Consider the following 144,179-nt stretch of genomic DNA (forward strand, 5'->3'; position numbering starts at 1 on the left):
CCTTTTTACAGTCCTTTCTGGATTGACAAGCCATATATTGTAGTTAGATGGTCTGCAATCATTTCAACAATCACAAACTTCTCAGCGGGATGTTTGTGGGAGACTCAAGTATATGCAGGTACCTTTGCTTGCTCAGTGATGAACATAACTAGTACTAGTTTTACCTCAGGTGATCAGGCAGGGTAGGTTTGTGGAGGAGTGTTGCCAGTCATATTTGCATTGAGTAACCATCATTTCAGAAACAGTTAATCACTAAAACTGCTGGAAGGTGAAACAAGGGACGTGGCTGAGCATTGCAGGGTAAAGGTGCTGTGTTAGATACATTGCAACCTCAAGGTGGGCGATATCATATTGTTGTGTGATCAAGGCTGTACAGTAAAGCTGTGAAAACCTGTCTGATTCATAGGCATTCCTGACTGACTTCTTAATACTTGATGGAAAGAAAAGGGAATTCCATCTATATATGGCCCCTCATAACCTCAGAACAGTTCTGTGATGCTCTGTGTTCTACAGTATGTTCTATTGTGGTGTTCTGTGTTCTATTGTAGCGATCCATGTTCTATTGTAGTGTTTTGGTATGTTCTATCTTTGTAGGAGGAAAAGAGTTGGAATTACCTTCGAGCATGTTAAAAGGTCGGCACAACATTAGTGGCTGAACGGCATGTACTGTGCTGTGCTGTTCCATGTTCTACATTAGCATTCCTAAGTGCTTGATATCCTCTTGAATATCTTAGTAGAGGGACCACTGATGGAACATATGAAATACAGCAGCCAGAATAACTGTGCGAAAATACTTGCGCTGATGGGAAACTCACAGCTCTGCCATTTTAACTGTGGCTGTCCATTGATGGGAGTGCAGACACTAAGATCTAGCAGCAGATTGAGGCTTAGAGAGGTGCACTGTACGGTGCGTGGGAGCATACCTGAGGTGGGGATACCAAAGCCATTGGTGCCTTCTGTAAACCCTGATCCTCAGATTGGACTGGGTAAGATAGAGCATTCCTACTCCCCCTGCTTTCCTGCTGTTGATCAAAGTAGCATTAGTGACATTCATCACCACTGAGGTAATACAAAGTGCTGAATCAGTCAGAGAAAAGCAAGACAAACTCAAATATCAGTTGGAAGTCCAAAAAACTTGCCTTAATTGTCTACTAGGATTCTATATTATATCATATGGTATTTATTCACTTATATTTATGACACCTGTTCCTTCTGACAGATACTTCAGCAATCCAGAAAGAAACAAGTGGCTAAAATGGTAGTAAATCAAATCAAATAGGCTCTGATAGCAGCTACTTTTCAAGTATAAATACCAGCTGTGTGTTAAAATCAAAGTTGAGTTTATCGTCATATGCGTAAGTACATGTATGCATGGGTGCAATGGAAAAAATATTTTCAGCAGCATCACAGGCTCATAGCATCATATAAGCAGCATTTACGATAAAAAATATAAATTAAAAGTAGGTTATAGGAGAAAAGAATTCAATCTGTAACAGGAAAAAAGCAAAATCCATTTTAGTGCAAAGTGATCAAAGTTGTTAAGCTGTAGTGATTAGGGTTTTGCTGACAGGTTCAGGAACTGAGTGGTTGAAGGGAAGTAGCTGTTCTGGAACCTGGTGGGGTAGGACTTCAGGCTTCTGTACTTTCTGCCTGATTGTAGCTGCAAGAATATGACACGGCCTGGATGGTGGGGATATTCGATGACTTTTGTTGTGTTCTTGAAGCAGTGGCTCTTGTACATGCTACCACTGGCAGGGAGGGACGTGCCTTTGATGTGCTGGGCCCAGTCCACTACTCACTGAAGCTTCTTGCATTTCTACGCATTCACGTTGCCATCTCAGACTATGTTGAACTGGTCCAGTCAGGAAGCTTTGAACAGTACATCAGTTGAAGTTTGCTACGGTGTTTGGTGAGAAGCCAAATCTCCCTAACCTCCTGGGAATGCAGACGTGCTGTGCGCCTTTCTTATGATTGTCATCTGTATCAGCGAAATGGATGATAATGTGGTAAACTGGTTCGGCAAATTTGTAGATGGTCGTGTAGTGGACAGCGAGGAAGACTATCAAAGCTTGTATCTGGACCAGTTGGAAAAATAGGCCGAAAAGTGCCTATGGAATTTAATGCAGACAAGTGTGAGGTGTTGCACTTTAGGAGGACAACCCAGCGTAGGACTTACACGGTACTGATGAACAGAGGATCTGGCAATACAGATCCATAATTCCCTGAAAGTGGTGTCTCAGGAACACTGGGGTTCATAAATCAATATATTAAATACAGGAGCTGAGATGTTATGTTGAAATTGTATAAGACATTGGTGAGACCTAACTTGGAGTATTATGTGCAGTTTTGGTCACCTCCCGACAGGGAAGATATCAATAAGATTTCAAGAGTGCAGAGAACATTTACAAAGATATTGCCAGGATTGAGGGACCTGAGATATAGGGAAAGGTTGAATAGGTTAGGATGTTACTCCCTACACCACATGGATAGAGGTATACAAAATGATGAGTGGTATAGATAGGGTAAATACATGCAGCCTTTTTCCTCTGATGTTGAGTGAGATTGGATCTAGAAGTCATGGTTAAGGGTGAAAGGTGAAATGTTTAAGGGGAACATGAGGGCGAACCTCTTCACTCAGTGGGTGGTGAGAGTGTGGATCAAGCTGTCAGTGGAAGTCGTGGATGTGGGTTCAATTTCAACATTTAAGGGAAGTTTGGATAGGTACATAGACAGTAGGGGTATGGTCTAGGTGCAGGTCAATTGGACTAAGCACATTAATAGTTCAGCTCAGGACCTATTTTTATGCTTTAGTGTTATTTGGCTCTATGATTGCATCTATGTACTATGCCCGGACAGGTGATCTGAGATACAGTATATGTATCTGTATGTGTATGTGTGCACATTGATTGCGGAGGAATGGCAGATGTGGTAAGGGGTGGGGAAGGGGGAGGGTGATTGAAAGGCAACCCAACCTATTGATTTTCATTTATAGTCACAGTTCCATTTCTACCACCTTGTACACTCTTCACTAATGATACAAAATCAGCTTAATTACTGCAATGAGTCAGCATTAATAAGCAGCTTTGGGCCCACATCTAAGAAAAGATGTGCTGGCATTGGAGAGGGTACAGAGGAGGTTCATGAGAATTATCCCAGGAATGAAAGGGTTAACATATGAAGAGTTCAGGAGAATGAATCCTATTAAATATTGAAAGGTCTGGATAGAATGGATGTACAGAGTATGTCTCCTAAAGTGGGGGAGTCTAGAAACAGAGGGCACAGCCTCAGAATTGAGGGACGTCCATTTAGGACACAGACGAGGAAAGAATTCTTTAGCCAGAGGGTGCTAGATACGTGGAATTCTCCATATAGTTAAGGCAGAAGTTGATAGATTCTTAATTAATTAGGGTGTCAAAGGTTACGGGGAGAAGGCATGAGAATGGGGTTGGGAGGGATAATAAGTCAGCCATGATGGAATAGCAGAGCAGACTCAATGGTCTAATTCTGCTCCTAAGTGTTATGATTCACACTTTAAGTTGCAATCTCGAATGTTTTCAGAGCTTCATCAGGAATGCTGCTGAAATAAACTGTCACCACAAATACAGGATGCAATGATAGTTTGTTGCCCAGCAACGAAAGGCGTCATAGTTCATTTGCGCCTGCATCCCTCACGTGTTTGTGTTTCCACATGAACTGTCACCATCAACCATGGCATGGGCCTGCATGCATTTATAAACACAGCTATAAAAGTCAACTATTTATATGGGTTGTCTGTTTCAGAGAATACCCTCTCTCTTAAAGATTTGCTAAATATGCCCAGTCATTCATTTGTTGAAACAATTCCTTATTTTATTCTTTTAATCTACAAGTACTGCTCCCTCACCAAGTGAGCATCCACAAGTGTGAAACTATTCAAAAAGTGTCAATGTTTTACAGTGAAAGTGTGCACAATTAGATCCCTGAGCAGCTTTGTGAAGACTAACAAGATTGCAGATGTTGGAATCTGGAGTAAAGGAGGGAACACTGATAGAACTCAGTGGGTCAAGCAGCATCTGTGGACCAGAGGTGCAAGTCTACGTCTCAGATTGAGATGTCGAACCCAAAATGCTGCTACCACCTGGACGATCAAGGGTAGCAAGTGCGTGGTAGCACCACCACCTCCACACCCGCCTCTCGGTTACACATTTCCTGAATTAGAAATGGTTCACCATTTCTTTATTGCTCTGTCCCAGATAGATTCAAATTCAAATTTATTTATCACAAGCAGTGAAATTCGTCGTTTGCTGTAACAACCAACACACCCGGGGATGCGCCGGGTGCAGCCTGCCAGTGTTGCCACCCATTCTGGTGTCAATGTAGCTTGCTCACAGTGCTCAGCAGAACAACACGGAACAACACAGAACACAACAGGTAACAAAACAACACACACAAAATGCTGGTGGAATGCAGCAGGCCAGACAGCATCCACAGGAAGAAGCACAGTGGACGTTTTGGGCCGAGACCCTTCGTCAGAAAAGCAAAACAAACTCCTTTCCTCCTTCTGACCTTCCATCCTACCCAACTGCGAAGGTCTTCATCATTAATCAAAAAAGAACACCACTGATTCATCTGGAAAGGCAGTTTGGAGTGCTCGGCAGAGGGGAGGGAGAGAAAGATGGCACTGAGCTATAAGCAAATGAGGGGTTGCTACTGGTGACTAAAGGGTGGACTAGAACCTTATGGAGGCTAAAGTCCCTTCAAAATTCCACAAGGGGAGAAGGTAGAGCTGATGGTAGGAAGAAATTGTGCTTGATGGAGGGAATAACCTTGGTGCTGGAAAAGAAGGGAAAGGATGAAACTGGAAATGGGATAGAAAAGTTAAGGGTCCTGTCATTCAAGTGTGAAAAGACCCTTTACTTGAGGAGATAAAGGAAGGCAGGTTTGTGAAGTATCTTCGAACGTGATGTGCTGAAGGCAGAAAGTGATGAGGTGCAATATTTTACAGAAGATGTCTAGTCACGGTAGGTGGGAGTTAAGGAGTCATGGTCACAAGAGACACAAAAGATTCTACAGGTGCTAAATATCTTCAGTAACACGTAAAAATGCAGGAGGAACTCAGAAGGTGAAGCAGCATCTGTGAGGAGAATAAACAGTTGATGTTTCTAGCCAAGAAACAATCCCCTCAGTTTCCTCCAGTGCTTTAGTTTTCCCCCCATTCTGGTGGCCCTCTCAACCCTTCACCTCTCCTTCCCGCCCTCATGACCTACCCATCTCCTCCTTCCAGTTCCCCACATTCCATTGTCCTCTCCTATCAGATTCCTTCTCCTTCAGCCCTTTACCTCTTCCACCTATTATGTCCCAGCTTCTTACTTTATCTCCCCTCACCCACCCACCTTACCCCTCACCTGGTCTTGCCCATCACCTGCCAGCTTGTACTCCTTCACTTCCTCCCACCTTCCTATTCTGGCTTCTGCCCCCTTCCTTTCCAGTTCTGAGGAAGTGTCCTGGTCAGAGGCGTCAACTGTTTAAATCCCTCTGTCGATGCTGTCTAACTTGCTGATTTCCTTTAACGTTTTGTGTGTGTTGCTAAGGGTTTATAGTATTCCGCTGCTTTAGTGCTGCTGGTCAAGAGTGAAAACTGTATTTAGAATTCCCCATCATGAAATACTGTAGAGCTATTACATCTAACTTAGAGGGTAGGTGGAGTTCCAACTGCTCAGAAATATCACATTTTCAGGTTTCTGGAGTAAGGCTTGAACCAACAACTTTCTGAATAAGAGGTGAGAGTGCCACCAACTGATCATAATCAAGAGCTGGTATTTTCAAGGCAAACACCTAGTTGATAATCTCATTAAAGAAATTACTGTGGAACACAGCAGCCAAAACATTAATAGGTTTTCAGGTAGGACACTGTATGCCAAATGGGCTCTGCATTAGTAGAAGAATTTTAAATCAGTAATTGGGTAGCTGCCTGCTGAATAGCCATTGAGTGTACCTTCATGGTCGTCTGCTACTGTAGACCATCCACATCAAGATTTGACATTTTGTGCAGTCAGGGATGCTCTTCTGCACACCACTTATTGTTGTAATGTGTGGTTATTTCAGTTACTGTTGCCTTCCTGTCAGCTTGAACTAGGCTGGTCATTCACCTCTGACCTCTCTCAATAACCAGGTGTTTATGCTCACAGAACTGCCATTCACTGGATTTTTTTTTTCACACCATTCACTGTAAACTCTAGAGACTGCTTTGCATGAAAAACCCAGCAAATCAGCAGTTTCTGAGATACTGAATCCACACCAACAATCATCCCACAGTCAAAGTCACTTACATCACATTTCTTTCTCATTCTGTATTTGGTCTGAACATCCAGTGAACCTCTTGACCATGTCTGCATGCTTTTGTGCATTGAGTTGCTGCCACATGATTGGCTGATTAGATATTTGCATTAACAAGCAGGTGTACCTAATAAAATGGCCAGTGAGTACACTCAGAGCTCTTTGTAAAATAAAAACAACATCAATTATGGAGGGACCAGTGAAAAAGCAGAATGGGATCTCATGTGTTTGTTGAATGCAAGAGATTCACCAGTGCCCAAATGTTTGGAACTATAACGGGAGGCTCGGACTTTACCTACAGAATTAGTGATTGAAGCAGAAGTTATGCAAACTTTCAAGATTAGATTTGATTTGATAGAGAAATAACAGGAAAGGCAGTAAAGTGACATGGCAACAAGGCAAATAAAAATTTGATTAGAATTATTCGTTTATGTGACAGGCAAAAACATCAGACACAGAGTGGTAGGACTCTATAGTCTTTTTCCATTTATTTTTCTATTGATTTGAAAATGAGAGCTCTTAGTAGTCAGTCTATTATCAGCATTATGTAAGATTACATTGTGCCTACATTGTAGTACATTGACAGCAGAAGCACTGACTTACAAAACAACTAGATCCAATAATATCAGCAACACCCACTGGAATCTCTAATTCAATTTCTGTTATTTTCTCATTAGAGGAACTAATGAAATATATGAGAAGATAGTTAAGATTCTTGGTACTGGAACCAAGAAAATCTTAAAATTAAGACAAGTAAAGAAATGCTTTTGTGAAGTTAATGACAGTGGTTTTTACTTAAAACCCTATCTAATAAAGCAGGAGACGGGAGATAACTTTAGACAAGATTCTTTATTCAGAGAGCTGTTAGAAATTTTAAGAGGAAATTTGAAAAACACTGGAAATCAATAAAGATAAAGCATTATCCTGATAAATCAGTGTGGTATTGCTCAAACAAAAACATGCACAGATATGATGATCCCTTAATTGTCCCTGCATGCTCTATATGCCCATTGTAATACGGTTTCAAGAGAGTCTATACTTGGATTCATCTATAGCATATGGCCAGCCAAATGTTCATCTATTTCTTTCCTGAATGAATTAATTCTTTCAATCTTAATTCCTTTTTCAGGAGCCTCTGAGTCTGCCATGATCTGAATAGCAAAATTGTAGGTATACTTTGGGAGACGACAAGAACTGACAGGTAATATATTCAGAATCAGACTGAAAAGGAGCCAAATAAAATCAACTAACACTAAAGACTATTATTTCTTTCCCATCAAATACTGACTATGATGAGGTCAAATATGAAAACTGCTGCCATATAATTTAGAAGGAATGCTGGAAGAACGAGCATACCACTTAACTATGTCAATGAGAAAAACAAGAAACTCAAGTGTACTCAAATACAAACGTTTGTACATAGTGCTTCTTGGAGCTAGAAAATGTGAATAAGTTAAACCCAAGAAATCAATTAGGCGGCTCAGATCAATTTAATCAATTCCAAATCCCAGCCAAGAATAACAATAATGCTGTGAACTGTCGTGTTGCCTATTATGGCAAATGTCACTGATGTCACTTAATGGTTGATTTATATAAAGTCCAAGAACTCGCCATCCAGAATAAATCTGGCTCCATGCTGGCTCACCTAAAGTGATTTATAGTGCATAATCAGGTTGACTTTATCCTGATGTGAAAAGCATGCATACGTTGGGGTTGATAGGTTCTATTAATTTTTTAAAAATGTAAATACAAACTGATGACACTAACATAAATTTGAATTGTAAAATCAAAGGGCTAACTCCTCATTCCATTGAAAAAAACAGACAGCAAACCCAGCCCTTTCAGGAACAACATGACTATTTAGGTGAACACACCGCCCCTTCACAATTAACTGGAATAACTTTTAATAATCTCTTTCAAAGAAATTATTTAGACTTCCTACAGATAACACAGGTTCATATGCATGAAAATATAAGTGTCTTGCGATGGATAGAGTAGGCAAAATTTCAACAGACTTTGATCATCTGTGTAATTATTAGCCAACAACTCTGGTATGTAATAAATACAAAAAAAAAAGCTCTGTATGCTTTCAACATTACATATAATCTGAATTTTGGTAATGTATTTACCTTGAATATTTTCCAGTTCAATTCAGTGTCTAAAGTATTGACAATCTCAGACTGATTAATATTCCCTGAGTTAATGTTTTCTGATTTACAACATATTTGGCTCAACATCGACTAGATACACCCACTTGAAGCATGCCTAATCAATCAACATTGATCCTCCAAATAACCACATTTAAATGGACTGGCTCACTAGCGAATGTCTCCTGCAAATCACAGTACAGTGGATTGGAGATAATTATGTTTGAATAGTTGCTTTTTAAAGTCTCTGTATCACTAAGAATTACAACAGTATGTATTGTAGGAGATGTGAACTTACCATGGCAACTGATGCAAGATTAAGGATTTCTGATGCCACTGTTCCTCAGTTTCTAGCAAACATCGTCTTTTAAAATGGATATAATTCTGCAAGAGCGCGCACACACACACACACACACACACACACACACACACACACACACACAGAATGCTGGAGAAACTCAGCAGGCCAGACAGCATCTATGGAAAAGAGTAAACCGTCAATGTTTTGGGCCAAGACCCTTCATCAGGATGGATGATTCTACTAGATACTTGAGAAAATCTCCACAGAAAGGTGCCCTGATGAAGGATCTCAATCATATAGTGTCAACTATCCTTTTGCTTCCACAAATGCTCCCTGGCCTGCTTAGTTCCTCTAAAAAGTTTGATTTTGCTCCAAAATTCCATAACCTACACTGGCTCCATTTTAGTAAAACTGTATACATCAACCAGAATTATTTTCCCTGTTTGAGTTTTCAGAAGAGACATTTCTATATACGCATATCTAAGTTATATTATTACTTCTCCTTAGGGACTCCCTTGAAGTCAGGAATGACTTCTTCCAGTCATATTTTATAGGTTGTGAGATTGCTGATTGTGCCTTTGAGATTCTACATACTCTACCATAATGGAGCCCATCCAGGATGGACAGTGTACTCTCCTTCCACATTTCTCACATGGCTTCCACATCCTTCCTCACTATAGGAAGGATGTGGAAGCATTGGAAAGGGTACAGAGGAGATTTACCAGGATGCTGCCTGGTTTAGAAAGTATGCATTGTGATCAGAGATTAAGGAGCTAGGGCTTTACTCTTTGGAGAGAAGGAGGATGAGAGGAGACATGATAGAGGTGTACAAGATAATAAGAGGAATAGATAGAGTGGATAGCCAGCGCCTCTTCCCCAGGGCACCATTGCTCAATACAAGAGGACATAGCTTTAAGGCAAGGGGTGGGAAGTTCAAGGGGGATATTAGAGGAAAGTTTTTTACTCAGAGAATGGTTGGTGCGTGGAATGCACTGCCTGAGTCAGTGGTGGAGGCAGGTACACTAGCGAAGTTTAAGAGACTGCTAGACAGGTATATGGAGGAATTTAAGGTGGGGGCTTATATGGGAGGCAGGGTTTGAGGGTCGGCACAACATTGTGGGCCGAAGGGCCTGTACTGTGCTGTACTATTCTATGTTCTATGTTCTATCATCCTGCTGTAGTGACTAACAGTGCTTAATGGCTTCATGAATGTCTCTTCCCCATCTTGAGTTGCAATGGTTAATGGGAATGTCACATTTTTTGCACGGAGACTTCAGGGCATGTTGTTAGTAACAGAGCTCAGAATAGGATGCTTGCTTAAGAGCACTGGTGTTAAGCACGTGAGATATGGAGGCCTGTCACCGGTGCTATGCCACAGGTATTGGTGCTGGATCCTGGGTCTGTTGTTATTCATCATCCATATGATGAAAGCATGAACATGGTTTATAAGTTTCAAAAGTACATTTAATGTCAGAGAAATGTATACAATATATATGCTGAAATGCTCTTTCTTCTGAGCCATCCACAAAAACAGAGGAGTGCCCCCAAGGAATGAATGACAGTTAAATGTTAGAACCCCAAAGTCCCCCCCCAGCTCCCCTCCCTCCTGCGCATAAACGGCAGCAAGCAATGATCCCCCCCCCCACTGGCAAAAAATGCGCATCAGCACCCGCCACTGAGCACTCAAGTGTGAGCAAAGCAACAGCAAAGACGCAGACATGCAGTTACCCAAAGACTTCGCGTTTCACCTGGTATTCGACATACCACGGGCTTTCTCTCTCTCCCTAATAAGGGAGAAAGAGATGTCTCCATTTTACAGTGGGAGGGGAGACGTAACAAGCAACTCACTGGTTTATGATGTTAAAAGTATGTTGCATTGCTTTTTCCGAACTCTGTGCCCAACGATTTCGGGTCTCTGGGCACATAGAAATAGATCTTCTGACTCCCCTGATGACACACCGATCCCCTGCCGTGACACCGACCGTCAACCCGCCCGTCTCCAGAGCCACGAAATCTCAGTCCTCTGAAGGCAAGCTGAGCACTTAGCCAAGCCCTTGGCGTGCCGAATAACGGCCAGTCGTGAAACCCCGAGAGCAGGTCCCATTCCTGCAAAGAACCGTAGTCAGCATGTAACTCCAGGTCAGGGTCTTCAAAGGAATCCAGAAAGGGAAAAATAGAGATATTAAGGATGGAAATAGAGCTGTTTCCGAAGATGCAGGCGAAGGAGTCGCCGTTAGGCGCCATTAATCCTCCTAAGCTCAAGGATGACACCAAAATTGTTAGTATGGTAGTCAATGAAGGAGGTTATCTAAGATTACAACAGGATTTGGATAAACTGGGGAAGGGGGCCAGGGAATGGCAGATGTAATTTAATTCAGGTAAGAGTGAGGTGCTGCAATTTGTTCAGTTAAACTAGGGAAGGATGTACACAGTAAATAGTTGTAAAACATGCCTAGGGGTACAGCTCAATGCAAATGATGGCATAGGTGAACAGGGAGGTGAAGAAGATATTTGGCATGCTACCCTTTGTCAGTCAGTGCACTGAATACAGGAATTGGAATGCCATGTTACAACTGTACATGAATGTAATGTTACATCATGCTTGGAGTATTGTGTGAGGCTCTGGTTACCCAGCTATAGGAAAGAATTCATTAATCTGGAAAGAGTGCAGAAAAGATTCATGAGGATGCTACCGGGACTGGACAGTTTGAGTTATAAGGGGAGGTTGCATAGACTGAGATATTTTCTCTTGTGCATATGAAATCATAAGACCATAAGACATGGGAGCAGAATTAGGCCTTTCTACCCATCAAGTCTGCTCCACCATTTGATCACGGATGATTTATTTTTTCCTCTCAACTCCATTCTCCTGCCTTCTCCCTGTAACCTTTCATGTCCTTACTAATCAAGAGTCCATCGATCTCCACATTATATATACCCAATAATTTGGCATCAACAACCATCTGTGGCAATGAACTCCATAGATTCTCCACCCTATGGCTACAGAAAGTCTTCCTCACATTTGTTCCACAGACACAGCCTTTTATTCTTAAGCTGGCCTCTCTGGTCCTAGACTCCACCACTACTGCAAACATTCTCTCCACATCCACTCTATCCAAGGTTTTCACTATATAGTGGGTTTCAGTGTGATCTATCCTCATCCTTCCAAAGTTCTGCAAGTACAGGCCCAGACTCATTAAATGCTCCTTATCCATAAATCCTTGCATCCCAAGATCATTCCAGTAAACTACCTCCAGATCCTCTCCAATGCCAGCACACCCCTCGTTAGGTATGGAACCCAAAGCTGCTCACAATACTGCAAATGTGATCCCAACAATGCCTGAAAAAGTCTTAGTATTACATCCTAGTTTTCATATTCTTGACCTCTTGAAATGAATTCTAACATTGTATTTACCTTCCTTACTACAGTGAACATAGAACAACGCAGCACACTGCAGGCCTTTCTGTCTGTGATGTTTTAAACTACTTGACAATCCATGCAATCCCTCATGTCTACATAGCCCATAACCCTCAATTTTTCTTTCATCCATGTGCTTATCTAAGGTTAAAGATAAAAGACTGGCTTTATTTGTCACATGTACATTGAAATACCATTGTTTGCGTCAAATCAAATCATTGAGGATTGTGCAGGGCAGACTGAAAGTGTCACCATGTTTCCGATGCCAACAACTTACTAACCCTAATCGTACGTTTTTGAAATGTGGGAGGAAACCGGAGCACCTGGAGAAAATCCACACAGTTACAGGGAGAACGTACAAACTCTTTACAGTCAGTGGTGGGAATTGAACCCCAATCTTACAGCTGGTTCTGTAATAGCGTTATGCTAACCACTATGCTACCGTGCCACCCACTTAAGCATCTTAAATGTCTCTAAATTTTTCCTCAAAGTCTCTAAAAAAGTCTTTTAAGTGTCTCTAATGTAAGAGCCTCAAACACCATCCCTGGCTGTACATTCCAGACACTTAACACTCTCTGAAATCCCTGCAGAACACCACTAGCCACTGGTAGCCAAATGGAGAAGGCCTCCTTTATTCCCATTCTTTGTCTTCTGCCAGTCAGCCAGTCTTTTAACCATACTAGTACCTTTTCTGCCAAACTATGTAAAGGCTCTTTTGAGACAGACTGGTGAACATATAAAGGCGTATAAAGTCATGAGGGGGCAAAGAGAAGGTGCCTTTTCCACAGGGTACAGGAGTCTAGGGTGGCAGGGTGGAGATACATCTCTACCAAAGGATGTGTTCGGGGCTCCTTCCCTCCGCTAGCCTGAAGTCACCCTTGCACAAAGTGCAGCATCTGCTTAGCTCCCTCCCCCCACACCCCCGATCAGGATCATGCGAAGCCATGGGAGGAGGTAGATATCACGAGTCCAGTTTATGCGACCACTGACACCAGGCAGGCAATCTCCAAGGAATATTGATAATGGCTGGGGTCACCTGTCTCCTAAAGACACTGCCCAGAAGAAGGCAATGGTAGACCACTTCTGCAGAAAAATTTGCCAACAACGTCTAGGTCATACAGCACAGCACATAATGATGATGATGGGAGTCTAAAACTAGAGGACTTATACTGAAGGTGGAAGGGGAGAGATTTAAAATAGACCCAAGAAAAAACATCTTCACAAAGAGGGTGATAAGGTTATGAAGCACGTACTCAGAGGAAATGGTCAAGGCAGGTATAATTACAATGTTAAAAGACATGGATAGGAAATGTTTATTGGGAAATAGGCAAAACGCAGACAAATGGAAGTAGTTTGGATTGAAATCTTGGTCAGCGTGGAAGAGTTGCAGTGAAGGACTGTCTAATTCTATGAACATGTGACCTGCCTAAACAGAGCTCGCTGAGCCTAAACACGAGGAAATCTGCAGATGCTGGAATTTCAAGCAACACACATAAAAGTTGCTGGTGAATGCAGCAGGCCAGGCAGCATCTCTAGGAAGAGGTCTAACCCAATCTCAGTGCTGGGAATTTGGCCCTGGAGAGGACACAGATGGTGGAATAGGCCAGTTTCATGGGGGACAATGCTATTGGCATATTACCAGTCCTTTGAAGGGGCAGCTACTCATTGCCCATGGTGCAGAGGGTCAGTGCTGCTCAGTAGATTAGGAGCTTGGTGATGGCTAGGCATTGAACATTCTTTCACAGTCTACTGAAATCAAGGACTGCAGCAAAGACAATGCTGTAATGTAACGCAGTGTGGGGTGGAGAGCAATCAAGCCTTGAGGGTTTTGAACATAGATGGTCTTGAGAGCACAGGGGAAAATAGGAGGCCTCTTGGCAATGGCCTCACAGGTTCTTCATGATCCAAGCAAGCAACCACTAGGATATCCACATCACTCACACTGACGGGGGGCTGATGACTGCCAGACTGCACAGCACCTAGTCCAGCCTGTCCTCTTCGTCAACCTGATCTCTAGGTGTTGAAATACTGCTTTAGGAAAATCATTGTCAAAGGTCTTAAGCACTTGACGAAGAAAGTTCTACTTAATCAGTGCCTCAGTGGGAACTTAATAGTTCCCAGCCTTCAGGAGTGCCAGATTTTCCACAGTCCCTAAGTCCACCACAATTAGCACTTGAATGGAAAATGAGAACAGTGGTGTTATGAAATCGGCCAAGAGTTCCTGTCGCTAATTAATGAGAAATGCAAGACATTGAGATGACATGTCTCAGGAGGTAACACAGACCCACAGGCATACAGCTGAGGTCCAATAAAGAAAACCTGAAGTCTAAGAACAGAGCACAAGACTTGCAGAAAAAAGTCTGGCACAGATTTTTCAGTACTGTGAAGGACGCACAAGCACATATCCCACTGAGATAGATTACATCCTTCACTGCTGACAGTAGTCCCAGCTGAAGAGACGGAGTTTCCTCAAATGACAGGCAGTGTAGAGTCCTGCTGAAGGTGAACACAAACACAAGGCCTTGTCAATGTTAATTCTTCAGACAGGTCATTTTTCTCAATATCCTCAGACTGCTTTCTGAGCATAACTGTTTTGTCCTCAACAGACCATACTCTACGTAATTCCGTGCAAAATTTTCTGTCTGAAGTTGATGAAGCTCCAACAATTTAAAAGAAAATCTTATACTGTATGTAGAACCTTCCTAAGTGTGACCAACGAGGAAAGGCGTGCTACACTCCTCCAACGGCTGCCCACCAGCTTCTCGTCAGATGGGCAGGGATGAACTGCAACTACTTTGCTAATACCACTGGGCCTGTAAACAATATTAATTCTTCAATACAGGAAGGCACAAAAGGGTGTGAACTAGGTATAACTACTGGGATTGTGTGCTTCTGATTTTTGGGAATAAAACTCAGCATACTGAAAGCACTATTCATAGATCAGTGAAAATATGGCATTTTATCTTTAACAACCACTTGAATATAGCCAATGCGAAATAAGGACCAAGCATGCTTAGCATGGAACTTTTAATAGAAACTCAATAAACAAAAAGGAGGCAATACTTTAAAATGGAATTATAACATTAAAATAAAAGACCTCATTAATAACATGGAGACACAAGAGTTGCTGGAATATGGAGCAACAATTTAGAGGAACGCAAGGGCAATGTTAAGTTAGTCCTGACGAAGGTTCTCAGCCTGAAACGTCGACTGTACCTCTTCCTAGAGATGCTGCCTGGCCTGCTGCGTTCACCAGCAACTTTGATGTGTGTTGCTTGAATTTCCAGCATCTGCAGAATACCTGTTGTTGGCAATGTTAAGAGTTAGGGCAATGGCACATTATAGTGATCATAACATAATCGTATTTTAAAAGCAGAAAAAGGCAAAGGAGAATAAAAGTATAAGTCCCTGTATGAAGTTGGCAAATTTGAGAAAGATTTTAAGGGGATTATTTCCAGATTAATTCAACAAAAGGTTGGCACATTAAGCAGAGGATGTGGAAAATATTAATGCCCAAAATAAGTGGCACCCAAGAACTTGAAATTAACTCTGGCTCATGCCTATGAATCAAATACCAGGAGGTGAGCACACCAATGGCCAATACTCTTGGATGTCTTTACTACAAGTGACGAACGGGAATTTTCTCATCTGCAATTCTTAATTCTGTGCACATGTGGAAAAAGGAAAATGGCACCAATTTCAGGATGATTTAAGTATGTGTATTTTGGAGATAAATATATTTGAAGAACAGTGTGAGGGATCACATTTTGGTGAGAAAACTAAGATTGCATATTAAAAAATAAAAGTCTAAATAAAGTGATTAAAGGAACAAAAAATGAAAATAACGAAAAATCACAATTTCGGTTAAGGTGACCACTCGAAAAGCAGATCAGTCACTGCGGTTTCGTTTGGAAGGAATAGAATTGAAGAGTAGAAAAGTTACATTAAATTTGGGTTCACCCTTGCCTAGATCACACCCAGAGCAATCTGTAAGGTTCTGTCCACTGTATTATAAATGAATATTGAGACACTGAAGAGGGAGCAAAGAAGATTTGCAAGAGTACATCAGTCACTGAAAGCCAGCATGCAGGTACAGCAGGCAGTGAAGAAAGCTAATGGCATGCTGGCCTTCATAACAAGGGAAATTGTGTATAGGAGCAAAGAGGTCCTTCTGCAGTTGTACAGGGCCCTGGTGAGACCACACCTGGAGTACTGTATAAACACGATGAATTCTGCAGATGCTGGAAATTCAAGCAACACACATCAAAGTTGCTGGTGAACGCAGCAGGCCAGGCAGCATCTCTAGGAAGAGGTACAGTCGACGTTTCAGGCCGAGACCCTTCGTCAGGTTAATTCCTGGGATGGCGGGACTGTCATATGTTGAAAGATTGGAGCGACTGGGCTTGTATACACCGGAATTTAGAAGGATGAGAGGGGATCTGATTGAAACATATAAGATTATTAAGGGATTGGACACGCTGGAGGCAGGAAGCATATCCCCGCTGATGGGTGAGTCCAGAACCAGAGGCCACAGTTTAAGAATAAGGGGTAGGCCATTTAGAACGGAGTTGAGCAAAAACTTTTTTCACCCAGAGATTGGTGGATATGTGGAATGCTCTGCCCCAGAAGGCATTGGAGGCCAAGTCTCTGGATGCTCTCAAGAAAGAGATGGATAAAGCTGTTAAAGATAGTGGAATCAAAGGTTATGGGGATAAGGCAGGAACTGGATACTGATTGTGGATGATCAGCCATGATCACAGTGAATGGCAGTGCTGGCTCGAAGGGCCGAATGACCTACTCCTGCACCTATTGTCTATTGTCTATTGAGTCGAAAAGATTGGGCTGACTGGGTATGACCTGGTAATCTAAGATAGATTAAAAAGACAATTCATGAGAAATTTTTAATTTAGAGTGGTGAGATTGTTCAACCTATGACTAGAGGAAATAGAGTGGGCATATTTATGGGAAAGTTGATAAACATATGAGGTGAACAAAAGGAAAAGAAAGAAATGAAATGTAACAGTAGAATCTGATGCCAACACCTATAACTGTGCAAATGTTATTAAAGTTGATGATTGGAAATAAATACATCGACAGAAATAGATGAAATGTGCAGTATTTACAGCAAACACAAGTAGATTTACCATTTCAGCATTAAATTAACTGACTTTCAATATGCTTTCATCTAATGAATGCAAAGTATAAATAGAGAAAAAGTAACTGAACTGGAAAAAGACATTTGACAAATGTAAATTAATTTTTTTATGACCAAATGGTTATCACGTTAAACACTATGGAATCAAGTAAAGCTAAGGTTTTATAAATGGACACACTGTTTCAACAGCAACTTCGATAAGGTTAAACCATAAGGTTCAGAACTTTTCCAACTAGAAACAATTGCTTTGGCTGTCAGATGAACTGACAGATATTGTGGTTTGAGATTAACTTCATGGAATCAACTCCTCGTTAAGATCAAAAATGTAAACTCCATTTTCAGTTCAAGGTTATCTAATACTGACTATCTGCCTCTTTCCAGTCTTCCACCAGTAACATCTTCATTGCTCCAATTGCCTCACTGTTTATTGTTTTGCCAGTTTATTGCAGATATCAAAATCAAGCACTGATCTGGAAAATTGCTTTTAGGAATCAGATTAAAAAGGTTCCTTCCCATACCCTTGATAAAAAGTGAACATCTGTGTCCTTAGATGAAAAATTATCTGGCTAGTTTTGAAGTAGCCGGAAAGAAAACAGTTTAATGCTGCAAATGTGCAATGCAGTCCATTCTGCATCATACACCATTAGGAAAGGCTTTTTCCTCTTAGGTGCAAAGGATATACATCTGATTACCACTCTGCAGGGTCTCTGATACCTCTTTGAGGCTCACTTTCTAATTACATAGCCATGCTACCTGCAGTTGGTTTCTCCAGGCAATTGCCAGTGAAATCAGTGCTCCTTCATAGCAGAAGCTCAATGGGATGCCAAGCAACTAGATAGATCTGTGTTTTTCAAGCTGGAGAAGAAGCACTTGAAAGAAAATTTTAAACATATATCAGAACATTAAAGATTTAGAGAAAATTAACCTAAATTTTACATTAATTTGGAGGAATAGTTCTAATTGTTAAAAGGTAGTTTTAGGACTGAGAACAAGAACTTCCTCACCATGTAATCAATATATGGGATAAACTTGGTGGTTGAGGGGAAAATGCTGGAAACAATTAGAAAACTGCTAGAACCTACAATGCAGATAAGATCAAGGGTAGTGTAGTCTAGTAGATTATTTGAAACAGGTTTAAAGAGAACTTAATTTCCCTTTCTATGTGAGAAACTAGAAATCAATGCTGTTGATGCAAAAGTGAAAATCCTTCAAAACAATTAATGCATTCCTAAGAAAAAAATTGTTGGCAATCTCATGAGATTTTGTTCCCTGATATTTTAGTGCTGGTGTTAACCCCCTTACCTTAAATTAATTGATGCCATTAGTACATTGGCAGAAAGACATATTTGTTAAATAATTGTTCAATATTCATAACCTGTTATCCTAAATTGCCTAATTGCTTTTGTGACTGAGAAGTAAAGAAAGTAAATAATACTTAGAGAAAGATAACCCCTCTAAAAAATTAGAAGCCAGAGCTTTATGATGTAATCTGACCATATTTGATACGGTAGAAATCAGTTTATAACCTGCAACATCCTAGAACAATGGCCTCCAAAGCCAATACAATGAGTAACTGATGACCTTTTAGCCAGAAATCCTGTAAACCATTAAAGCAAAATAATTATTTTCAATCACCCTGAAAAGAAATCTATCTACAAACCGTATATTACTGAGCATTCATAGTGCTTTGTCACAGATGGTAGATTAAAATACTTAACACTGTTAATATATTACTTACTCTACTTATGGAAGTATGATTATAAAGAGCAAGCAACAGAATGATCCATCATGATAATATCTACCTTATAGATACGTACGACAATAAAGTATATCAGTAAACCATGTATCCACTTTGGATACCTTACTTTAATTTGTGTAAATCACAGAACAGTTAAGGAACTGCACCTAATTAAGAACATAAAACATAGGAGCAGAATTAGGCCATTTAGCCCATCGAGTCTGCACTGCCATTCTATCATGGCTGACTTATCATCCCTCTCAACTACTCCCTCCTGCCTTCTCCCATAACCTTTGACACTCTTACTCATCAAAACCTGTCAATCCCCACTTTAAATACACCCAGTTACTTAACCTCGTTAGTCATCTGTGGCCATGAATTCCACAGATTCACCACCCTCTGGCTAACAAAATTCTTCCTCATCTCTGTTCTAAAGGGATGTCCTTGTATTCTGAGATTGTGCCCTCTGGTATTCACTAGAATTCAGAAGTATGAGGGGTGACCTCATTGAGGGGCCTTGATATGGGGATACGAGGCGAGAATGTTTCCAATGGTGGGAGAGTCTAAGACCAGAGGACACAGCCTCAGAATAGAGAGGTGCCCTTTTAGAATGGAGATGAGGAGGAATATCTTTAGCCACAGAATGGTGAATCTGTGGAATTTTTTGCCACAGGCAGCCGTGGAGATCAAGTCTTTATGTATATTTAAGGCAGAGATTGACAGGTTCTTGATTGGTCAGGATAAGCAGGGGTACGGGGAGGAGATTGGTGTTGGATCAGACATCATGAAATAGCAGAGCAGACTCGATGGGCCAAATGGACTAATTCTGCTCCTATATCTTATGGTTTTATGGTCCTAGACACTCCATTTTACCCAATACCTTAAAAAGGTTCTGATAGCACAGTAGCAAAGAGTCTATTTAATGGCATGCTGTCTTTAGACAAAGATCTGGGAATAATTATCTTCTGTTTTATGCTGGAATTTTATTGTTTACACCTTGGTAATAATTAGTATCATAGACATCCAATGAATATTCATTTAACAGACAAATCGAATGTAAAAAAATGCATACTAGTCACGCGATTCTTTCATATCCTTTAAATCCAGTGAGTTGAATGATCTGGTCTGACCTGACAAAAAAATACAATAAAAGTAGATTCAAAGTTCAAAGTACATTTATTATCAAAGTATGTATACTATAAATAACCTTGAGAGCCGTCTCTTTACAGGCAGTCACACAACAAAGAAACCCAATTGAACCCAATAAAAAAAGAAGACAGTCAAACACTCAATACGCAGAGAAAAAACAAATCATGCAAACAATACAAGTAAGCAAATAACTTCTGAACTGAAGTTCACGAAAGTGAGTCCACAGTCATGAAGCCAGTCATCACTGCAGCTGGTCCAGGAGTCCAATAGTTGTAGGCCACAGCCTCATTTCAGTGCAGAGCTGAGTAAACTTCACGAGCAGCAGGATGGACACCGGCCCATCCCTCACCTCCAGCCCAACACCGACCTTTTCAATTTGGCCTGGTGTATAAATCGGCCATACCTTGGGTCATTTCTCGGTCCTGGACTCGGGCCCTCCCTCTTCAATATGTTCTTGGGCCTGGGCCTTGCTGCTTCAACTCAATCCATACCTGACCATTCCAATCTGGCCCAGCACTTAAATCAGCCGAATAGTGGATCGTTTCTTGCTCTTGGGCCTGTACCCCACTGCCCCAACTCTGCCTTGCCTTGGTTAAGCCACCTTGAATCACCTCCAAGTCCGCTCCAGAAATGGCCAAACGTTGGCTCATTCCCTACTCTCGGGCCCTGATTCAGCCCGTACCCACCACGCTGCAACCATCCTGCACCTTCGAGACTTCAGTTCACACTGCAAAAATGCCAAGTCGTACAGACCATTCAGAAGGTCAACTCTGAAAGTGAAATTACAAACTATTGATTGGGTGATCATTTGTGAGAAAAAGTATGATCAATAAAGTAGTTAATAGTGTTGTTTGCCACCAACAAGTCATCGCTATGCTACACCAGTGCCACCTTAAACCAGAAAACATTCAATAATATCTTTCTAAGAGGAATTTGATAAATACTTTTCAGAGCTAAATTGATGAGGCTACAAAGAAACAATAGGGAACTGAGACTAGATGGAGAGCTTTCAAGGAATTAAGGTAGGTACGCAGGTCTTCTATGTTGTGTGAGTTTTAGATGAATGCCACAAAGGTCCAATATAACTTAATACCACAGATGAAAAACACTGCCCATTTTGCATAAATGCCATAAGGAAAAGATCTTTTTTCTCTTAGACACCTATGTGACAGGGTCCTGAATTACCCCTACAAACTGTGCTTGATCATCCCGATGAACTGTGCTTTTGAAAAGAGAGAGAGGGAGGTGCTCAACAAGACACCTTGTTAAAAAGAGAAAGAGAGAGTTATGTAACACTGACATCTTGTTTTTAAGAGAGAGAGAGAGAGAGATGAATACTGCTTGGAGATGGTGTTGTGATTTTTCGGCAGGTTGTTTATACTTTCTCCAAGGACATTGCCTGCTTGTACATTCTTACACAGACAAAGAAGGAAGGAGTTATTTGAATGACAGTTGGCACTCAGTATGGTGAGATAAATAGGAGGTCAGATGATAGACCTGCAACACAAGTTTTTGGACACTGAATAAGATTTGTTGTGCCCACAGAAAAAGCGGGTTTTTGGAGGATCGATCAGGCGGATCGATCAGTGGCTCTTGCAGTGAGAAAAGGGAGTGACTGGTGGAGAGTTGTCCATGTGTCCAACCTTTGGCTGGGTTGATGATTCCACCACAGAAGAACAGTCCCCTTTGTTGAAGTCACAGTCCAGTGACTTTTAAAGGATTTTGGAGGACAACGGAAAGATCGACGGCATCAGCTCATCTGAAGACTCAAATCTCTCCCTCTCTCTCCATCACTACTCAACTCAATACCACGAATTGAACTGAACTTTACTCATTAGCGTAAGACTAATTACCCCTAGACTTGAAGAAGCTTGGTTTATATATATATTCCACACTTACTTATATATAATCATTGCTAACCTGTTTGATTTATCTGCATTTATATTACTGTATTGCATAGTTACTAATAAATATTATTAGTTAATAACAATACTGGACTCCAAAGTGTTTTCCATCTCTGCTGGTTCTTTAACCCGTCACGGGGTACGTGACCCCTAGGATATACATCTTATTAGCAGGGTAGGACTTTTGCAATGAAGGTAAGGGCTCCTCAGGAGTGTGTAGGACAGAGGAACTGAGGAGTACAAGTACATGGTTCTCTGAAAGTGGCATCACAGGTAGGCAGGGTGGTGAAGGAAATGCATGGCGTGCTGGTCTTCATCAGCAGGGCATTAAAAAGGATGTTATGTTGCAGATGCTTTGGTGAGGCTGCACCTGGAGTACTGTGTTATTTTTTTTGCTTAACCCTGTTGTACGAAAGACGTTATTAAGCTGGAAAGATTGCAAAGGAGATTTACAAGAATATTGCCGGGTCGTGCGGGCCTGTGTTATAGGAAGGGTTCGGTCAGACTAGGACTTCATTTCTTGGAGACAGGAGACTGAGGAGTGACCTTACAGGGGTGTATAAGATCACAAGGGACACACGGAGGGTGAACACACCCCATCTTTTTTCCAGGGAAGGAGGATCAAAAACTTGAGGTCTTAGTTTGAAAGTGACAGGGGCAACTTCTTCACACAAAACGTAGTGCATATACATGGAATGAGCTGCCACAGGAAGTGGTGGCTTTCTGTTAATGGCATTCAGAGAACACCTTAGTTCATCATCTTCAACAGCCTTAACCTTAACATCCCCTCTAGATACCTTCTTAATTATCACTTTCTCAAAACCAGTCACAGAACGGTCATATCATCATGCCAGTGAACCAAGACTGAGTTAAAAATGCCACTTCTATAAATGGTCCAACCAGAAGATCATCATAATCGTTAGAAATTTGGATACGGCAATAACATACTTAAAATAATTCCCATAGATTGATTAACTTGTCCTGCTCCTTTGACGTTACATAAATACAAAGGCTTCTGTAGTATAAATTGTGAAATAAGTCGCACGTCAGTGACAATATATAACCAGATTAGGTAACATTTTATTGTTTTTTTTAAGACGAACATTGTGATCTCTCATTTTTCTTTTTTTTTTGCACCACACGTGCCTTAGATGATAGCATTCTCACCTCTGAGTCAGCAGGTAAAAGGACCTACCGCAGAGGCATGAGAACAAAATTCCAGACTAAACAAACAATGGCATTCTGTGTCACTGGAAGGTCAGGTAAGATCTTAAACCAAGACCCCATCTACATTCTCAGGCGTGACAGTACTGTTTGAGGAGGAGAAGGGAGTTTCCCTTGTGTTCTGTCTAATATTTAGCCCTCAATCAACAGTACAAAAGCAAAGACATTATTGGAGATTTGTTTGTAGCACCCTCCTGTACGCAATTTGGCTGCTGCATTACAGAAGTGACCATGTTTTGTAAGTAACTCACTGGCTGTGAAATATTTTTGGGATATTGGGGTGGCTGATTTATAAATACAAACCTCTCCTTTATGAATGGTACAGAATGTTTATGATATGTACAGTAGATTTATTGGCAATATTTTGTGAAATATCCACAAAACAAAACGTTTTTGGTTGGCAGTAATGTCAAATCCCATAATCAAAGAGTTAAATTGAGCAAACGATAATGAGAACATTAAAGTGCACACTCCTGAAAATTTAATTTCTCCTTTAAAAATTTCTTCACTGATAGATCTTAGTGGAAAAGAAAATACTTCCGAGCAAGCAGAAAAACGAAACAAAACAGCCTGAGTGGAAAATGTAGTTTGGCAAGGCAAACAATCAACTCAGTGAATGTCGTTGACGTGACCTTGAGGAGAGCAGCAGGGAAGTTGTTCTCAAGGTAATCTGTCAACTGAATGTTCAGAGCTGAACAGTACAGACGTCGCCTGCCCTGTAGTGTGTGTTGAGAATAACCCCGACTAGGTGCAAGCTTCTTGTGAACTACATGCCGAAAATTAAAAAAGAAACAGCTAAATTTGCGCTACTTCTGCGTTCAAACGAGTTTCTTTTGAGGAATGTCAAATTATGCGAAGTCATGCGAGTGGAAGTGCACAATGCAGGTGTCCTAATTTATAGTCTAACAGAATGGCGTGTTTTGGTGTTGGGAAATGCGACCCTTGCGGAGGTTAATCATGTCAATAATGCTGCTGAATTATGGCGGGCGGTTGTTGTGGGGCTCACTCTTTGCATGGGCGCTCGGTCGTCATTGTGCCATGGCCGAGAAACAACTGTCTTGGCTCAATTCCTCCGAGGAGTAAAGCGCTCTGAGTTAGTGGCGTCACAACTGCTCGTTTCATCCTGTCTGGATCTCTTTGTCTCGAGTGCTGCATGTAAGCGTGCACAGGTTGTTTAAAGGAATATCTGTGCGGTTCGGGCGGCCCGCTTCTGCAGTTGGCGTCGAGGGGAGTTCGGTATCCCAGCGAAACATCCTTTGGCTCTCTCACAAACAGCTCACGCTCACACGGGAACTCATTGGCTCTGCGCAAGGGCGGAGCGGTGACATTTCATTTTTAACCGCCTTGGCTGTTCCAGCAGGGGAGAGATCCTAGAATGCCCAAAGAGGCTGTTGTCGTAAGGAAGTCGACGCTGTAAAATTATCTCGTTTATCAAGGAATTTTGTTTTGAATAACAATGCCTGACATTTCGTTCCAACCAGCACACTGAATGCATCGTAAAGTACACTGTAGGAGTGGCGAACTGGACGAGACTAGAAGTATTTGGAGTCCATCCAGTAGAGTTAGGAGATGAATTCACGCTCTGTCTTGGCAGCAGCGCGTCGGACCGACAGCTCTCTTGCATTCCTTTTGCAAACGCCCCCCTCCTTTAGTCCGCTCTGTCTCTGAAGCAGCGTCGACCGCCAGAGCTGAGGCCGCTGCTCCCAGCTCGGAGGGCAGGTGCTCTGAGCTTTTCCCTCTGACCCCGGCGACGTGGGAACTAGACGGAGATTTTCTTGTCTGGATTTCTGTCGAACAGCAATAGGTTTATTTTAAATGTTGTTGCAACCACCCTTAAAGTCGGGGCGAAATGATTAACTTGCTCTCCTAATGTTTTATAATAAAACCTCCACTTTTCTAAAACTTTAAGTTTGATTTTCCTATTTTATTTTATCTGTAGCGTCGCCCTAAACCACGCACTGTTTCTTACCTGAACATGCAGGTAAGTAATAAATTCCCCGGTTACGGTATATCATTATCAAGATGGCCCTCAGTGAAAAGCGGGAGGAGAGCTAGGGAAAGGCTGCACACGGCGTCTGTTGCCTACCATCCTTCAAATGCCCTTCAGGCATAGCCGCTTCCAGTCTCTTGGCTGAGATTAGAATCATGTGGGACAAAACTGTTGCATAAACCCAGCTAAAGCCACTCCGCATTACGTCTGCAACGTGATGCTGACTTTGAAAAGTGTTGCACACTAATTTCTGGAAAAGCAGAAAATGCCTGACATAGTAAAAGTTAACCATTTTAACCTCGACACGGAAGCTTTCTGATCCCTTAACTGTTTCCCGTTTTTAAAGAAATACCCTTTATGGCCTGCATGCAAAGTTTTAAAACTACAAAAGCTTGTCCACGTCATTTGGACTCCAGCAGAAATTCCAATATTCTAGTTGGAAGCTAAATGCCCATTCACCGAGATAAAAACAAAGCTGCAAATACTGGCAAGGTCAGACAGCATCTGTGGACAGAGTAACAGGGTTAATGTCTCAGATTAAGGTTTTTCTATTGCCTTTCAGTGATTTACTCAGAGAAATTATGTTGCTATCGTTTATTATTGTGAAATAGCTATTTATATTCTGATTTTTCTGAAGACTCTGTACAAGTCACAGAAGACTATCATTGGAAAGGTCACCTTATTCCCTGAGGTTTGGCTATTTTGCTGCAGCCAGCAATATTTCATTTATTTTTGTAACCCACTTAATTCTTCTGATGTGAGAAATGAAGTGTGTTGGGTAGAGAGGCAGAGGCAGGAGCTACCACACCATTAACTACTGCAGTTCAAATTCCAGGGCATTGCTATAACAGATATGTTTGGTGATGATTAACAGAAGTCATCATGAAAATATGCATCAATTATTACAGTTTGGCTGAGCGATTTCTCCTCTACTGCTCTGTGCGAGAAGAAATAGCTGGAATGAGGCAGCCTGAGGTGAGAGGGCCTTCCTCCTTTGCAATCTTAAAGCACACTGGGAAAGGAATTGCAGATCTGAAACCATATCGTGGTGCAGCAACGCACCCTGGGAAAGTATCTTTCAGTCCTATCATAATTGCATTTTACACAAGCAGATGAAAGGCACGGCCGCTGAGCTATGGTGCTTTTATTCATGTTTTGTGCTTAATGAGGAGTCGTGCCATTTTTCTGGATTCATCATTGTAAAATTCCAGCAATTTAAAAATTGCTTAGCAGCTAAGTAGGGTGATTTGGAGAAATTGTAATACATCACTGAGCCATTTTGGGGAAGACGACAAAGATTGGATAGTCGGAACAAGTGGAGATAGATTTGGGTGTGATAAATGAGTGATGGACCTGTACTTTATTAGGCAGTGCAGTCCTGAGATGTGATGCCATCTCACTCTTGTGGCAGGCGTACAGAGGTTAGATATCTTCCAGAGGAAATGCAAAATCTCTCAGTCTCATGGAATACTACAAAGCAAAATGAGAAAAGCATGATTAGAGAAGATATAAATTGCTAAATTAAAGTAAATGGCAGGGTGTAAGATGTCCATTTATATTACCCAGCTGAAGAAAATCATCAGTTCTCACAATGCAGGTTGTTACTTTACGCCTCTGCCAGTTGGAAAGTAACGTAGCAAGCAGTGATAGCTCTGAGGCCTTCCTCTGTCTATTAATGCATTCATTGCAGCAACAACTCATAAGGGCAAAATGAGACAATCTGAGCACCCTGCCAGGGGTGGTGGTAGAACCAGGTACATTAAGGGTATTTAAGATGCTCTTGGATAGGCACTTGGGTGATGGAAAAATGGAGGACTGTGTAGGAAGGAAGGGCTAGATCGTGGAGTAGATTTAAAGGTTGGCACAATATTGTGGGCCGAAGGGCCTGTAATGTGCTATAGATTTTCTATGTTTCTATATTCAGCGAGTTGGGTAGCACCCATGAAGAGAGAATTAATATTTCAAGTTGATGACCTTTTACTGAAAACCTGAAAGATTAGCCCTGTTTTTCTCTCCACAGATACTGCCAGACCTACTGAACATACCTAGCATTATGTTTTAATTGCAGATAAGCTACTGTCATTCACCATTTCTAAATACCATATTATAGTCAGTCATCAGAGTAGCTCAGCTTTTGAATTTACTGTTTGTGTTTTGATCTTTTTCCGAATGCATGAAATTTAGAAGATGGAATTTCAGGGCATTTTATCCATCAGTGAAAGTGTGGCAGTAGAGAGCTCATGGCCCCAGCATTCTAATTTCCAGAATAGTCTATGACTTATTTACATACTTAGATTGAGTACAAGGGTGGTATACTGCTGCTCCACTCTTAGTAATAGATAAAAGATTTAGAGTATTTTGAAACCAACCGGCTCTGCACACCAAACTATTTAATCTATTCTGAGATTAATTTTGTCTGCCAACCATGCAACTGGCACACGTCCTTGGGAGAGAGCAGTGCGCAAAATTCCCTGAATTACTCAGGACATCCCTACAAGTACATGGTGCCAAAGCTACTAGCGAAACTGGGACTAGTGGTCAAGCAGCATATTGACTATCTCTGACCCAACTCCTCCCAAAACCTAAGCCTGAGATATGTTCACTTGCTACCTAGCAGATTTGGGTTATCATTCTAATTGTGTAAGAGTACATCTACCTGGACTACATTCTCCCTACTCGCACACCCACACCAAAGATTTGCGTCCTGTGCATTTATAATGTCCTCTGTTTACCAGTCCATGGAACCTCTCCCTTATAAAGGAATATTTCTTGCAAGATTTCTTTCTGTTGAAATTAAATTTGGAAAAATTACACGAAGGAGTTCAAATTTATTATAACTACGTTGTGCAAATGTTTTTCAGGAACCTTTCTACATAAAGCAAGTCATAGAGTTTTTTTTAATATAAATCTTTTATGTAAAACTTTACAAATCTTCTGTAAACTTTGAGTCAAAGAGGCATACAGTATAGAAACAGGACTTTTGTTACCACAAAACTCCCCTGCCTCCATGTCCATACCGACCATCACGTCATATCTATACCATATCATTTACCAACACTTGGACTACAGCCTACAATTCAAGTTCTCATGCAGACAGTTCTTAACTGTGGTGAGTACCTGTCTCTACCGCCGTCATAACCAATTTCCCTCGGGATCAATAAAGTATGACTATGACTATGCTGTGCATTCCAGAATACAACCACCATTTGGGTGAAAAAGCCTTCCTTCATTCCCCTCTATATTTTGTACTTTTCACTTTAAACCCATGCCCGCTGGTGCAAGACTCCTCTGCTATAAAGAAAAGTTTCCAATTATTTACTGTATTTACAGAGAACCTCAATTTTACATACGTACCTCCATCAAATCCCCCCTCAGTGAATATTGGCAGCCTGTGCAATCTGGGAAAAAAGTGATGTTTTATTTGGCTGCAAACATTAGTAACTTCAAGCAATAACCGGTCTGTTCTGTTTAATATTACTAAATATTTAGATGGAAAATTTCTTCTCGATATGTTAACTATAAAACAATTAATATAATTTATACCATTTCTTGCATTATCTGCTCCCAATTCCAAGTAATGATCACAGGCAGAAATTTACACTCACTTATGGATTGTTAATAGTTCATGTTACTCTATGCCAAACTGTTTGATTGGTTCCAGTTTCACTTGTCTTGAAGCAGCCAAGACAGGAATATTGGATGAAAATCAACAATGGTCTCTCTCCTGGCTTTGCAAATAGTTCTCTGACAACATTTGCACTCATGGTACTTAGGAATTTATTTTTCTCTTAAGGAAAGAAACAACTGGAGTACAGATGACGTTCATATTCCTATTCTGATGTGTGGTGAACAGATGAAAAATACTTAAGGAATTTGCCTTTGAACAAAAGTTTAAAGCAATTATTAAATTGCCACATAGACTTGTGAAGCTGAACATCCACTTAAAAGTCATATGGTTTGCTCACAGTGAGATAATTTTTTATACAAAATCTAGTGCTGAGCTGAGTTATTATCTTTAACATAAATTGTTTTCTTAAAGCTAATATTCTGACAACAATTTCAGCTTAAATGTTGTTCGGCGGGGTTTTTAAGACTTTTTATATATTTATTAATCTACATAATTTAATATAATTATATTTAACAATTAGAATTAATTATGTTAATAAAGACATCTATGGATCTGCAAACACATCCTCAAAATTTTCTACTATAAATTTCAGTCCAAACTATTTAAATGTAAGCAGCTTATGCAAACTTTTCATATTGAAGTTACTCCCTCTTGTAGAAAGACTGCAGTGCTGAGAAGGTATAATTATATCACGCTGAGTTTCTATAACCAGTTGTCTATATGAGCTTATAACAGAAGTAAAAAACACAATAGAAAGTATGATTTTGAAAAGGCTACTGAATTATATTTGCTTTCTTATCAAATAATCTTCATCTCTACTAGCAGCAGCCCAAGTCTGCACATGATATTAACTGAATTGAATTCAATGGTGGATTAGCTTGTACTGTAGTATATTAAAATCGTAAATCAAGTCCTTTTGCCTTTAGATATAATGGAGGTCATTATTATAAGCCATTCACAGCATCATTACACCGATTTTTAGCAAAGCCATCATAATACTGTCCCTTCTCCAAGGAAGGGTTTCAGCATTTTCTATTATAGAGAAATAAGAACAATAACAATATGTAAGTGACTTAGCATTCAGCTTTAAAATGGCTATTGTTTATATTTGTGCATCCTAGTCTAATTCCCTTTGATTTCTGAGCCCAAAGATACATTTGGGGTTAATGCCCAGATGCAATGTCATTAATGATTAATATATATTCTCACTTATATTAGGTATTGATGATAAAAAAAATCAGTACTCTATGACTGATTAAAAAACTAACAAAATCGTTCCATATTTGATACAATGTATAAACAGAAAAGTAGAAATATGATTACAAAGCACATTTTTGTATATCAAGAACAGATTCAGAGTATTTTAAAAAACATAAACTGCACTCACATGGTTGTCTTTCAAAGGATATGCCAAAGCACATCACAGTTAGTTTTTACCTTTACAGCATAGTCATGGTTGTAATGTAGGGAGATACTACAATCGTGGAGGGGATAGGATTCCCACACAATCATTATGCTTCAGAGGCAAACAGCTAAACTAATATATAATTGTTGCACAAGTGAGCTACGGGAATAAAACAATTTATCTCTTCTGTGGAAGTTAATGCTTAATTAGAAAGGGATATAGATTTCCAAAAGTACTCCATATTATTCATATATTCTGGTTTGCATGGTGCTTTACCCAATATATCCAGATGCAGCAACAATGCATTCAATACATTCCTGTTTAAGATGGCACTGCTGAAGATGGGTGACAGCTTACTGGCGATTCATAAAGCAAGATATACTAATAAATACTTTATTATTAACACTTGTTCTGTGGAAAATTGTGGTAAATAATCACCATAAATAATGAAGAGACAAGCGAAGGCGGGACTGACTTGAGGGTTGAGGATTGCAATGCAAAGTCGGAGCAAGGTCAAGACATATTCAAAGAGAAGTGGTCAGAGCGAAGGGGTCTGTTCAAGTCAGAGTTAAAGTTGGAGACAGAGTTGGAGCAAACAGAGCAGCGTGCAGGAGTTTCGGAGCCCGTCTACCTAAACCAGGAGCGAGGTCTGATCGATGCAGGAGGGCCTGGGTCCCAGTGCAGGGAATGAACCAATGTTGGGACAATTTAAACCCCAGGCTAGATGGATTGAAAAGGCAGGGTGTCAGGACCAGAGGCAAGGTTCAGGCTGGCTCTGCTTGCTGCACTGGGACAATATCCACGGCACTGAGGCTGCGGCCTGCTCTGGGCTTCATGTCTGCGAGCTCCATGACAATTTGTTTCACTGTGTGATGAACTGAGGCTGAGGTTGCTGGCTTGCTCTGTCAGTTCCGGGCTTCGTGTTCTGAATGCTGTTGCTTGCTTTTATTCTTTGCACGATTTGTGTTTTTTTTCTCTCTCCGCACATTGAGTGTTTGTCTTTTTTTTGGGGGGGGGGGTCCTTTCAGAATTCTTGTTTTGGGGCTGCCTGTAGGGCGATGAATATCAAGTTTGTGTAATTTACACATGTTTTGATAATAAATGTACTTTGAATACAAAAAGTACATGATTATGTGCTTACTCAGGCCTTCACAGGCAGGCAGCTCCCATTCTCCAGCTAACAGGAGTCACCTGTCACTCATTTCCAACTCTTCACCTGCAGCCTATTTAAACCCAAAACTCACCCATTGCCCTTGTTCACCCATTCAACCCAGCTCCTAGCCATCAGTTACCTTGTTGGGTTAAGATTCTGCTCGCTTATTCTGTGGCCCCTCAAAGCTTGTTATTTTACAATTTATTATTAAAGTTACCGCTCACCGCTCGATGGTCTCTGCTGCTTTGCTTTTGGGTTAAGCCTCCTATACATTTCCTGAGAGGATGAGTGGAAAAGGAAGTCGCCTGCCTCCGAGCCCAGATTCCAGTGCCAAAGCACTTCAATGGATCCCCAACCCAATGCTGCAATTTTCTAACATAGAAACACAGTAAACCTGCAGCACAATACAGGCACTTCGGCCCATAATGCTGTGCCAAACATATACTTTAGAAATTACTTAGGGTTACACATAGCCCTCTATTGTTCTAAGCTCCATGTATCTATCTAGGAGTCTCTTAAAAGACCCTATCGTATCTGCCTCCACCACTGTTGCTGGCAGCCCATTCCACGCACTCACCAATCTGTGCGTAAAAAACTTAACCCCAACATCTCCTCTAGACCTGCTTCCAAGCACCTTAAAACTGTGCCATCTCGGGCTAGCCATTTCAGCCCTGGGTAAAAGCCTCTGACTATCCACACAATCAATGCCTCTCATCATCTTATGCTCCTCTATCAGGTCAACTCTCATTCTCTGTCGCTCCAAGGAGAAAAGGCCGAGTTCACTCAACCTATTCTCATAAGGCATGCTCCCCAATCCAGACAAAATTCTTGTTAATCTCCTCTGCACCCTTTCTATGGTTTCCACATCCTTCCTGTAGTGAGGTGACCAGAACTGAGTGCAGTACTCCAAGTGGGGCCTGACCAGGGTCCTATATAGCTGTAACATTACCTCTCTGCTCTTAAACTCAATCCTACGGTTGAAGAAGGCCAATACACCATATGCCGCCTTAATCACAGAGTCAACCTGCGTAGCAACTTTGACTCGGACCCTAAGATCCCTCTGATCCTCCACACTGCCAAGAGTCTTACCATTAATACTATATTCTGCCATCATATTTGACCTACCAAAATGAACCACCTCAAACTTATCTGGGTTGAACTCCATCTGCCACTTCTCAGCCCAGTTTTGCATCCTATCAATGTCCCACTGTAACCTCTGACAGCCCTCCACACTATCCACAATGCCCCCAACCTTTGTGTCATCAGCAAGTTTACTAACCCATCCCGCCACTTCCTCATCCAGGTCGTTTATAAAAATCATGAAGAGAAGGGGTCCCAGAACAGATCCCTGAGGCACACCACTGGTCACCGGCCTCCATGCAGAATATGACCTTGTCTACAACCACTCTTTACCTTCTGTGAGCAAGCCAGTTCTGGATCCACAAAGCAAGGTCCCCTTGGATCCCATACCTCCTTACTTTCTCAATAAGCCTTGTATGGGGTACCTTATCAAATGCCTTGCTGAAATCCATATACACTACATCTACTGCTCTACCTTCATCAATGTGTTTAGTCGCATCCTCATAAAATTCAATCAGGCTCGTAAGGCATGACCTGCCTTTGACAAAGCCATGCTGACTATTACTAATCATATTATGCCTCTCCAAGTGCTCATAAATCTTGCCTCTCAGGATCTTTTCCATTAACTTACCAACCACTGAAGTAAGTCTTACTAGGCCATCTCTACTCCCTTTCTCGAATAAGGGAACAACATTTGCAACTCTCCAATCCTCCAGAACCTCTCCCATCTCATTGATGATGCAAAGATCATTGTCAGAGGCTGAGCAATCTCCTCCCTTGCCTCCCTCTGGTCCCAGAGACTTATTCAATTTGATGCTTTCCAAAAGCTTCAGCAAATTCTCTTTCTTAATATCTACATGCTCAAGCTTTTCAATCTGCTGTAAGTCATCCCTACAATCGCCAAGATCTTTTCCCGTAGTGAATACTGAAGCAAGGTATTCATTAAGTAACTCTGCTGTCTCCTCCAGTTCCATATACACTTTTCCACGGTCACACTTGATTGGTCCTATTCTGTCACGTCTTACCCTCTTGCTCTTCACATACTTGTAGAACGCCTTGGGGTTTCTGTCCCAGTATGTCTTGCATTTCAAGCTCCAACCTTCTCTGTATTCTATGGACCGAGCCAAGATTGCCTTCCGCATATCTTTTTTGACTGGGTGAGCTCTGACTTGGGCCGCTGCTGACTGTGACACCATGTGCAACAGGCCGCTGAGAAGCACCGGGTTATCGACAAACAGGAAGTGGAAAGGAGACAGCGGATCAGATACTTTGCTTGCTTCAAATGCTGATGCTTGGTGCTGGATTCCACGTCATTAACACTCATCAGGCCCTCATCATTAACACCTCCAGAACCCGTGTGGTTAACGCCCTTAATCTGCCCTTCCTCCAACACCAGACCGCGAGTGTTGGTGGAGAAACAACTTGCGAGCTTACTTGGAGCAGCTGGTCACCAGCACATCAAATGTCCCCGTGTCCCGCAATACGGAAGTACCAGATAGGGACAAGGGGCCGTCTACCTGGTAAGTTTGTCCCCGGCTTCTCATTCAGGACCATAACCTGATTCTCTCTGTCCTGCTCCACGTCCTAACGGCTCGACACACACAGGAGGCTCTAGTGGATTCCGGTGCAGCAGACAACTTTCTGGACTGGACTCTGTGTGTGCGGCTTGAATTCCCTCTTGAGCCTGTCTCTCACCCCTTCTGCATCACAGTCATTGACAGACATTCCTTAGGGTCAGAGAGCGTGCAGACAGCCTGTACACATGAGCATCGGAGCGCTTAGCGAGTCCACCTAATTCCTCTTGATTGACTCACCAACTCTCCTCTCGTCCTGTGCTACCCTGGCTCTCCACTCATGACCCTCACTTCGCCTATTCATCCAGGTCACTGCTGAGTTGGAGACCCACCTGTCTGCAGCCTCACTTGAATTCACCCCATAAGCTCAAGGGTAGAGAAGAAGCCCTTGACCTCACTAAACTCCCTCAGTAAGTCACGACTTTGCAATCAACTTCAGTAAACGGGAAGCCAGCACCCTGCACCTCGCAGGCCACAATCAACCTCCACCCTTTTCCAAGGTCGTTCGTTCCCCCTCTCTCCTCCTGAGACCCAAGCCGTAAATGTCTACATCACCAAAGCATACAGCATGCAACACACATCAAAGTTGCTGGTGAACGCAGCAGGCCAGGCAGCATCTCTAGGAAGAGGTACAGAGGATGTTTCGGGCCGAGACCCTTCGTCAGGACTAACTGAAGGAAGATCTAGTAAGAGATTTGAAAGTTGGAGGGGGAGGGGGAGATCCAAAATGATAGGAGAAGACAGGAGGGGGAGGGATGGAGCCAAGAGCTGGACAGGTGATTGGCAAAAGGAATATGAGAGGATCATGGGACAGGAGGCCCAGGGAGAAGGAAAAGGGGGAGGGGGGAAACCCAGCGGATGGGCAAGGGGTATAGTCAGAGGGACAGAGGGAGAAAAAGGAGAGAGAGAGAAAGAATGTGTGTATATAAATAGGTAACGGATGGGGTATGAGGGGGAGGTGGGGCATTAGCAGAAGTTTGAGGTCAATGTTCATGCCATCAGGTTGGAGGCTACCCAGACAGAATATAAAGTGTTGTTCCTCCAACCTGAGTGTGGCTTCATCCTGACAGTAGAGGAGGCCATGGATAGACATATCAGAATGGGAATGGGATGTGGAATTAAAATGTATGGCCACTGGGAGATCCTGCTTTCTCTGGCGGACAGAGCGTAGGTCTTCAGTAAAACGACCTCCCAGTCTGCGTCGGGTCTCGCCAATATATAGAAGGCCACATCGAGAGCACCGGACGCAGTATATCACCCCAGCCGACTCACAGGTGAAGTGGCGCCTCACCTGGAAGGACTGTCTGGGGCCCTGAAAATGGTGGTAAGGGAGGAAGTGTAAGGGCATGTGTAGCACTTGTTCCGCTTACAAGATAAGTGCCAGGAGCGAGATCAGTGGGGAGGGATGGGGGGGACGAATGGACAAGGGAGTCGCGTAGGGAGCAATCCCTGCGGAAAGCAGAGTGGGGGGAGGGAAAGATGTGCTTAGTGGTGGGGTCCTGTTGGAGGTGGCGGAAGTTACAGAGAATAATATGTTGGACCTGGAGGCTGGTGGGGTGGAAGGTGAACCCTCTTCCTAGTGGGGTGGTGGGAGGATGGAGTGAGAGCAGAGTTCGTGAAATGGGGGAGATTTCTTTTTTCGCCCTTTTCTTTTCTCTCCTTTTTCTCTCTCTGTCCCTCTGACTATACCCCTTGCCCAACCTCTGGGTTTTTTTCCTCCCCTCCCCCTTTCTGTCTCCCTGGGCCTCCTGTCGCATGATCCTCTCATATCCCTTTGCCAATCACCTGTCCAGCTCTTGACTCCATCCCTCCCCCTCCTGTCTTCTCCTATCTTTTTGGACCTCCCCCTCCCCCTCCCACTTTCAAATCTCTTACTAGCTCTTCCTTCAGTTAGTCCTGACGAAGGGTCTCGGCCTGAAACGTCGACTGTGCCTCTTCCTAGAGATGCTGCCTGGCCTGCTGCGTTCGCCAGCGACTTTGATGTGTGTTGCTTGAATTTACAGCAGCTGCAGAATTCCTCGTGTTTGCATACAGCATGGCTTCATTTGACCACCCCAGTCCCCAGCATCAAAAAGAAAGATAGGGATCTTCATCCCTGCATTGAGTACCGTAGACTCAACATAATCACCATTCAAAACTGCTACCCTCTCCCCTAGATGGATAATGCATTCATAATGCCCACTGGCCACTATGAATACTTGGCGATGCCTTTCAGACTTTCCAACAGTCCAGCTGTTTTCCAGGCCTTCATTAATGAGATTCTCCAAGACATGCTACACAGGTGGGTGTTTGTTTATCTCAACGACATCCTCATCTTCTCCAAGGACCCCCAATTCCATGCCTGTCAAGTCCATTCAGTCCTTCCGCATCTCCTTGAAAATCAACTTAATGGCACGTTAGAAAAATTGCAGTTCCACACCTGGTCATTTCCTTCCTGGTTTATGCCCTTTCACTCCAAGGCATAACCGTGGACCCAGAGAAAGTGCATGCAGCATTGACTGGCCCCTCAAACAGCTACAGCACTTCTTGGACTTCTCCAACCTCTTCTGCTGTTACATTAGAAACTACAGCTAAGTCGTCACTCCTGTCACCTCCCTCACCAAGTCACCTCGCTCATGGATTACCTGGTCTTCTGCCATGGACCCCGCTTTCGAGGATCTCGAGAGGCTATTCACCACTGCTGCCACTTTCCACCAGACAAACCCCTCCAGACCTTTTGTGGTAGAAGTGGACGTAACTAACATGGGTGCCAGGGTCATTCTCCCCTAGCAAGGACTGTTCAGGATGACACAGCCTTGTGCCTTCTTCTCGCACAAGTTTAACCCTACACAGTGCAATTATGGAGTAGGAGACAGGGGACTACTCACCATTTAATTGGTCTTGTAGGAATGGAGACATTGGCTGTTGGAAACACCAAGCCCTTCCTGATTTGGACTGTCCACTAGAAACTGATATCCATTCAACGGACCCACCAGCTCAACCCACATCAGGCTCACAGGGCCCTCTTCTTCCAGCAATTCAACTTCACCATTTCCGACTGACCTGGTTCCAAGAAGACAAAGGCAAATGCACTGTCATGACAGTTCAGTTCAGATGAAATGGAGATAGACCCTTAATCCATCATTCCATCCTCCCAGATCCTCACCCCAATCATCTGGGACTTTGATAACCAGATCCGCCAGGCCCTACACATCTGACAACCACATGTACATGCTGGTGACCATGCACTCTGGGGCATTCCAGTGGGCCCATCCTCACCCCCCTCTGGTAATCCAGACACACAACGAACCCTGGGTTTTCTGCTTTGCTGCTCCTGGTGACCATCTGTGACTGCAGATGTATTTCAGTTCATTGCTGCCTGCCCCTCAAATTGCCCAGTCCAGTTCCTCCAACCAACACCCCTCTGGGCTCCTGCTGCCCCTACCAGTCCCTCAACGCCCGTGGGTCCCACATCCCCATGGGTTTGCCACCTTACGATGGGGCCACTGTGATCATAGTGGTGAGCAGGTTCTCCAAGTCAGTCAACCTGATTGCCATCCCCATCTTCCGTCGGCCATTACTCTGCATTTGGGTCAAGCTTCCACTACATATCGCAACACTTACAACATAAGACCTGCTCGTTTCAGATCATTGCCTACAGACTGATGACAATAAGACAATAGAGTATTATTATTAACATTTTATTATTAAGGCATTATAAGCTTGAGTCAGTCCCTATCTCAAATGCAAAAAGTGCGGAAGAACTCAGTGGCATTGACAAGAAAGGATGAGTGGGTATTGATGATGAATGGGTGTTGGTAGTTGGTTAATAATAGACCAACTAATGTAGCGTAAATGGTGTAGCATCCTGCTCTTGGATTGCAATTTGAATTTAGACCTCACACATATACTTTCACCTAGAGGCTGTAAGAGAGCCAGACCAAGACAGAGGAGTCATTTACCTTAGTGCATAATTTAATTGTGTGGAAAGTGTCCAGTCTCTGTTGTCATAGACCGCAGTGAGGACAGCCATCTATCATTGTTGTCATCAGCAGCGTTTTGTCAGAAGTGGTCAGATGCTAACACGTACCTCTAATCAAATGACACCATTTCTTGTGTCATGGATCAATGATAATGAAAGTCAGACTGTTTCCATTAGAGATGGCCAGTCTGCTAATTATGTGCTCAGGTCATGTATTGAACATCTATCACTGCATCTCGCAATCTATGGTGCTGTTTCAAGTGAAAAGAAGCTAACAGTTTTTCAAAAGGCTCACAAAATGGATCACTCGTGAGGCATCCCCAGTGTACTGAGTAAAAGGATCCAGCATTGACTTTTGAAGGCACAGATAAGCTTTATTGAATGTGGTTGGCACTGAGTTGCAGGTGGCTGACCGCTCCATAGGTTTTCGATAATAAGATGTCAGATCTGAGTGTACTCACCTTCAGACTTCTTTTGTACTCGTCCATGTTTATAATGTCTAACTCCATTGGCACAAACTTTAAACACAGGTGGGAGAACTAATTCCAGTCTGGCATCTGAGACTCACCAAACTATGAATTTCCTGGCATTGCTGCTGCTTTGGATATGTGAATGTCTATTCAAATTAAACTTAGGCACCTGTATTTGATTTGTCTTCTTCCTTCTGCTATATCTACCTTCTCTTCCCCCAGCTTCTAACAGTCATAGGATCATGATGTAACCACTGGAGACCATTAGGTCCATCAAATCTAGGCTAGATACTATAGAATGATTCCACACAATTTCCCCCATTCCTTCCCCAAGCCCTGTGTTCTACTCCTTCACAATTGCCTGTCCCAAGCAAGATGGGAGAAAAGCTGCTTAAAATTTAAAAAAAAAATCAGGAGGTAGAGATGAATGATTGAATGTCAGACTAGCCACTGTTGTAGTTTATCACTATCCAACTCTGTTCAACTCACATATCTGAACATTTGAAAAATTTACCATCCACACCCATGTCCTAGTCATCAACGTACGTCAAGGATCCAAGCACTGGCCCATTTTCCATTTTGCAGTCCAATGGCACCTTTCCTTTGTTGGGAGAGGATTAGAATATTAGGGCAAACCCTTTCACATCTCCAAAAAACATGCCTGCCCCACAGCAATTCAGGAACCAATTTACCTTAAGCACACCAAATCTTTCTGAATCTTCCTCATCAGTTTTCACCCCATCCATCACCTCTTCTATCCCCATCTTCTCAACTGCAATTATGACCACATCTTCTTGTCCAGTAAAGACAACCAGATATATCTTCTGCCTCTATGCACAGAGCACCTTTTTTAAGAGTTAAATTGTTTTTACTTCTCTTACTTTCTACTTGCAACTGAAGTGCTCAGAAAAGACTTGCAGATTCTTCTGTGTGTTGACTACAATTCCCTTCTCGTATCTGTGCTCACCTTATTTGCCTTTTCACTTCTCCAGGTTATCAGTCTAGTTGCAAATGGAGTTATTCACCTGCTGTGTGCCTTGCAGATCCTTTTATTCCTTCATCATCCTCTCCATCTTCTCATCACTCTGGGCAATCTGGCTTTAGTTCTCTTAACATAGAAAAGTTACAGCACAATACAGGCCCTTCGGCCCACAATGCTGTGCTGAATATGTACTTACCTTAGAAATTACCTGGGGTTACCCATAGCCCTCTATTTTTCATCTGAAGGAATATATTTACCTTGTACCTGAAATAACTGCATTCTAAAGGTCATTCATTATACTTATAGACTAATATTTGATCTTATTAAGATGAATTCCTCTTGTCCTCACATACCACCTCACAAGCCTCTGAATCCAACACATCATTCTCCACAGCTTCCGCCATCTTCAAAGGGATCCTACCACCAAACACACCTTTACCTCCCTCTCACTCTCCACTTTCCACAAGGATTACTTCCTCCATGATTCCCTTGTCCATTCGTCCCTCCCCACTAATCTCCTTCCTGGCATTTACCCTTGCAAGCAGAAATGCTACCCCTGCCCATTCACTCCCTCCTTCACCTCCATTCAGGGCCCTAAACAGCCCTTCTAGGTGAGGCAAAACTTCACCTGCCAATCTCTTGGACTCCTCTACTGTATACTGTGCTCCCTATACGGCCTCCCCCACATTGGTGAAACCTGATGCAGAACGGGGAACCACTTTGTCGAACACCTTTGCTCCATCTGCATAAAGAGGAATTTCCTGGTGGCCAACAATTTTAATTCCGACCCCCATTCCTGTTCTGACATGTTGGTCCACGGCATCCTCGTCTGCCACAATGAGACCACACTCAGGCTGGAGGAGCAACACCTTAAATTAAGTGTAGGTAGCCTCCAACTCGACTGCATGAACTTCTTTGATTTTTTTACAACTTTAGGTAATTTCCCCCCTCCCCCTCCCTCTTCTTCAGTTCCCCACTCTGGCCTCTTATCTCATCTCTTCACCTGTCTATCACCTCTCCCTGGTGCCCCTCCACCCCGTTCCCATGGTCCACTCTCCTCTCCAAACTGATTCCTTCTTCTCCGGCCCTTTACCTTCTCCACTTATCACCTCCCAGCTTCTTACTTCATCCCCTCTCCCCCACCTACCTGGCTTCACCTATCACCTTTTAGTTTCTTCTCCTTCCCCTCCCTGTTGTTCATTTCCATAAATACTGCCTGACTAGCTGAAATGCTCTAACATTTTGTGTGTGTTGCTCCGGAATTCCAGCACCTGCAGAATCTCTTGTGCTTTTGGCTTTATCCTACTCAGGTCCCTTATCCCTCTCAGGTTAGCCTTCCGCCTTGAAGTATTTTCCATTTCCCGCCTGTCCTCCAGTTTGTGCCATCTTCTCTCTGCCCCCAGCCAAAAGTGTGTATTCATTAGAATAAAGTCCATTAGTCCAGATAATCTGACAGATCAGCACCACCAAAGTCCCAAGCATACCAAATTACCTGCAATTTATTGATAATTAAACTCCGGGATAAATTAAACAAAAAAGAATTGCAGCTGTGTTGCAGACAAAGCAGTAAAGTTGTGCTAAAATGTTTACTTTCCATAATTGTGGTAATTTGTGCTTACTTGTGGTGAGGGCAACAGTTTAAACATTGTAAACACCTTTTACATTTCATCAAATTTATGAAATGCTTTTAGTAATTATCTTTTTATTTTTAATACATGCCCCTCAGTACACTCTGCTCATTGCTCCAGTCCAGGGAGGTGAGCGGTTCGGATCTCAGGGTCTGCTACAGAGTGTGGCAGGTTCGCAGATGGGGTTGGCTGTGTACAGGTCAAGTTGTGGACGCAGCCGAGAGGAAGGTCAGGACCTTGGCGTGGTTGAGAATGGAGGCCAGAGATTCGGAGGTGGGAGCAGGGTCTATTTTTATAGTGGTTTAATATTGCAGATAATTTCCACAATATTTCTAGTGCCTTAATGACATTGTTTACCTTCCTTCAGTGTGATTGAGGGTACTTTTGCTGCATGGACTTATCATCTGTGCAAAATACATAATATTTTCTTTCAGGTAAAAGGATTATTCTGTTTCTGCACCATGGGTGGGATGAGTCGCTGGGCTACAGACTTTATGTCAAGGAATCGGCCACAGTGGTGATCATATTCTTAAGGACCTTAGAAGAAACAGTGTAATATGGCAAAGTGGAGAATGTTTCAAGTCAAGTTTGGCATTCAAAGGTTCAAATTGTGTAGTGCTGCTAATTAGAGAACATGATGCAAGACTGAGACATTCACATCAGAGTACAACATGTCCTGTGAGGTAGTGTACATGGATTCATTGTCCATTCAGAAATCTGGTGACAGAGGGGGAAGAGATTGTTCCTAAAACATTGAGTGTGTGTCTTTAGGCTCCTGTACCTCCTCCTTATTGGTAGCAATGAGAAGAGGGCATGTCCTGGGTGACGGGGAGCCTTAATGATCGAAGCCATCTGTTTGAAGCATTACCTTTTGAAAATGCCCTCAATGTTGGGGAGGCCAATGCCCATGATGGAGCCGTATTTTTTTTTGATCCTGTGCAGTAGCCCTTCCATACCAGATGGTGATGCAACCAGTTAAAATACCCTCCATGGTAAATCTGTAGAAATTTGCGAGTGTCTTTGGTGACATACCAAGTCTCCTCAAACTCCTGATGAAATATAGATGCTGTTGTGCCTTCTTCGTTATTGCATTAATATGTTGGGCCCAGGATAGATCTTCAGAGATGCTGACACCCAGGATCTTGAAACTGCTCACCCTTTCCACTGCTGATCCCTCAACGAGCATTGGTGTGTGTTCCCTCGACTTCCCCTTTCTGAAGTCCACAAGCAATCCCTCAGTCTCACTGACATTTTACACAAGGTTGTTGCGACACACCAGACCACATCAACCAGCTGATCAATCTCACTCCTGTCTACCTCCTCTCCTCCAACGGAAATTCTGCCAACAATAGTTTCGTGTCATCGGCAAATTTATAGATAGTGTTTGAGCTATGCCTAGCCGCGCAGTTGTAGGTATAGAGAGAGGACAGTGGGCTTATCACATATCCTTGAGATGCACCAGTGTTGATAGTCAGTGAGGAGGAGATGTTATTTCAATCTGCACTGATGAGGAAGTCAAGGATCTACTTGCAAAGGAAGGTACTGAGGCCCAGGGTTTTGGAGCTTGTGATTAGTACTGAGGGTATGATGGTGTTGAACACTGAGCTGTAATCAGTAAACAGCAGTCTGGTGTAGGTATTGCTATCCAAAGCTGAGTGGAGAGTCAGTCAGATTGCATCTGCTGTAGACCTATTGTGGCGATAGGCAAATTGCAGCGGGTCCACGTCCTTGTTTATAGAGGAGTTGATTTTGGCCTTGACCAAGTTCTGAAATCACTCCGTCACTGTAGATGTGAGTGCCACTGGGGAATAGTTGTTGAGGAGCTCACCTGGCTCCTCTTAGGCACTGGTATGATTGTCACCCCAAAAAGCACTGGGACTCAGTTTAACTCAGATAACCTGAGAGTTCTGATTGAATTGGCAGAGAACAATGTGTGTTTTCAATAATGTACAGCTCAATAGTTTTACAACTTTGATCTCCAAAATTCAAGGTTTTGATCTCTACAAGAAAAGAAAATAAATACTGCATAATAATTGAAAATCTACTGTAGGTCTCCTTAAGGCTGCACAGAATGTTCAAAATTTAACTTTGATTTTGCTAATTTTCATTTTTCAAAATTTCCTGCAAAAAGCAAGAAAAAAAACACAAATTAATACAGTCTCTGCAATATAAAAGCAATTGCCATGAATAATTATATCAGTTCTGAAAATTAACAGACAACAGTCAACATTCACTAAGTGCCCATTCTCTGTAAAAATCACCAAGTGCTGGGAACCCTGATAATTTTCCATATGTTATGGCAAACCGAAATAACCAACGCCTATTGATCAGCTGACAACTAATCCCAGGCTGATTTTTACTGATTCATTGTTGTTCCTGTCAATGTCCTGAATGTTCTTGGGTAAGTCATTTAAATAGTCATACTTTGGGATGCACCGCTGAGCTTCAAGATATTTGTACTTGCATGGTTCTACTGAATAAAAATGAAAAATCAAATCAAATCAAATTGAAGTTTAATTACCATTCAACCATACATGAGTACAGCCAAACAAAACAGCGTTCCTCTGGGGCTACTTGAGTTCCAACTTGTTCTATCTCCAAGCTTCAGGTCTCATCAGTAGTTATAGGTGAGTGAACACAATAAATTGGCAACCAGGTATTGTATTATATCTACATGGCAATTTCAGCAGAAGACTTGCGTGCAATTCTGCAACAGCAGGAAGCTCAAACTGAGGTGGCCCAGCTGAAGTTAGTTGAAAACTTGATCAGTAGGTTGTCAGTGAGTCCAATGACATCGGTGTCAAACACTAAACAGAACTCTTGTGAATCATTTGTTGTGTCCATTACCAACTATCAGTTCGATGGGAGTTATGTTTGAATCATGATTCAAACATTACGAAGATGTACACGCAGGCTGGAGTTTGGCAGTGAAGATGACTCATGGAAGACATGCACTTGAATCCGAAAATTGGGTACTGCTGAACATGAGTGTTATTGCAACTTCATTCTGCCTAACAACCCGTGCGACCTATCATTTGACGAAACTGTTTGACAGCTAACAAGCATTTTTGGAGGGCAGTCATCTCTCTTTAGTGCTTGCTGCATTGCCTAGAACACGTTAACCTTGACGGTGATAACTTCATCACATATTCCTGTGTCCTCAGTCATGAATATGAAAAGTTCAAGCTGCGTAATGTGACTGAACCACTGTTCAAGTGTCTGATTTTTATTTTTGGACTTCAGGCACTTGACGAGGCAGACATTTGCAAACGGCTGTTGGTCAGACTGGAGCAAGACCCTGATATGACTCTGCAAGCTGTCAGTCAAGAATGTCAGTGTTTGATCAACCTGAAACATGGTTTGAACCTGGTCAAACAGAACCATGTCCAAGTAGTTTCCAATGGCCCAGACATCATCACTCAGCAGGCTTGTTGGAATTGCATTATGCAAGAAACAGATTTGCAGCAAATGCCAATTCCATGGTCATAAAGAAGGATTTCGGCAGCCTTCGTTGTTTTCCAGGCCAGTGAAACACAAGGACAAGAAGTTGCAAAAGCCATCAAAATCTACAAGTAGTTTTACGGTCTCATTTAAAGTTGATATATTTATCAACAATAAATTGGTCAAGCAACAACTTGATATGGTGTCAGACCTCACCATTACCTCCAAATGCACATGGTAGGCACTTGGGTCCCTGCCAGTCATATCAACTCATCACTCTGCGTGCAGTACATTGGGTGGAACACTGTAGCAGAGTGGTGAATGGAACTGCATGAAGCTTACTGGTAACAAAATCGACGTTGTGTGGTACCAACAGACTAGCCAGCTCTGAACGTCCTTGGTATTGACGGAATGGACAAGCTTGATCTCTGGAGCATCCCTCTAAATGAGGTCTGTACGAAGACATTGGCCTTCAAATCATCTCAGTCGATGCCATACCACGATCAGTACATGAGACCATACAACAATAACTGCAATAACGCTATACAGCAGTGTTTCAAGAAGATTTATGTTGCTGCAGAATTCTATCTCCATCCAGATGCAAAGCCAGATCTCTGTCCCAAGAGGTTGATACTATATGCAGCCTTACCAATCGTGGAGCAAGAGCTCGATCACCTGCAACAAACTGTTGTGATCAAAGCTGTCAACTACTCATGTTGGGTGGCTCCAATAGCCATCATCAAGAAAGTCAAAGGAACAGTGAGATTATGAACAGACTTCTCAACTGGTCTCAATGCAACTCCAGAGAGCACTGGTACCCATTACCTATAACAGTAGATCTCTTTGCAAGGTTGAACCATGGTTGTTACTTGGCGAAGATGGACTTACCTGAAGCCTACCACCAGGTAGAAGTGGTGAAAAATTCACAGGAGCTTCTCACCATTACAACACACAGGGATGTTATCCTTCCTCCTTCTGCCTTCGGGGTAAAGGAGGCTCCCTCAATTTTCCAACAGCTTATGGACACCATGCTGAGTGGGATTAAGACCATAAGACCACAAGATGTGGGAGCAGAAGTAGGGCCATTTGAAGTCTGCTCTCCCGTTCATTATAGCTGATTTATTATCCTCCCATCCCATTTCCTGCCTTCTTCCCATAACCTTTGACACCTTGACTAATCAAGAACATACCAGCCTCTGCTTTAAATATACTAAATGACTTGGCCTCCACAGCTGTCCGTGGCAATGAATTCCACAGATTCACTACCCTCTGGCTAAAGAAATTCCAACTCATCCCAGTTCTAAAGGGATGTCCTTCTATTCCAAGGCTGTGCCCAATGGTCCTAGATTCACCCAATATAGTAAACATCCTCGCCATATCCACTCTATCTAGGCCTTTCAATATTCGATAGGTTAAGGACTGGTCAAGGACATCTGCAGCATGATACCACCCCCACTGGACCCCCTACAATTCGCCTACCAACACAACCGATCAACAAATGATGCAATAGTCACAGCTCTACACACTGTCCTTACACATCTGGAGAAGAAGGATGATTATGTGAAAATGCTGTTCTTGGACTATTGTTCAGCATTCAATACCATAATTCCATCCAGGCTCGACAAGAAGCTCAGAAATCTCAACCCTTACCCTGCCTTGTGCAGCTGGATCCTGGAATTCCTGTCAGATTGCTGGCAGGTGGTAAGAGTGGGCTCCCTCACCTCCACCCCTCTGACTCTCAACAAGGTGCCCTCAGGGCACCTTTACTCTCTGTATACCTATGACTGTGACTGCTCCAATCTGCTAATTAAATTTACTGACAATACTACATTGATTGGCCTAATCTCAAATAATAACGAGGCAGCCTACAGAAGACATCACTCTGACACAGTGGTGTCGAGAAAATAACCTCTTCCTCAATGTTGCAAAAACAAAGGAGCTGCTTGTGGACTACAGGAGGAATGGAGACAGGTTAACCCCTATTGACATCATTGGATCTAGGGTTGAAAGGGTGAACAGCTTTAAGTTCCTCAGCATAAGCATCACCGAGGATCTCATGTGGTCTGTACATACCGGCCGTGTGTTGAGAAAAGCACAACAGTGCCTCTTTCATCTCAGACAGTTGAAGAAGTTTGGTATGGGTCTGCAGATCCTAAGGACTTCCTACAGGGGCACAATTGAGAACATTCTGACTGGCTGCATCATTGCCTGGCATGGGAACTGTACTTCCCTCAATCACTGAACTCCTCAGACAGCCCAGCGCATCTGTAGATATGAATTTCCCACTATTCAGGACATTTAAAGATACAGGTGTGTAAAGAGGGCCCGAAGGATCATTGAGGACCTGAGTCGTCCCAACCACAAGCTGTCCTGCTGCTACCGTCCGGAAAATGATATCACAGCTTATAAGTTAGGACCGGCAGGCTCCGGGACAGCTTCTTCCATCAGCCCATCAGATTCATTAATTCACACAGATACAAATGTATTTCTATTTCCTGTTGTACATTATATTTATTACAAATTACTATAAATTGCACATTGCACATTTAGACGGAGATATAACAAAGATTTTTACTCCTCATGTATGTGAAGAAAGTAAGCAATAAAGTCAATTCAATTCAATGAGATCTCCCCTCATTCTTCTGAACATCAGGGGATATTCAGGGGATATTTGTGTGGAGTTCTGCATAGGTACGTTCCAATGAGACAGGGAAGTTATGGTAGGGTACAAGAACTGTGGTGTACAAAGGCTATAATAAATCTAGTCAAGAAGAAAAGGAAAGCTTACTAAAGGTTCAGAGAGCTACATAATGTTAGAGATCTAGAAGATTGTAAGGTTAATAGGAAAGAGCTTAAGAAGGAAATTAGGAGAGCCAGAAGGGGCCATGAGAAGGCCTTGGTGGGCAGGATTAAGGAAAACCCCAAGGCATTCTACAAGTATGTGAAGACCAAGAGGATAAGACGTGAAAGAATAGGACCTATCAAGTGTGACAGTGTATGGAACCAGAGGAAATAGCAGAGGTACTTAATGAATACTTTACTTCAGTATTCACTATGGAAAAGGATCCTGGTGATTGTAGTGATGACTTGCAGCAAACTGAAAAGCTTGAGCATGTAGATATTAAGAAAGAGGATGTGCTGGAGTCTTTGGAAAGCATCAGGTTGGGTAAGTCGCCGGGACTGGATGAGATGTACCCCAGACTACTGTGGGAGGTGAGGGAGGAGATTGCTGAGCCTCTGGTGATGATCTTTGCATCATCAATGGGGATGGGAGAGGTTCCGGAGGATTGGAGGGTTGTGGATGTTGTTCCTTTATTCAAGAAAGGGAGTAGAGATAGCTCAGGAAATTATAGACCAGTGAGTCTTACCTCAGTGGTTGGTAAGTTGATGGAGAAAATCCTGAGAGACAGGATTTATGAAGATCTGGAGAGGTATAACATGATTAGCAATAGTCAGCATGGCTTTCAAGGGCAGGTCATGCCTTACGAGCCTGATTGAGTTTTTTGAAAATGAGACTAAACACATTGATGAAGGAAGAGCAGTAGATGTAGTGTATATGGATTTCAGCAAGGTATTTGATAAGGTACCCCATGCAAGGCTATTGAGAAAGTAGGGAGACATGGGATCCAAGGGGATATTGCTTTGTGGATCCAGAACTGGCTTGCCCATAGAAGGCAAAGAGTGGTTGTAGACAGGTCATATTCTGCATGGAGTTCGGTGACCAGCGGTGTGCCTCAGGGATCTGTTCTGGGACCCCTACTCTTTGTGATTTTTATAAATGACCTGGATGAGGAAGTGGAGGGATGGGTTAGTAAGTTTACTGATGACACAAAGGTTGGAGGTGTTGTGGATAGTGTGGAGGGCTGTCAGAGGTTACAGTGGGACATTGATAGGATGCAAAACTGGGCTGAGAATTAGTAGATGGCGTTCAATCCAGATAAGTGTGAAGTGGTTCATTTTGGTAGGTCAAATATGATGACAGAATATAGTATTAATGGTAAGACTCTTGGCAGTGTGGAGGATCAGAGGGATCTTGGGGTCCGTGTCCATAGGACGCTCAAAGCAGCTGCACAGGTTGACTCTGTGGTTAAGAAGGCATACAGTGTATTGGGCTTCATCAATCGTGGAATTGAATTTAGGAGCCAAGAGTAATGTTGCAGCTATATAGGACCTTGGTCAGACCCCACTTGGAGTACTGTGCTCAGTTCTGGTCACCTCACTACAGGAAGGATGTGGAAGCCATAGAAAGGGTGCAGAGGAGATTTACAAGGATGTTGCCTGAATTGGGGAGCATGCCTTATAAGGATAGGTTGAGTGAACTCGGCCTTTTCTCCTTGGAGCGACGGAGGATGAGAGGTGACCTGATAGAGGTGTATAAGATGATGAGAGGCATTGATTGTGTGGATAGTCAGAGGCTTTTTCCCAGGGCTGAAATGGTCGCTACAAGAGGACTCAGGTTTAAGGTGCTGGGGAGTAAGTACAGAGGAGATGTCAGGGGTAAGTTTTTTACTCAGAGAGTGGTGAGTGTGTGGAATGGGCTACTGGCAACAGTGGTGGAGGCAGATACGATAGGGTCTTTTAAGAGACTTTTGGATAGGTACATGGAGCTTAGAGAAATAGAGGGCTATAGGTAAGCCTAGTAATTTCTAAGGTAGGTAATGTAAGGCACAATTTTGTGGGCCAAAGGGCCTGTATTGTGCTGTAGGTTTTCTATGTTTCTATGTTTCTATCAGAGAGTACAGGCCCAGAGCCATCAAACACACCTCATACATTAACCCTTTCATCCCCAAAATCATTTTCATTAACCTCCTCTGGATCCCCTCCAATGCCAGCACATCTTTTCTTAGATAAGGAGCCCAAAACTGCTTACAATACTTCAAGTGCAGTCTGACCAATACCTTATAAATCCTCAGCATTACATCCTTGCTCTTATATTCTAGTCCTCTTGAAATAAATGCTAAAATTGCATTTGCCTCCCTTCCCACCAACTCAGCCTGCACCAGGATTCCCAGGAGTCCCTTTGCAGCTACGATTGTTGAATTTTCTCCCCATTTAGAAAATAGTCTTCATCTTCATTCTTTCTATCATAGTGCATGATCATACATTTCCCTACACTATATGCCATCTGCCACTTCGTTGCCAATTTTCCCAATCAGTCTAAGTCCTTCTGCAGACTCTCTGTGTCCTCAATGCTACCTGCTCCTCCATCTACCTTTGTAACATCTGCAAACTTGGCCAAAAATCCATCAATTTCTTCAACCCAATCATTGACACATAACATAAAAGGAAGTTGTCCCAACACTAACCCTTATGGAACACCACTAGTCGCTGGCAGCCAACCAGACTAGGCCCCCTTTATTCCATTCTTTGCCTTCTGCCAGTCAGCCAATCTTCTATCCATGCTAGTATCTTTCGTGTAATACCATGTGCTCCTATCTTATTTAGCAGCCTCATGTGCAGCACCTTATCAAAGGCCATGTGAAATTCCAAGTCAACAACATCCACTGACTCTCCTTTGTCTATCCTGCCTTTTATTTCCCCATTGAATTCTATTTGACTTTGGCTGGCTCTGTCATGTGCCTCCAAGTACCCGAAACCTCATCCTTAATAATGGACTCCAATATTATTAAGTCAGGCTAACTGGCCTATAATGTCCTTCTTTTGCTTCCCTCCTTTCTTAAAGAGTGTAGTGACCTTTGCAATTTTCTAGTCTTCTGGAATCATTCCAGGATCTAGTGATTCTTGAAAGGTCATTACTAATGCCTCCACAATCTCTTCAGCTACCTGTTTCAGAACCCCGGGGTGTATACCATCTGGTCCAGGTGATTTATCTACCTTCAAACCTTTCAGCTTCCCAAGCACTTTATTCTTATTAATAGCAACTAAACTCACTTCTGCCCCTGACTCTCTCAAATTTCTGTAATACTGCTATTGTCTTACATAGTGAAGACTGATGCAAAATACTTACAAAGATTGACTGCCATCTCTTTGTCTCCCCACCCCCCCCCCACACACACACACACACATTACTAATTCTCCAGCATCATTTTCAAGTGGATCATTATCCACTCTTGCTTCCCTTTCATTCTTTATATACAGTGGCATGCAAAAGTTTGGGCATCCCTGGTCAAAATTTCTGTTACTGTGAATAGCTAAGCGAGTAAAAGATGAACTGATTTCCAAAAGGCATAAAGTCAAAGATGACATATTTCTTTAATATTTTAAGCAAGAGAACTTTTTTATTTCCATCTTTTACAGTTTCAAAATAACAGAAAAAGAAAAGGGCCTGAAGCAAAAGTTTGGGCACCCTGCATGGTCAGTACTTAGTAACACCCCTTTTGGCAAGTATCACAGCTTGTAAATGCTTTCTGTAGCCAGCTTAGAGTCTTTCAATTCCTGTTTGGGGGATTTTCACCCATTCTTCCTTCCAAACGGCTTCTAGTTCTGTGAGATTCTTGGGCCATCTGGCATGCACTGCTCTTTTGAGGTCTATCCACAGATTCTCGATGATGTTTAGGTCAGTGGACTGTGAGGGTCATGGCAAAACCTTCAGCTTGTGCCTCTTGAGGTAGTCCATTGTGGATTTTGAGGTGTGTTTAGGATCATTATCCTGTTGTAGGAGCCATCCTCTTTTCATCTTCAGCTTTTTAACAGATGGTATGATATTTGCTTCCAGAATTTGCTGATATTTAATTGAATTCATTCTTCCCTCTACCAGTGAAATGTTCCCCGTGCCACTGGCTGCAACACAAGCCCAAAGCATGGTCGATCCAACCCCGTGCTTAACAGTTGGAGAGGGGTTCTTTTCATGAAATTCTGCACCCTTTTTTCTCCAAACATACCTTTGCTCATTGTGGCCAAAAAGTTCTATTCAAAAGGTTCAATGGAACATCTAAACAAGCCTGATGCATTTTGTAAACAAGTCCTGTGGACTGATGAAGTTAAAATAGGACTTTTCCCCTTGTGGGTTCAAAGAACAGCTGCTCTAAGAAGCCATCTTGTAGGCATTTAAAAAAATTCCCTTTCCTGGGAACCAGCAGCAAGCTGATTTTGAAATCTGCCTGCATTTTGAAATCCTCCATGATTATCATTACATTGCTCTCATTACATGCTTTTCTATCTCCTGTTGTAACATATATCCCACATCCTAGCTACTGTTCAGAAGCCTGAAAATACAGTAACTACCATTAGGGTTTTTTTTAGTCTTGCAGTTTTTTAACTCTACCCACAAGGATTCTACATCTATGTCATCACTTTCTAAAGATTAGGTTTCATTTTTTTTTTACCAACAGTCCCCCACCCCAGCTACCTACCTGCCTGTCCTTTTGATACAATGTGTATCCTTGGATGTTAAGCTCCCAACTATGATCTTTTAGTCATGACTCAGTGATGCCAACAACATCGTACCTGCCAATCTTTAAATGGGCTACAGGATCATCTACCTTATTCCATATGCTGCATGCCTTTAAATATAACACCTTCAGTTCTGCATTCAGCACCTTTTTCAATATTTCCCCATATTATACTTCAACTCATCCCACTGACAGCAATTTGTCCTATCATCTGCCTGTCCTTCCTGATAATCTCACTACACACTACATCAACTTGTATACCAACTTCCCCATCCTCAGCCCTGTCACTCTGGTTCCCATCCATCTGCCAAATTAGTTTAATCCCTCTCCAACAGCTCTAGAAAACCAGCCTGCAAGGATATTGGTCCCCCTTAGGTTCAAGTATAATCAGGCAATTTTGTACAAGTCATACCTTCCCCAGAAGAGATCCCAATGATCCAGAAATCTGAAATCCTGCCTCCTGCACCAGTTCCTCAGCCACTCATTCTATCATCCTATTCCTGCGCTGACTAGCATGTGGCCCACCCCAACCGAACTTAGCACAGCTGTAAGCAACGTTGCAATGAGAAAGTGACAGCCTGCAGCCACTAAGGACTGATTGCCAGTGTAAACCAGTTGTTCCAATCTAAATCAGCCCTCAGCTCACCTTCAAGAGGGAGGTGTTGGAGCGGACTGAAGCAACCAACACCTATTGGTCAGCTGACAACCAATCCCAGGCTGACTGTTCATTGTTCCTAAGAATGTCTCAAATATTCTTGGGTAGTCGTGCTTTGGGATGCACTGTTGAGTTTTGAGATTTTTGTAGGTGTGTGGTTTTATTAAATAAAACTTTCTTTTGAGTTCTAGCTTGTTCGACCTCCTGGTTTTGGGTCTCATCAGTAGTTATATGCGAGTGAACGCAACACCATACTAAAAGCAGAAAATGGTGGAAAAACAGCATATCAGGCAGCATCTGTGGAAGGATAAAATAGCGTTAACTATTCCGGTTAAAGACTCTTCAACTGAATCCCAATCTCATTTCTGATGAAGAGTCTTTGACCTCATTAGTTACGCCTGCTTCATTTTCCACTTTGATTTCCAGCATTTTCTGTTTTTCCATCGCATATCCAGCATCTGCAGTTTTTGTCGTTTTCATTTTCTAATAATTCACCATCTGAAACAGGATTGTTTTTTAGTTTAGAATTTGACTTGAGTAATTAAAAACATGTTGAAAGGTTGTTGCTACAGAGGCTAACAAACATTCAGTCAGGAGATGACATAGCTAGTCCAGGACTAGGACTGATGGGGGCATTAAGTTTAAGGATCAAGGACTGTAGGGTGGGTTTGCAGTCAAGGGACCCCAATAATAGCCAATAGTGTAGTGACAAAGGTAGCGATGTAGTGTGGTGAGTAAGATGGGCCCAGTATAATGTGAGATTGAGTTATGAGATTGGGGTTCTGGATTTGAGGAGATTATGGAATGGAAGTGTGTAGGAGGACTGTGTAAAACAGGAGGACAAGCTAAGAAAAAATTGAAGTGTTCCAGTTGAGTCAGTTTTCACTGGTGTGTTGAGTCCAGCTCCCAGACTCCCCATATCAATGAAAGTATGTTGGTCCAGAACTAATAAATAATCCCAGTGCTTCTTGGAACAAAGTTTTCTACATCAAAATGAATCGTAAACAGGAACTGATGTCATTCCATGGGTGAGTGATATAGAAACTATCAAAACTAAAGATCAGAGATGACTGGAAGTGCCTGGTCAAATTTCCAGGAATGGGGCAATTTAACTTGAAAATATTCACCGGATGTAAGCTAAAAGACAATATTCTATATCCAAATGTCTAATCTTTTTGTCCCTACAATATTTTACCTTATAATGTGTACTTAAATTGCACATTTAAAATTTTTTGCTGTTAGATTCTTTACGAAAATTTTCTGACTAAGGCCCACTGTTATGCATTTATAGGCCACTGAAAATATCAAGAAAACATATCTGTTATTTTCCATTACTGCCATATGTGAAATCCCTTAAAGTAAATACACAAAGGTTTGTTAAATTAAATGTAAGTTATCATTCCCATATGCTTGAGAACTTTCCTGCAAAATTCAGGAACAAACCCACAACAATTGCGTGACACACATTTTTGTTCCAAGACAGAGAAGTTTAAAGTAGTTATTCTTTCTGTCAATTTGAAAGAATCCTTTATTTGTTGTATGGTCAGCCTTTGTTCAGTTTGGAACACTCTTGCCTCTTGCTCATTGGGTTACAACTTCAAGGTCCACTCAGATATACAAGTCTAAAATATTTAGATAAACACTCTAGTGCATTATCAATGAGATGTTAAAACAAACCCCCATCTACTCTTAAATGTCAAATGGCATTATGCCAACAAAACATGGCAGCCAAAGCTGGTGCCCTGATCAGGATTTATCCCCTAATCAACATCATAACAACAGATTATGTGGGCATTATCATATTTCTGCTTGTAGAAGCTCATTGGGTATAAACTTGACTCAATATTTCTTACGTTACAGCAGTGACCGCACTATAAATTGGCTTTAATGTGATTTTGGATATCCAAAGATCTTATGTATACAGTATAGAAGTTTTTCTTTTCTGTTACATAATTAGTTACACTAACCAAATAAACTCTGTCCAGTCTCTTTCACCTGGCCCTGATAAAGTTCTCCTTCTGAAGTCTCCGTTAACTAGAAGCACTTCATGTGAGGTTACCATGCAGGCAACACCATCAGATGGACATTTAGCATTGTTTTCACTAAATATCTATCAACACTTGTGCCCTCATGCAGTTTTTAAAAGCTTAAAGGCCTTTACATGGGACAGGAATTCTTGCATGCTCCATATGGGTGGACAGCGGCTGCAAAAACTTTGAAGAAGTCTCAGACTCTGGCATACTTTCACCTTGTGATGACCAACCTCACATCCCCAACATTTCCCTCTCGGTGACAGATTAGAAAATCGTTACTTCAGTCCGCAATCAACTTTGTGCTCACTGTGCAGCCCCCAGACTCAGTCTTCAGAATGGGCATTCATCATCGATTCAGAGGAGTTCTTTCATATGGGAGGAGGACATTTTGTTCATCCTGTGCATATTAATGAATAAAGAGCCACCAAGCCTGGTCATGCCATCCAGCACCAAGTTCATAGCCCTGCAAGTCATAATTCTTCAAGTACCGATCTGAGGAGTTTTCAAATATGCTAAGAATTTTTTCTACTATTATGCTTTCAAAAGTTAAAAGTTACAAGTAAATTTATTATCAAAGTAGATATGCATTCAATGGCCACTTTGTTAGGTACACCAGTACACCTGTTCATTAGTGCAGATATCTAACCAGCCAATCATGTGGCAGCAACTCAATGCATAAAAACATACAGACATGGTCAAGAGGTTCAGTGCTTGTTCAGACCAAATATCAGAAGGGGGAAGAAATGTGATCCATGTGATTTTGACCATGGAATGATTGTTGGGGTCAGATGGGATGGTTTAAGTATCTCATAAACTGCTGATCTCCCAGAGTTTACAGAGAATGGTGTGAAAAACAAAAAAACATCCAGTGAACAGCTATTTATTTGGACAAAAATGCCTTGTCAATGAGAGAGGTCAGTGGAAACCTGATTGAACCTGATAGGAAGGTGTCAATAACTCAAATAACCATATGTTACAACAGTGGTATGCAGAAGGGCATCTCTGAATGCACAGCACATTGAACCTTGAAGCGGATGGGCTAACAGCGGCACAGAAGGCCACGAACATACACTCAGTGGCCACTTTATTAGGTACACAAGGTGTCTAACGAAGTGGCCAATGAGAGTATATGAGTGATTTAGTTTTAAATGTAGGGGTATGAATTGGGAAGTCTGCAGATGATACATAAATTCATTATGTTATTGATGGTGAGGAGGAAAGCTTTGGACCAAGGCTTTAGATGGTTTGGTCACTTGAGCAGAAGAATGCCAAATGTTTCATCCAGGGAAGTTTGAGATCCATATAGCATGGGAATACATAATAGGCAGAAAGAGAGCAAGGGGCTCGTCTGCTGATAAAGATGATATACTGTTCAATACATCTTCTTCTTCCTTTTCTGTTACTGAAATAATAGAAATAGTTCACTTTCTTCTTATTCAGTTGAGATTATATCACTCTTTTGTGAAGACTGCCACAAAATATTCATTTACAACCCCTACCCATTTAGTCACTAATGCACCCTACTCTTTCCTTAATGTCCTGCTTTTTATGTAATTATAGACCCATGGATTTTCTTTGTTTTGACTTACCAGTCTTCTTCTCAATGCTGTCTTTGTTACTTTTTAAATTTCCTTATTTTCCTGTGCTTTTCATTGCTTTCTTAAGTATTGCGTGATGTCTGGTATAGCCATTATTTCCTCCTATCTATTCCACCATGCACCATATTATTCTTGATCTAGAATCCCACCCCTTATTTTTGGGAAGCCCCTGAATCTCCTTGAATGCAGCATGAGATTTTTGGTCTCAGACTGGTTTACTTTCAATTCTGTTTCCAGTTCATTTTTGCTAAATAATTTGGAAGAGGAGTTAGTTGGAGAAACACATTATTTTGAGCTGAGGACATGATGTCAGACTGAATACCTAAAGAAACATAACATACATTCCAAGGCAACCTCAGACTTTTCTTATGCCCTTGTATTATAAAGATTTTTAAAACAGTTATCTAGAAACAATAAGATATAAGTATATACGCAACAGATTTACAACAATGGCATCAATTAAAATATTGAAAAAGTTATACAACCATAAAAGAATATTGCGTAGAGGCGATCTAGAAAGGCAATTATCCATCCATAAGCCATTCCAAAGATCAAAGTACCAATGATCTACAATGCCTTGCTATGTAATTGCAGAATGATAATAGTTTGCATATAATCAACGAGTCAGTGCAAGTTGCTCCAGGTCCAAAAGCCCTTCCAGCAAATAGCAATAACAGGAAGAACATAATGGCAAATGCCATTAAAATACTTAAAATTCAAGTGAATTAAATTGAAAGAGCTAAAGACCTTATATTTCATCTAATGTCCTGCTGTACAGATGATGCACAGTTTGAGGAATATCAGATATCTAAAACTAAACTCTGATAACTGGCCAAGTTACAGTGCACTCTGCACAAATCTCTCTTTTTATCTAAAGTGAAATTGTTATCAAGGAACATTATCTGCTTCCAAATTAAATGCTGTGAAATTAGCATTAATCAGCCAGGTGGTTAAAAGCCTTTCCCTTCCATTCTTGTTGCCTGATTCCGGGTTCCAATATAAAACTGTTCCTTCTACGTTGCAAGTAGGACATCTGCAGGTAACTGCTCTTTTACATAACCGGACAAGATTGATAGTAACTCAGACATCCTCATGGTTATCAATAGCAGGCATAAGCTGTCAGGTTAGAGCACAAAATTGGAATATCTAAAGGGCAAACAGAAGCTAGAAAGTTGCTCTATGTTCCAGAAGAAAACCTTTGTCTTTCAATGTCCCAAAGCTTCCTTTCCCACGGGCTATAAGATGTCTTTTCACCGCACTGCTTCCTGTGGATGCAGTCTTGGGGGTTCTAGGCAACAGCTTCCACCTGTCTGAAATCTTACTCATGTCCTTCCCTTCCACTTTTAATGCTCCATTCAGTGTTCCCTACCAGTTTTAGGAATATGATTGACAGATAACATGTAGATAAGGAACAGGGGTTAAAATGTCACTTTCCGTTAAAATTATAGTATTGTTCAATTCACAAAAGGAAATCATAAGCAAAATTAATTAAAAGAACTAATTGAACCAAAGCTGGAAATCCAAAAGTAGAACTCGAAAATACCAACTGCTGCAATGGGAATGCAGTGGAATGGTTTTGTTTAGTACAATGAAAATTTAGTGAGCACAGTGGGAGCAGTGAGACAAATCTAATCAAAGCTGAATTCTGTCTAGATTGTGCCAGAATCAAATCTGAAAGGAGCAAAGGTCACAAGAAGCTTTCAATACTTACTATTCCAAAGAAACCAGTCCTTCCAATGACCTTGCTTTGACTATGTTTTCTTTTTAGAATATATACAATACATTCTGGAATACAATGCCTGTGGTTTGCAATAATGTTCTATGCTTTTCTTTCCTCAGTTATTCGTGACTTCCTTGAGCATGGAGTATAATAAACAATTGAAGCAGCTGATAATATCATTTCAAGGCATTTTGATTGTCCTGTGAAGCATGAGGTCAAATCTAATTAACTTGTGCCCGATGGCAGGGAACGCCTAGTATTACTGGGAATACTTTTTATTACTTGAAATGAACATTGTGATTGTCTTAATACTTCAGGTCAGAATTCTTTGAAGTAAAATCCTGGCATAATGGACTTTATGCCTGTCTTCCAGCAGTAGCTATGTTTACAGAATATTTTTATAATGCTTTCTGTTATGAGCAGTCTAAGTGGGCCACATGAGCTTTCTCCCATCACACCTCCTCAACAATCCTGTACTACTCTAACTACTCTAACCACCATTATGAGATCCACATTCTAACCATTCTCGGAGTTTGGAAGCTGGTTCCGAATTTCTTAGTGGTTACGCTGGTGACTTACATGGCCTCCTGTCCTGGATCTTTTCCACAGGCAGAACCATTGTTCTTCCATATTTACTTCATCCAACACACGGTGTGGGAGCAATCTGCTTTTTTCAGATGGGGACTCTGCAGCCACTCACATTTTAACAATGTTTGTTTGGCACCTTCCTGCTCTATTAGATCAATTGCAAAGATTAAATTCTAGGCCATAACTTCCCAGATTGCAAATTAGGGGCAATGCAGTTTATGCCTGAAATTAGAAAATCATGGAGCATTGGGATGTTTTCCATGCCGTCGTTTCAAATGGAGTTCAAAGTTGAAAGTAATTTTTTTTTAAATTGGAGTACACGTATGTCACCTGAGATTCATTTTCCTGTGGGCACACTCTAGGATGGGCAATTGAGTGTAGTTATCCTCTTTTGTTCAAGAGCCTGATGAGTGAGATGTAGTAACCGTTCCTGAACCTGTTGGTGAGTGTGCTGAGGTTCTTGTACCTTCTACCTGATGGCAGCAGCAAGTTTAGAGCATGGCCTAGTTAGTGAGGATTTCTGATGATGGCTGCTTCTTTCCTACGACAGCATCTCATGTAGATGTGCTCAGTTGTTGGGAGGGCTTTGCGTGTGAGGTACTGGGCTAAATCCATTACCTTTTGTAGGATTTTCCATTCAAGGGCATTGGTGATTCCATACCAGACTGTGGTGCAACCAGTCAATACACTCTCCACCACACAGCTATTGAGGTTTGTCAGAGTTTTTGATGACGTGCTAAATCTCCACATACTCCTAAGGAAGTAGAGCCACTGTTGTGCTTTCTTCACAATTACATTTACATGCTGGGTCCAGGACAGGTCCCCTGAAATAGTAACACCCAGGAGTTTAAAGTTACTGATCCTGTCTATCTCTGATCCTCTGATGAGGACTGGCTCATGGACCCCTGGTTTCCCTCTCCTGAAGTCTACAATCAGTTGCTTGGTCTTGCTGACATTGAGTGAGAGGTTCTCACTCAATGAACTCTATGGATCTTCACTAGAAAAACTTCCCAACCATGTTGACTTCACTGATGTTCTGTTGCAGTAAGATCATCAGTGATCGTCCTCATCCTTATGGCAGGCATTACTTTGTTTAACTGCTTAATTATCATATCACCTCATTTAAAGTATCTGGCTCATTCTGACGCAGAGGAATGTCATACAAATACATCAAGGCCAATTTTGTTGAAATAGTTGTAACAGAGTTGGAATTATTTAATAAAATCACCAATAACTGCGGGAGTTCCCACAATCATTGTCCCACTTGAAAATCCAGTGCTGCTTCATAGGTAGTTTCATTTACTGTCCTCACCACTGCAATCAAAGGAAATCATACAAACTGAGAGGAAGTTACTGAGACCACTTTTGTAAAGTATCCTGAAAACCCTTGCTAGACATAGGCTTATGTGAGATTTTAATGGTCTTCTAGCTGCACTCGATGGCCACCTTATCAGCTACATCCTGTACCTAATAAAGTGGCCAGTGAGTGTATGTTCATGGTCTTCTGCTGCTGTAGCCCATCCACTTCAAGGTTCAATATGTTGTGCATTTAGAGATGCTCTTCCGCACACCACTGCTGTAACATGTGGTTATTTTGAGTTATTATTGCCTTGCTGTCAATTTGAACCAGTCTGGCCATTCTCCTCTGACCTGTATCACTAACAATACACTTGCAGCCACAGAGCTGTCAGTCATTGGATGTTGTTTGTTTATCGCACCATTCTCTGTAAACTCTAGAGACTGCTGTGCATTAAAATCCCAGGAGATCAGCAGTTTATGAGATACTTGAGCCACCCCATCTGACACCAACAATCACCACATGATCAAAGTGACTTAGATCGCATTCCTTCCCCACTTGGATGTTCAGTCTGCACAACAGCTGAACCCCTTGGCAAAGTCTGCATGCTTTTATGCATTAAGTTGCTGCCACATGATTGGCTGATTAGCAATTTGCATTAACGAGCAGGTGTACAGGTGTACCTAATAAAGTGGCCACTGAGTGCACAATTATAGTCATAGTCATAGTCATACTTTATTGATCTCGGGGGAAATTGGTTTTCGTAAATGCTTAGTAGAACTTGTGATCTCAGGCATGCATTATACTTCCTTTCAATAAAGGATATTGAATTATGGAATCATAGAATCATACAGAGATACAGCATAGAAATAGTCCCATTAGATCTACATTGAACATCAGCTGACATATTTACACTAATTCTATATTAATTCCATTCTACCTCTATTCTATCAACTCCCCACTGATTGGAATTAACTTTCCAGTCAAGATGGCGCCAGTGGACAAAGCTCCCTCAGTTGACATCCTCCAGATACCCCACAAAAATGTCTATTTTGCTCCTTTTACATCTGTGTTTCACCTTAAGTCTGTTTCTGGGACTGTTAGAGCCTGCAATTTACAGTTTGGAGATCATTCGAGTGGCCCAGTGGTGTGCGGTCCCTGAGAAGATTCTGGGAAGCGACTCGGATGGCCTCAATTCAAAGAAACTTTGAGACAGGACGTGAGCCCATGTTCGACTCTATTTCATTGATTAAAGCATCCACTAATCACCAATTGAAGCATTGAATAATGCGGATTGAGACATCGAGATGAACGCGGAAGGCGAGCAAGAATTCAGCTCCGACTGCCATCCTTTTGATCGCTGCCGAGAGAGGGAGTCTGTGAGCGGCCTATTGCTGTGCGGCTGGCTAGGGCAAGGATGTAGGTCTCTGCTCTCGCAGGGTGTCCCTCTCTTTCGATGAATGTCAGCCATCTTGGAGGATGGTATTTTGGTTCTGTGTTTATGGCTTGTGGACTTTTTCAGACTTATAGTTTTCATATTCTGTGTTTTTATAAGACAATAAGACAAAGGAGCAGAAGTCGGCCATTCGGCCCATCGGGTCTGCTCTGCCATTTTATCATGAGCTGATCCATTCTCCCATTTAGTCCCACTCCCCTGCCCATTCACCATAACCTTTGATGCCTTGGCTACTCAGATACCTATCAATCTCTGCCTTAAATATACCCAATGACTTGGCCTTCACTGCTGCCCGTGGCAACAAATTCCATAGAGTCACCACCTTCTGGCTAAAAAAATTTCTTCGCATTTCTGTTCTGAATGGGCACCCTTCAATCCTTAAGTCATGCCCTCTCATACTAGACTCCCCCATCATGGGAAACAACTTTGCCACATCCACTCTGTCCATGCCTTTCAACATTCGAAATGTTTCTATAAGGTCTCCCCTCATTCTTCGAAACTCCAAGGAATACAGTCCAAGAGCGAACAAACGTTCCTCATATCTCCCGTTCCTTTTCAGTTTTGTTGTGCAAGGAGAGGGGTGTTAGGGATTGATATTCTGTCGCATTCTGTGCGTGGGGGAGGAGTCTTGGGAGGTTGATGATCAGGATGTCATTCTTTTTTGTGTGGGGGGTTAGTGGTTTTGATGCTTCTCTCTGAATAACGTTCATGCTCTTCCTTGTTTCGTGGCTATCTGGAGAAGACAAATTTCAGAGTTGTATATGGATACATGCTTCGATAATAAATGAACCTTTGAACATTTAATTCTACCAATCACCCACACATGAGTAGCAATTGCACATGACCAACTAATTGACCAGCACACATATCTTTGGAAAGTGAGAGGAAGCCAAAGCACCTGGAAACCAAAATCATATGGTCCAAGCAAACTCGCAAACTTCACACAGACAGCACTCAAAGTCAGGATTGAGCCCAGGTCTCTAGTGCTGTGAGGTAGCAGTTCTACCAGTTGCCACTGTACTGCCCTTAAGTATTAATATTGAATGTCTATTGATGATATTTTAGCTTCTGCGCTTTTTCCTAAATCTCTATTTGATATTTGTTAAGCTATTTTAAAGAGTTAATTATTAGCAGTGCTTTGTGATTCTCGGTATGCTGTCAGTGGAAATTTCTTCATGGAAACTGCTTGTTCAGTCAGCTTGATGACAACATGGATCTACTTAATCTGTCCCCAGACAGCAGCAGACATCAGAGAAAAGGTTACTCAGTCTTTGCAGGAACCGTCCTTTGAGGTCGTGCCAGTCTATGACCACTGACAACCCATGACCACAGAGTCATTAAATGTTTCTCCACTGGTGTCAGTAGCTATAACTTCTACACTGGTAGGCTGCAATCTCCTCCTGATTGAACTTTGCATGCGGTGAATTACATAGGAGAAAAAGCCCAAGAATGCTCCCATTCTTCAATGTGGATGAGTACCACACAGTGAGCCATGCATCTTCGGTCCACATTACCTGTTATTAAGGTGCAAAAAAATGGGTATAAGTTCATCGCTCTCTGAAAAATAACCTCTTTGTGTTCTAAAGTGAATTCTAAATTGTGGGAGAGGCAGCACTGGAGGTGTTCATTTCGAGTTGATGCATTCTTCCTTTTCATGTCAATTAATAGGTGTGACACCAGGAAATTGGAATGTCCACTTGATTGAGTTTCCAAATTGACAATCGTGGTACTGGCACAAGTGCTTGAGTAATTCTTATCTCTCTTTTTCTTGTTGAAATGTAGGCTCTTACAAGTCATTCAGCTAGGGCTGCTGCCTCATGGCTCCAGATACCCCAAGTTTGAATCTCATCACGTGTGCTGCCTCTGTGGAGGGTGCATGTCCTCCCTGTGAACAGGTGAGTTTCCCCTGTGAACTCCAATTTCCTCCTATAGCCCAAAGACCTACCAAATGAAAAATTAATTTGGTACTCTCAGAGTGGAAATGGGTGGCAGGAGAATGAGGGTGGGCAGGAGATGGTGATAGGAGAGGGAATGCTGAATGAGTATGAATAGGTGGGTGACGGACAGTGCAAGCATAATGGGTTGAAGAGCCTGCTTCTGTGTACTGTGAATCTAGGGCTTCAGCACTTTATCGTGAATTTCCCTAAGGGAACTGACTTTTCAGATCTGTTCGAAAGATTAGGAGGATTAGTAGTTGAAAGCCTAAAATATCAGTCCACTATAGAGTGTATCTTTTGGAACAAGCAGTCCTGCTTCTACAGAAAAAAGTTCATGCTAACAGAAGATGAAAGGTGATTGAGTCTTTTCTTTACAAAGTACAAGGGAAAAGCAAACCTAATAAAAGCAATACATACACAATGCTGGAGGAATTTGGCAGGATAGGCAGCATCTGTGGAAGGGCATAAGCAGTCAGTGTTTTGACCTGAGACTCTTCAACAGCATTGGAAAGGAAGGAAGCAGAAGGCAGAATAAAAAGGTGGGTGGAGGGAAAGGAGCACAAGGTTGCAGATGATAGGTGGGTAGCTTGGGGAAAGGGGGATGATATGAGAAGCTGCAAGGTGATGCATGGAGGAGGTGAAGGGCTGAAGAGGAAGGAATCTGATATGAGAAGACAGGTGCCATAGAATAAAGGGAAAGACATGGGGACCAGGAGGTGATGGGCAGGCTATGAGGGTGGTGGAGGAGCGTACGAAGATATAAGGGTATCTGACTAACTGCATTGCTGGACACTTTTTCAGACTCAGTCCTTGAGCGAAGTCTTTAAGCAGCTTTTAGTAACACGGCATGAAAAATGCTTGCCAAAGTCATCAAAAGGCAATGATGTTGGTTTAGCCAAGATCTTATTTACCACTCCAACAGACTCTGAAATGCCCACCTGGTAATAAAGCAACAAAACATTTGTGTATTTAATATTTCAGTAATATTTGAGTAATACTATAATTGTATTGTTTGAGTAAGCTACCTTTGATGTTTACATAATTCATTACAGGTGATATGTATGAATAACACGAATGGCATATGTCATTACACCATCATGTTATATTTGTGTGCCTCCCTAAAGTAAAGCACACTTACTTATCTCCGGGCTCCCATCTCTTTCTTTTGAAGTAACAAAACATTACAGTAGTGTCAGGGTATTTTTAAAACAAACTCAAGACAACTACCTACCTTGAAGTACAGCAAGTTGTTTGAATTTTTTAAAGCGCAGTACGTTTCTCTTCAGAAAAGGAAGAGAGAGAGAAAGAGACATTCAAGTTAAAGAAAACTGCAACATGTTTTTCTCCCCCCAGGAGAGAAGGAGATAGGCGAGTTTAAAAAAAAAGGCAAAAAACTGATGAAGCTCCTGTGTCAGATACACGTGTTAGATTGCACAACAGATAACTGTATATTGTACACTAAACAAATTGAGCAGAGTTTTTGGAAGCAAATGAAATAGCCAATGCAAAGCAAGGGCCAGCGTACAATTGGTGGAAGACATACGGTTTCCTTAGAAGTTTAACTGCTCCAACCAAAGCAGCCGAAATGAGCTTTGCTGATATCACGAAGTAATGCAGACCAAAGCCATTTAGAACCAACACCGTGGTTGATTACAGAATGCTTTAGGTTTCATTGGCAAAATCAAAAGGGAAAAGAGACATTTTAACTTATGTGGCTGAATTGAAGAAATTGTCTGAGCATTGTTAGTTTAGTGATGGGCTTAATGATGCGCTGAGAGATCATTTAGCTTGTGGAATCTTGAAAGAAAGCATTCAAAAAAGGCTCCTAACTGAAGCACAAATCATATTTAAAAGAGCAGTTGAAATCATTGTATCTATGGAAACAGGAGACAGACACATAAATGAGTTGCAGTCGGGAATGAAAGTGAGTGTGTACAAAACTGCAATGTCTGAACAGAAACCTGCCTAGCCGAATAAATTGTCTTACCATTGTGGCAGGGGCTCACATACAACAGACCAATGCAGGTTTAAAGGCAAAACTTGCAGAAAATGTTACAAAGTAGGACACATACAAAGAGCATGCCCAGCAGACAAAAATAAATAGACTGCTCAGGGAAGATAAAAAAGATAAAAAGTCAAGTTGCAGTTCCTAAAAGAGCACTAATCTGTATGCTGTTGGTGAAAAATCTGATAACAATAAGAGTGACACAGGACTGAGTAGCTTTGAGATTTACAATGTGAAAACTAACAGGAAACAAGCAATATGGCTTGCGCCAGAAGTGAATGGCAAATTAATTAAAATGGAATTGAACACCTACTTGGCAGTTTCAGTCATTCCACAAAATAAGTTCGAAGTGCATTTCAAAGATTCTAAACTGAACCCTACAGGTACAACTAAGGACTTATACTGGAGAAAAGATAACTCCTGTGGGAATGATATTTGTAACTGAAATACAACAACCTACAAGCCAAATTGGGCTTCTATGTGATAAGAACAGGAGATCCAGCATTGTGGGATGTAATTGGCTGAGACAACTGTAATTGATTGGAGATCCATACACCATTTACTTGCCACATCCCCTACAAAAGAGTTAGAAGAAGAAGGAGAAAGCCCTTAACTCTGAGTGGAGTCATTGGGACGCCAATGACAGCTTTTTTTTTAGCAGGCTTTCTTATTTTTATGAGGCCAAGTTGCTAGCTCGACACTCAACCCAGCACGGATGGAAAGCGTGCAAGAGAACCGGCTGGATTCGAACTCGGAAGCCTTCTCTCCGAAGTCCAGCGCTGATGCCACTACGCCACCAGCCGGCAACAAAAGAGTTAACTGAAAGCAAACTTTAAAAAGTACTTGATGATGCCTCAGCACTGCTCAAAGATGGCATTGGAAAACAAACACATCAAGGGTAAAATAGTGTTAAATGAAAATGCCACACCAAAGTTTTACAAAAAAAGAGTCCAGTTCCTCTTACCAGCTATGATAAAGTAACTGAAGGAATTCTTTCCAAGGCTGAGTGGAGCCCAAGGGCAATGCCAGTGGTCCCAGTGGCCAAGAAGAATGAGTCTGTCAGGATCTGTGGTGATTTTAAGGTTACCGTTAACCTAGTACTGAAGGTAGATCAATACCCTCTGCCCAGGATAGAGGATATCTTTGCAAACCTTTCTAGATGAAAACACTTCAGTAAAATGGACTTAGCTGAGGCCTACCTGCAGGTGGAGATGGAAGAAGGGTGAAAGTGCTTCTCACCATAAACACTCACAAAGGGCTTTATCACTACCATAGGTTTATTTTTGGAATAGCATCTGCACCTGTACTCAGGCAGAAGACTATGGACCAGGTCCTCCAAGGCTGCCCCGGCACTCAGTGTTACTTGGATGACATCCTTGTTACTGGTGAGGATGACAGGGAACATCTTCAAAATCTCAAGACAGAGCAAAAAAAGATGTGAAGGTTATGGGCTCAGAGCAGGGCACAACAAGTGTGAATTCTTTAAATCAACCATCTCTTACAGTGGTCACACCATTGACACACAAGCATTACACGTGTACTGAGAAAATTCAAGCAGCAGTGGTGAATGTCCCAAGGCCAATGGAAGTGTCTCAGTTGTGGTCCTTTTTAGGATTTGTCAGTTACTGTAACAGGTTCCTGCCAAATTTGTGTTCCACCCCTTGAAATCATTACTACAGATCAGGAAGAAATGGCAATGGACAAAGCAGTATGAGTTGGCTTTCAAAAAGGTAAAGGAAATGGTGATATCAGACAGTGTACTCACACATTATGAGCCGCATCATCCAGTGAAGCTTGCACGGGATGCCTCACCTTCTGGTAAAGGTGCTGTCATGTCACATGTTACGAGTGATGGAAGTGAAAGCCCCATAAGATTTACTGCTGCAGAGAAAACTTACGCATAGGTAGACAGAGAGGCCTTGAGTCTGGTTTGGGGTGTAAAACATTTCAACCTGTACTTGTATGGGAGAGGGTTTGCCCTCATTACTGACCATCAACCCCTAGTGTCCATTTTCAATCTGCAGAAGGCTGTTCCACTAACAGCAGCAGCACAAGTGCAGAGACGGGCTCCGTTTCTTGAAGGACACAATTACAAGATCGAATTCAAGAGGACAATTAATCATGGAAGTGCTGATGGATTGCCCTGTTTACCCTTAGAAAGGGAAATACCTTCAAAATTTACAACAGCGGACACTTCCCTTGAGAAATTCTCCCCAGTGCATTTCGAAAGTCACCCTATTATGGCAGAGAAGAACCAAAGCGTAACCAGAAACCACTGCAGTTCCAGAGTCAACTCCTACAACCACCACAGGGGAAGGCCTAGGACCTGAGATTGTTTCACAGCCGCAAGTCTCTCCTGCCAAGCAGGGTGACCCGTCCCCCCCCCGCCCCCCGTCATTACATCATTACATCACCACGTCATATTTCCGCGCCTCCCTAAAGTAAAGCATGTACATTTTCCCCGAGCTCCCATGTCTTTCTTTTGGAGTTACAAAATGTAACAAGAAACTCCTGGAAATCTCCGGGTTAGTAAAGCAGCAAATGTAGTACTATTCCTCTATCACTGCTAGTACTATTGCATGCAGGTCTGTGGGAGCCACCTGCAGCAATAACTGGGAACAGCTTCACTCTTAGCTCCTTTTACTTATTAACAAGTGACCTTGTACATTGAAGGCCCAATTATACTTCAGCAAAGTATAATCAGGAAGGTATACAATGTCCGGACTGTGCTATAAGTAGTGTTGAATACAATTGAAACATAACATCCCTGCTCTTGCACATTGTGCCTAAGCTAGTAAGGAAAAACACCCTGCTTGCCATTTTCTTCATATTACTGATCTCTGCTGACACCTCCATGGATCTGTGGTACTCACACCAAGGTCCCTTTGTTTTTCAGTATCCTGCATATTGTTATGTATGTCCTTGAATCCGATTTGCCATTCATCAGACATCCATTTCTTTCTGCAGTCCCCATCTCCAACCTCACATATAACTTTGCAAAGGTCTTTATCGTGCACCCTACGTTTAAGTTTCAGTTATGAATACACATTACAGGCAGCAAGGAACTGACGGCTGACCCCTCTGAAACCTCATTTGAATTCCCTCCCAGCAGTCAGCCATTATCCTTTGCTTCTGCCTCTGAACCAGTTTTGGACCCAGTTTACCACTCTCCTTGCAACCCAGAATTTTGTTAACCAGTCCACTTTGCAGGACCTTGTCAAACGTCTTGCTTAGATCCATTTAGATGAACAACTTATCCTTATCAACCCTCCTTATGACTTCCTGACAAAATCTATTTGCCAAATAGACATGACTTTACCCGAATGAATGCATGTTCTTGATTAATCTGTGCCTTTCTATGTGAAGGTTTGTATTGTACCACAGAAATAATTCCAATAGTTTACCTATCTTCGAAGCTAACCTAACTGGCCCATAATTAAGCAACAGCACAAAACTAGCAATCCCCTGATCCTCTTGTACCACTCCTGTACCAATGATCATTTATTGCACAATGTTTTATCATAACTCTCAGTTAAGGTAGAATTTGTTTAAATTTCTAAACACTGGAATTTGTAGAGTTAAAAGTAGATGAGTTGATACAGATTTGATTTATTTTTTATCAAAGTGACAAGAACTATTCTTTTCATAAATGACTGAACATAAATCAATGATTCTGCTCAACTTGCCAAAATATTTTTTGCCTGCCTGTCTCACACCACCAAGGCTATAGTTTAGAGTATAAACACAACCCCCGAGTTAAACTGCAGACCTTCTTTGATCTGCATTGTCTCCAAGCAACAGAGGTCTCCTGTGCTACAACTTGACGTCACCTCGTACCATCTGTCCTTACACCTGAGTGGCTGAATTCATATTATAATTCAAGGTCCACAGTGAGCTGTGGATTCCATCATTACTCCATGGATACATGTAAGTGAGGCTGTCGCAGCCATATACCTGTCCATGACCTAGGACAGAACATTAATAATTGAGAGCCTAAGGAGATCCATTACCTGTTGAAACACCGAACACTTGTAATTACTTTCAATGTAATTTGTTCTTAGTCGTGACATCGCTGTGTAGCGTACATATTGATGTTAGAGATAAATTAAATTCACATGCAAGATTTTAAGTTTAGTTAAATGATGCTGAAATTCATTTTAGCGAAGCCATCTGTACCAGTTTCATCCATTTTAGATAATACATGAAACCATTTTTTTTACTTTTGTCGAATTCATGCCTCGCTCCCTCTGCCCCACCCCACCCCACTTCCCTTTAGGTGACTGACTCATCCTTGGATAGAATAGCAAGCATGTGGGATATCCTTCTGCTACCTCTCCCACAGCGGTCTTCTTCCACGCTGCGCTTAGTCAGTGAGCACTGACATTCAGAGAATCGGTTTACATGACCTTCCTGAGGTCAGATACCTGATGTAATTGAAACAGAAATGGAATTTCCTGAAACTGGAGAGAAAAATTACGTACAGACATTAACAGACAACCATCAAGCAGAATAATAGCACATGATCTATTTTTGAGCTTCATCTTCTATCTTTTGCTACATTCTACTATGGTTTTTAAATCATTGGTGCACATTAAAAATGCTTAGCTTGCTTTGCCTCATAGCCTAGTCCTCATACGCACTCACAGGAGGAATGAGTCATACATTATGTCGTGCTGCAGAGAGTGATGGGCTGCAGTATTAAAAGCCAGAACACTTCGACACACATGTTAACCATTTCCAGTTCTGCAATGATGGCACTGCCAATAATCTATCATCTAGGGATGAACTCATTTTAATATTCCATTGTTTTTGACAAAAGGGATTAAATAATTAGATACATTAAATTAGACTATAATCATTGCTTAAAATGCAGAAAGGGGGACATGAAAATGAAAGATAGAAAACAACGCAGCGAGAGAGCAGATTGATACAATTAATGCAAAGAGCTCTGTCAATGTTTGAAACTCGGTGAAGTGAGAGGCCTCTGTCGATGCTCTAAAACATTTGGAGAAATGTGGCTCTTGGTGAGGAACAGTGGTGTCTGAGTAGGTTAAGATATCAGGGAATGTAATTCCAACTTTCCCCAAAAGGCTAAATTCAATGGTGAATAGAGCTGTTTATTATGTGACCGAGTAGTCAGACCTCGTATAGTGTGTCTGGCAGTAAAATACATCCCTTCACTTCTAATTGCAAAATCAATATTGGTTAAAACAGGGATCAACATGAAGATTACTCTCAAAACAATGATAAAAATGAGCTGTGGTAGTATGAATAAATATTCACAGATTCTTTCTCAATTACCTGACAAATACTTTGCTAAAGGTCCTGTTATTGAGAACCAAATTTATTGCATTTAGAGGCCTTAGATGTGAAAGACTGAGCATGCTTGAACTTGGACATGGGACAAGGAAGATAATTGCTCCCCATTGCTGTTGTAGCAGCTTCTGTTGGACCAGAGACAGGTGGATAATAGAAAGATGGGTATGTGGGGTGAGGGCTACAGGTAGGTAATGGAACGAGGATCATCCAAGAGGAGGGCAACAAGTTGCTCAGTAGAGTGATGTGTCTGTCCACTACTGGTTTACAGGGGGCACAGACAGACTCAGCTTTTTGATAAATCAGAAGACCAGTGCTCTGCATTCTCAGATCAGCATATCATGTGACACGGACATCTGGTCTCTTCTGGCTGAAAAGCTACTTGCTGCTGGATCTGGTGACTACTCATTTCCAAATAAATGATGTTTGCAGTAATAGCCAATGCTCCTGTAAAGTTCTTCAGGACATTTGGCTACGCTAAACACACTGTATAAACGCAACTTGTTGAAGGCCTTGCATTTAATGTTTAAAGATGCCATAGCCTTCGTGTGAACCCTTTCTCAACCAAATGGTTTGAATTCCATTTCAGCTGAGTTGTAATAATGGCTGCTGCTATGCTTTGCAACATTCAGAAGTTAAGATTTTCAGAGGGTGTCTGTTTTGCAGCTGAATACTCTGATCCCTTTATCTCAGATTCACAACTGCCGTTGTCATGTCCCCTGGGTGTTGTCAATTAAAGATTTATTATTGCAATTAAATTGAGGTTGTTGGAAGTCAAGGACATCACTGCAGTAGTTCCCTAAATTGGGAAAATGCACAAAATCTGAAAATAACAGTGAGGATTTCCTGCCCAAATTAAGAAATGAAAACTTTCAGTCAAACATTGTTTCATTTGGCAACAAAAGAAGATTGCAGTGCTGTGCATCAATTCATCATGCCCAACCACCAGTTACTGTATGTCATCACATGAAACAACAACATTGGTAAATATTATTTCTAGGAAAAATTTTTTGTCTTTAGTCTTCAGGTGACTCTTCAAATGCTGCCTGGACTTTTGTTATTGGAACCAACCATCAAAATTTCCTCTTGGGTTCACATTTTGTAATGCAGAATCCATTGGTAGCATCTTTCCTAATTCCGATAAGGTGGATGTACTTGGCCACTGTGTGAGTGGACAGTGTTAGAGTGGTCCAGCTTTGGCTCAAGAGGCTTGGGCAAGAGCAGGCTTTGACAGGCACAGATATGGGCTCTAGGTAAGCTACCATAAGTTTTTTTTCTACTAGTACATAGCCAGTGTGCTGAGAATGGGTCCAGAGTTAGTGGTATGTTCCTTGTGTGAGATGTTGTAACTTTGTGAGACCTCCAGTCTCCCTGATAACTACACCGCATGAAGTGCACCAAGCTGCAGCTCCTTAGAGACCTTGTTACGGAACTGAAGCTGCAGCTTGAAGACCTTCGGCTCATATGAGAGAATGAAGAGGTGATAGGTACAGGGCGGTAGTCACCCCTAAGCTGCAAGAGGAAGCTACTTGGGTGACTGTCAGGGAGCCAGTGTAGAGTACACCTGTAATAATTATAATGCTTTGGATACCTTGAGGTGGTGACCTATCAGGGAGAAGCCACAGTGAGCAGGTCTGTGGTGTAGAGTCTGGATCTGTGGCTCAGAAGGGAAGGTGGGAGAAGAGGTGAGCAGTAGGGAGAGGAGATTCATTGGTTAAGGGAACAGAAAGAAGGTTCTGGGCATGAGAACAAGATTCCCAGATGGTTTGTTGCCTCCCAGGTGCCAGAGTCAGGGATGCCTCAGATCGAGACCACAGCGTTCTTAAGTGGGAAGTTAAGCAGCCAGAGGCCGTGGTCTATGTTGGTACCAATGACATGGGTAGCATGGGTGGCGGGTCCTGCAAGGAGAACTCAGGGAGTTAGGTGCTAAATGAAAGGACAGGACTTCCAGGGTTGCGATCTCAGGATTGCTACCTATGCCACATTCTAGTGACGCCAGAAACAGGAAGGTCAACAGTTTAACATGTGGCTAAGGAGTTGGTATGGGGGGGGGGGCATAAGATACTTGGATCATTGGGCTCTCTTCCAAGGAAGATGGGACTTTCACAGAAGAGACAGTTTGCACTGGAACTGGAGGGAGACTAATATCCCAGTGAAAAGATTTGCTAGTGCTGCACAGTGGCGGGGGCGGGGTGTGGGGGGATGGGGGTGTTAAACTTGACTTGCAGGGAGATGGAAGCCAGAGCGCCACAACAGGTAGTAGGGTGATTGTGGAGAAAGATGTTGTTGTGCCCAGGAAAGTTTTCTGAATCACTACATAGAATTTCCAACTTGTGAGAGTGCGATACTAGACCTCCTATTAGGGAATGAGACAGGGCTGGTTACAGAAGTTTGTGTAGGAGAGCACTTTGCATCTGGCGATCTTAATGCCATTAGTTTCAAGGTGTTTATGGGAACAGATAGGTATGGTTGAGATTCTAAGTTGGAGGAAGGCCAATTTTAATGATAGCGGAAAGGATCTGGCAAGGTTGGGATAGGTTGTTTTCTGCACTGGGTAAATGGGAGGCCTTCAAAAGTGAAATTTTAAGAACACAGAGGTTGTATGTTTCTGCCAGAATAAAAGGCAAGGATAACAGGTTTAGAGAAACATGGCATTCTAGAGATATTGAGGCCCCGGTTAAGAAAAGATGCATAGCAAACTCAAGCAGAAAGGAGCAAATGAGGTACTTGAGGAGTATAAGAAATGCAAGAGAAAACTTAAGGAAATCAGGAGGGCTAAAAGAAGGCATGAGGTTGCTCTAGCAGACAAGGTGAAGGAGAACTATAAGGACTTCTACAGAGATATTGAGAGCAAAAAGAAAGCAAGGGACAAAATTGGGCCTCTGGAAGGTCAGAATGGTAATCTATGCATGGAGCAAAAAGAGATGGGGAGAACTTAAATGGATATTTTGCATCTCTACTTATTCAGAGATGGACACAGAGTCTATAGAAGTGAGGCAAAACAGCAACGAGATCATGGACCTATACAGATTACAGAGGAGGAGGTGTTTGCTGTCTTGAGCCAAATCAAGGTGGATAAATCCCCAGGGTCTGACAAGGTGTTCCTTTGGACCCTTTGGGCCTTAGCAGAAATATTTAAAACACCCTTTGTCACGGGTGTGGTACCAGAGGACTGGAGGATGGCTAATGTTGTTCTGTTGTTTGAAAAAGGATCTAAGAATAAATCAGGAAATTATAGTCCGCTGAGGCTGACATCAATAGTGGGAAAGTTATTGGAAAGTATTCTAAGTGACTGGATATATAAATATTTGGATAGACAGGGACTGATCAGGGGTAGTCAACATGGCCTTGTGCATGGTAAGTCATGCCTAACCAATCTTATAAAGTTTTTCGAGGAAGTTACCTGGAAAGTTGATGAAGGCATGACAGTGGATGTTGCCTGCATGGTCTTTAGTAAGGCCTTTGACAAAGTCCCACATGGGTGGTTGGTCAAGAAGGCTCAGTCGATTGGCAGTCAAAATGAACTAGTAAATTGGATTAGACAGGATGATAAATTGGTAAACTGGATCATCAAATTTGCAGATGACAAGAAGATTGGGGATGTAGTGTATAACGAGGAAGATGATCAAAGCTTGCAGCAGGATCTGGACCAGGAGGAAAAATGGGCTGAAAGATGGAAGATGGAATTCAATGCAGACAAGTGCGAGGTGTTGCACTTTGAGATGACGACCAGGCTAGGTCCTACACAGTGAGAAGCAGGAGAACAGAAAGATCTGGAAATACAGGTCCACAATTCCTTGAAAGTGGCATCGCAGGTAGATGGGGCCTTCATAAATCAATGTATTGAGTACAGGTGTTGGGATGTTATTTTGAGGTTGTATATGATGTTGGTGAGGCCTAATTTGGAGTAGTTTATACAGGTTTGGTCACCTACCTACAGGAAAGATGTAAATAAAATTGAAAGAGTGCAGAGAAAATTTATAAGGATGTTGCTGGGACTTGGGAAATGTCGAACAGGTTCAGACTTAATTCCCTCGGATGTAAAAGACTGAGGGGAGATTTAATACAGGTATACAAAATATGAAGGGTATTGATAGAGTAAAGGCAATCAGACTTTTTCCACTGAGGTTTGGCAAGGCTACAACTAGAGTCATGGGTTAAGGGTGAAATGTGAAATGTTTAAGGGGAGTGTCAGGGGAGGCTTCTTCGCTGGAAGGGTGTTGAGAGTGTAAAACGAGCTACCAGTGCAAGTGGTGGTTGTGGGCTTGACTTCAACATTTAGGGGAAATTTGGACAGATACATGGATGGGAGAGGTATGGAGGACTATGGTCCTGGTGCAGGCTGATGGGGCAGAGGATTAGTGGTTCAGCATAGACAGGATGGGCTGAAGGGCCTGTTTCTGTGCTGTAGTATTCTATGACTCTGTGACTCTCTGTCGTGGTAGTAATTACTTAGGAATAAAGGTAAGAAACATAGTTAGAGATTAGCTACGCTGATTTAAACTCATTTTAATGAAGTGTCATTGAGTTCTAGGTGATTCTTTAAGACAACTAGTTATTTAATTTTTAGTTAAAGGTACAACTCAATAACAAGCCCTTCCACCCAAAGAGCCCATGCTGCCCAATTATATGCATGTGACCAATTAACCTACTAACACATGCTGTGTGTCTTTTGAATGTGGGAGGAAACCAGAGCACCTGGAGGAAAACCATGGGGAGAACGTACTAAGTCCTTACAGACAGTGGCAGGATTGAACTCGGGTTGCTGAAACTGTAACAACATTATGCTAACCACTACACTACCATGCCACCCTAAATATATTTTAAGGCCTAATTAAATTTTGCTGATTTTTTTATCAAATGGGTGACACACTGTACACCGAACTGGCTGTCTGTTTATTCCACTTACCACACCAAACGGAAAAGCACTTCAATTCCTGCAATAATACCACACATAAAGCAAGTGGAATGTGCTGTTGAAAGTCAAGGGCATCACCACAGTCGTTCCTTAAGTCAACACCCTAGGTCCAACCGCAGTTAGCTGCTTCAACATCAACCTCCCAGAATTCCATCTTGAGGTCAGAAGTATGAACGTTCAGTGCTGATGACTCAATGTCTAATTCCATTTGCAATTCCTCTGAAAATGAAACAACCAAAGTGAAGTAGGGGTGGATCTAAGTAATGTCCAGGCATGAACAAAACAAGTAGCAAGTAATAATTGTGCCTCAAATAATCAACAAAAGACGGTCCATTTACTCACAAGATGCTGGAAATCAGAGCAAACCACACAGGATGCCGGGGGAACTCAGCAGGTCAAGTAGCATCGATGGAGAGAAAATAAACAGTTCTTGTTCTGAGTCGAGACCCTTCTTCAGGACTGGAAAGGAATGGAGGAAAGAAGCCGGAATAAGAAGGTGGGATGAGGGGAAGGAGTGCAAGCTGGCAGCTGGTAGGTGAAGTTGGGTGAGGGAGAAGATGGGTGGGTCCACTTACCCACTCTTGATAGTCAAGATAATCGCCATCACCAAGACCACCACCATCAACATCCCTTTAAAAGAAGTTCATCCAGATCAGTCACGTTATTGGTGTGACAACACGAGCAGATCAGAGGCTGGGTATCCTGTGGTGTGTGACTTCCTAGCTGGGACACAAAATGCTTCCACTATCAACAAGGCATAAATCAGGGATGTAATGGAATGACATTCATTTGGGTTCAAATATGGGAATTCATTACCCAACAGAAATACGGGAGCACCTTCGACAGAACGACTATACCCTTGTACCTCGTCTCTACACCCAAGTGCCTTCTCCATGTTCAAAAGAGCCAGCAATGCCCAGATTAAAAAATAAATTAAAAAAAAAAATCTCTGGGAAATGTGGTCATTTTGAAGAAAGCTTACCTCCATTTCAGCCCCTTTGCAGCAAATACATTTACAAGACCTGGTACAGTTTGAATTTAAGTCCAATGCATTCATCTGACTGCCATTTAATGTGAATGGAATTGAAACACTGAACCCTTAAAAAATGCCTGATGGATACAATGGTATTCTCCCATCTTTTAAATCTTGCCGGCAAAAATCATCTTAAGGCTTTTTTATTTGTTGTGGATCACAGAATTTGCACAATAATTTAATTGTTAAGTGCAGTGGATCCAACTATATTCAGATTGCTTCTTTTTCTGCATTCTGTTTCTCTTGGGGAGCATGAAAATGTTACCTTACAACTATATCACAATTTTGCGTACATTAATAACTAAAAGGATGCAATTACAAGAAAAAAAACTTGAAGATTAAAAGTAGCTTTATTTTTTATATTCACATTGAAACATCAAAACACACAGTGAAAGGAGCTGTTTGTATTAACGACCAGCCCAGTCCAAAAATGAGCTGGTGGTAGTCCACATGTGTCACCACACTTCTGCCGCTGACATAGCACACGCACAATTTACTAATCCTGACCCGAAAACATTTTTGGAATGTGAGAGGAAACCTGAGTATGCGGAGGAAACCCACAAAGTCACGGGGAGAATGTACAAACGCCTGACAGATAGCGGCAGGAATTGAACCCGAACTGCAATCGCTGGCACCTGTAAAGCGTTACGCTGACAACTACGCGACCATGTTGATCTCAATCATGTCATAAATAAACCTACAATCGCTAAAACAAATTAGTAGAACATTTTTTTTACAGGATAGTTTATTCAGATGTTTATCTGAAAAAGTGTTTCAAAATAATTTTCTGCTATACATTAAAAGATGTTTATTACTTTATACTTTAAAACAGTTGAGAGTGAAGCAGCAGATTCTAGGCTGGAATAGGACTCGGTGAAAAGATGAAGTTGGATTAACTGACGAGCAACCTTCCACTACTATTCATTTTTATAACACAGATTTAATCTCCAAATATCAATTTGTTGCATTTTTATGAAAAAATACCTTTGTTTACAAAAGTATAAATTTTAAGTCTTCAATGATGAACAGCCTTTAGTTAAGATGCCACTAAAAAGCAGATTGGTTTTTATTAATAGAAACTGCAGTTGGTCACAAGATACACAGCTGCATTGCAGATGGCATTGGTCAGGTGTGGAATGCTTGCAAGATTTAAACTATAGACATGGAGGAGGCTAAGGGAATGTGCCTGAGGCCCAAGGAATGCAGCATGGCCCTCTGAGGGAACTTGAACCATTTATAAGACGGACTTATCCTTCATATATTTAGTCACATTTAAATAATGCAATATCATATTACTAAATCTATACTAATAGAATTTTTATAGCTAGTGGTGAACGTCAATCTAGAACAAATAATAAAACTGGTCTCCTTAGATCTAACTTCTAACTATCATTTTAAGCTGTATACAATACTTATTCCCTACATATTGACATGTTGTTTTCATGTGCTGGTACTTCAGAAGTGAGGTTATGGCACAATAAACAATCCGATCACAGCAACATTACATCACAAATCAATAACTCAAAAGAAATAACACAACATATTTTTCTGGAATTTCTCTTGAATTTTTTAAAATATAAATCCCAATAATTAACTGTTTCCACTTTTTCCTTGAAAAATTTCTTGAGAAATCCATTACGTATTACTGTTTATAATCAGGAAATCTGAAATAAAACTAAACGATAGGTCAGATGGCATCAGTGGAGCGAGAAACAGAATGAATGACCTCATACCAGAACAGGGAGAAGATGGGGTTAAACAAATATTGAGTTGCAGAGAAAGGGCAGAAAGAAGAGAGACAAAGGAAAGGGGTATCAGACGTTGAACAACCATCGGGATAACAGAGCTAGCTGAAAGAAGGTAAAAAGGGGGAAGGTGTGGTTTTGAGCTTTGGTGGTCACAATAAAATATATTCATTATGGAAGAGGTACATTTTCTACCACATTCATGTGCAATTGAGTAACAGCAATATAAAAGCACTATTTCAGTCTAATTCTTCGACAAGGACAATATCTGTTCATCTTTGCCCTAGGGCTGGGTAATGCTCTTTACCCTCTTGTATTTTAAAGACCTTTGATTCAGATAATTATTTGAATCAATGCCAGTTTTTTTTCTACTTTAACTCTCTCTATAGTGAATATATTCTGATGTTACTCAATAAGTCAGTTTGGAAACAACATTGGCCCTAAAGTTTAGGAACACATTTACAGAAGTGGCAGGAAGGGAACTCAGAAATCCAGAATATGCAAAGGCCTTGCCTGAATTACCAGTGGGGTCTCCAATGGTGTTTTTCGTCTCTTTCTTACCCAGTAGTGTGAAATAAGCAGGGAAGCCCTTTGGGCAATCTCCGTGATCACTGTGTGATGCTGGTTGCTTTTGAGGCAGATCAGATGTGGCCACCGAATGCAGATGAAGTTTCTAAGATTAGAAGAGCATTTCTGCATTATTTGGTTCATACCTAATATGAAATAATGAGTATAGTCATCTGCTCTAATTACCAGTTTCCTGATTTCTGACGCATCCAATGATACATTTAAACCAGGCTCCTGACTGCACTATTGGAAAGAGATAAGCATTTAATATGTACTTCATCTCAAGGAAGAGCATTCCCCACAAACCTCTAACTTAAAAGTGATGGCACTCAGGTACACAGCCGATTTGGGTTGCGTGGTTTTCTTTTTACTTTTACAACTTTTCCAGCCCTCTCCATATTTCATGGGGGAGGCAAAATAAGATAATCTAATTAGCTTTATTTCTTCCCTTCCAAATGTTCCCTTATCTGCAGAGGGTTTCTAGTAGTTTCTGTTTTATAATCAGTGTAATGTCCTTTTCCAACGTGAGAATGCTAAGACACTAATAACCATCTAATGGCTTCCCAGAAAAAGCAGTGATTGTCAAGCTGAGGCTGCAATGATCTTATCGAGTGGGTTGGAGATGCTAAATAACCTCCCACTGAAACTGTTTCTTAAGTCCTCAAGCTCTCATATTCAATAACATCGTAGACGATTTTCTACCTCAGCACTGCATTCCTGTATCAATCTTATATCGCTTGAATTCCTTAAAATACAAAAATATCTCAATTGAGGTTTGAAAATGATACGAAGATTGATGGAGGGGCAGGTATTGTTGAGGAAACAGGTAGGATGCAGAAGGACTTGGACAGATTAGGAGAAGGGGCAAGAAAGTGGCAAATGAAATACAATATTGGAAAATGCATGGTCATGCACTTTGGTAGTAGAAATAAACGTGCGAACTATTTTCTAAACTGGGAGAAAATCAAGGAATCTGAGGTGCAGAGGGGCTTGGGAGTCCTTGTGCAGAACACCCTAGAGGTTAACTTGCAGGTCAAATCGGTGGTAAGGAAGGCAAATGCTATGTTAGCATTCATTTCAAGAGGTCTAGAATACAAGAGCAAAGATGTGATGCTGTGGCTTTATAAGGCACTGGAGAGGTCTTACCTTGAGTATTGTGAATAGTTTTGGACCTGTCATCTTAGAAAAGATGTGCTGGCGTTGGAGAGGGTCCAGAGGAAGTTCGCAAGGATGATTCCAGGAATGAAAGGGTTATCATACGAGGAACGTTTGATGGCTCTGGGTCTGTACTTGCTGGAATTGAGAAGGATGAGGAGGGATCTCATTGAAACCTTTCAACTGTTGAAAGGCCTAGACAAAGAAGATGTGGAAAGGATGTTTCCCATGGTGGGAGAGTTTAGGACAAGAGAGCATAACCTCAGGATAGAGGGGTGCCCGTTCAATACAGAGATGCAAAGAAATTTGTTTAGCCAGAGGGTGGTGAATTTGTTGCCACATGCAGCTGTGGAGGCCAGGTCATTGGGTGTATTTAGGCAGAGATTGATAGGTTCTTGATTGGATATGGCATCAAAGGTTACGGGGAGAATGTTGGAAAATGGGGTTGAGGAGGAGATAAAAGAAAGGATCAACATGACTGAATGGCGGAGCAGAGCCAATGAGCCAGATGGCCTACTTCTGCTCATATGTCTTATGATTTATGGAAAAATACTCAACAAATGTGCCTCTAAAGCCCTCTATTATATAATGCTGACTCTTCCTTAAGACTCTTTGCTAGCAGTTTATCAATTAACCCTTTGTCATTCCACAATATAAAATCTAAATTAACCTGCTCCCTCACTGATTGCTCAGCAGATAGACCTGGAAAGCCAATTCTTATACACTACATGAGCTTATTCCCCGTTCTACTACTTTTAGTTTGATTTGCCCAGACTATGTCATTGAAAGCATGCATGATCATTTCTTTACCCTTTTATATGTGACTCTAATTTCCTATTTTATGCTTTCTATGCCCAATATTACCATCATAGTTTCGGATGATATGATAACTCTCACTGATGTATTTTGTCACCTGATGTTTCATAGCTCTAATACAAGTTACTGTTTTGCCCAATTCTTTATTATCAGGTCTACCCCTCATTTTTCAATTTTCTTACTGCTTCTAAAAGAACATTTCTGGAACATTTAATTCCCAACTTTGGTCACTTTGCATCTGTTTTTCTATTATGGATGTTAGATGCTATTTATTTCTGTGTGCCTTTAATTCACCTATTTTGTTACATCGACTGCATGCATTCAGATTTTAAAAATCAGTTTTGCCCTTCTACCATTTTTCTTTGTTCTGATTGTAATCTGGGGAGGAGGAGGTGGATTCTCTTATGTTTCTACCCACACCTGACAGGCTTTGGCAAAATGGCATGACCCAATTTGCTACTCTGCAGTATTACTTTGGTCTTTTCTCCTTCCCACATAACCTCTTCTTTCTTCCTTCTGCCGTTCTCTTTTTCCCAGGTAAGTTCTGCCTTCCCATCAAAATGCTACTTATATCTACGGAATATATGCTGTGTGCATAGAAATGGATTAGATATTGACCCTGATCTTACCCAAACCTTCTGAATTTAGTTGTAACTTCACCTATTTGATTTTTGCTATAAAATAGGGAAGGATTTATTTTTAGCAATATGTTTTGGTAGTATTTTGTTGATGGAATGCAATTAGGTTGGACGCTAAAATGGGAAGAACATATTTTTGCAATATATTAGAAGAATAATACAATTTCAGAATGCCACTATTTAACTGGCTCTATTGGTTAAACAAAAGGATAACACTGGACAACAAATTTTTTCAAAAGTGTTGCTTCCTCAGAATTTTTTTTGTTTATGATAGACTGCTTGAAGATGAACACAAATATAATTTCAGACTACTTGTATCACATAGGAATTTGGAGAAACAACAAATTAACTTTTATTGAATATACTGTGTTTAATTGCATAATGGTGCTGATACTTTGTAATAGTTCAACTAAGTTAAAAATATTTTGTTAATGATTTTCATTTGTACTCAGTGTCTGAGGATTCTCACTTAAGTGTCCAACAATAATTCGCCACCATTGATGGATTCCAGTTGTCCTGGTATCTTTTCTCCATGACCACAATGTCCTGGTGAAACCTTTTTTCATGCTTGTCACTAGCAGCACCAAGATTTGCAGGGAAGAAGTCTAAGTGGGAATGCAGAAAATGAATCTTTAGTGACATATTGCATTTCATGGTTTTATATGCTTGAAGCATGTTTTCAACCAGCTGCATGCAGTTTGGTGTTCTGTAGATGCTGAGTAAAATTTCAACAACTTCCTTAAATGCCTTTCATGTGATTTTCTCCAGTCCCAGTAGAAATCCTTCAAATTCTGTCATTGATGACCTGTTTGGTTTCTGGACCAATAAAAATGCTTTCCTTAATCTTGGCATCAGTTATTCTGAGAAGCATCTGTCTCAAATATCAAAATCCTTCATAGAAATTTTTGTGCCTGGTGATAGCAAATTCCATCCTTACAGTCCTGATCCCAATGATTATTACTAAAACCTGTCCTGCCCTGCAGCAGCCACGCCACCTAAGCATGTCCAAGCATGTCTAGACAAGATAGGAAACTTTCCAGCTTACATTGTAGGCAACATTTTAATTGACTTGAATTATGAATTGAAATAACAAATATAGGTGATTTCAAAAAATGGCATGTGATAGGAAAATTTCAAGGTGATTTTCATGATCAGCAGCCCAAAATCCATAAAATACTCCCAAAAGTATTCAAGAAGCAAAATCTTTGTTGTCCAGTGTAATTATGAATGAAGAAGTGAATTAATATATTCCATTGGTTATAAGAATTCTCCTCATGTCTTTGAAGTTTTTCAGCTACTTAATTGAAGACCAAAACCAGTTCATCCTTTGCTTGTCAACATATAGATGAACACAGTCAATAGTTACACCGAAAACTATTGGCAAGTATGGTTTGAGTTTCATGAATCTAAAAACAAATCAGAAGACATTCCAGATTACATAAAACAGATAGGAATGTTGCTGACGTCTGCCAAGTAAAGGCATCAGCTAGCAAGAACCAAAATTGTTTCATTGAACCAAAAAGATGGAATATTGACTGTTTATTCATTTCTTTAGATGCTGCCTGACCTGCTGAGTTCCTCCAGCATCTTGTGTGTGTATTGCAAAAGATCCTGTTTGTCATTTCATGTAATAGAAACATATCCTATCACACAGATATGATCTAATCTATTTGACTGTAAAGAAGACAATTATGATTTTTTTAAACTGACATTTTCTGCATAGACCTGTTACATAACAAAATATTGGTAGGAGCAAGGTACACACATTAGCCACTTTATTAGATACACCTGTACACCTGCTATTTAATGCAAATATCTAATCAGCCAATCATGTGGCAGCAACTCAATGCATAAAGCATGCAGACATGGTCAAGAGGTTCAGTTACTGTTCAGACCAAACATCAGAATGGGGAAATAGTGTGATCTAAGTGACATTGTTAGTGCCAGGCAGGGTAGTTGGTGTATCTCAGAAACTCCTGATTGCCTGGGATTTTCATACACAACAGTCTCTAGAGTTTACAAAGAATGGTGTGAAAAAAAAGAAACATCCATTGAGCAACAGTTTTGCAGGCAAAAATACCTTGATAATGAGAGAGAGTGGAAGAGAATTGCCAGGCTGGTTCAAGTTGACAGAAAGACAACAGTAAATCAAATTACAACTGTGGTGAGCAACTCCAAATGCACAACATGTTGAACCTTAAAGTGGATGGGTTACGGCAATGAGACCATGAACAAAAGGTACCTAATAAAGTGACCACTGAATGTACAGCACAGTCATAGGCCCTTCCAGCACAACAAGGCCATCCCACACAGTTAACCTATGTGCATATACAACTAACCTACCAACTTGTACACCTTTGAAATCTGGAAGGAAACTTGAGCACTCAGAGGAAACCCACACGATAGACAACGGTAGAATTAAACCCATAGTACTGGCACTGTAATAACATCATGCTAACTGATACACAACCACGCTGCCACTGTTTATTATGGATGGCAAAAGGCATTAAAAAGTAATGTTTTCAAAATGAACTAACTAATATGTAACTATTGCTCTAACAGTTTAACAGTTAGGCTTGCGACGAGGATATGAATAGAGGAAGTGCTAACAGCCAGTGCAGACAGAAGAATGACTGTTTTGCAGAGTGACCTGGAAGCTATATTAAGTGCATGAAACAACACAAAGGTTCAAGTCCTGTCAACGTCCTTGTTACAGTACTGAAGATGTGAGCTCTTTAATTAGCTGCATGCTGATCAAGTTGGACAAGTATAGCTTAAACATTGGCATCTACCCCAACAATGTGGTAATTTCCCCAGTTAGGAACTGATGCAATCAAAAAGCTGAGCAATTTTAACCCAATCATTATTGATCTTTTTCTGTAAGATAGTGGCACGCAGACATAGCGGCTTCTGTGGGGTCAACCAAAAGTGTTATTGTCTTTTTCAAACATACTTTTTTATGATCACAAGGCCCTGCTGGACATTAAGAACTTAAAGTGCTGCAGATCTAACCCATCAGTAAGTTGCTCATTGGCGGCGAAACCGAAGGAGCTGGATTGATGTGGACCGTGGTGCTGCCTGCAACAGAGAGGTGTTGATGTGCAGAGGAGGTGGTGGTAACAGGGGGTGATCGCCTCAGTTACTTTTCTTGCGATCGCCAGACCCTGTTGAACATTGTTCACGTGGAATGCTGCAAGTCTTGTTCAGTGGCTTATTAGCTTATGGAAGGGGCAGATGGTGGGGGAATTACATGGCCCCGATCGTAGCAAGGACCAGTTCTCGGGCTCTGGGATCACATGTTTGCAGCTGCCAATGGAAAGGCATCAGAGAGGACGCTCCACAAGAGTGCCGGAGGCAATGTGTTGTGGCATCTTTGCTGTAGTCAGTGCTGCCCCACAGTGTTCGCTCGGTGGAAGACAAGCTGGATTGTGCTTGACTGCAGACTGCTGCAACATTCATGGACTCAAGGACTTGGACTATGTTTCTGTGTGACTGTATTTTACTGTTACCTTACGTGTGCTTGATCTCTTACATGAGCTATATGAGCCTTGTGCTGTATACAACCATAAGACCATAAGGCATAGGAGTAGAATTAGGCCATTCAGCCCATCAGTTTATCACCTCTCCATCACAGCTAATCCATCATCTTTTCTTCTCCCCGTAACCCTTGATGCCTTGATTAATCAAGAACCTACCAACCTCCTCCTTAAATACACCCAATGTCTGGGCCTTCACATATGTCTGTGTCAATGAATTCCACCACACACTGGCTAAAGAAATCTTTCTACCTCTCTGTCCTAAATGAACGCCTCTCAGTTCCGAGGCTGTGCTCTCTGCTCCTAGACTACCTCACTATCGGAAATATCCAGTCTATCCAGACTTTTCAATATTCAATAGGCTTCAATAAGATCCTCCCTCATTCTTCTACACTCTAGTGAGTACAGGCCCAAAGCCATCAAACGCTGGCAAATGTCTGACAAGTGCCTTAGAAAGGCTAAGCATTACATCCTTTGCTTTTGTATTCCTCTCAAAATAAACCTAACATTGCATTTGCCTTCCCTACCACCAACCCAGCCTGCAAGTTAACCTTTAGGGAATCCTGCACCAGGACTCCAAAATCCCTCTGCACCTCTGATTTTTTAAAATTTTCTCCCACTTCTGCGAAAGTGCATGACCATGTTCTTTCCCACATTCTATTCCTTCTGCTGCTCCTTTGCCCGTTCCCGCAATCTGTCTGAGTCCTTCTACAGACTCCCTGCTTCTTCAGCACTGCCTGACTTTCCATCGTTCTTCATATCTTCTGCAAACTTGGATAAGTACATGGATGGTAGGGGTATGGAGGGCTATGGTCCCGCTGCAGTTGATGCCAGTAGGCAGTTTTATTGGCTTGTTTTCTATGACTCTATGTCTTTCTGGTCGGCGACCAATGACCAGTGATGTGCTGCAAGGGTCAGTTTTGAGACCATTTCTTTTCACATTGTAGTCAATAATTTGGATGAAAAAAAATCGATGGCTTTGTAGCCAAGTTTGTGGACGGTATGGAGATAGGTGGAGGGGAAGGCAGTGTTGGAGAAGCGTGGTGTCTGCAGAAGCACTTAGACAGTTTGGGAGAATGGGCAAAGAAGTGGTAATAGAATACAATGTAGGGACATGCATTGAAGGAATAAAGGCATGAACTTTTTTCTAAATAGGAATAAAATTCATAAATCAGTGGTGCAAACAGACTTGGGAGTCCTTGTGCAGAATTCTCTAATGGTTAACTTGCAGGTTGAATTAGTGGTGAGGAAGGCAACTGCCATGTCAGCATTCATTTCAAGAGAACTAGAATACAAAAGCAAAGAAGTAATGTTCAAGCTTTACAAGGCATTGGTCAGACCACACTTGGAACACTTTGAGCAGCTTTGAGCCCTTTACCTAAGAAAAGATGTCCTGTTATTTGGGAGGGTCCAAAGGAGGTTCAGGAGAATGATCCCAGGAATGAAAGGGTTATCATACGAGGAGTGTTTGATGACTCTGACCTGTACAAGAATGAGGGGGGATTTCAGTGAAACCTATGAAATATTCAAATACCTGGATAGAGAGGATGTGGAGAGAATTTTTCCTGTAGTGGGCTACATGTTAAGATTTTTAATACATTGGAGGTTCCATTTACAATTGGTTTTGCTCCACTCTGCTCAAACTACTGCTTATCTTGATTGCCTATTCTGTGAAGGAAAGGAATATCTCAGATGTTGCCTTTTTTTTACAAATTATGCAATAGTCTTAACCTTTCCTTTCTCTCTAATTGCCCCTACTGGGTAAAACATCCTTTGAAATATCTCTGCTCCTTTAATTCTTGACTCATCCTCTGATCACTCATCTATTGGCTTCCCTTCAACCATGTGGTTCTTGAAGTGACTGGCAAAACCCTAATCACTACAGTTTCGCAACACAATGGCTACTTTCATCACTTTGTACTACAACAAACTTTGTCTTTTTTGTTCTGCGTTTCTCGTAAAGAAATGTATCATTTATGTTTAATTTATGTTTTTCTTGTGAATGGTGCTTTTATTATGCTATGTGATGCTGCTGCAATTACGTTTTTCATTGCATGTACTTGGGCATATATGACAACAAACTTAACTTTGCCTTTACCTTCCTGTTCTCAAGTCCTTCATCTCTAGGCTTCTCTCTGAATCCTTATGATTCTCTATCCTACTTTCCACCCCTAAGACTCTCCTTAATAACTAGCCTGGCCTAATAATGTCAACTTTTTAGAGTCGTAGAAAATTACAGTACAGAAACAAGCCCTTCCACGCTGAACCATTTAAATTGCCTCGTTTCCTCAACCTGCACCCGGGCCCCTGCACCGCATCCCCTCCCATCCACGTACCTTGCTCAATAACACCGCTTTGACGTATACCTGCTGCATTAAATTTCGCTGTAGATAACTGTGTTTAGGATTAGGACATGGACAAGTTCAGATCAGAGCATGTTTCAATTGGGCAAAACAGAATATCTTTCCTGTCGTCATTCTCACTCAAAGGGTTCGAGCATATTATTCTTACCCTCGCATGGCCAGTTAGTGAAGCAATATGTCAACTACTGACTAAGGATTTGTGGCCACTGTCCAACAGAAAAGTGGTTTGTCACTGACTGTTAACCACTGGCCTTTTTTTGCACCTGGATTCTCATTGGAGGACTCGGGTCATTTTTTTGCATCAGTAATCACATTCAGGATTGCTCAGAAGTCCTTCAAGGAGGCCAGTTGCCACTATCCAATCTGTTCTAGTGGAAGCAGACTAAGAAAAAGCGATAGAGGAGAGAGAAAGTGAGCAATTCAGACTGACAGGATTTGCACAGGTATAGGAAGGTTGTGGAGGCTTTGGAGAGGGTGCAGAAGAGATTCATCAGGATGTCGTCTGGATTCATTGAATGCATTAGCTCTAAGGAGGGGGTTGGACAAACTGGGACTTTTTTTTGGAGCTTCAGAGACTGCGAGGCAATCAGGAAAATATTGATCTATGAGAGGCCTGGATAAGTTAGAAAGTCTTTTTCCCAGTGTGGAAATGTCAAATACCAGAGGGTGTATCTTTAAGCAGGTGAGGATGGGAAAGTTTAAAGGAGATGTGTGAGATAAGCCCTCTATGTAGACAGTGATAGGTGACTGGAACATTAGACCACAAGACATAGAAGCAGAATTAGGCATTCAGCCCATCAAGTCCTCCCCACTATTCAGTCATGGCTAGTTTCATGCTACCAGGGAGGTAGTAAAAGCAGATACCGTAACAACATCTAACAGGCATTTAGGCAGACATATGGGCAAGCAGAAAACAGAGGGATATGAATCATGTGCAGGCAGGTAGGATTAGCTAGACTGGCATCATAGTTGGCACAGACAAAAAACCTATCCCTTTGTTGTACTGTTCCATATTTATTTTATGTTTTCTATCTGAAAGACAATGTAAAGATACTATGCAGTGCCCAGGCGATAGGCAACACTCTCAATTTTCCAAACGTTAATTTTTTTAATGTTCAGATATTATGCAAAAGCAATCACTTTATTCTGATACCTAGAACCTAACATGATTTATTTCTCTCCTTATCAGTAGCAGTAATATATCAGGAGCAAAGTTTCTGTACGAAGTTTGACTGTCATATCAAACACAGCATGGCTCCGAAGTTACAAAGCCTTGCAAAGAAAACAAAACCTAACGCCGAGAATCAGAAAAGCAGTATCTCTAGAGAGAAAATGTTCCTGATGAAAATCTGACTTGAAATGATAACCTTGGCACTCTCTCCGTATATGCTGCCAGAGCTGCAGAATAGATACAGCATTCAATGCTTTGACAGATGATTGCGTTGGTTCAGCAGTGATAGTCTTTAACCACTGTCAGTGATCTGCCAGAAGCAGAAAACCCCAGCCTCAAGCCAGCCCTGCTTGATCTACCTCCAAAGCTCAAAAAATGAAACTCTTAGTAAAGTACAGTCCCTCAGAAGCAGGAAGGACTCTACTGAGATCATTAATCATGTAACTGAAATTATGTAATTGCTTATCTGGTGAGAGATAGAAAACATTTTAAAATGCTTAGTTACAGAATCATGCATGGTTTACCACAGCTAACTTTGTAATTTTAATTTAAGCTACAGATAGAATTTGAAGGCATTGTCTTTTCATGACATTGAAGTTTTGTTTTCAATCGAGTTTGTTAAAAGGACAGGTTATCTCCTTGCTCTTGGTTTCTTTTCCTATGCAGAAGGACCCGTCGCCAACTTAGCTCAAAAATCAGCAAGTTAATGCGTCAGAGCACTCTCTAGTGTCAAGAAACTGGAACCTAATATGTTACATTTCCTGCAGATAGGGTCCTTTGATGAAGGATTACTGGAGGTGACTGATATGCAATGTGGCTGGTGTCGCTGGCTCATTTAATTTGGCATTCATCCCCTCGTAATTCACAAAGCCTGGTCTGCAGGTTGAGAGGTCCAAATCTGATTTACAACACAGCTGCTTTTCACATTAATCTGTCAGCACAAATGATTAATTTATTTAATAGATAATTGTTATGAAAAGGCCCTTTCCACCTACAGGGGTCCAAAGTATTTTTTTTTGCAATAAAAGGTTAAAGTTCATAAAGATATGTTCTTGACATCTCTGGAAAGTTTAAGTCTCAAATAAGAAGCTCTTATGATGGTGCTCTGTCTCACTCTGCTTTCATTTCTTGAGAAAGCTGCACTTGCTCAAATACAGTCGGCATCGCTTCATTTTAAAAGAAAATAAAAATTAATCAGTCCATGAAAAGAAAGTAGACTATTAATTATTCTCAAAAGAAACACAAACCTACTTACCGTATTCTGTTCACAGAACTAAAATGCTTATTGGCTCAGGGGCTGAGAAAGTGAGCTTGCTGGCTATTTTTAGATTGAAGCATTAGGAAACCCTTCAGTGGGAGTTCACCAAAGTGAACATCATTGCATTTCCATGATGCCATCATGTTTATTTATTACAGACCGAGACCAGAAATCTGTCATTTGGACATAATGTCTGTTCTGTTTCACCCTGTTAAACTCGGAGAGGATGGGAAATCACCGTCTTTGATCAGATTATATTGTCATTATGGTTGGCTGTGGGATCACCCAGTACTGAGCGGACATATAAATGCTGCTACCAATGCTTTGCACTTTATTGCCGCTGTCAGCTGTAGCAGTATCTATCATACTTTGCCCTGACTGAAATACCTTCAAGGAATTAGCACCACCTAATGCTTAAATGATATATAACAACTTGAATTATAGATTTATTTTCTATTACAGAAAGTTCAGTGAGCTGCAGTAATTTTGTGGGACCAGATGGAGAGCAAACATTATAGGAACAAAGTCTAGCACCTGTTGTGAGGGGCTACCAATGGTGATTTTAATGGGAGCTCCGATTGCTCACCCTCTGGCACAGATGGACAGAGCATTCAAAGCTCATCTTCTGTTCATTTTGTATTTCATTTTGTTAATTAGAGCAATGCTAAAAAGGTACAGGAACATGATCTGTATGTAGGAGTAGCCTGTGTCAGGCAGGTGTGCTGGTTGCCCGGTTAATCACCTATAAAATTGTACTAAGCAAACCTTGGTGAGGAAGGGGCAGCTAACTGTTGAAAATTTTTGCCTTGTTTCTTTATTTTAAACATACTATGCTGCTCCTATTCCTTAATCCACAGGCACACAGATACAAAAGCAAGTCATGCACAACACAGCTGCTCGTACCATTAGCGATCTGTAGGCATACACAAATACGCAAATTGAAAGCAATATTAGATTGGTACATTAACTGCACCACAATTAAATCAAAGGTTTGTTCCATAAATCTCTTGAGGGCTCATTCCATAAATCACTACTTTTCTGATACCCCACCCTCATCCATAATCGCAATGCAAATCATCAGAATTTTCTTTCTAGTGAGCAAGGCTTCCAACATTTAATATGTTGGTAAGTAAAAAATATCATGCTAGGAGTTGTGTTTTTTGTCTCTTTCATTTTGTTCTGCCTTTAATTTTTGTGCCAACGAAGTTCATTAATATAGTATATTATTGTGATGTATGGGGTGTATCAATGATTGCAATTATCTACCTTCCTACATCCTATTGGCAAGTGACCCAACATTTAATTAAAAGCAAACTTGCAGCACTCCAATTTACTCAGGTGATTGATGATTAAATTAGGGTATTTCATAGATGAAGATACTATGCCATATTTTCTATGTAATATATAAAAGAGCTGATTTTTTAAGAGAAAGCACCTCACCAAAAGTGAAATGTCGCCCATGGGATTATCTACTCCTGAACATTGCCATGTCCAAATTAAGGATCCAAAAGGGATTTCATGTTGCATAATAATAAAGTTATTATTTTCATACTTTTTCTTACGGTTTGACTTGAACGTTTCAGCCTCTTCAAATAACTGTCTTGAATTAATGGCACCACAACGTACTCTAACTTCAGTTTATGGTATTTGTAAGCAATCTGTATCAGCCATTTTAGCAGTTTCTCCTGGGAGATCCAGAGCCATTATCTTTTCCAGAGCTGTGTCTGTGGACTGAATTGCATTGTGTAGTCTGATCATGTACAGTATGGCTGGAATTCTGACAAACATCAATACTATTTAGTCAGTGTGATATAATAGATCTTGAGAGCTTCCAGCACTTACAGTTTGGTAGTTTCTCTTTTCAAGTCTTTTCAAAGAAACAACAAGTACAATTTTAAGAACATTTAATGAGATAAAGCATATATTGAAATTTTTGTTTTCCTTCAAAGATGTTGGATGTGTGAGGGAATCAGCTAATGATTTTTTTTTGTGTCCAATAATATTTTAATAACTAAAACAAGAGGGAATACTCAGTCAGGGACAAGGTTCTAAATCATTTTATATTACTTCCTTAAGAGAAATGTGAGTTTTGAAGCCGGCTAGTTATGGGGGATGGTAAACCTGAGTTTTAAACTGAAGTGCAAGGAGGAGAGACAGACACAGATGCAGGTATCTCACACAAAATGCTGGTGGAACGCAGCAGGCCAGGCAGCATCTATAGGAAGAAGTACAGTCGACATTTTGGGTCGAGACCCTTCATCAGGACTAACAGAAAAAAAAGATAGTAAGAGATTTGAAAGTGGGAGGGGGAGGGGGAGGCCCAAAATGATAGGAGAAGACAGGAGGGGGAGGGATGAAGCCAAGAGCTGGGAAGTTGATTGGCAAAAGGGATACAAGGCTGGAGAAGGGGGAGGATCATGGGAAAGAGAGAAAAAATAATAAATTAGGGATGGGGTAAGATGGGGAGAAGGGGACTTCCGTCAATGCACTGATTTCTCTAACTTCTGTTAATGCCCCCCCTCCCCTTCTTACTCCATCCCTAATTTATTATTTATTATTATTTCTCTCTCTCTCTCTCTCTCTCTCTCTCTCTCTCTCTCTCTCTCTCTCTCTCTCTCTCTCTCTCTCCCCCCCCCCCCCTCTCTCTCTCCCTCTCACAATAACTCCTTGCCTGTTCCCTATCTTCCTCTGGTGCTCACCTTCCCCCTTTCTTTCTTCCCAGGCCTTCCATCCCATGATCCTCTCTCTTCTCCAGCCTTGTATCCCTTTTGCCAATCAACTTTCCAGCTCTTGGCTTCATCCCTCCTCCTCCTGTCTTCTCCTATCATTTCGGGCCTCCCCTCCCCCTCCCACTTTCAAATCTCTTACTATCTCTTTTTTCCATTAGTCCTGACGCAGGGTCTCGACCTGAAACATCAACTGTACTTCTTCCTATAGATGCTGCCTGGCCTGCTGCATTCACCAGTATTTTGTGTGTGTTACTTGAATTTCCAGCATCCGCTGATTTTCTCATGTTTGTGTTATGCAGGTATGTTGAGTTCTACTAAATAAATTCTTTGTCAGAGTTTCAAGGTGAGAGTGACAAAGAATTTTTCAAAGTTTGATTTTGGAAAGGAACAGCTCTTTGAGTAGAACAAGTAGGAGAGAGAACTGAAAGGTTAGCCTAGCAGAAAAATGACTGAGATACTGCAGGGCAGGTAATCTTTGAGAGTGGCTTTGAGTAGGGCACTGTAGGAAACTAAAGGGTGAATGAGGGAATGCAGAAGCTACAGCGATGTATTTGGTCATTACAAGATAGAGATACATTTGAGTGGTGTTAGAAAGTTTAATGGGAAATAGAGGAGTGAAGGGGTAAAGGGTATTTTCAGAACTGATGGGATAGATAATGAGCGGCAGAGGATCAGAATGACGACAAGTTCTTTTGAGTTTATTCGTTATGTGCCATGTTGTATGACGTGAGTGATCATGGACCCAGTACAAACTTGTACACAGTATAAATTCAGAGTGCACCTCTTCCCCCATCCATCAGTGTGATTCTTAGCGGTGTTTTTGTCATGGAGTCTGTGTCACAACAAAACAAACTGTAGCCTATGTATAATAAGAAGGACCTATCGGAGTTTACTCTTACAAACAGTGGAGGATATGACAGTTCCTAGAGGATATCATCACCAGTCACACTGAGGTTAGATGTAGTGGTGCCTAAGGTTGAAAACCAGCTGTGTTCAGGGAGGGAGATCTTTTAATTAATAATGATGTCTGTCTGGTGTTGGGTAGCATAAAAGCAATGGGGATACATTCAGTAAACCCCAGAGAAACCTGTCATATGTGCAAAACCTAGGTTTTGTTTTGCTCTAGTTTGCTCTGGTGATGGGAAGGGTAAGGTGCAGGAAGCAGACAGGCTCAGTACAGTACCAGGGAATGCTGCTCCCAGAGAATGCAGAAACTGGGCTCTGGGGAGTTATCGATCTTGGTGTTGTGAGTGGAAGAAGTGCTGCTTTGATTCCGCTCAGCAACAGGACACTTGTGACCTGCGGGGGGTCTGTCCTGTGTCCTGTGGGAACTCAGGATAATTCCCATGTCCTGGACAGCCACAGATGATGAAAGGATTGCCAGATGGAAAAGTTCAGACTCCTAGTTTTGGAACTGGTGCAACACTTTTGGTCCATCTGTTTCGTCAAATGTGCTCCAAAGGGGACAGTGAGGGAATGGGTGACTGCAAGACAGTCCAGAGTAGTTAGTCAGGTCCAGATTTCAGGAGATCACTAAGAGCACCTTGCCCTCCAGACAGCATTCTGTAGAAATGGTGGTGGAGTGGAGCAACCAGTCCTAAGACAAAGTCCTGTTTCTCCCTCTTGTGAGGATTTAAACAAACTTTGGATCAGAAGGAAAGCTGAGCACAGCCTTGGACAGAGAAAAGTAGAACTGGGAACAGAGCATAGAAAATCAGTGGCATTATCCGAAAGGTGGAGAAATCGAAGGTTAGAAAATCTACCACACTGTGCTTCTTTATTGTTTAACAATACAGTGCAGAGTAGGCCCTTCTGCCCTTCGAGCTATCCCTGCCAGAAAACCCTCTACACGCCTGATCGACCAGTCGTGGGACAAGTTACAATGACCAAATAACCTACCCAGTACGTCTTTGGACTGTGGGAAGAGACTGGTGCGCTCGGAAAAACACATAGGGAGAACGTACCAAAACTCCTTACTGGAATTGAACTCTGAACTCCGGAATTCCCCAAGCTGTCATCACATCATGCTAGCCACTATTCTACCCTGCTTATCAGTATACAACTAAATGGACAGAGTTTAGTGTATAGCAGAGGAGTTGAGGATGCTGACATAACCTTTTAGGAGAAGAAGGATCTAACATTGTATACTAGCGACAGCTATGAAGGTAAATCCATCACAGAGTAAGGGGAGACACTCAAAAAGATTGCAGCGATTCAGGATAAACATGTTCCACCAGGAAAAGCAAAAGAATTAGAGCCCTTGGATGGCAAGGTATTAGGTGAATAAGTCAAAAGAAAGGAAGTTTATTTCATACACCGCTCATTATTGAAGAAAACATAGAAGAACAGAAGAAGTATATGTCTGAAGGGGACATAGAAAAGTTGGGAGTATGGAAAAAATATTGTTAAAACTTGCCTTATAAGTATTGAAGAGGAAAAAGCTAATTAAAAGTATATTCTGTCCCCTGCTTCCTATTAAGCTGTTTGTCCTGACACTGAATTGTACATCAGTGCATTGAATTGTGAAATCAGGGTATCATTACATCACAAGAAAGAGGTTGTTCAGCCTATTGAAATCATGATGATTCACTGTTCCTATTTCCCAGCTACTTGACTGCTGTATTCTCTCACAACTCTGCTGTATCCAGAGCCCTTCTGAAAAGCACAATTGATAGTCTTCCTGTCACTGACTCAGATGGAGAATTCTGAATAACGGATGTACTTTGCACAGTATAAAATACATTTTCCACATATCCTGGTTTTTCCCAGGCCCTGAGTTCCTGACCTTTGTGTTAACGGGAACCATTTCTTACTCTGCACTTATTCAGACATATCATGATTTGAGCACATGATTCAAATTCCCTCTCCGCTATAGAAAAGAATAATCCAGTTTATCTATCTAACTGAAGTCACTCATCCCTGAGATAACGCTCCTGGCTGGTTTCTGGATCCTCAGTGGCATCCTACATTCTGATGGCCTGAATAAGATACAGTATTCCATGGGGGCCGCATCAGTGCTTACGGAGTTTCAATGCAATTTATTTGCTCTTAATCCCTGTCCTGTTCTTTATAAAGACCCAGATTCTGTAAGTTTTCACCTAATAACTTTTTTGGCCTTTTCACAAATTATGCGTACATATTCTAACATTTCTTTGTCCCTGCAACAACTTAGTCTTTGCTTATTCACCATATGCACCAGCCTGATGAAGTCTTTTTGGAGTATTGCAGTCCTACTCACAAATTAATACACAAGTTTCATGTCATCTGCACATTTTGAAATAATCCCCAGTACACTTGTTATGAAACTTTGTCTTGGGAAATACTTTCATGCTAAAAACCAAATATTTATCAGAACTCTGTTTCTCATCCCCAACCCTCTGCATAACCACGTTCAAACTGCCCTTTTTAAACCTCGGGCTTCAATTTTGCTGATAAAGTTATTTGGCAACACTTTTGAAAGTCCACACAGGCACCATCTATTGCCCCTTGAGTTGTTACTTGCAGGAGTGTGAATGAAGCCTGTGTATAAAATTGGAGGGATACAATATCTCTGATCCAGGTTTGTGACATGCATTGACACTGCAGTAGGTAGCAAACTTCGTAGAAGTACAGCAAAGTTGGCTTCTAGATGGCTCCAAGTGGCCTTGCGAAAGTCCTTATTGAATAGCCACCATTTCCCTGTATGTCTCCCCTCCTGTTCTTCCTTCATTTTCCACTGTTACTGCTCTGCCCTCCTTTTTCAACCCTGCAGCAAATCCAACAGCATCTCTCTGGACTTCGACAAATGAGCTTTCCAGAATGATACAGTAAGGCAGTAATAAATTAGCATTCTGAAGTGAAACCAGTGCCTCATCTGCAAATACAGCATGGTCCCTTTTAGCTGGTCGCCTCCACGCTGTGTGATATACACGCCGGAAGTAAAACAGGCATTTGTAAGCCTGTAATGCATCTTAAAGGAATTGCAGCACCCTTGTTTACAGATATTCTTAACTTCAGTCTTCTTTTCATTTTGCCTGACAGTGTACGGCTGGCCAGAAATGGGGCCTCGTTAAGCTGATGACCATCTTCAAAACAAGCGTTGTGCAGCACAGTTTGTAGAACCACAAGTCAGGTGCTAAGCAGAACCGTAACCAGGAGCAAACAACACAGGGATCTATGACTACTTATGTGTGTTTCTTCTGTGTAGTACCTAGCAGTAGAAAGTTGAAAAGCTGACAGTAGTTGTAAAGATAATCCTGTTTTATATTTGCAGTCAGTTATATAAAACAGGATCATCCTTATAACTACCATGCCCAATGAGTATGAGTATCGTTCTATTTCGGTTACCATTAGAAATGTCTGTACTGACGGCATGCTGTCTGTTCCCTTACTTTAATGTGCAGGCATTAATTTGTATAAGTCTCATTCTTTGCTTCCAAATACTTATAGAACTATTATATCATTTTGCAGATCATTTTTTGGAAATGAACAAACTTCAAATGTTAATGACTAAGCACTTAAATTAAAATGTGCACATCTTTTCCATTCACACGACTTCTTACTCTACTGGTTATGATTCAGTTTAAGAAACTTGAGAGGTCTGTTACTTATAAAAGTGAATAATATGTTAAAGATCAATGAAAGAAAGCAGTATCACTTTGTTGGATTCTTTAACCAAATTACGTTCTAATGGAATATGTAAATGCCAATATTTAAGTACACTTAAGTACTAAATTGGATTTTAAGTACCAGCTAACAGTATATCAAAATAGAACATCTGAAGCTGACTAATGGGCACAAAGGCGAGTATAATAATAAAATAATCTTTTTTTATTCTAGTGGAGTAGTGGAGGAATAATAAATATTCTGTTCTTTGCCTACTGGCAATCAAGGATCTACACAATAGCTAAATGATGAATTAATTAAAATATTTTATTCTGAACAAATGCTACTAGGTACAGCATCTGAGATACATTTTCAAAATCATCCATGCATTTTATGTTCCTATGTGCCAGCTTTTCCTTCTCTCTCACTTTAAGCAGCTCTGCACACTTTCATGGGTCTCCAGCACCAGAAACTACCTGTGGTACATCTCTGACACCCTACTCTTCAAATTCCTTCTAGACTTCACTTGCCCATCAATTCTCACTGCTAACTCTGCTTTTATATTAACTTCATTCCTTTTCGAGGATCTCTGGTTTTAGGTCTGGATCACATTTCTGTATCTCTTTCCATTCTCTGTTCACTTCCAGAACGTGCATATCCTATATACTTTCTACAAGACTTGAGTTGGAATAGGTTCTTGTACTTCCACTTGACAATTTAGTTTTCTTTCAGGATCCAGGCCATCTTTTCTGCTTTCCTTTACATTCCCTTTTTACTTTGTATCCCTTTCCCTTCTCCTGTTGAGCTTTCCATCATTTCTCCACTACATGTGCTATCTTCTCTCAGACATCTAACTCTGACCTCCAGTCCTTCTCAACTGGAGAGGGAGGTGGTAGTTGGACTAGAACAGTCCACAGGGTCTGAGCTGACTGGGATGAGGTGGATAAAAAGCAGATCGACAGATTTGCACCCACTTGCATAGGAAAGTTCTCATAGGTGCAGGAAGAGACTTCTAGGATAACTGAATTAAAGAGGTGGCAACATGCCTCTCAGTAGGATAAGAAGAAAGAAAATGATGAAAGCTATAGGTTTATCCAGGAGAGATCCAGCTAACAATACAGACAGGAGAATAGAAATGTTCATTTTGTAATCATGTTCTAAAAATCTTGCAATGCTACAAAAATGACAATAGAAAATGAAAATTGTTTAATCAGCATCATGTCATGACACCATCTGTAACTTCTTGAACACCAAAATGTGTAGCAAAGAGAAGTAGAATAGACAAAATTTTCAGCTATTCTCTAACAGCAGCTAAGAGCAAGCATTAACAGTGGACCAGAAGCAAATTATTGCCTTCGCTTTATAACCTTCTAATTGCAGGTATTACACGAGTTATGCAGGAATGAAAGACTTTCCCTACTATTCTTTCTCTTTGCCTGAGTGAAGGGAAAGAATAAGTCAGGGAGATTCTATGATTCTTGCATAAGCATAAGCAGTGGGACCCTCTGCGGCTGCCTTCTATGTAGCACAATGCTTTACAGTACCAACGATGCAGGTTCAGTTCCTGCCACTGCCTGTAAGGAGTTTGTATGTCGTCCCCGTGCCCGTGTGGATTTCCTCCAGCTGCTATGGTTTCCTCGCACTGTCCTAAAATGAACCAGTTGCTAGGTTAATTGGTCATTACAGATTGTCCTGTGATTGGGCTAGGGTTAAATCGGGGGGTTTCTGGGAGATGAGAAGGGCACAAATACTGCATCTCAAGAAACAATGTTGCTGGATGTGACGCCCATTTGGGAAATAGATCAACTGCAATGCTTATGTAGGATCTGAAAAACCAGCCAAACATTCCAGGGCATTATTGAACATTGTTTGGCATTGGGCCAGCTGAGGAGATAATAAGGCAGAATTCGAGTCAAAGGAATCAATCTTATGGAGAATTTTAATGAGTGATAGGCAAGGAAAGAAAGTTTAGTATCTTAGCAGTTGAGCACACAGTAGTTAATTGAGGACCAATTATATTTGAAGATAATTAAAATGGTAGAATTAGAAGCCATAGGATTACCTGGGTAAGGGACAATTGAGGAATTTTAATTTCAAGGGGCTGCTTATCTGAGGGCCTAAGTAGGTCAGGATACAGAGGGACAAATGATTACAAAATGAAATGGCATAAGCCAATGACTAAAGCCTGTATTTCAATTCTACTTTAATCCATATAGCTGTGGGGTGTTTACAAGAAAAAAAGTTACACAATTAGGCAGGTTAATTGGTTAATTAATTGACCACTGTGAATTGATCATGGTATGTAGTGCATAGAACGTAGAACAGCACAGCCCTCGGCCCACAATGTTCTGTCGAACCAATTAAATTAGTAAGCAAATGGCTAACTAAACCAATCTCTTCTGCCTACACAATGTCCTTAATTCTTCCATTTCCTCACATTCATGTGTCTATCTAAACATCTCCTAAAAGTATCTGCCTCTGTCACCACCCCAGACAGCGCATTCCCAGCACCCACGCGCCACACTATGTGTAAAAAAACTTGCCCCACACAGCTCCTTCGAAATTACCTTCTCTCACTTTAAATGCATGACCTCTGGTATTAGACATTCCAACCCTTGCTAAAATGTATAGTCTGATGAAGACTTTTTTAAGCCTTCTTTGAGTGATCCAATTTTTTTACTTTGGAAAAATAAAGGTATTAATTTTTTTTTGGATTTATTTAAAGAAGATAGATTGATGTCTTTTGAACAATTAATTGATAAATATTCTCTTTCATACTTACATTTTCTGCAATACCTTCAAGTTAGACATTTTTTACAAAAATATTTAAGTAATTTTCCTTACATATTGGAGGCTGACCTGTTAGATAATATTGTGAGCAGGGATCCTTCGATCAAGGGTTCTATTGGAAGAATTTATAATTTATTATTACAATAGGATAAGCGTCCTTTATCTAAGATTAAACAGGATTGGGAAAAGGAACTTAATTTGACTTTTATGATGGAGGATTGAATGCGGATTTTGAAGTTGATTAACTCTTCTTCAATTTGTGCTTGCCATTCACTGATTCAATTTTAAATTGTACATCATTATCATTTGACGAAGGAGAGACTTTCTGAAATCTTTTCTAATGTTGATAGTCATTGTGATAGATGTAAAACTGAGATAGCTACACTGACACATATGTTTTGGTCTTGTTCTATATTGGAACAGTTCAGGAGGTCAGTTTTTTCAACAATTTCCAAAGCACTTAAAATTAATCTACAACCTAATAAATTAACTGTGTTTTTGGAATAAGTCCTCAAAATATTCATGGTATTTCTGAGTCTGACCAACATGTTATTGCTTTTGGTACATTGATAGCTAGGAGGGCCATTTTGTTGAAGTGGAAGGATACATCAGCTCCCACTTTGTCACAATGGTTCTCTCAAGTGATGCTATGTCTTAGTTTGGAGAAAATTAGAAGTCGAACCTTTGAACCTTTATTTGATTTTGAGAGAAGATGGGGCTCATTTGCTCGTTATTATCATTTGAGCTAATTGATAGATTTTTTCCACGATCTAATTGTAAATTTTTTAGTATATTTTCTTTTCTTGCTGGCGGTTTGATGTTTATTTTTAGAAGCTTTTTGTATGACGCATGGCTCCGAGGTTGTACACCTAATGGGTTCTCTTTTTTTCTCACTTTTCTGCTTAGTAGGTTTTTTTTCTTATCACAAATTTTTTTCAATCTTTAAGCTAATGTCTTTTTTGAGACATTGTAAGTATTGTTACTTCAATGTATTCATGTTATTTTTTTGTATAATATAGCAATAAAAAGATTTGAAAAGAAAGACTATACAGTATCTACATCTCTTATAATCTTATAAACCTCCATCAGATCTCCCTTCAGCATCCGCCACTCCAGAGAGAGCAACCCATGTTTGTCCAACCTGTTATTATGCCCTCTAATCCAGGCAACATCCTGGTAAATCTCTTCTGCACCTTCTCCAAAGCCTTAACATCCTTCCAATAATGGCGTAAATAGAACTGTATGCAATACTCCAAGTGTGGCCTAGCTAGAGTTTTATATAGCTGCAACATAACTTCTTAACTTATAAACTCGATGCATTGACTAATAAAGACAAGCATGCCAAATGCCTTCTTAACCATCCTATCAAACTGTGCAGCCACTTTCAGGGAGCTATGGACTTGGACCCTAAGATCCCTCTGCTCAGCAACACTGATTATGATCTTGCCATTAATAGTGTACTGTCTCTTTGTATTTGACCTACCAGAGTGAAACACTTTACATTTGGCCAGGTTTAACTCCCTTTGCCATTTCTCAGCCCATATCTGTAACTGATCTATATCCCTTTTTATTCTTTGCCGGTCTTCCACACTATCTACAACACCACTAATCTGTGCATCATCTGCAAACTTACTAACCCACTCATCTACATTTTCATCCAGGTCATTTATATACATCATAAAAAGCGGAGGTGCCAGTACAGGTCCCTGTGGAACTCCACTAATCATAGGCCTAAGGTCAGTCCCTTCAATTACTACCCTCTGTCTTCTGAATTTCACCATGGACCCCATGTATCTTAATCTTCTGAATGAGTCTCCCATGAGGGAACTTGACAAATGCCTTACCAAAATCCATGTAGACAACATCTACAGTTCTACTTTCATCAATCATCCTCATTACCTCATCCAAAAAGTCAATCAAGTTATTAAGTACTTCCCCCACACAAGGCCATACTAGTTCTCTCTAATTAGGCCATGAGTCTCCAAATGCTCAATAATCCTATTCCTGAGAATTCCCTCCTGTATCTTCCCTACCACTGACATGAGTTTCACTGGTCTATAGATTATACCTGGTTACCTTCTTCAATAATGAAACAACATTAGCTGCTCGTCGGTGCTGTAAGACCTCGCCTGTAGCTAGACAGGACACAAAAATATTGATTAAGGCCCTAGCAATCTCTTCTCTTGACTCTCTTAATAACCTGGCTATATCTCATCAGACCCTGGAGACCTGCCTGCTTTAATGCTCTTTAAGAGACCTAATACTATCTGCTCCTTTACCTCGAAATACCCTAGTATAACAATACATTCAGCACTGGTCTTTTTATCCTCCACATCCTTCTCCTTGGTAAATACTGTTGTAAAGTACTAATTAAACACCTCACTCACATCCTCTGAATCCAGACAAATGTTCCTCCCTTTATCTTTGAGCGGTCCTGTCCTCTCCCTAGTTATCCTCATGCTCTTGATGTATGTATAGAATACCTTGGGATTGTCTTTAATCCTATTTGCCAAGGACTTTTCATGGCCCCTTACCAATAATACTACTTTAAATCCTTGTGAGTCGCACTAGTGAATCTCCTGGCCAGGATATTGGTGCAATATTGGTCCAGTTTAGGTGCAACCCATCTCTCTGTACAGGTCACTCCTGCCCCTGAAAAGGTTCCAATAATCCAAGAGTATAAAACCCTGTCCCTCAGCTACTCATTCATCTGTACTGTCATCCTATTCCTGCCCAGTCTGAGACACGGCACTGGAAATAATCTGGAGTTGACTACCTTGGAGGTCCCACTCTTCAGCCTCTTTCCGAACTCCCTGTACTCACTGTGCAGGACCTCTTCCCCTTTCTACCCATGTCATTGGTGCCAGTGTGCACCATGGCCTCTGGCTGCTCGCTCTCCCTCTTGAGAATATTCTGCAGCCACTTTGAGGTATCCAGGACCCTGGCACATGGGGGACGACACACCATCTTGGTGTCTCTTTTGTGGCACAGAATCTGCTGTCCGAACCTCTAACTGCTGAGTCTTCTATTACTGTCACGCTGCCTGGCTTTATCCTTTCCTGCTGATCCTCAGAGCTAGTTTCAGCGCCACTGGCTTGTCTGCTGCTGCTGTACCTGATAGGTCACCCCTCCCAGCCCCTCCCAGCAGTATTCAAAAGGGTATACTTGTTGCTGAGAGGGGGACCCCTGCACTGACTGCTTACTCCCTTTACCTCTTCTAGTGGTCACCTATCTACTACCTGAAATCTACTACCTGCAGCCTGCACTCTGGGAGTGGCCACCTCAGTAAAAGTCACCAATGGGGTTTTCAGCCTCCCAGGTTGTTCCTAGTACATCCAACTCCAGCTCTAGTTCCATGACCTGGAGCTGGGGTTGGTGCACTTCTTGTGGATGTAGTCATCAGGGAGACCATTAAGTGCCCTGCAATCCCACATCCTGCAGGAGGAGCATTCCACTGCCTTAACCACCATGCTGCCTAATCTTTTTATAGCTTTGGCCCTAATTTCTTAAGTTTAAGTGCTATAATCAACTAAATGATTCCAAAAGACTCAGCACCCTTTGCCTTCACCTGTTCTCATTGAAGCCTGTTGAGTCAAAGCCTTTTACTCTAACCCTAGCCCACTCCAACAATGGCCACTCTGCTTACACCTTGCTTCTTTGTATTGGCCCTTGCTAAGTTATTAATAACCTAAGCAATCTCCCACTCTGCAGACAAGTCCCGACAGGCCCCAGCCTCTTTTTAAACCTGGCGTGTGAAGTCCACAAGGAACTGTCTCCAACTCACTCTGCAATCTCCTGCTCCACAGACAAGTTCCAACAGGCCCCGTTTGCTTTTTTAAAACTGCTGTGTAAAGCCCACAAGAAACTTGTGTGTGGTAGAGTCTGGATCTTTACTTTATATTTTATTGTTGCCAAACAATTGATACTATAACGTACAATCATCACAGCGAGCTGATGAGCAAATAAAATGGGAATAGTGTAGGGTTGGTCTAACTGAGTGCATAATAGTCAGTGGGCTGAAGAGCTTGTGTCTGTGCAGTATGATTCTATGACAGAGATCTTTGATCAGTCTGCATCCGATTTGAGTGCAGATGTATCTTGCTCTAACCCAGTCTGTCAATCACACTCCCTTGACTGCAACCTAATCGCTTTCTTTCTTCCCTTATTACTTTAAATTTGTCTTGCTTCTCACATTTTAATATTTCTCTTCTTCAATCAAAGTTGTCTCCAACTTATCAACTCTGTTCTCCTGAATTCTGTAACTATTTCACATTATGCAGTACCTGTGAAAAGAGAAACAGTTATCATTTCAGGTTAATGTCCTTTCAATTCTAATGAGAAGCCATCAACCAAAACATTAACTCTACGTCTCTCTCCGGAGATGCTATCTGATATGCTCAGTGTGTGCTGTGGCATTTTCTTATTGTATTTTGAATAACCAGCTTCTGTAATATTTTGTTTTTTTTCTCTCTCTCTCTTTTCGACGCAACCTTGTTTGTCTAGACTCACTGTTCTGTATTCCAGCGTAAGCTGCTGATTGACAAATATCACACTGATGTACTAAGAGATGCCACTCAAGGAGTGCAAGCGAAACAAAGAGAAATACAAAAACTCATAAAAGGAAACAATAACATAGAGCAAAGGAAATAAAGATTCCAAAACAAAATTGGTAGTCACAGAAATGCGCCCATCAGCCTACCAAATCTTTGCTGAGTCTCAAGTGCTTTTCTGCTCCTACCTGTACTAATCCTATTTACCAGCTGTTAGTCCACAGCCTTCCATGCCTTAACATGTAAAGGAGAACAAAATGATTGTTACCTTGGATGCAATGCAGCTTAAAAAACAAGAAGTATAAAAAACACCATATACAGTATATGGTGTTCACAGACTGTAGGAACATGAAGTGACACTAAGTGCAGGAGTATCTGAACATAGGGGTGACTCTGACAAGAAATGATAAAGTGACGACCTGACTCTTGGCAAGAGTTGCATTGTAAAGTTAGTCATCTCAATCATGGGTACTAGCCTCCGTAGTATCCAAGACATCTTCAAGGAGCGGTGCCTCAGAAAGGCGGCGTCCATTATTAAGGACACCATCACCCAGGACATGCCCTCTTCTCATTGTTACCGTCAGGAAGGAGGTACAGAAGCCTGAAGGCACACACTCAGCGATTCAGGAACAGCTTCTTCCCCTCTGCCATCCGATTCCTAAATGCACATTGAACCCATGAACATTACCTCACCTTTTTAAAAATATTATTTCTGTTTTTGCACTATTTCTAAGTTAACTATTTAATATACATATATACTTACTGTAATTTAGTTTTCTCTATATTATCGTGTATTGCACTGTACTGCTGCCCCTAAGTCAACAAATTTCACAACATATGCCGGTGATATTAAACCTGATTCTGATTCTGATTCTGAAGAGGAACTCTTCTAAGTAGCAGCAGGGCACTAGAAACACAGTAGGACAGTGCCAGGGTCAGAGTAGGAATGAGGTGTGGATTGCAAGCATTAAGTGGCAGTGCATTGGGGAATGAAGGGTGCTGAGTGGCTGTGAAGAAGAATGGCTGAGGTAGATCTCAGGGTGGTGGGGTGTGTCAATGGGTGGAGGTGTTGCTCAGCCTGACAGCTTTGGGGAAGTAACTGTTTATGAGTCTAGTGGTCCTGGCATGGACACTGCCGCTATCCTGATGGGACAGGGATAAACAATCCATTAGCTGGGTGGATGAGATCCTTCATAATATTGCTGGCCTTTTACTGGCACCTTTCTGTAAGTACGTCCCTTATGGCAGGGGTCACCAACCTTTTTTGCACCGCGGACCAGTTTAATATTGACAACATTCTTGCGGACCAGCCGACGGGGAGGCGGGGGTGTTAATCACAACCGGAATATAGGTGATAAGTCAACTATAAGTCACTTACAAGTGGCTAATACACTCAATTTCGTTTCTAGAAGGGTTTATCTAACAAATTTAATATTAAACACACAGCGCATATTTTCCTGGCATGAATATAGTGATAAGTCAATTATAAGTCACTTATAAGTCAATAGCATCATAACATTTTAAGTAACATTTGGATATTAAACACACAACGCATATTTTCCTCGTATGAACATATAAAATCATTGCAACACACCAATATCGCTGAATCAGTGGGAGCCCTGGGCTTGTTTCCCTGCATCAAGACGGTCCGATCGAGGGGTGATGGGAGACAGCGATACTCAAAGGGGGTTCCTTATGTCCAGTCTATTCCACAATTTAGGTTTCGTTGCATTCATTGCAGGAAACTCTGCTTCACAGCGATATGATGTTGGAAATGGAAGCAATGTTTTCAGTGCTTTCGTGGCTTTCTCAGGATATCCAGCCTTGTCTTTGATCCAGAATGCCGGCGGAGATGTTATGTCAAACATACTTTTCAGCCCACCATCACTTGCAAGCTCGAGGAGTTGATCTTCTTCCTGCATTGACATGGATGATTCACCGGGGACATTCACAAATGGGTCACAGACCCATTCCTTTGCACATCTTGGGTCATTTGCAGTTGGGAAGTAACGCCCGAATTCTGTCGACAGCCAAGATAGGTAATTGCGCACCAGCTGTAAGAAGGACGGTGCAGCCTCAATCTCTCCCAAAATCCCAGCTAATGTTGGGAACATGTCAAATATGCCCCTGTCCGCTCACCGTCCCCACAGTTCCAGTTTGGCTTTGAAAGCAGACACTTTATCTGCCAACTTGAAGACAGTTGTCATTCTCCCCTGAAGTGACGAATTGAGTTCATTGAGCAGGTTGAAGATGTCACACAGATAAGCAAGTCTTGCTATCCATTCCTCGTCACTGAAGTGTGCTGCCAGTGGTGACGTTTTTCCTGAAAGAAATCTCTGTAGCTGTTGTCTTAACTCAAAAACCCTGGCCAGGGCTCTCCCCCTTGACAGCCACCTGACTTCAGTGTGTAAGAGAAGGCGTTTGTGCTCTGCATCCATTTCCTCGCAAAGCTGCTCAAACGGATGTGAGTTAAGGGCTTTTGCTTTGATGTGATTGATAACTTCAACAACGTCACTCAATACACTGTTACGATCAGGTGACATTTTTCAGCTAGCCAGCATTTCCCTGTGTATGACACAGTGTGTAGACTGGCATTCAGGAGCAACCTCTGACTCGGGTAGTTTAACCAGCCAGCCATCCAGTCATAGCTGCAGCCCTGTCTGTGCATATTCCAACACAGAATGACCAGTCCAGTTTGCCTGACATGTTCTCATTCAAAGACTTGAATAGTTCTGCCCCAGTTGTGTTAGTTGGCAGCGGCAGTGCACACAACGTATCCTTGTGCACATCGTTTCTGAAATATATATCGCACATAAACCAGTAGTATTGCCTTGTTGTCGACATCAGTAGACTCGTCGACCTGGAGAGCATACCATGGTGACTCATTAAGCCGTTCCAACAGCTGTGCTTCGATGTCCTCCGCTATGTCATCGATTCTCCTTGAAACTGTGGTAGCTGAAAGAGAAACCTGTGCCATCTTGTTAGCTGCAGCTTCTCCCAGCAGTTCATGGCACATGTCCTTGGCAGCAGGCAGAATCAATTCTTCACCAACAATGAAAGGCTTCTTAGCCTTAGCAAAATGGCTAGCCAGTAAGTACGACAATCTCAGAGCAGCAGCATTTGTGGAGGTGGTGGCTCTCAGGACTTGCTTCTGTCCCGCTTGCTCATGTTTTTTCTGCTCAAAAAACTCAACGGGTTTGTCTTTAAGTGCAGGGTGCTTGGACTCAAGGTGCTGAAGCAGTTTTGAGGGCTTCATTGCCTCATTAGACAGCTTGTCTCCACATATCACACACAGGGGGCTTGGAGCGTGTGAGTCACCGGTCGCAATAAAGCCATATTTTATGTATGACTCATCGTATTTTCTGTTGAAGGAAGCTTTCTTTTTTTTTGCAGTCTTGGCCTCAGCTGTCTCTGCATTGTCATCATCGTTAGGCCTTCTATGTCCCCTACCATCTCTTCCAAAGAAACTCTCAAGCGACGTTTGTTTTTACTCATCGACTGATGACCTCGCGTGCGTTTAAGTTCAACAGTAGGCGTGACAGGGAATGAGGAAAGATGCAGTTGACTCATATCATTTCATACCACCAAATCATATCGTTTCCTCACGACCTTGTAGCACGTGCTTTGCGGCCCAGTACCAGTCCGCGGCCCGGTGGATGGGGACCACTGGCTTACGGCAGGCAAGCTGGGTGCTGGTGATGTGTGGGGCGGTTATAACTACCCATTGTAGAGCTCTCCTGTCTGCCTCAGTGAAGTTTCTGTATCACAGGTATGACCTGAGTAAAGTATATCATCTTCACCGCTTTATCAAACAGTGCTGCCATCTTCAGGGGTTCTTGCACTTGTACATCATGGTCTTACTGTTCTTCCACAATCTCCAAGGACATACTATTATTATGGATGTCCTCTCCCTACTAATCCTCCCAAAGTACATCACTTTGCACTTCCTGCACTCACTAGCACAGGGAACTGGAAATAATCTAGAGATTAGCTTCCTAAATTCATGTTGCAAGACGTCATCCTCCTGCTACCTACACCCTGGTACCAAGGTGACCTACTGACCTCTGCCTATTCACACTCACCACGTAGCTGTTCTGTGATATCCGGGCCTGAAGCTGCAATTCCAGTGTCACTAAGAGAAAGAGAGGCCAGGTAGGTTTTAGGAAAGAATGGCCTGGGAAAAGCTGCACAGCACAATCACCATCTATGAGAAACAATCTCTGAGTATGTAATATTTCTATCACAAGTGTAACATCTTCCTTACCTCCCAGACACAGACAAAATATTTTGCCGGTGGTGCTTGAGTTGCTGAGAATGCATTTCCCTTGTATTGTTGTCCTTCTGCTCTGGTACCTCCAGCACTTTAAAGATTTTGATTTAATCTGTGATGACTGTCCCAGACACCCTCACGTTTAGCAATGGATTAGACAAGATTAAAATTTAGGAACTGGGGAATGCATTTGTCTAATTTTAATGGGAAAGTTGTTTTTCATGCATATTTCTCATTTCTTTTTGAAAGGGCATTGGGCCAATTTTCCACTCCTATGTTTCTTTTACCACCAGTAATTGAGCATTGGTGCTAATAACAGAGTCAGATTTTGCTTTTAAGCTTCTGTGTATAAAGTGTAACATTGTTAAATATTCCACCTCATTATTCTATTTCCTGACTACAGTATATCCATGAAACAATTGGAAGCAGAGATATAAGTGGAAAAAGGTTGACGAAGGAGGACTGTACCCCTACAATGTAGACAGTCTGATCTTTCAGCTATTTGTTTGAGACGATACAACACAGGAATAATTCCAATGGTTGCAAATTGCAACTCCCTCCACTTGCAGTACCTCTCCAGATATTACCTTCCTCTAAGTCAGTGCTTCCAAATTTTTCTGGTTTACTGCTCCTTGGGCCCAAGACCACATCCCCAGTGCTCCCCTCTCCCTTTCTGGCCATTACCTAAACCTATGACAAATCTTGATTTATGATGTACAGTGGAAGAAAATAGGAACTGCAAATTCAAAGTAGGACAAATAATTGCAAAAAATATTCAAATCTATTTTAAAATACAAATAAAATTACTTATTTATTTAATTGCAGTAAAAAACTATTTTCATCAACAATTTTTAGGGCATACATTAGTAGACCAATTATTCACTACTTCATTGTCGCATTTTCGCTGTTCAATGGGATGGAGGGGTTTGGTGCAGTGATATCAACTTCTCAACATCAGGCTGAATGTCACTGAGAAGGAATCTCAGGTCCCCACATTCAGTAATTTGCAGTCTGTTTTGTTGCTTTGAAAGAGTTGGGCAACTTCACTGAAACTGGACTCCACTAAATATGGTGTTAGAACGGCAATAAAGAACATCTTGAACACAAGAGGTTCTGCAGATGCTGGAAATCCAGAGCATCACACACAAAATGCTTGAGGAACTCTTCCCTTTCTCGATCTCCCTGTCTCCATCTCTGGAAACAAACTGTCCACTGATACTTTTTCTAAGCCTGCAGATTCCATAGCTATCTTGACCATACTTCTTCCCACCCTGTCTCCTGTAAAAATGCTGTTCTCTTTTCTCTCCATCACATCTGGTCCCAGAATGAAGCCTTCCTTTCCAGGACATCGAAGACCTCTTCCTTCTTCAAAGAATGGGGTACCCCTTCCTCCACCATTGTTGCTGCCCTCACCTGCATCTCCTCCATTCCCCTGACATCTGCACTCACCCCATCTTCCCACTGCCTTAACAGGTGAGTTCCCCTTGTCCTCACCTGCACATGAGCCTCCACTTCCAACTCATCATTCATCACAATTTCCACCATCTTCAATAAGATCCTACCACCAAACTCATCTTTACCTCCCCCAGCTCTTCACTTTCCACTGGAATTGCTCCTCCATGATTTCTTTGTCCATTTGTCCCTCCCCTCTATTCTCCCTCATGACACTTATCCCTACAAGTGGCAGAAGTGCTACACCTGCCCATTCACCTCCATTCAAGGCCCCAAACAGTCCTTCCAGGTGAGGCAACACTTCACCTCTGAATCCGTTGGGGTTGTCTACAGTATCTGGTGCTCTCAGTGCAGCCTCCTCTACATTGGTGTGACCTGACATAGTCTGGAGGACCACTTTGTCAAGCACGTCTACTCCATTCACAAGCAGCGGGGTTTTCCAATGGCAAACAATTTTAATTCCTATCCCCATTCCCATTCTGAAATGTCAATCCATGGATTCCTTTTCTGCCACTATAAGGCCACTCTTAGGCTGGAGGAGCAACAACTCATATTCAGTCTAGGTAGTCTCCAATCTGATGGTAGAACATCAATTTCTCCAACTTTCAGTAATATTTCCACATTGCTCTTCCCTCTTCTATTCCCCACTCTGGCCTCATCTCCTCTCTTCACCTGCCTATCACCTCTCCCCTAGTGCCCTCCCCTTCCATTTCTCCCAAAGGACATAATGACATTTTTCCACAGTGCAGAACAGCATTCAGATATTTATTTCTGTAACCAAATGTCTTCATATTATTTTTTGAACCTCAGCTTCAGCACGAAGTCATTTTGTAACAAGATCAGTTCTTCCTCCATCCTGCCTGTTAGTTCCTCATTACAAATGTTCAGTAATGGATTTATTACCCAGTCTGGAATTTGGATTGAGAGAACAGCCTGAAATCTCTCTGACATGCCTTTATGCAGCTCACCCAGGTGGGCACAGTATGGTTGAAGATCATCATCTCTCTTCCAGCTCAGAGAGGTTTAGAAATGGGAAAAGGTCATAACAACCAATGTTGCGCTTAAATAGGATTAACTTGGACAGAAATGTGGAGACTGATTTGACTTTGATAATATTTACTTTATTTCCTTGCAATTGAAGATTGATTTTATTAAACTTTGTGAATAATTCTAACAAATATGCAATGCCATGCCTAATATTCTTGAGTTGATTACTGAATGAAGCATTCGAGTCTTCAAAGAATTTTACCACAGTTTCAAAACGATCATAAAAGCATATCAACAGGAATTCTGCAGATGCTAGAAATTCAAGCAACACACATCAAAGTTGCTGGTGAATGCAGCAGGCCAGGCAGCATCTGTAGGAAGAGGTGCAGTCGACATTTCAGGCCGAGACCCTTCGTCAGGACTAACTGAAGGAAGAGTGAGTAAGGGATTTGAAAGTTGGAGGGGGAGGGGGAGATCCAAAATGATAGGAGAAGACAGGAGGGGGAGGGATAGAGCCGAGAGCTGGACAGGGGATAGGCAAAAGGGATACGAGAGGATCATGGGACAGGAGGTCCGGGAAGAAAGACTGGGGGGGGGAGGTGCCCAGAGGATGGGCAAGAGGTATATTCAGAGGGACAGAGGGAGAAAAAAGAGAGTGAGAGAAAGAATGTGTGCATAAAAATAAGTAACAGATGGGGCCATCTGACTTCTCCATGCAACAGCAAGTGTTCAAACTGTTCATCATTCTCAATACAAAGATCTCGAAATAGTCGAGAATTGAGAGCATAGGACTTAACTTTATTTACCTCTGTGTATTTAAGTTTTTTGCGACAAGATGTTGTCCATGAATTGTGCAGTAAACAGTAAATACCTTAGACACAACTTTTTTCAAGAAAGTAATAGCCCACAGTGGCATCCCGTCATTGATGGTGCCTCATCTGTTGCACAAGCAAGAACGTTGGTGAGTGAGATGGCCTTCTCTTTGAAAAATTGCTCAACAACCTGAAATATTGACTCCCACTTCCTATCTGTTTCAAGTCCCTTGCAAATAATGATTCTTGAACCATGCTTTAATTTTTTATGAAGCAAATGGAATCAAGAAGCAAAGATTCATTGCTGGCAAAATTGACATCCCACTGTAGAAAAAATTCTGTTGTCCTAAGTATGTTGCACAATGTATCTTCCACCTTCTCAGACACTTTATCTATTCATCTTTCAACTGAGTTGTCGCTGAGCTTTCAATATATTTTGTCTGGTGACTTACGCAAAACCGTATTCAGATCCTTCCTCACTGCCGGTAGAATCAGTTCTTCTCCATTGTATGGTGCTTTGCAGATTTAGTGACATATTGTATGAAGCATGTAAACCATCACTGTTTGGTTGTGAAGTCCTGGCAAACATGTTTTGAAGTGTTTTCTGTTTCTGAAAGTTTTCACAGAGTGACCGAAAATAAGCCAGGTTTTTGTTTGCTTTCTCAGTGTGTATTCTTTTCAAATGTTCAAGGAACCTGGACAGTTTCAATGCCTCATTAAAAAAAACTTTTCACACAACAGACACATTGACTGCTGTTGGTTGTTTGGTGCTGATACAAATTCAGATTTCAGATACCCCACACATTCCTTTTCTCTTGGTCTTCTTCTGCCATTTACGTTATGGATTAATGACCATGGTCAATCGTCTATTGTTTTAAGTCCAACCTCAAGTGCTGAGATCAATAAAAGGGAAAGTTATGACATCATCATAGCACAGACAAGAACTGACTCTCTGCCTGAATGTATACAAAATAGGGCTGCGACATCTTGATTCAGCCACGGGCTAGAGAAATGATGTCAAGACCATTCAAAAGGGCAGATTCTGAACTTGGCCCAATTGAATGCCATGTCCTAATTCACAGGAACTGTGTCAGTGCATGATCAGAGTATGGGATTCATACTAGCTAACACTGTACTACAGTAGTGAAGGGCAAAAATGCATGGGCTGGGCCCAGAAATAACATAATTTCTTCAGTCTAGAAATCTCATGAAATGCCAAATACGGAAGGGTCACATTGCTTTTCAACAACTATAATGTGGTTTGAGCAAGGTCTGAGAGCAGAGTGGGTTAGCTAGAGATGGGGTGATTACATGATCATTGTAATCATTCATGAGGCACTGAAGATCAAATGCTTATAACAAGTAATTTATTTCTTAAATTAAGCCTGTAATCCCTCAGCTGTCCCCCTTTGCTACCAAGTACCCCCCACAACCCCCTTTATCTTTTTTACCCCCTTAGAAACACCCAACCGCCCCCCCAGGAGGGAGTGGGGGATGATATTGCCTACTTTGGGAACCACTGCTCCAGGTGAATGCTATGGAATGTGCCAATCACATTGTGTCTTTATTTTGGTCAGTCATTTTCATGGGACAGGGCAAGTATCAGTGATAGGGTGATGCAAAATTTAAATGTTTGAATGTATAAAATCCTAAAGGGATTGGACAGGCTAGATGCAGGAAGATTGTTCCCGATGTTGGGGAAGTCCAGAACGAGGGGTCACAGTTTGAGGATAAAGGGGAAGCCTTTTAGGACTGAGATTAGGAAAAACTTCTTCACACAGAGAGTGGTGAATCTGTGCAATTCTCTGCCACAGGAAACAGCTGAGGTCAGTTCATTGGCCATATTTAAGAGGGAGTTAGATATGGCCCTCGTGGCTAAAGGGATCGGGGGTATGGAGAGAAGGCAGGTGCAGGGTTCTGAGTTGGATGATCAGCCATGATCGTACTGAATGGTGGTGCAGGCTCGAAGGGCCGAATGGCCTACTCCTGCACCTATTTTCTATGTTTCTATGTTTCATAAGATACTTGGACCACTGATGGTCTATTTTAATCCCTAAATTTTTCTCCCCCAGGGCTAGTGATTAAGGCATATACTGTGCGTCCCGTTAAAATTAGATTGGACAGAGAAACAGGATGAAAATGTTTGGGAATATAGTGGGTAAATGCGATCAGAGTGGCTTATTATTGTGTAAGGTAAGCGGAAACATGAGTTTGGAACACCGATTTTTATGTTTCAGTTTCTGTGTGTGTATACTGCACCTTTCAAACTTAAGATCCAACAAATGACAGTAACAGCAGGTTCAAAGGAACAGCACCAGCCTGACTTGGGAATAGCACTGGTCTTTCATTGTCGCAGGGTCGAAACGCTGGAAGTCCTTACGCAGTTTTACAGTGGAAGGGAAAGGTGGGATGGACACAATTGGACTTCAGCAATATCCTCACTTCCTAAATAATTAACTCAGCTTCCTTTGAATTTAGGAGATTGGGGATTGGTGTGGTAGAGGGGGATGGCATCCTCAAGACAGGCAATAAATCAACTCCTTTCACTCTACACTTGGATCTCGCTGATTAAATTTCCAAGGAAGACTGAAATCATCGAGGCAGGTACAGAGGCAAGCAAGTGTTCAGTGCCATCTACCAGCCTCTTGCTCGTTGCTGCCAGAGATCGCTCTCCCTCCATGCTGTCCGAGGATGGTGCCAGAGCAGGGGTTGATTGACGCAGTTTGTAGATTGGACTCTAACTTGTGTTATGATGTGTTCTATTTTCTTCTTCCTTTTTTTTGTTACTATCTTTGGGCAATTTTTGAATCAGGGAGACCTGCAGATAATGAACATTGAGTTGAACCAAAATATACTTTTTTGATTTTGGGTTTTATATTCTGAGCTTTTGCTCATTTTTTATTGAGAGGTGGAATCTGAGAATGTAGAGAGAATAGAATGGAATTAGTGTAATGTATATGGATATTTGATGATAAGAATTAACTTGGATGGCCTGGAGGGCCTGATTCTATGCTGTATGGCTTTATGACTAAGGTTACTACTGGATAAATGGAGTTAACATATAGATTATTGAGACCTAACCAAACAGCAGAGCAGACCATAGGTTTCCAAGTACTCGTGCTATGATGTTGGATAGAATATTGCAGGATTTGGACTCCACCACAGTGAAGGTCCAGTAATGCATTTCAAAGTCAAGATAATATGTGGAATTTGGTGGTGTTCCCAAATGTCTGCAACCCTTGTCATTTGTGGGAATAGAGTTTGTGACTGGGGACCTTCTGTCTCTATATTTGTAGGAGGCATTATGGTTCTCTCATCTTACTGCCCACACAGCAGAATCCCAACCCACAAATAACTAAATAAGCTTTGAGTGCAGGATTGGTGCCTATTTTTTTCTCCCCCAGCGTGAGTAAATGGAAACAATCCAGCTTGCATTCTGGTGGAGATCAGCTAAATTAGCATAAATTGGTAATCCTCGTGAGAATTTTCAATTCAGTTTCAGGCTACTTATCAGCAGGCAAAGTCTGACAGTTATTCCTTCATACCTTTCCGATGAAATAGGACAAGAATTATATGTCACATTTTTACTATGAATGATACCTTGCTGGTAAAATTCAAATCAATTTAAAACAACAATATGAAAAATAATTATTTGCAGTAATTTAAAATTGGCCGGCTGGTGGCGCAGTGACATCAGCGCTGGACTCCAGGGTGAAGGTTCCCAATTCAAATCCAGTCAGGCGGCTCCCAGGCATGCTTTCCATCCGTGCCGGCTTGAGTGTCGAGCTCGCAACTCGGCCTCATCAAAAAAAACTGCGCTGTGAGAAGGTCGTGGGGGACCACTCACAGAATCTTTCCTCCAAGATAACCACTTGAAAAAGTGGTCACCAAGGCTCTGGCAGAGTATGGCACACAAAAAAAAATTAAAATCAGTAGTACTTATTCATAAATTCATAAATTAGGTTGATCACAAGCAGCTGCAGCAGCTCTAGACCATCTTCACTGAAGGATTATGAGTTAGATTTCCCAATTGACATCAAACAAAACCAGGAATTTCTTTGCTGCTATTGCCTTGAGTGAAGCTCAAGAGAAATCTTATTCAAGTTTTAATATCCAAATGTCCACAATTCTTCTGCAGGGATTTTGTTTCCCATTCACAGCAGCGCAAGGAGCAACTTGGGGAAAAAAGTAAAAATAAGCTCCCAGTAAAGTGATGCAAGAAACAATCAATAATCAACTACATGTCAGCGCACTGCTTCCCCTCACTTACACTGCAAGCCTTCATCATTTCATATTTTAGGGGCCGGACACTCAACGTATTGACTGAAAAGATGATATAAGTTTGTTTCAGCTTTGCAAAGGTGGTGCTAACTAAATATTTCTCTAGCTGACCATCTCGGTAAAGTTTAAAAATCAAGTTTATCTTTTTACTTTTCTTTGCAAAACCTTCCAAGGGAAAATTCACTTGTTCCTCCACGACAAATGCATTTCTGTGGAGAGTGCATACTCTGGAACAATCTTCAGAAATCACATTTTGTAGGTGCTTCAAAATAATTACAGCCTAAAGCCTGTAAGCATTGGACAACTCCTTCATAATGACTTTGCTGTTTGTAGATATACAATCGCAGCACAGTAGCCTCCTTTAGACATACCACATTGGCAAACATCATAAACTTCCAGATCTAGACTACCGACAAGAAAATTTACAGAGGATATCTGACTATTTAAAGATTACAAAAAAAAGGATGTGCAAAAGATGGTATCAACATTAGCCCAAAGTGCTTTTCAGTAAATTCCTCATCACTACAAGCACATATACTGTAGTGTCATGCTCAGACAGACATCAGCAGCCAGCTACTTCTCCAGAGGATAAGCATGGAAACAGGAGGCAGATCTTCCTTAATTTGTTCTGGTAAACATATACCAGCTGTAATACAATAACACCTTGTTTGTACTACACCTCAGAAAAATATCCCAAAGCATAAGGGCAAGGAAAAGAAAGGACATCAGGCCAAAGGTCACATTATTAGGGAAAACAGTCCAACCCTTGATCAAAGTGGTGGTGTTTCAGAAGACTATTACAAAAAAATAAGGAAATGAGATGCAGGAAAATTCAGGAAGGGGATTCCAATGTAAAGGAGGAAAATGAAGCTGCAGCCAACAGTGTTTTGGGGAAGATCAGTCTGGTGTGCAGAGACATGCCCAGGAGTACATTAAATAAGCAGGATCAGAAATAAACCACCTGCCCCCTCAAGCCTGCCGCAGACATCAGCTCCTCTTCTCGGACTGCTCCACGACTCCTTCGTTCCTTGTCCTATCAAAAAATTGTCTCTCTCTTCTTAAAATGTCTTCAATAACTTAAACTTCGTGGATAGAAAATTCTAACAATTCAATACCTTGATTTTAAACAATTGCCCTCCTTCTAGTAACCATATCCCCTAGTTCAAGACTCTTTTGCTACTGGAAACTTTATAACAGCTACCTTGTTGTTATCCTCCATTTTGGACTTTAGATATTCAATAAAATTACCCCTCACTCTTCTAAATTCCAAAGGATAAAGGGTTATCTATTTTAGTTGTTTGTGATAGACTGTGCCATTGCTCCACAGGAATGATCCCTAATCTCAAAAAATAGCCTTCTGAATCCCTTGTGGATTACATCCAATGCTTGTATGTCCTGTTTAACTGAAGAGGTTAAAAGTGTACACAGTACTCCATGTCTGGTCTCATCAACACTCTGAACAATTGCAACAATACCTCTTTGATTTTAATGTCTAATCCCCGAGCAATGAAGGCCAACAAATCAGTTGCTTTCTTAATTTCTGGCAACAGCTACATCCTAATTTCTTGTGCTTTGCGTACAGGAGCACTTGGTGATATCTATACACCTCTCATTCGCATTCACCCTGTTTAGATAATAGACTGTGTTTTGATTCCTACATTTAGATTCATTTATCAGATCCCTGTAGGGTCAATCAGCCAATTTCCAGTTGCAGAGTCCAAAAGTCCTTATCATAAAATTCACCTCCCCGCCCCCCCACCTGTTTTTGTCAGAATCAGCATCAGGTTTATTATCACTGATGTATGTCATGAAATTTGTTGTTTTCCTGCAGCAGTAAATTTGGATACTTTGCACTCTGTCCTCCTCTTTTAAGCCATTAGTGTAAATAGTAGATAATTGAGAGCTGAGGACTGGAACATTCTGCCAGTTGTGTCTTTCTGGCCTGAAAAAGATACATTTGTTCCAACTTGCCCCCTTCTTCATGATAACTGATCTTCAATCCATGCCAATACACTATCCCCAGTACTGTAAGCTCTGGTCTTGTGCATTGGCCTTTCTCATGGAATCTTGCCAATGCTTTCTGGAAATCCAAATACATTGCATCTACAGACACCCCTCCGTATACTCTGATTTTTATCTCCTTATCATTTATCATATTGCTTTTATTAGATTTCATGATATTCCTCTGAATGACAAATTATTTTTTCCTTGACTATGATACAATATCTTTTCAGCACACGCTAGCTATAGTTTCCCGCTTTGTCTGCTTTCTTGAACAAGATCATCACATTTCTAGTTTTCTAACCCATTACTACTTCTGGTACCCTGAGTTTTGAAATAACTTCAACCTCTGGCTTTGATATCTCTGTGGGCACTTCATTTATCACCCTTGTGTGCAGGACATGTGTAGGTTCATGAAGTTAATTCCCGGGATGGCAGGACTGTCATATGTTGAAAGATTGGAGCAACTGGGCTTGTATACACTGGAATTTAGAAGGATGAGAGGGGATCTGATTGAAACATATAAGATTATTAAGGGATTGGACACGCTAGAGGCAGGAAACATGTTCCCGATGTTGGGGGAGTGCACAACCAGAGGCCACAGTTTGAGGATAAGGGATAGGCTATTTAGAACGGAGTTGAGAAAAAACTTTTTCCCCCAGAGAGTTGTAGATCTGTGGAATGCTCTGCTTCAGAAGGCAGTGGAGGCCAATTCGCTGGATGCTTTCAAGAGAGAGTTAGATAGAGCCCTTAAAGATATCGGAGTCAAGGGATATGGGGAGAAGGCAGGAACGGGGTACTGATTGTGGTTGATCAGCCATGATCACAGTGAATGGCGGTGCTGGCTCGAAGGGCTGAATGGCCTACTCCTGCACCTATTATCTATTGTCTATTGTTTATTGACCCTGCCAGGGGTGTGGTCTCTCACAGTGTATCTAGACCCTGTGAGGCGTGTGTAGGGTCTAACAGTGTGTCAGGACCAGAGTGCAGAGGAAGTTTACAAGGATGTTGCCTGGATTGGAGGGCATACCTTATGAGAAAAGGTTAAGCGAACTTGTCCTTTTCTGCTTGGAGCGACAGAGGATGAGAGGTGACCTGATAGAGGTGTACAAGATGATGAGAGGCATTGATCATGTGGATAACCAGAGACTCTTTCCTAGGGCTGAAATGGCTAACACAAGGAGGCATAGTTTTAAGGTGCTTAGAAGTAGGTACGAGGGAGAGGTGAGGGGTAGGTTTTTCCACATAGAGAGTGGTGGGTACATGGAATACACTGACAGCGACGGTGGTGGAGGCGGATACAATAGGGTCTTTTAAGAGACTCTTAGATAAGTACATGGAGCTTAGAAAAACAGGGGGCTATGCAGTAGGAAAATCCTAGGCAGTTTCCAGAGTAGGTTACATAGTCAGCACGACATTGTGGGCCGAAGGGCCTGTAATGTGCTGTAAATTTTTATGTTCTATGACATTGAGATCTTAGTTACTTTACTGCCCTTAGTTCCATTTGCTTTTCTTAAACAATTTCCCTAAAGTTAGGGATTGTTATAAATCCTTTTCTCCTATTTGAAATTAGTCCCTCTGTTAACTTTGGGATGTTTGCAGTGCCCTTTACTGTGAAGACTGGAGTATTAGTTTGAGTTATCCTCCATTTCAGTACTTCCTGTTATTAACACCCACCACCTCACCCCCTAGCCTTGCCTTCCAGGGCTTCCATATGCCTTAGCTTTGCTTTTATATTTTTATTGCGCTTCCTGCTATTTGGTTTGATATTACTTTCCAGAAGAATGAAAGGAGAAGGAAGATAGGAGTTTCTGGGAAGTGATGAGCATGTAGCATTGGGCTAGGTTAAGAGAAGGAGAAATCCAAACATTGGGATAAACATTCCTGGGGAGAACCAAAACTGGGTGATTATTTTGAAAGAGAGCAAGCTCAAAAAACTCAAACCATTGATAATTATTTTAAAAAGGAATTGTACAATATTGAGATTAAAATAAATATAAGGTTAAATTGGATTTTTTTCTTTTCTTTTTCAGAAGTTGGAATTTATTATAGAATGTCATGACCGACACAATACATGCTTGGAGCTTTATATAGTCTGCATTTAATCCACACCAATTAAGGATTATTGCTGAAAAGAATATGTGTTATAAGCTATAGTCAGACATTCCTATCCCCATTCTATCTTTGTATAATCACATTTTGTCTTGTGGTTCCCCTGCCTGCACTCCCCCCCCCAAAAACAGCCTGATTAGGATATGAGTTCTCTGCTTATTCCCCCTCTGACTTAGAAAGTTTCTCAACATTCATTAGTCCTTGGCAGAAAAGACTGAGTGCCTTCTCGATTTCTGCTGATTGGGGCATGCAGTCAGTGGCTGTCACGGTGCACGATGGTACCAGATGGTACATCCTCCGGGGCTGCAGCCCTGCTAGTCTGGTACATTCCACAATAAGCCTGTCGAAATCCGTGACTCATTTTGGTGGTATACAACATTGCACATAGAAGAACGTTAGGGAAACTTCCTCTTCCTGCTAAAAAAAATCTATAAAAGTCACCAAGACAAAATATAGAGATTCATCAAATGTTTGTGATTGACATGCTGGTACACTAAGTTCTCATCTTCAAGTATTCTGCTGATTATTTTGTAGTTTAGAGATAGAGGAGAAACCTACAGTTAATAACATGTTCGGTGTTTTCTTAGAGTAAGTTTAAAAATGTTAAATTAGCTTGGCCCTGATGCACAGATTGAAAATATTCTCACAGGCTGCATGATGCTCTGGGACAGCAATTCAAATGTGCAGGAATGTAAGAAGCTGCAGAGAGCAGTGGGCACTGCCCAATACATTAAGGGCACAGTAGGGGCTTTGATGGTGTGAATAGCCAGAGGCTTTTTCCCAGGGCTGAAATGGATAACACGAGGGGGCACAGTTATAAGGTGCTCGGAAGGAGGTAGGTGTTTCACACGGAGAGTGATGGGTGTGTGGAGTGCACTGCCAGTGAAAGTGGTAGAGGCGGATACAATAGGGTCTTTTAAGAGACTCTTAGATAGGTACATGGAGCTAGAAAAATAGAGACCTATGCGGTCGGGTAATTCTAGGAAGTTTCTAAAGTAGGTTACATGGTCAGCACAGCATTGTGGGCTGAAGGGCCTGTAGTGTGCTGTAGATCTCTATGTTCTATGTACTATCCCTCCCCCACCATTATTAGTACCTGTGTCTAAAAGGAAACGCCCATCATCAAACATCCCTACATTCTGGGTCAAGCCACCTTTTTTGCAGCTGTACTTGGGCAGGAGGCACTGAGCCTGAAGTCCCACATCAGCTGGTTGAAAAACAGCTACTTCCCCTCAGCCACTCAGTTCTGGAACCATCCGGCAAAACCCCAATCCCCACGACAATTCAGCGCCCTATGATCACCCTGATCACTTTGCTCTAATATGGACTTGGTCTTTTTGTGGAAATGGTGTATAATTTATGGTTAATTTATGTTCTTCTTATGAGATGCTGTGTATACGATGCTGTGTGGCAGTGATGCTGCAGCCAGTTAAGTTTTTCACTGTACCTGTGTATACACGTACTTGTGCAGATGACATTAAACTTGATTCTCCAATTTCCCACTGGCAGCTGACTATTACAGACAAACTTTCCTCATGACAATCCACAGTCTGCCCATGTCAAGATCTGGTACTATCAATGAAACCACGGAGCTATATTGAATGTATTCATGGGACTGGCAAAAGTTTACTTGTTATAGCCCAGCTGGGAATTGGCATGTGGCCAAGTGGTTAAGGCGTCAGTCTAGTGATCTGAAGGTCGCTAGTTCGAGCCTCAGCCAAGGCAGTGTGTTGTGTCCTTGAGCAAGGCACTTAACCACACATTGCTCTGCGACAACACCGGTGTCAAGCTGTATCGGCCCTATTGCCCTTCCCTTGGACAACATCGGTGGCGTGGAGAGGGAAGACTTGCAGCATGGGCAACTGCCAGTCTTCCATACAACCTTGCCCAGGCCTGCGCCCTGGAAAACCTTCCAAGGCACAAATCCATGGTCTCATGAGACTAACAGATGCCTATATATATAAAGCTGTGAATTGGTGTGTGGGGTTTAGAGAGAGAAAGACCCACAACAAAGTGTCTCTTCTGTAAGCCAGTTGCATTTTGAGCAAATGAAGTATTGACACTGCGTGTTGTAAAGCATGAAATATGCATTATCTCCTTTGGAGCATTAAGTAAACAACACTTGCAGACACCAGCTGAACTTCACATTTCCTCAGCTTTTCCTCATGCACTCTGATTATCAAAGCTCTCTAATAACATAAATTATAGTTGATTTTGCTGTCAAAATAACAACTAATGCCTCTTTCCATTCTTGTCTCAGATGAGGGACAACTAAGTGGGCTGTCCAAAAGGCACTGTCTTTGTTACATCATTCCATCTCTGGATTCATAAGAAATCGGAATCAGGTTTAATATCACTAGCACATGTTGTGAAATGTGTTATTTTGTGGCAGCAGTACGTTGTAATGCATAATTTTAAAAACTGTGTTACAATAAGAAGTATTTATATATACTTATATTTAATTAAATTAGTGAGTAGTGCAAAAAGAGAAAAGAAAGAAAAATACATGGGTTCATTGTCCATTCAGAAATCTGATGGCGGAGGGGAAGAAGCTGTTCCTGAAGCTTTGAGCGTGTGTCTCATCAGGCTCCTGTATCTGTCCTCAATGAGAAGGCACATCCTGAGAGATGGAGATCCTGTTTTTTCTGACACATCACCTTTTGAAAATGCCTTGATGCTGGGGAGGCTAGTGCCTATGCTGGAGCTGGCTGAGCTGGCTGAGCTGGCAGCCTTCTGCAGTTTTTTCTGATCCTGCGCAGTGGCTCCTGCGTATGTAGAATGCTGACACTAAGGAACTTGAAACTGCTCACCTTATCCATTGCTGATCTCTCATTGAGTATTGGTGTGTGTTCCCTCAACTTCCCCTTCCTGAAGTCCACAATAACTTCCTTTGTCTTACTGATGCTGAATGCAAGGCTGATGTTTTGACATCACTCAATCAGCTGATCTTGTACACCTCTTCATCACCACTTGAAATTTTGCCAACAGTAGCTGTGTCGTCGACAAATTTATATCAACACACACAAAATGCTGGAGGAACTCAGCAGGTCAGGCAGCATCCATGGGAAAGACTAAACAATCGATGTTTTGGCCTGAAACATCAACTGTTTACTCTTTTCCATTGATGATGCCTGATCTGCTGAGTTCCTCCAGGATTTTGCATGTTTTGCTTGGTTTTCCAGCATCTGCAGATTTTCTCTCGTTGGCAAATTTATAGTTGGTGTTTGAGCTGTGCCTAGCCAGATAATTTTGAGTGTAGAGTGAGTAGAGCCGTGATCTAAGCACACGTCCTTGAGGTGCACCAGGGTTGACTGTCTGCAAGGAGGAGATGTTATTTCCAATCTGCACTGACTGTGCTCTCCCAATGAGGAAGTCAAGGATCCAGTTGCAGAGGGAGGTACAGAGGCCCAGGTTCTGGAGCTTGTTGATTAGTACTGAGGGTATGATGCTGTTGAACACAGCTGTAATCAATAAAAAGCAGCCTGATGTAGGGTTTGCATTTGTCCAGATAATCCAAAGCCAAGTGAAGAGCCAGTGATATTACATTCTCTGTAGACCTACTGTGGCAACAGGCAAATTGTAGCAGATCCAGATCGCTGCATAAGCAGGAGTGGATTCTGGCTATGGCTAACCTTTCAAAACCTTTCATCACAGTGACTGTGAGTGCAACTGGGTGATAGTCTTTGAGGCAGCTTACCTGCTCTTCTTGGATACTGGTATGAGTGTTGCTCTTTTGAAGCAGGCAGGAACTTCCAGCAGTGAGAGATTGAAGGTGATACCTGTTCCTCACTATTGAATGTCTTAAACATTCTGTGCTTGTATAGTGGACACAAACCAAACAGTTGCTTAGTGCTGGTAATTATGAACACTTTTTTAATGATGATAAATATTAATAACAGTCACTCCTTCACTCTGGGACCAAGCATTTATATGACAAATCAGGAGTCTTATTCTTACAAGTAAATATCCCATGAGATTCAAAAAATGGGATATCCTTGCCATTCTAATTCCCAATATCCCATGACCTTCACTGCACTTTTAGTAGTTCACAATTTCACCTGTTTTGGAGGCAAAACATTCTTGAAGCAGGGGGTATGGAGGATGGTTTCAGAATAAAACAGTGCGACACGGGAACCGCCCCTTCAACCTACAGTGTTGTGCAAATAAGCACAATACTTCCTCCAGCTGAGGGGCCTAGAAGTAAAGGTCAACATATAGCATAGACCGCTTAAGCATAATATGAGGAGAAATGCCTTCCCTACCCAGGAGATTGTTTGATTTCTGAACATCAGAGAAATCAAAGAAGGTGACAGGAAACCGTTTTGAGGTGGATGATCATAGAGGCCCCTCTGTTGGTCGGGCACAACCATGGATGTTGTCTCTCAGCTGTCTAAATGTTGACACACAAGCCAGAGCAGTACGATATGACGAGCAAGCTGTTGCCCAATAGGTTTCCCCTCTCTATGCAGCTGATGATTCCAAAGGATTGGCAGAGGCCGATACAGTTTGACGTCGATGACATCGCAGGATTTGCTAGTCAGCATTGAACTCAACATAGGACTGCTTTAGGGGCTCCAGCTCTGGATTTTTCGGAGCTTACTTCTAAAGCCTTCCCCATGAGTGGGTATAGCCACAAGGCAGTGGTGGTTTACGATTAGAGTTTTCCTTCTCCAAGATGAGTTTCCAACCTCAGCTGGCAAGCCCCAACTGCCCGAAAGTGGATGATCAACTATGATCTTACTAAATGGTAGAACAGGCTCAAGGGGACCAATCACTTACCCCTAATTCTCGTACTTGTAATATTGTTCTTATTCTTAACGTTGCTTACATATAAAAACCTCAGAATGAAACTCCACATTTGCAATAGTTAATGTTTAGTGCTTAAAAGACTGATTGGCAGCAATTAATACTTCCCTGGCTGATTATTGGCACCCAATTGCCCACCATTGAGAACATCTACCATAAACGCTGCCTGGGCAGGGCGTAAAGCATTATTAAGGATGCATCTCACCCTAACCATGGACTTTTTACTCTCCTTCCATCCGGTAGGTGCTACAGGAGCCTCCGCTCCTGCGCCAGCAGGCACAGGAAGAGCTTCTTTCCTGAGGCTGTGACCCTGCTGAACCTCACATCACAGCGCTAAGCAGTATTGCACCCATATTGTACTGTCTCAGTACTTTTATATTTGTGTGCTGTAGCATTTACTTTTTATTTGCAGTTATTTTGTAAATAACACTATTCTTTTCAGTTAGATGCTAACTGCATTTCATTGGCTTTGTATCTGTACGCAGCACAATGACAGTAAAATTGAATCTAATCTAATCTAAACTGATGATTAAATATCAAGATTTAACTTGTGAAGGCAAATAACTCTACTCCATGCATTTCAAATATAAAGCAGAGGACTAGATGCAAATTTCATGAAACTGCTTTGTGGGAATTTGGATAATATCTGATTTTATAGCTTAACCAAATATCTCTCCCTTACCTGGTGTTGCTGGGATATTTGTGGAAAACAACCCTTGCCATTATCCTCTCTGTGTTTTTGAAATTAGAAATCTGATCATTCATCTGACAACCGTTTGATATGCAAAGGGATGAGATAGAAACCACCATCTCCTGGCAGATGCAACGATGAAGGAATGAAGTATGAAAATTGGCAAATCCCATTTGTGGCTGGGTTGTGAGTAGAGAAAGTGGAAGAGAAAAGGGGAACAAAAATTCAAAAAGGAGAAACCAGAATATTTTATTTTTCATTTTTGCCATCTCTGTGGTTAGAATGACAAACTTGATCCCATGCTTTAATCTACTTTTTATTGGCCTTTAGTATGCATGCAGTGAATGTGATTGCAAATTCTGCAGCTAGAATTTGAGCAGTGCTGATAACTCCTTGTTATATTCATTCACAAGATGCGGTTGGCTTTGGAAATGGCAGCATTTATTGTTCAACTCCATTATTATGGAACTGAGCAAGCTGTTAGAACCAATGCTTTTGATTCCTCAGCTTCACCAATGATCCTGGGGTCAATCAGAGACCAAATTGGACAAGGATGACAGATTTCCTTCTCTGAAGTACATTAGTGACCTAGATGGATTTTTATAAGAATGGTGGCCACTATCACATAGCTTTAATATTTCATTTTTTTAAATTACTTCAGTGTAAATTCCCCAGCTGTTTCAAATTTGTGTCACTGGGTCAGAAGTCAGGTTGCTAACCTCTGCTCTACTGTATCCCTTATTTCATCATGCTTATATTTCCTGCCTTCTCTTGGGTGGCGGCTCTGAGCAGCATGTCAAAACATTGAGAATTGTGTTCATTGGTCAGCGCTCAGAGTACAAGATATTCTTTGTGTACTTCCTATGGCTTCTAACTGAGGTGGATGCTGCCTTCTAGTGGGCAACCACACTCTTATATGACAAAAAGGCAGTTTCTGACAATTCTTACTGACATTAACAGGACAAAGACAATTAGTTAAATCTGCAAATGAAGTACATAGTTAACTTCAGATAAATATATTCAGCTCAGATTATGTAGGCTCACAGAAATGTTGACCTTTCCTCCTCAGAGTGATTGACGGACTTTTCCTTTTAATTTCAGCAAATAAAACAGAAAATGCTGGGCTGTCACCAGAATTTGTAGACAGAGAAACAGAGTTATTTATTGTTTTGGGTTGCTGACCTTTCATTAGAACCAGTTCCTCCATTTAGAGTTTTTTTTTAAATTCAGACCTTCTCTAGCAGGAGTTCTTCAGTCTTTATGATGCCTGCCCTATCTATTACAAAACCTGTGCACATACATCTGTACATATCCCTCAAGCTATCTATGGAGCCCAATTTCTATTCACTTCAAGAAAAAAGGACCAGGAAATCTCCCTGCTCCACCTCTACCTCCACTAACTAATCTCACTTCTCCGCCATTTCTGACCACTCCTCTCCTCCTCCCTCTTTCCAGTCGAGACTTTCTTCAAATTGCTTCTGACAAGTTGTCCTTAGTAAGAGCCTTAGCTTTTCAATTTGTTTCTCTGTTTAAAGTAATTCCAGACTAAGCTCAACCTGAACTTTTTTACTGCTGCCGTTGTTCGTGTTGGACTCTAAGGGGAGTGGAAACAGCTTGGCATTTTAGATATTAATGCTTATTTACAGCATAAGTCTGTGTTTTGCAGATTAACCAGTTATTTCCCTTTTTGCTTTGAGGTTGATTTTCTTTGTACTTCATTTTTTCCAGTTAATATGTCAGTAAATTTAATTTTCTTATTCAAAATTTTAATGACGATTAGAGATGTGATAAGTGCCTGCATTACCAGCAACACCCCACAAACAATGGATGAGTAGACTACTGATGACTGTTTTGTTCTTACAACCTCTTGCATTGCTCTGCTGAAATGATATTTCATATTATCCATCAGTTTCTATTTTCATAAGCAGTTTTCAAGTCACTTATCCATTTAACATCCACTTTTATCCTTTCTGCAAATTAAAATGAAGTTTGCTTGTTTTTTAATCAACGTAGTTCATTCCAGCAATGTAAACCAATCAGTAAGCTTTGGGATATATCCATATCAGGGGAAATGTTTATTGAAAATGAACACAAACAGGTTAAATTAAAAATTATGCACTTTGAAGTGAAATCATAATGATGTTGAATGCTTGCAGGAAGTAGGACAACTATAGTTAGGATGGGAAACAGCTTCTAACCCCAGGTCTTGAGACTACTGAACGCCCTGCCATCATCCAGCCCTCATCATGTATGAAGTGCTAGTAGTGTTATACTGTTGACTTTTTAATGCACCTAATACTTTGTTAATTTATTTGTGGCAATATTACTCTATGTGTTGTGTGTGAGTTATGTGTACTCTGGTGTGCACCTTGGTCTGCAGGAATATTGTCTTGTTTGAGGGTATACATATATATAGTTGAATGACAATAAACTTAATCTTGCACTATATTTGAACAAACTGCATTGCAAAAACAAGAGTGTAGTGTGCAAATGTGTTACAGACTACTAGGATCCCTCCCACCTTGGGTTATGAAATTCATATTAAATATTCATAAGTGACACCACTGCACAGGATACTAAAATTACAAAATAACAAAGGCAGCTTTGACTGTTTGATTAAATTTACAATTAAAATCAGTGTCTGAGATTGTTGCAAACTGGTGAGATGAATATAGGATTAGACTTTTGAAGTAGTTGACACATTAGCAGTCTTTGTTAGCCATGGTTATAGTTAGCAATGTTTCTGGAACTTGGTAATTTTATCCTTGGGTGTTGGTGTGGATGTCTGGATTCCTCTTCCTTCAAGGACTAGGCAAGCATTCATTTGAGATAACCCTAAAACCTCAATTTAATTTCCTGGATCTTCTACTCTTAGATGAAGTTGTATTGAGAGTGAATGTTTTAATTATTGTCACAGTAAAAACTGTACTTCTGGTTGGAATTTTTATCTGCTTGAGCAGCTAGTGTGTTACCATCTGTACTTGAGAGAATAAACTATTTGAATCTTCTATAGATTCTGACAATTATACTCAACCTAAGGTCTTTCAACTAGGTAGAAAGCTGTGAAGTAGGACCTCCTGGGTAGTAATTTCTGGATTGCTGCCTGTGCCACGTGTCAGTGAGGGTAGAAACGGGATGATTTGACAAATTAATGTGTGGCTGAGAAGCTAATGCAGGGGGCAGGGCTTCAGGTTCTTGGATCATTGGGATTTCTTCTGGGTGAAATATGACTTGTTCAAAAATGACGGGTTGCACCTGAACCTGAGGAAAACCAATATTCTCATGGGCAGGTTTGATAGGGCTGTTGGGGAGGTCTAAAATAATTTGGCAAGGGTGTGGGGACAGGAGTGAAGAAACTCAGGATAGGATGGCTGGGAGAAAGAGCAAAGATTTCATGCAGTCAGACTATCAGGAAGAGCAGGCAGATGATAGGACATAATCGCAGCCTACAGGATGAGTATCAGTGCCTTAGGGATGCAGAATCAAAAATGATAGCAAAGTATTCAAAGTGCTATATCTCAATGCGCGGAGTGTAAGAAATAAGGCGGTTGATCTTGTTGCACTTTTACAGATTATTGGGTTTGATGTTGTGGCCATCACTGAGTCGTGGCTGAAGGATGGATGTAGTTGGGAGCTGAATGTCCAAGGTAACACATTATATTGAAGGAAACAGGGAGGCTTCAGAAGGACTTAGATTAGGAGAATGGGCAAGAGAGTGGCAAATGAAAGACAATGTTGGAGAATACATGATCATGCACCTTGGTAGTAGAAATAAATGTGTAGACTATTTTCTAAACAGGGAGAAAATCAAAAAACTGTGAGATGCAAAGGGACTCGTGCAGGTTAACTTGCAGGTAGAGTTGGTGGTGAGGAAGGCAAATGCAATGTTAGCATTCATTTCAAGAGGTCTAGAATACAAGAGCAGGGATGTGATGCTGAGGCTTTATAAGGCACTGGTGAGGCCTCACCTTGAGTATTGTGAGCAGTTCTGGGCTCCTCATCTAAGAAAAGATGTGCTGGCATTGGTAAGTGCTTAGAGGAGGTTCACAAGGATGATTCTGGGAATGAAAGGGTTATCATATGAGGAACATTTGATGGCACTGGGACTGTATTCGCTGAAATTTAGAAGGATGATATCAGGGCAATAGTGAGAGATCATATAAGATCTAAGCAGCAGAATGTTGAATCCATCTAGGTAGAGATTAGGAATAGTAACAGGAAAAAATTACTGGTGGGAGTTGTCTATAGGCCACCAGATAATAACATTACAGTGGCAGAGGCAATAAACCGAAAAATATATGAGGCATGTAAGAATGAGACAGCAGTTATCATGGGGAGCTAACTTGCACATAGATTGGGTGAATCAAGTTGGTCAAGGCAGTCTTGAGGAGGACTTCATAGAATGCATCCGTGATAGCTTTCTTGAACAGCATGCTACCGAACCTACAAGCGCTATCTTGGATCTGGTCCTGTGCTATGAGACAGGTTAAATTAGCAATCTTGTAGTTAGAAATCCTTTAGGAAAGAATGATCATAGCATGATTGAGTTTCTCATACAATTGGAGGGTGTAATAGTTTGACCTAAAACCAGTGTATTATGCCTAAACAAGGGAGACTACAATGGGATGAGGATGAGTTGGACAGGGTAGACTGGGAACACAGGCTACACACACAAAAAGCTAAATGAACTCAGCAGGCCAGGCAGCATCTATGAAAAAGAGTGTAGTCAACATTTCGGGCCGAGGCTCTTCGGCAAGACTTCCATAGATCCTGCCTGGTCTGCTGAGTTACTCCTGCTTTTTGTAAGTGTTGCTTGGATTTCCAGCATCTGCAGATTTTCCCTTGTTTGTAATTGGGAACACGGGCTATATGGTGGGACAGTTGAGGAACAGTGGAAGACTTTTCACAGCAATCAACAGAAGTATATTCCAGTTAAAAGCAAGGACAGTAAGGGTGGGGAGAGCCAGCCATGGATAACTAAGGAAATAAAGGAAGGCATCAAACCAAAAGCTCATGAGTGCAAAGTTGCCAAGAGTAGTGGGAAACTGGAAAACTGGGAAAACTTTAAAAAACTACAAAGAAGCACTAAGCAAGCAATAAAGAAAGAGAAGATATATTATGAAAATAAACTAGCACAAAATATAAAAATGTATAGTAAAAGTTTGTTAATTATATAAAGCTGAAAAGGGTGGCTAAAGTGAACAATGTTCCTTTGGAGGACAAGAAGGGGGAATTGATATTTGGTAATGAGGAAATGGCCAGGGCTTTGAATGACTATTTTTTGTCAGTCTTCACGGTGGAGGACAAGTCTAACATGCCAAAGAGCAATGTTATGGATGCAATGGGAGGCGAGGACCCTGATACAATAGCTATCACTAAAGAGGTAGTGCTGAGCAAATTTGTGGGCCTAAAGATAGATAGGTCCCCTAGTACTGTTGGAATGCATCCCAGGGTACTGAAAGAAATGGCAGAGGTTATAGTAGAGGCTTTGGTGATAATTTACCAACATTCTCTGGACTATGGGCAGGTCCCAGCAGATTGGAAGATGGCGAATGTCACACCACTGTTCCAAAGAGGATGTAACAAAAGACAGGTAACTATAGGCCAGTTAGTTTAACATCTGTTGTTGGGAAAATGCTTGAAGCTATCATTAAAGAAGAAATAGCCAGTCATTTGGAAAGAAATGGATCTATCAGGCAGATGCAGGATGGATTCAGTAAAGGCAGGTCCTGTTTCACAAACTTACTGGAGTACTTTCAGGGTATAATGAGCATAGTGGATAGAGGGGAACAAATGGATGTTATTTATTTGGATTTCCAGAAGACATTTGATAAGGTGTCACATAAAAGACTTATCCATGAGATAAAGATGCATAGAGTTGGAGGTGATGTAATACCATGGATAAAGGATTGGATAACCAATAGAAATCAGAGAGTTGGGATACATGCGTGTTACTCTGGTTGGCAATCAGTGGTGAGCAGTGTGCCACAGTGTTCGGTGCTCTGGGCCCGCAACTGTTCACAATATACATTAATGATCTGGAAGAGGAGACTGAGTGTGGTGTATCTAAGTTTGCTGATGACACTAAATTGAGCGGAAAGCAAATTATGCAGAGGATACGGAGATTCTGCAGAGAGATATAGATAGGTGAAGTGAGTGGGCAAGGGTCTGGCAGATGGAGTACAATGCTGGTAAATGCAAGGTCGTCCACTTTGGAAGGGAAAATAGAAGATCAGATTATTATTTAAAAGGTAAAAGACTGCAGCATGCAGCTGTGCAGGAGGACTTGGGAATGCCTGTGCATGAATCGCAAAAGATTGATTTGGACATACAGCAGGCTATCAAGAAGGTAAATGGAATATTGACCTTCATTGCCAGAGGGATTGTATTTAAGAGCATGGAGGTTATGCTGCAACTATACAGGGTACTGGTGAGGCCGCACCTGGAGTCGTTGTGGCTATCCCTCGAGGTCGAGGATGATGGTCTTCATTCCATCGTACAGAGTGAAGACGCCTGTGCGTGTAATTGTTTAACGTGTACTTGATGTTGCACTCCAAGAAGCACACGATACTTCACAAATCAACCAACTGATTCCAATGGCATGGAAACCACGACGATTGGAGCTGATGGATTTGTTGCAGCCTTCATCCGCCTTTGCAGCCGTTGAGTTCGAAGTAACTTCGTCCACCTGTTCCAACATTGAGGTCTTGGTTGGATTGTTCTTTGTCAGGAACCTCACCCTTGACCTTACCGCCATGGGTGACCCTACCAGGAGCATAGCTTCAGACAGCATTGCTCTCGGGATCACAGGACCACGCAAGCTTCTCCACCACGACAAGGTGACAATCCATGGAGAAGGCACCTGGAATACTGCATGCAGTTCTGGTCTCCTTACTTGAGGAAGGATGTACTGGCTTTGGAGGCAGTGAAAAGGAAGTTCACCAGGCTGATTCCAGAGATGAGGAGGTAAGACTATGAGGAGAGATTGAGTTGCCTGGGACTGTACTCACTGGAATTCAGAAGAATTCAGAGAGGAGTTCTTATAGAAACATATAAAATTATGAAAGTGATAGATAAGATAGAAACAGGAAAGTTGTTTCCACTGGCAGGTGAGACTTGAACTAAAGGACATTGCCTCAAGGTTCAGGGGAGTAAATTTAGGATGGAGATAAGGAGGAACTGCTTTTCCCAATGAGTAATGAATCTGTGGAATTCCCTTCCCAATGAAGCAGTGGAGGCAGTAAATATATTCAAGACAAGATCAGATAGATTTTTGCATAGTAGGGGAATTAAGGGTTATGAGGAAAAGGCGGAAAAGGTGGAGATGGTCAGATCAGTGATGATCTTATTGAATGGTGGAGCAGGCTCAACGGGCTAGATGACCTACTCCTGCTCCTATTTCTTATGTTCTTATGTTCTTATATTATGAGGGGGGATCTCATTGAAACCTTTCGAATGTTGAAAGGCGTAGACAGAGTAGATGTGGAAAAGATATTTCCCATGGTGGGGGAGTCTAGCACAAGAGGGCACAGCCTCAGGGTGGAGGGGCATCCATTTTAAACAGAGATGCAGAGAAATTTCTTTAGCCAGAGGGTGGTGAATTTGTGGAATTTATTACCACAGGTAGCTGTGGAGGCCAGATGGTTGGGTGTATTTAAGGCAGAGCTTGATAGGTTCTTGACTGGACATGGCATCAAAGGTTATGGGGAGAAGACTGGGGAGTGGAGCTGAGGAGGGGAAAAAAAGGATCAGCCATGAATGAATAGCAGAGCAGGCTCATTGGGCCAGATGGCCTAATTCTGCTCCTATGCCTTATGGTCTTAAACCTCCTTTTGTAGAGACTCATCTCCACCCTGCAACCCAATGATGATGAATTAGCTTATATTCCAGACCACTTCTGGAACACTGAAGAATTAGAACTAATTTTTATAGTTATTTGAAATTCCTGTTTTAATGACTACAAGGCTCAGAGACATACAAAATTGCAGCGATGACTGCTGGCTGGTAGTCCATGAGCTTTCTGCCAGGTCTGGAGTTTTGATCTTCAAATGCCTTTTTCTTCAATTGTTCAAAGGCAGTGCTATTGCATTGAAAGCAAGAATGAATTTCATCATCAATTATCTGACCTCATTGAGGGATGGCTGCCATAATTTGGGATGTAGTCTGCCTTTTCCAAGGTCTCACCATTGTCAGAGGCCAGTCCGTTCCACCATGGGGGTGTTGGCAGAGGACTTCTATCCTGTGGGTGTTGAGTGTGAGGTTCATCCTCTAATATGCTTCAGTGAGAAGAGTCATTGATGGCTGGGAGCACGCAGTCACTAATCCCTATTCTGGCACTTATCCCTGCAAGTGGCCAAAGTGCTACACCTGTCCATTCATCTCCTCCCTCACCTCCATTCAGGACACCAAATAGTCCTTCTAGGTGAGGCAACACTTCACTAGCAAACCTGCTGAGATCATCTGTTCCAGTGATCCCCATGCCTTCTTCTCCAGCCCTTTTACCTTTCCCACCCAGCTATCAGCTTTTAGCTTGTCCTCCTTCTCCTTCACCCCGGCCCCACCTTCCTTTCCAGCCCTGATGAAGGGTTTCAGCCTGAAACATTGATCTGACTGATCTGCTGAGTTCCTTCGACATTTTGTATTACTCTGGATTCCAGCAGCTAGAGAATCTCTTGTGTTTAGGCACACTCCAGTACTCTTATTGAGGTTTGGGTAACCTTAGCTCTGGAATATGGCCTCCGTAGATTGAACAGCTTCCCATTAGTTCTCAGCATTAATTTCATGCATGAGTGATGATTGTTGGCAGTGAGAAGCAATATTATAATAAAAAAAGATTTTGCCAACATTTTTCTCAGTGATGCAGCTTTACATGACACCAGAACTTACTGAGATTGTCGCTGTTGTAGACCATTGGTTAGTTACATGGCTTGGATGTTATCATGGTGCAAGGGTGAAATGGAGAAGAATTGTTGTGAGCTACCAAAGTTGAGATGGCGTCAAACTAGGCCAGAATGACTGGCACTTGTCCCTGCAGTTTCCTTGGACGTATCAAACACAGAAGATCGTCTCCATTCTGCCTTTTCAGGAACCATCTTCTCTGCAAATGGGACAAAGCAATTGAGAAGAACTCTGGTGATGACATTTCCTTGAAGTGGAAAGCAGAGAACACTTCTGGGTTTATCACAGATAGTCTTGGATGCTTTCTTGAAAATAGTCAAGAATAGAATAGCTTTTCTGATATCCTTGAAACATCTTACTCTTCTCAGGTGTTTTTTTTTGTGATGTATAGCTCTACGCATCTATTATGGCTATATGAGATGTATTTTAATGTATAGGGATCCAACAAATTGAAACTTGTTGCAGCAATTCCACTTCACTAGGTTATTCATTAAATCTTCCGCTTTCCAACCTCTCCAACATAATTCAAGTTGTAGACACATCTTCCCTTCTCCTCCCCTCCAATGGGAATGATCCCTCCCAAACACTTCATTTCACTCTGCCATTGCCATGAACATATTTTCCCTTTTCTACCAAAGGAGATACAAGGCCTGATCATTTATTTCCCTCTTAAATGGCTTTTTCCAGGTGAAAGAGCCATTTAAGTCAGAAATTGCAACAAAGCAGGGCTTTCAAGGTAGTAAACTCTAGATTGCTTCCTGTGCCATGTCCCAGTGAGGGTAAGAATATGGTGGTTTGACAGGTGGATGTGTAGCTGAGGAATTGGTGTGGGGGGCAGGGCTTCAGATTTCTGGATCATAGGGATCTCATCTGGGTAAAGTATAATCTATAACCTGCAACAAAAGGGATGGGTTACACCTTAACCTAAGAGTGAACAATATCTGTGCACGTAGATTTGTAAGAGCTGTTGGGAAGGGTTTAAATAATTTGGTAGGGACTTGGGAATCAGTGATTGGACTGAGGATAGGGCAGTTGGTTTACAATTAGATGGAGTGCGCAGTGAGACTGTCAGGAAGGACAGGCAGATGATAGGGCAAATTTGTAGTCTCTGGGATAAGTTATAGTGTAACAGGGACAAAATGAAAAACAGTACTGAATACAGGACTGAAGGTGTTATATTTGAATGCACGCAGTATATGGAATAAGGTTGATGATCTTGTGGTGCAGTTAGAAATTGGTAGATACGACATTATGGGCGTCACTAAGTCGTGGCTAAAAGAAGATCATAGTTGGGAGCTTAACTTCAAAAGATACACATTATATCAAAAGGACAGGCAGGTAGGCAAAGGGGCTGGGCTGGCCCTGTTGGTAAAAAATGAAATCAAATCTTTAGAAATAGATGACATAGGACCTGAAAGTGTAGAATCCTTGTGCGTAGAGTTAAGAAAATACAAGAGTGAAAAGACACTGATGGGAATTATATACAAGCCTATGAGCAGTAGCCAGGAGTGGGCTGGAAATTACAAAGGGAGATCGAAAATACATTTTAAAAGGGCAACATTATGATAGTCATGGGAGATTTCACTATTCAGATAGATTGGGAAAAATAGGTTGATGATGGATGCCAAGAAAGAAAATTCATAGAAAGTCTACAAATTGGCTTTTTAGAATAGTTTGTGGTTAAGCCCACCAGGGCAAAGGGAATTCTGGATTGGCTGTTATGTAATGAACCAGATTTGATCAGGGAGCTTAAGGTAAAGGAACCCTTAGGAGACAATGATCATAATATAATAGCCTTCATCACCGTGCAGTTTGAGAGGAAGATGCTAAAGTCAGGCGTCAATGGAGTAAAGGGAATTATAGAAGCATCTGAGAGGAGCTGGTCAAGGTTGATTGGAAGGGGATACTATATGGATGATGGCAAAACAGCAATGGCTGGAGTTTCTGGGAGAAATTCAGAGGGCACAGTGTAGTTACATCCCAAAGAAATATTCTAAAGGCAGGATGACACAACTGTGGCTGACAAGGGAAATCAAAAACAACATAAAAGCAGAAAAGAGGACAAAAATTAGTGGGAAGTTAGAATATTGAGAAGCTTTTAAAAGCCAACAGAAGGCCACTAAAAAGCCCTAAGGAGGTAAAGGATGAAATATAAGAGGAACCTAGCCAATTATATAAAAGAGGGTACCAAAGGTTTTTATAGAAAGAGTAAAAGAGAGGCAAGAGTAGATACCGGATCACTAGAAAATGTCACTGCAGAGGTAGTTATGGGGGACAAAAAAAAATGACAGATTAACTAAATAAATATTTTCCATCGGTCTTCACGGTGGAAGACACTAGCTATATGCCAGAAGTTTGAGAGTGCCAGGGGCAGAACTGAATGTAATTGCTGTTACTGAGGAGAAGGTGTTTGGGAAACCGAAAGGTAGACAAGTCATCTAGAACGGATGGACTACACTCAGGACTCTGAAGGAGGTAGCTGAAAGGATTGTAGAGGCATTAGTAATGATCTTTCAAGAATCACTAGATTCTGGAATGGTTCCAAAGTGCTGTAATTGTAAATGTCACTCCACTTTTCAAGAAGAGAGGGAAGCAGAATAAAGGAAATTATAGTCCCATTAGCCTGACCTCAGTGGTTGGGAAGATGTTGGAGTCCATTGTTAAGGATAAGCCTTCAGGGTACTTGAAATTGGCCAAGATCAGCATGGTTTCCGCAAAGGGAAATCTTGCATTACAAATCTGTCGGAATTCTTTGAAGAAATATCAGGCAGGATAGATGAAGAAGAACAATCAGTTGATGTCATGTACTTGGATTTTCAAAAGCCCTTTGACAAGGTGGCACACAAGCTTTTAAGCAAGGCAGGAGCCCATAGTATTGAAGGAAAGATACGAGCATGGATAAATCTGTGGCTGATTGGCAGTGTGCAAAGAGTGGGAATAAAAGGAACCTTTTCTGATTGGTTGCCAGTGACTAGTGGTGTTCTGCACAGGTCAGTATGGGGACCACATCTTTTTACGTTGCATGTCAATGATGTGGATGACAGAATTGATGACTTTGTGACCACATTTGCAGATGATACAAAGATAGCTGGAGAGGCAGGTAGTGTTGAGGAAGCAGAGAGACTGTAGAAGGACTTAGACAGATTAGGAAAATGGGCAAAGAAGTGGCAGATATAATACAGTGTTGGGAAGAGCATGTTAGTGCACTTTGGTTGAAGGAACAAAAGCGTAGACTATTTTCTAAACAAGCAGTAAAACTAAAAATTCCCAGCTGCAAAGGGACTTTGTAGTCTTTCTGCAGGATTCTCTAAAGGTTAACTTGCAGATTGAGTTGGTGGTGACCATGGCAAATGCAATGCTAGCATTCATTTAAAGAAGACTAGAATATAAAAACAAGGATGTGTAACGTTCCGTTATATTGGCTCGTATATGTCCAGGGGAAATCCCACCCAGCACCTGCCTCAACGCTTCCCACTGAGTCGGTTACCGCCCGAATCAAGCCCAAACATCAATCATCAGCCAGCACACCCGGTAAATTTTACCAAGTACACTTTATAGATATTACTAATTCTATGACACTAATATAAATTCAATACAGAAAAGGAGTAATGCAAAAAAAGGCGCCAACACTTATCAAAGTCCAAGTTCTTCACACTCAACCGTTGGAGCTCAATCGATTCCGGATGACCACCCGAATCCTGTCGACTCACGGCTCGGGATCACCCGAAGTGATCGACCGGAGCCTCTCCGCATGTCCACCGTCCTCCTCGTCTCTCCTCCGACTCCCCGTCTCTCCTCCAACTCCCCATCTCTCCTCCGTCCTCCTCGTCTCTCCACCGTCCTCCTCGTCTCTCCACCGACTCCTCGTCTCTCCTCCATCCTCCCCGTCTCTCCACCGTCCTCCTCGTCTCTCCTCCGACTCCCCGTCTCTCCACCGTCCTCCTCTTCTCTCCTCCGTCCTCCTCGTCTCTCCACCGTCCTCCCCGCCAAAAACCCCCGCACGTCCACCGTCCTCCTCGTCTCTCCTCTGACACCCCGTCAAAAACCCCGTCCGCCATCCTCCTCGTCTCTCCTCCAACTCCCCGTCAAAAACCCTGTCCACGGTCCTCTTCGTCTCTCCTCCAACTCTCCATCAAAAACCCCGTCCGCGGTCCTCCTCGTCTCTCCTCCGACTCCCCGTCTCTCCTTCGACTCCCCGTCTCTCCACCGTCCTCCTCATCTCTCCTCCGACTCCCCGTCAAAAACCCCCGTTCCCAGTCATATGATACAGCATTATCATCCGAAAACAAAATGATACATGACCACACATTGGCTAATAGCACCCTGCTATCTGTATTAACCCAAGCAACTGTCTAGCTAGAGACTTCCTCAGCATTCCCCAGTATAACATAACAAAAGAAGCCATTTTAAATTTAACAGAAAAGAAAGACCCTGTACAGATGTAATACTAAGGCTTTCTAAGGCACTGGTGAGGACTCACTTGGAATATTGTAGCAGAAAATGTGTGCTGACATTGGAGACGGTTCAGCAGATGCTTATGAGAATGATTCTAGGAATGAAGGGGTTATCGTATGAGGAACATTTGATGGCTCCAGGTCTGTGCTTGCTGGAATTCAGAAGAGTGAGGGAGAATCCCATTGAAACCTATCGAATGTTGGAAGGCCTCGATACAGTGGATGTAGAGAGGATGTTTCTTATAGGGGGTGAGTCTAGGACCAGTGGGCACAGCTTCAGAAAAGAAGGATGTCCACAATGGAGGAGGAGGGGGAATTTCTTTAGGCAGAGGGTGGCAAATCTGTGGAATTTGTTGCCACAGGCAGCCATGGAGGCCAAGTCATTGGTTGTATTTATAGCAGAGGTTGATAGATTCTTGATTGGTCAGGTTGTGTATGAAAGGTTACAGGGAGAAGGTAAGAGAATGGGGTTGGCAATAGATCTGCCATGATAAAATGGTGGAGAGGCCTCGATGAGCTGATTAGCCTCATTCTGTTCCTAACTCATATGGTCTTATCATAAGTCATTATTTAAAATTTAGTGTATAGAAATTGCTGCTCAGCATGGAACTTCTGTTCCATTGGGAAGACCAAACATAATCTAGTGATGGCTTTGAAGAACACTCTGTTCAGTCTAGAATTATGTCCCTAACCTTTATATCATCTGTAACTTTAATTTTCCATTAATTTCCACCCTAACCTTTCAACTCAGCCTCCAGCGTAGTTCCAGTGAAGTCAAGCGAAAGGTTTGGGAACCACATTTCAATTTAAGGCACTTCAGCCTTCTGGATTTAACAATGAGCCATAGAGTCAGAGAGAGATATAGCTGAGAAATAGTCCCTTCTTCCCATCGAGTCCATGTCAAACACCCTTTTACTCTAATCCTACTGTAACCTCATTTATTTCTCCGGACATTCATATCAACTCTCCCTATGGATGAGTTACAGAGGTCTATTACTGAAACTTACTAGTAGTTTCATATGAGAATTCTGCTGCTCCAATTTACCAACCTTTTGTTTCTTTACTTGTCCCATGCTTTTCCTGATTATCCTTGTACCCTTAGGCATTTGTCGTTTAACCTTCCCCGCCTTCATTCGCCACTTTTCCTTATCCTGTTCTGATGAAAGGTGACTGCTTTGAAACATTAACTCTACTTGATCATTTGTCTGTCTCCCCACAGCTGTTGCCTGACCTGCTCAGTATTCCTAGCCTTTTAATTTCGCATTTCAGTTGCACTATTTTGCCCTTATGTATAGATTCCCTGCCCACGGGATTAACACTGCTAAATTCATCCTAATAATGAAAAAGCCTAGTCTAATGTTAGAATATTAAAGAAACCACGTTGCTTATTTGCTCCAAAATTCATGATGTTACTACTTGCTGGCTTCAACTCATGGTTATTGTAACAAGCTCCTATCAGTGGAGAGATGATATGTTCTGCTTTAAATCACTTTTTGAGAACCGGGTACTACCGGCAGGGCCAGAATTATTTGCCCATCACTATTTGTCCTGGAGGAGGTGGTGATGAGCTATGTTAATGAACTGACGTACTCCTCCTGGTGTAGATGATCTCATAGTATCATTTCTTAATGCATGCATTACTAAATGACAATGAAAGAGGACTATGTGTCTTCACAATCATAGTGTTCTTGGGAAGAGAATTCCAGGATTTGGAGTCAGTGGGAATGAAATAAATATTTTCACATCAGGATTCCGTAGGAATTTGCAAACGATGCCTAGCTTTTGTCCATGAGTTTGAGAAATGTTTTTGGAATGAGGAACAAGTAATTATGGGGCAGAAGAGAAGAAACATGGTTGGTAAATTCTATGATGAGAACATCCTTGATGTTTTCACAGGGGATTAGATATTTGTTACAGGACATAGAAGGACGCATTTACATTAATAAATCCTTATTACAAGCTGGTACTTACTGTAATTTCAATGGTATGCTGCTTCTGTACAAAATGCTACAAAGAAGTTAATTTATAATGGTATGATTTCAAAATAACTCAAAGCACTTTAGACATTTAATTATTTATCATGAGTATATTCACTCAGCAATTAGTTAAATTGACATAATTTTCCCAAGTGGCTCTCTGACTGCCAACTAATATTTCAATGCTTTAAGTGAAGTGAGAAATATTAGAAGAGCGTCCTTGAATGCATACATTGAGAAGGATTCTTGGCAAAAATTGGGAGAAAGTTCTCATGGTCTTGGTAATTGCAAGATTGGAGAACATTAGAAACATGTTCTAAAACAATAGAAAATGACATAAATCCATATGGCAAGCTTCACTTCTGTCTTTAGGATATTTACTTTACAGCCAATGAAATATTCTTGAAGCATAGTCACAGTTGTATGGGATAGCCTGACCTGTTCCAACCATATGCACAAGAAAGTGTACCAGCACCTCTGCCTCCCCAGGAGGCCAAAGAAATTTGGCGTGTGCCCTTTGACCCTCATCAATTTTTATCGATGCACCATTGAAAGCTTTCTATCCACATGTATCAGGAGAGGGATGATATGTTTTGTATTAAATCATTTGTTGAGATCTGGTTCTTCAAATGATACAGCAACTCGGCCGAAGACCACAAGAAACTGCAGAGAAGTGGGCACAGCTTTACACTCAACTTTAGCTCAGAAACTAGCTTCCCTTCCATGGACTTTATCTACACTTCTCATTGCCTCAGTAAGTCAGCCAACATAATCAATGACCCACCCACTCCGGACAGTCTCTCTTCTCCTTCCTCCCACTGCACAGAGGATACAAATCCAGAAAACATGCACCACCAGCCTCAAAGACCGTCTCTCTGTTCTGCTGTTATAAGACCATTGAACTGTCCTCTAGTATGATAAAATGGATTCTTGATCTCACAATCTACTTTGTTATGGCTTTGCGCCTTATCGTCTGCCTCTACTGCACTTTCTCTGTAACTATAATATTTGATTATGCTTTATGTTATAGTTTTCCCTTGTACTACCTTAATGCACAGTTGTAATGAAATTATCTGTAAGGATGGCATACAAAATAACGTTTTCTCTGTACCTTGCTACATGTGACAATAACACACCAATTTACCAATATAGCCCACACCAAGTAAGGATGGCAGATTTCCAACCATGAAGGACAGCGACTGTTGCTTGAAGCCAATATCGTGCAGTGAAAATCTTGCCGAATATCACTGTTAACTTACCAATTTACTCTGCAAGCCTCAGGATATTTGGAGATTTGGAAGGAATGTTGGGATATGATGCCATTACCCATTTCTGAAGTATTCAAAAGAAAAAGTCTTTGCCTTCCTCCTTATTTGTCAGTAGCTATGTTTACATTCCTCACTGATAGGATGTAGTCACTAAGTTTTAAATTTCCTCAATTAATGGACTAAGACCAGCTGCTATGATATGCATAAGAACATAATATTTGTGAATTATACATAAATCCATCAATAAGTACACAATAACAAATGGAAAATGCATTATACAGTTAAATACTCAGGGGAAATTGTTTCTGCATTTTTAAAAATAAATTCAGAAGTCTTAAATATGATTCAGGAGCAAATCTGTGAATGCTGCAAAAAATACTGTTTGGCATTTTCTGCTCTGTCAATAATAAACCCAAATTAATATTTGTTACTGTTTCCCCATTGGTCTCTGAATTTCTGTGTGATTTCAAATAGGAAAGTACAATAATTCTTCACCTGTCTGAACAAAAGATTAAAAGCTCAATTTCAAATTATTTTGGAAAAAGCAAACACAGCTCCCAAATCTTTAGATGATTACAAGGCATTTTGTGGACCTTTCAGGTACATTTAGTGGATGGCTTGGTGGGAGGTTTCTACAAATGCATTGTTTCAAAATTCACAAGTATGATTTTTATGCTCTTAAATTGGAAAATACTAGCATGAATATGCACTACCAAGCGAAGTTCTCTCTATATATGTGTTAAATGGTGCAAAAAATTACGTTATAACTACGTGATGAGGCAGCTCTTAATTTTGAAGATGTTGATTATAGTGACACCTTCAGGAGTAATGTTTACTACAGATGCTTAAAAAGAGTCTTCAACGAAAATAAATACATCCCAGCCCCCACAGCAAGTCTAATATGTAATAAATAGAAAAAAAGATGAACCACACGAATGAGGGCATTTTCACCTTTCAAAAATGTACTTGTATACTTTATTTTAGCACTAATTTGTATGTTAAATGCTTCTAGCAGCCAGGCAAGAAATATTTTCATCTCAGGCATATTTGTTTAACTTAAAATAAAGAAAATGCTGGAATCATTCAGCAGATCAGACAGCACCCATGGAAAGCGATACAGAGTTAATGTTTCAGATTAAAGATCTTTCAGCAGACTCTTCTCTGTCACAGATGCTGTCTGATCTGTTTCCAGCATTTTTAGTGTTTTTTTTAAATTTCCGTTATTAGATTTTATTTGCTTGACTTTATTATTAGTACATCAGTTTCCAATTCTTGTCTGAACACTATCACAGAAATCCTCATATTGAATTATGATGTATCTTGTATCTGTCAGGATTTTTTATTAATGCAGAAAATCACCTACATTTTCACTGACAGCAACTTGCATGTGGCATGCCTGGGCGTGTTTGAGGAGGAATCACATGATACAGAACGTTACTGAGCTATTCACGATTAAGGGGGAAGGAAAGTCAATAATGGAGAAGAGATGTGAGCATAGAATGAGGACTAACCAACCAGCGGAGTTTAAATGGATGTAAAGAAAGTTAGCTGTGTCATAATGAGAGCGACAAAACGCTGAAGGAACTCTGCAAGTCAGGTAGCATCTCTGGAAAGTCCACATTTCAGGTGGAGACCTTTCTTCAGCTATGAAACATCAACTGGAATTTGTGAAGCATTCAGCAAGAATAATGCCAAGAT

The 144,179-nt window shown here is 41.5% G+C and overlaps 2 long non-coding RNA genes across 4 annotated transcripts; one reads left to right on the top strand and one right to left on the bottom strand.

Moving 5' to 3' along the window:
• Positions 1 to 15,063: 15,063 nt before the first annotated feature.
• LOC134348012 (uncharacterized) lies at positions 15,064 to 58,317 on the bottom strand. 3 transcript variants are annotated; one of them, XR_010018324.1, is made up of 4 exons: positions 58,013 to 58,317; positions 37,049 to 37,223; positions 20,147 to 20,204; positions 15,064 to 15,482 (listed from the first exon to the last, which is right to left on the bottom strand). It is a non-coding gene; the product is annotated as an uncharacterized LOC134348012 (long non-coding RNA). The 3 variants fall into 3 exon arrangements; XR_010018325.1 differs by lacking the exons at positions 15,064 to 15,482; positions 20,147 to 20,204 and adding exons at positions 25,007 to 25,138; positions 28,696 to 28,739; XR_010018323.1 differs by lacking the exon at positions 15,064 to 15,482 and having other exon boundaries at positions 19,799 to 20,204.
• Positions 23,116 to 69,817, top strand: LOC134348014 (uncharacterized). Its single transcript, XR_010018326.1, has 3 exons — positions 23,116 to 23,589; positions 63,145 to 63,257; positions 69,581 to 69,817. It is a non-coding gene; the product is annotated as an uncharacterized LOC134348014 (long non-coding RNA).
• Positions 69,818 to 144,179: the final 74,362 nt, after the last annotated feature.

Source organism: Mobula hypostoma, chromosome 6 (assembly GCF_963921235.1).
Source record: "Mobula hypostoma chromosome 6, sMobHyp1.1, whole genome shotgun sequence".
NCBI classification, from domain to species: domain Eukaryota; kingdom Metazoa; phylum Chordata; class Chondrichthyes; order Myliobatiformes; family Myliobatidae; genus Mobula; species Mobula hypostoma.